We start from the raw sequence: 121896 nt of genomic DNA on the forward strand, positions 1-121896 counted from the left end.
TTGCTTCAGTTTGTAAATGTGTAACATTTTTTTGTTAAATAGGACAAAGCAGACCCTATGACTATTGTTTTCAAAAATTAAACACATATATATATATATAAAGAAATAAAAATGCAGTACGATTGTTCTGCAGAAAGTTTTCACTTTTGTCTCAGGTTCAAAGGATTTTTTAGCAAAATAAGCCACTCACTCTATACAAATAAATAATATTTCTTAGATAATTATCTAGCTTTCTTTCAACATACTAACATTAAAAGCAAAGAGAAATAGAAGAGGACACATCACTAAATTGGGTATTGACCAACATCCAGGCTTAAACAGCGCTGGGAAGTCCTGTGACACAGCACATCTGGAATCCTCACTGGGAAAAGGTCCTAGGCAGCCCATCTGTCCATTCCATGGGTGAGGCTTCGGATTGCTGTCTATGGGCTCACGCTTACAATCTCCAGGCTGCAAATGGTATCATCAGCCTGTGAGCAAAACTGCAGCTCTGCTATTATGTTAATTATTATTATTTTTTTACAATGCTGTTTGCTTTGGTTTGCAAATCTTGGAATGTAGTTAAGTCCCCAGTTGGCTAGATCCTCTCCAGGGGCTCAACAAACTCCGAGATCCGCCCTCTGTCTATGGTGCCTCTCAGCCAGCACTGACAGCAGGCATGGCTGACACAGGAGTAGTCAGGGCAGGATCAAGCAGGTTAGAAGCAAGGTCTGAGGCCTGCTGTGCTTTGCTTCTGAAGCCTAAACAAGACTATCTATTTAATTTCTCTCACTTATATGTGGGATCTAAAAAGATCTAAAAAGCCAAACTCATAGAAACAGAGACTGGATATTAGATGACAGGAACTGGGGTTGGGGGAAATGTGGAGATGTTGACAAATGGGTACCAACTTCCAGTTATAAGATGAATAAGTTCTGGGAATCTAATGGACTGCATGGTGACTATAGGTAACAATATGTTATTATATACTTGAAAGCTGCTGAGAGAGTAGATCTTAAAAGTTACCACTGTAAAATTAAAAAATGGTAAGTATTGTATTGTATGTATGTGAAAATCACTCGGTCGTGTCCAACTCTCTGTGACTCCATGGACTGTAGCCTGCCAGGCTCCTCTGCCCATGGGATTCTCTAGGCAAGAATAGTGCATGGGTTGCCATTGCCTCCTCCAGGGGATCTTCCTGACCCAGGCATCGAACCTGGGCTCCCACATTGCAGGCAGATTCTTTACTGTCTGAGCCACCAGGGGCATTTTGCAATATTTACATGTATCAAATTATAATGCTGTATATCTTAAACTTACAAATATGTCAATTATATATCTAAAGAACTGGGAAAAAAAGAGTTCCTATTTTGTTTTAGGATGGGGAAATGTTATATTGCAAGGAGCAGAAGCTTTTGGGTATTGAGAGCCTGGGTATGGAGGTTTTACTGGGCTAGTCTTAAGTGGGCTAAGAGGGCTTAAGAGGGCTGCGGACCCCATGGATTCGGATGGTGACTGTTAACATATAGTTAATGATATTAGCTCAGCAATATGTGAACCGTGAACTTCCAGATGTTCAAGCTGGTTTTAGAAAAGGCAGAGAAACCAGAGATCAAATTGCCAACATCTGTTGGATCATCAAAAAAGCAAGAGAGTTCCAGAAAAACATCTATTTCTGCTTTATTGACTATGCCAAAGCCTTTGACTGTGTGGATCACAATAAACTGTGGAAAATTCTGAGAGAGATGGGAATACCAGACCACCTGACCTGCCTCTTGAGAAATCTATATGCAGGTCAGGAAGCAACAGTTAGAACTGGACATGGAACAACAGACTGGTTCCAAATAGTAAAAGGAGTACTTCAAGGCTGTATATTGTCACCCTGCTTACTTAACTTATATGCAGAGTACATCATGAGAAACGTTGGGCTGGAAGAAGCACAAGCTGGAATCAAGATTGCTGGGAGAAATATAAATAACCTCAGATATGCAGATGATGCCACCCTTATAGCAGAAAGTGAAGAGGAACTAAAAAGCCTCTTGATGAAAGTGAAAGAGGAGAGTGAAAAAGTTGGCTTAAAGCTCAACATTCAGAAAACTAAGATCATAACATCTGGTCTCATCACTTCATGGGAAATAGATGGGGAAACAGTGGAAACAGTGTCAGACTTTATTTTTTTGGGCTCCAAAATCACTGCAGATGGTGACTGCAGCCATGAAATTAAAAGACGCTTGCTCCTTGGAAGGAAAGTTATGACCAACCTAGATAGCATATTCAAAAGCAGAGACATTACTTTGCCAACAAAGGTCTATCTAGTCAAGGCTATGGTTTTTCCAGTAGTCATGTATGGATGTGAGAGTTGAACTGTGAAGAAGGCTGAGCGCCGAAGAATTGATGCTTTGGGACTGTGGTGTTGGAGAAGACTCTTGAGAGTCCCTTGGACTGCAAGGAAACCCAACCAGTCCATTCTAAAGGAGATCAGTCCTGGGTGTTCATTGGAAGGACTGATGCTAAAGCTGAAACTCCAATACTTTGGCCACTTCGTGTGAAGAGTTGACTCATTGGAAAAGACTCTGATGCTGGGAGGGATTGGGGGCAGGAGGAGAAGGGGATGACAGAGGATGAGATGGTTGGATGGCATCACTGACTCGATGGACAAGTTTGAGTGAACTCTGGGAGTTGGTGATGGATGGGGAGGCCTGGCATGCTGCAATTCGTGGGGTCACAAAGAGTCAGACACGACTGAGCAACTGAACTGAACTGAATGATATTGTGTTGTGTATTGGAAGTTGCTAAGAGAGTAGATCTCAGAAGTTCTCATCACAAGAAAAAAACTGTAACTATAATGTGATGGATGTTAACCACACTGGTGCTAAACATGTTGTAACATATGCATTCAGTAATCCCCACTTACCTGCAGTTTCCCTTTCTGGTGGTTCAGTTACCATCAGAAAATAGCAAATGGAAAATCCCATAAATAAATAAATTAATAAGTTGCAAACTGTTCACTGTCTTGAGTAGGGTGATGAGATCTTGCACCTTCTTCCTACCTCCAACCTGGTGTATGAATCAACCCTTTGTTCAGTGTATGCAGTTGTAGGTGCTACTCACCATTCATCGATTAACAACCATCCTCAGTTACCAAATTGACTGTCTGGACATTGCCTTGCTTGTGTTTAAGTAACCCTTATGTTAGTTAAGGGCTTCCATGATAGCTCAGTTGGTAAAGAATCCACCTGCACTGCAGGAGATTCTGGTTTGATTCCTGGGTTGGAAAGATCCACTGGAGAAGGGATAAGTCACCCACTCCAGTGTTCTTGGGCTTCCCTTGTGGCTCAGCTGGAAAAGAATATGCCTCCAATGAGGGAGATCTGCATTTGATACCTGGGTTGGGAAGATCCCCTGGAAAAGGGAAAGGCTACCTGCCGGGAGCCAGCGTGAGGAACTCTGCCCATGGCAAAGGTCATGAGGAAGGAGGCTTGGCATATGCAAAGGCAGGATTGAGCCTCAGGAGTCTCCCTGGAAATTCTCGAGCATCTACCCCAAAACCAGAGTCTGCCTACTTTACTGCTTTGTGCTCTCACCTACACCTCTGACTTTACGAGGGGCTGTCCCCCACCACCTCTTTCGGAGAAGGAGTTAACTTAGAGCTCCAGTTAATAATAATTCTTGGGCATGACAAGAGTGTTTCAACCTACAAACTCCTCTGAAGGTTCTCTAGCCTGCCTGACAGGCTTGTCCGGCCACATGTGATTGTTCACAGCCTCCCAACTGTGAGAGGCACAAGATGCTCTAAACTTTCTAAAAACAGATTCTTTTGAGAAGTTAGAAAATTATTAGTATAGTATTAGTGGGCTAGTTAGGAATTATACCGGTGGAGGGTTTCATTGTTGAGCCAATATTTGCTGATACATCTCCATATCCCTTGCCCCTTATACACATTAATGAATATAACTAACATATAAGAGAAATAAGTATTAACCTTTGATATTAATCATGTTAGACCTTAGGCTAAGCAAATTCTTTCCTTAATTAAAACCCACTACACCCTCACCCTATAGGAATGTAACTTTATCTGGTGCCTTCGGAAGGTGGCGTCTGTTTTAAGAATAATCACCCCTGGAGAAATAAATGTTCTGGTTGACTGACCACTGTCACAAGGAGAGGGTCATAAATTGTTAGCAGGCCCCTTGGCCAGAAGATGATGTAACACCCTTAAGACCTTTGTATACATTTGTATGAAGCACCTGATTTTGATAAAAGTCAGGACAGGACTGCTGACCCCGCGTGACTTTTGTATTACATCTCTGTGTATAAAAGTGGACCCTGGAAAATAAAGAATGGGATCAGTTCCTGGAAAGACTGGTCTCCCCATGTCGATCTTTCTCTCACCTTCTGGCTGAATTCCCATCTGGAGCATGGAGGCTCATCAAGCCTACTAATTATGCCTGGGCTTCTAAGATCTGACCAGGGAGGCCTTACTGTCTCCTCTCCATCGGGAGAATGGGAGGACACCTGCGGCCTACGTAGGTGATGCAAATTCCTTGTCTGGAATTTTATTGGCTTTCCATGTAAACCAAGTTATTCAGCCTCTTTTCTCTGCTGAATTTTCCTACTGAGCTATCCTTATTCTATTATTCTTTATACCTCTAATTAATATTTAATTAAAGCTATTGTATCAAGTTCGCCAATGCCTTCCCCACTTCGAATTCCCTGGATCCACAAGGGCTGGACCCCGGCAGCTACCCACTCCAGTATTCTGGCCTGGAGAATCTCATGGGCTGTGTAAGTCGATGGGGTCACAAAGAGTCACATATGACTGAGCCACTTTCATTTTATGTAACTTGTAATGGCCCCGCAGCACAAGAATAATGATGCTTGCAATTCAGATATTCTCTTACTGTGCCTAATTTGTAAATTAAACTTCATCACACATAGGTATTGGAGAAGGCAATGGCACCCCACTCCAGTACTCTTGCCTGGAAAATGCCATGGATGGAGGAGCCTGGTAGGCTGCAGTCTATGGGGTCGTGAAGAGTTGGATATGACTGAATGACTTCACTTTCACTTTCATGCATTGAAGAAGCAAATGGCAACCCACTCCAGTGTTCTTGCCTGGAGAATCCCAGGGACGGGGGAGCCTGGTGGGCTGCCGTCTATGGGGTCACAGAGTCGGACACGACTGAAGTGACTTAGCAGCAGCAACAGCTGTTTATCAAATGATTATGTTGTACACATGAAATGAACATACTATTATATGTTAATTGTAGCTCAATTAAAATGAAAGAATTAGGGAATAGAGACAATGGCTGGAGGGGCATCTATGGTCAGAGACCCTCTCTTCATGGGTGAGACAGAAGTCATTGAAGTACTGGAAGGTGAAGTGTTGGCCTCCTCCTTAAAGTGTTACAATGGTAAATCTCCTTAGTATGGGGACCAGAGTGGATTGCATCTGGGGAATCTCACCAGAAAATAATTCAGAAATCCTCAGGGCATCAGGAAATGGATTTTGTCCTAAGCCATGCAGGTTCCAGAAAGCTACAGGTTGGAGTCATCACTCTAGCCTCCTCCAAACTTCCTCACTTTCTTCCAGTGAAGCACTCTTAGGACAGAGAGAAGTTCTTCACTATTAACCTGTTTTCCAGGGACTAAAGCACTCCATTTCTGTAACACACAGTTTATATTCTTCTTACTTCTCACTTGACACTTTTTCTACCATCCTCTAAATAATCTTGCACTTTCGGTATTGACGAGGTTTGGTACAGATGCTTCATTGGTTGTATTGTTTACCCAGCCTTCAGCCCATTGTCCTATGGTGGGAGGAGGCAGATTCAGTTTTAGCTGCAGTCTGTCCATATTCCTGTCCATACCATTCAGGCATCTGCCTTCCTTCTACGTGAGGAATACCACTTTGTTTAAAACATGTATTTTGTGTGATGCAAGGATTTCCATGGGTGTTCTCTTCCATTCTCTCTTATGGGAAAAATTCCTACAGGAATCATTCTGGTAAATTCATATAAAAGATGATTCTGGATTTCTAGTTGGATTCTATAATTCACTGTCTTCTGGGTTTCAATATCTTGATTCTTTCTTTGTCCTTGTAGCTCTTTGTCTCTGGAAAGTGATATTTAGCACTCATAATTCTTTGTGCTAAATCTCCCTGACTGTTTCCACCAAACCCCACAAGTACCTTTCTGCTAAGAGTGTGGATGGCATGGTGGCGTATTCTTGGTATTTTTACTGAATGATTTGGTAAGCTAAGTTGGTTTCTTGTTACTATATAAATATTACAGTTTATCAATTTTGGAAAAGTCCATATAGAAAAGCTTTACCAGCCACTCTATTTCCTAAAACTTGGAAAGTTATGCAAATTCATAGCCAAAAAGAACTCAAACTGGACTTTCCTGGTGGTACAGAGGATTAGAATTTGCCTGCCAGTGCAGGTGACACAGGTTTGATCCCTGGTCTGGGGAGATTCCACATGCCTGAATGCCATAACTGAGCCTGAGTGCCACAACTGCTGAAGCCTGGGTGACCTAGGGCCTCTGCTCTGCAAAGAGAAGCCACTGTAATGAGAAGCCTGTGTACCAGAATGAAGAGTTCTCACTGCAACTAGAGAAAGTGATCATGTAGCAACAACGACCCAGCACAACCCCAAATAAATAAATTATAAAAAAGGGGCTATGAGACTTCAAAACAAGTATCATTTTTTTTAAAAAAAGAACCCAAATTTCCTGTGTTTGATCATGAACATCTGTGAAATCCAGACGATAGAGCCAATCAGTCAATTAATTACTAATTAATTATTAACTTCCCTATAAGGTTGCCTGTCTCTGCAGTCTTACTTGGATGGATGCCTCAAAGCCCCTGTTTCCTGGCCCTCTCTCATACTTTGATTTCTTTCCTTCCCTTCTCACAGTTAAGGCTATATCCTGCTACATGACCTGAGTTAATGTAGTGACATATGTGTGTATGAGCATTTAATTTCATCTTTAATGACTAATTTCTTTCTGCTTTGGGAAAACAGCAATAAGTTACAGATCAGGGAGGTCCAGACTTCTTGGGCCACTGAGTCTCCTGGGAAAATCCTAGCAATTTGTCAGGACTAATACATCTTGTCTCTGTAGCCTGACCCTCCTGCTCCTCCTCTGACCAGTTGTGCAGAGCAGTTGAGCTGTCTGGGTTCTATGGCATCCTTCGAGATCAGATCCAGAGGGCTCTCCTCTCATAAAGTGAAAGACTAATGAAGCTTTTTTCGTTTTTAAGCAAAAGAACTCTTCCTGCTCATCTTCTTCCTGATGTCATATAGATGAGGCTGCAGTACTTTTTTAATTGCAGTTTTTCTTCCTGTGATGTTCCTGTGTGGTTTTTACTTGAAAAGCAACCAAATGATAAATCACATATAAATATCCTGTCTCCTCTATCAGATCTGATAAGACTTAATAGGAAGCCACATGGCCTCCACCTTCTGGTATATTGTGGTTTGTCTTGTATATCTTTCGAGCCTGAGATTTGCAGAATTGGTTGTTATGTTAGCAACGAGCTGCTTGTTTTTGAACATTAAATTTGCCTTATTAATTGCTGAAATCTTATGTTTTTTTAAAAATAATTATTTACTTATTTTTATTTTGGACTGTGCTGGGTCTTTGTTGTTGCACAGGCTTTTCTCTAGTTGCAGCGAGCAGGGCTAGTCTCTCACAGGCTTCTTATTGCAGTGGCTTCTCTTGTTGCAGAGCTCGGGCTGTGTGGCTTGTGGGCTTCAGTAGTTGCAGCTCATGGGCTCAGTGGTTACTGCTCACAGGCTCTAGAGCACAGGCTCAGTAGTTGTGGTGCACGGGCTTAGCTGCTCCAAGGCATGTGGGATCTTTCGATCAGAGATAGAGCCTGTGTCTCCTGCATTGGCAGGTGGATTCTTTACCACTGAGCCACCAGGGAAGCCCCTGAAATTTTATATTTTTAAAGTGAAAATAGCAATAACCTAAGTAATGTCCTAAAAATATTCCTTCTTATTTAACGTAATTCCTTTTAAATGTCTAGCACAGTGCTATTCAGTCATTCAATAGACATTAGTTGTGGTGGTGTTGGTTTAGTCGCTAAGTTGTGTCCAACTCTTGTGATCCTGTAGACTGTAGCCTGTCAGGCTCCTCTGTCCGTGGGATTCTCCAGGCAAGAATACTGGAGTGGGTTGCCATTTTCTTCTCCAGGGGATCTTCCTGACCCAGGAATTGAACCCAGGTCTCCTGCATTGCAGGCAGATGATTTACTAACTGAGCTATGAGGGAAGCCCCCCTGACATTAGTTGAGCATCTATTAAATGATAGAGAGTGGCAACACAGAGCCAGTCTCCTCGAAATCTGGTTTGGGAGATTAAGTGGCACATAACAGAATGAGCTAAAAATTTCTGGGGAAGGAAAGAGAGACACTAGAGAGTCATACTCAGACTTTTCATGCTTCCACTTACAAGTGACACAGGTGACACCACCCACGTTTCAGTGGCCAGAATGAATCACCAAGGACTAGAAAAATAACTATTTGATGAGTATTACTGTCTATGCCACATCCTTTGGTACAACTCTTGATAGCAGTGCTGTCAGTTTTTTCTTGCCTTGGAGAAGCTTCTGAGATACAGCTTTGTGCAGAAATTGAACGTGATCTGACCCTCCCCGAGTAGGATTTGAAAGCATTTTCTATGTGATTCCTTTGGCTGCTGTGTCTCTGACTCCTTTGGTAATAATTATCTCGCCGATTCTAGGTTCACACTCCCTGCTGAAATCAATTTTTCAGCAGACATCTTCACTGTTTATTCTTCCAAGACGGTGTCTGGGACAAGGGGGTTTCTTACTCTCCAGTGGCAGTGGGGAAGGGTCCTTGGTCTGCATGCTTTCTGCTTAGAATCTGCTTGTTTTTGATTGAGTAGCTTTGATCTGGTCTGGTCTCTGGGCATCTGATGCTGGACCTGTGGAGAAATGAATGAGGTCAATTCAGGGCCAAGCTCTTTGTTAGATGTTGCTGATCATAGACTGCAAAGGGCTGAACAAGGATGATGGGCTGGACCTCAGCCAGCTCATGACCTTGCTCTTTGCTTCATGCCTTTGTGATGAAGTGGTCTTTGGTAAAGGAGCCTTTACTAATCCTGGTACATCATGCAAGGAATGCAGATGGTGAGGTGGGTCTCCAATAGTTTGGTATAATATCAATTAATTATTTCCTTTTAAAGTTATATAAATCATTTTTAATCAAAACTATTTTGTAATTTAGTCACTGTCACTAATTGGTCCTAAGGGAATGTTGCTCATGCAAGGATGCTTAATTATTAACTTCCCCAGGAAAGAGATTAACTTAGCATCTTAAACTTCCATTTTCTAATGTGCAAACTGGGAATAATACTGCTACATTACAATGTTGTTGTAACATATTGTAGTGCCTTACAATCCATCAGGCCAGTTAAAGTTGTCCTAAGTCAAAGAACAGAATTCTCTCTGCTCTTTACTTCTGCACTTCTCAATACAGAAACTGTTGAGCGAAATGCTTTTTATAACAAAATTTTCTTCCTGTTACAGTCATGTGTGGTTTGGATTGAAAATGTGACAAATGGTAAATATATCATCATCCTGCCCTCTTGGCCATATCTGATTAAGACCAGAACATGAGACTTCACAGTCTTCACCTATCAGTGAGCTCTGGTTTGTCAACTGTATATTTGGATACACAGATATGTGCTGCATCTATACAGTTTTAGAACTGGCTGTCTCAGCACTGCTCTGAGAATGGAGTTGCCTTTGTTTCTGGCTATTGGAATTTACTGCATTCATTGCAGAATGTCAAAGTTGTAGTGAACTGTACATCGCTTGTACCATTTAATAGTATTGAAATGTCATTACAACAAATGATGTAAATTGCATTGTGCTATTAAGCCCTCACAACAAGTTGAATTATGTTTTCAAAACAATTCTTTTTGATAGGAATAATTTGTGTAAAACACTTCTCAGTACCATTCATTCATTTATTCAACAGACATCATTTCGCATTTTAAATTATCCAGGCATTGGGGATATGGGGTTGAATTAGACACAGAAGTTTTACCAAGTATATTCCAGCTTATAAAGCAAAATGAGCAAGTACACAACTTAATTCATGACAGTACACAGATGGCAAGATAGTTTCATGAGCAGTACAATGGTGGCACGGGCTTCCAGGGTGGCTCAGTGGTAAAGAATCCACCTGTAATACTGGGAATCGTGTGTTTGATCCCTGGATCTGGAAGATCCCCTGGAGGAGGAAATGGCAACCCACTCCAGTATTCTTGCCTGGAGAATTCCATGGACAGAGGAGCCTGGTGGGCTACAGTCCATGGGGTTGCAAAGTGACAGAGTGACTAATGCTTTCACTTTCACTTTTCTGTCTGGGGCAGTTCCTTTAACTTATATTTTGTATCTTCTTTAGGTATGCTTTATAGTACAGTTGTGTTCAGAATCCTACCAAATCAAACCCTCAATATACAAAGGGGGAAAATGTGAAGTTTAGAAATGCCTCGTCTTTCTAAATTATGTATTTTCTTCTTGGGACTCCAAAATCGTATATTGGAGGGCTAGAGTTGAATGATGACTCCTACTTTCTCTTTATTTCCTGTAACAATCTCTTTCTCTCCCTGAAACCTCATTTGGTGACTAGCTGAAATGTAATAAAAGGAAGGGGATTTAGCATGTCTAAAAAGCCCCTTATATATACATATTGTGTCTCTGTATCTATGTATCAATATATTCATCTATCACCATCAATCCATCCTTGAATCTACCTAATCAATTTATTTAGTATCTATATTTCTATTGTAATTTATTTCTTTATAGTTCAAACAGTGAAATTCCAATGTCTTCATCAACAGACCATTCTAAGATGTTTAAATATGAAAATAATATTGTGATCATTTAAAAAATACCATGGACTTAGATTTTACTTGACCCTACCTTCCAGGAATTTGTCATTCCCAGCTCTGCCGCCTTGTGGTATTCCTGTAAACTGCATGCTTACAAAGTGGAACCTGATAGCGATTGATATTAGCTGAGCAAGGTAATGCTCAAAATCCTTCAAGCTAGGATTCAACAGTACATGAACTGAGAATTTCTAAATGTACAAGCTGGATTTAGAAAAGGCAGAGGAACCAGAGATCAAGTTGCCAACATCCATTGGATCATAGAAAAAGCAAAGGAATTAAAAAAAAAAAATCTACTTCTGCTTCATTGACAATGCTAAAACCTTTGTGTGAATCACAACAAACTGTGGAAAATTTTTAAAAAGAGATAGGAATACCAGACCACCTTACTTGTCTCCTGAGAAACCTGTATGCAGGACAAGAAGCAACAGTTAGAATTGGACATGGAACAATGGACTGGTTCCAAATTGGGATAGGAGTACATCAAGGCTGTATATTGTCACCCTGCTTATTTAATGTATATACAGAGTACATTATGAGAAATGCCAGGCTGGATGAATCACAAGCTGGAATCAAGATTGCTGGGAGAAATATCAATAACCTCAGATATGCAGATGATACCACTCTAAAGGCAGAAAGTGAAGAGGAACTAAAGAGCTTCCTGATGAAAGTGAAAGAGGAGAGTGAAAAAGCTGGCTAAAAACTCAACATTCAAAAAGCTAAGATCATGGCATCTGGTCTCGTAACTTCATGGCAAATATATGGGGAAAAAGTGGAAACAGTAACAAATTTTATTTTCTTGGGCTCCAAAATCATTGTGGATGGTGACTGCAGCCACAAAATTTAAAGATGCTTGCTTATTTGAAGAAAAGCTATGACAAACCTAGACAGTGTGCTAAAAGCAGAGACATTATTTTGCTGACAAAGGTCTATATAGTCAAAGCTATAGTTTTTCAAATAGTCATGTATAGATGTGAGAGATGGGCCATAAAGAAGGCTGAGCTTTGAAGAATTGATGCTTTTGAATTGTGCTGGAGAAGACTCTTAAGAGTCCCTTGGACAGCAAGGTGATCAAATCAGTCAATCCAAAAGGAGATCAATCCTGAATATTCATTGGAAGGACTGATGCTGAAGCTGAAGCTCCAATACTTTGGCACCTGATGTGAAGAGCTGACGCATTGAAAAAGACCCTAATGCTGGGAAAGACTGAGGGCAGAAGGAGAAGAGGGTGGTAGAGGATGAGATAGTTGGATAGCATCACTGATTCAATGGACATGAATTTGAGCAAACTCTGGGAGATAGTGAAGGACAGGGAAACCTGGCATGCTGCAGTCCATGGGGTTGCAAAGAGTTGGACATGACTTAGCTACTGATCAATATCCATGTAAGAAGCTGAAACCTTCATGTGTTGGGCAAGTGCACTGATATAGTGAGTGGACTATGATATGACCTTGGACTTCTGTTGTAAAAGTTAATTTTTAAGTATTCAGAACTCAGAAGGCTAGCGCCCACCAAGGACTATGTAGAGAACTATGTAGAGACTATACAGAATGTCTACTTGAGTGGAGGGCCAGCAGTGAGCCCTGGAAAATGTCAGGGGTACAGATTGAAAGCAGCCATCAGCACAGATGTCTCCTCTGCCTGGAAAACTCCAACCCCGCCACTCCTGGGAGAGACAGTAACCTGGACCTGGAGTGGAGTGAAAGAGAGAGGTTTATTTTTTCCTTTTCCTTTTTCAAGAAGGTTGAGTGATTCATAGGAGAACAGATAGACTTCTGGGTGCTATATGGCAATATGGTAAAAAAAAAGTAATATTTCTGAAAAATAATGAATTCTTATTCTGCAAATATAGTAATTCCTGTTCTGAGTATCAGTTACAAGTAAATAGTCTGAAATGTGGACAAAAGTTATGTTAAACGATTTTTATGGTAATAGGGCATGCATGCTAAGTCACTTCAGTTGTGTCCGATTCTATGTGACCCTGTGGACCATAGCCCATCAGGCTTCTGTCCATGGGATTCTCCAGGCAAGAATACTGGAGTGGATTTCCATGTCCTCCTCCAGGGGATCTTCCTGACCCAGGGATTGAACCCTTGTCTCTTGAGTCTCCTGCATTGATTGGTGAGTTGTTTACCATTAGATTAATTACATAAAAATGAAGATATGGAATTTTCCTTTCCATCTTCCTTCATATCCTTATTCATTTCTTCCTTTTTTTCTCTGATAATGATTGATAAATTATTACTATTAATGAAGCTAACTATTAACACAGTAAATCCTTTACATATGAACCTTCAAATTGTGAACTTTAAAGATATGGACATGCATTCCCATGTCCGAACACGTAAGGTTGCTCACCTGTCTGTTGTACATTGTTAGGCGCCTGAATCCTTGACAAGGGGTTGTGCTTTTGTGTCCATTATTGTACCTGTGTAGAGTATAGGCTTCCCTGGTGATTAATTGTAAAGAGTCTGCCTGACAATCCAGGAGACACATGAGACGAAGTTACCATCCCTGCGTCAGGAAGATCACCTGAAGGAGGAAATGGGACCCACTTCAGTATTCTTGCCTGGAGAATCCCATGGACCGAGGAGCCTGGAGGGCTAAAGTCCATGGAGTCTTGAAAGAGTTGGACATGACTGAGCACACATGTACGTGATCCAGGACCCACTCTCCAGATCATTTTGAGAAGGAGGGAAAGACCAACAATTTCATCACCTCAACTTGATGGTTCCCATCTCACCCTCTCCACACTCACCTGTGAATTCCCACACTTTTTTTCTGCTGGCCTGATAATTATTCTTGAGTTTCAAGCCTTCTTGGAGTTCTCTGCTTCCACCCAGAGCTCAGTCCCGGGGAATATCAGTGCCTGATTCCACCAGAGATAGTCTATACAGGCCAACCAATCCCACACCCTGACCCTACCAGATCTCATAGTTTGTGGGGATCAGCCAGGATGATCAGGGGAGAGAGAATCACTCATGCTTTTTGATGAGACTTTTCTACGCCACTCCGGTCATGGCATCTGGTTCTCAGGGACCACGGAAGCAGGAGGTCAAAGGACCGTGTTGCTCATATAAGGAGATGTTGAAGATGCAGAAGCTCATTGGTGTCTGAGCTGCAGAAAGTGGCAGATGCAGCCTCCGATAGTGCCTGAAATGGTGAGAGGTGTCGCTATTGGCTCTCAGGAGGGAGGGTGTAAGGGGTAGTCTATTAGACCCCAGTCGGCACCCTGACACCTCCTCACAGGCTGATCCTGCAGCTGGGACTGTGACCTTGAGGACGTGGGGTCAGGATGGCTCTGGGCAGACACCTCTCCCTGCCGGGCCTCTGTGTCCTCCTCCTCGGCACCGTGGTGGGTGGTCAAGGTAAGAGCTGCCCCTCTGTCCTGGTTCACAGCAGGAAGTGGATGCCTTGGTGAAGGGAAAGGTATCTGGAGTTCTGGAGCCGAGCCTCAGTGTTTTTGACCAAAAAGGAGCCACGGTGACTGTGAATACTGGTCCCTCTCCTGTGTGGGGTCCACTGGTCATAGTGGCAGATTTTACAGAGCAGTGAGGTTTTGTCTGGACCGAGCTGGGTCAGCCTGAGTCCCTCCACTGTCTCCCTTGTTCTCAAGGAGCTTCTAGGGTCCCATTGGCTCCTAGTGTGTGGAAGTTCCAGCGACTGACCCAGCTGGGACTCTGGGCTGCTCTCACATGCTCCACATGCCTGGTGTGTGAACACTGCCTCTAGATCCCCATGTTTCCTGTGTCTGTGCTCCTGTAGGCTCTGTGCTTGTGTGCGTGCATGTGTGTGTGTGTGTGTGTGTGTGTGTTTGAGAGAGAGAGAGAGTATGTGAGTGAAGAGTGTGTGAGGGTGAGTGTGTGTGTGTGTGTGTGTGTAAGGGGGGTGGAGCCTGTTTGTATGAGAGGAACTGGACTGCTGAGCAGGGACTGTGTCCATTGGTCTGTGAAGCACACAGGGTCCCACAGGGCTGGGGGTCATGGCTGCTGCATATAACCAGATCAGAGATACTTTGCACCTGTCTGCCTCTCTCTGGCTCCTCTCCCCCATCCCCCGGGCTCCCCTCTGTTTGTTGACGTGTCTGCCCAGCACTGGGCTCTGTGAGAGACTCTGCCTGCTGGCCTCACCTGTCCCCACCAGGTGTCCATTACGGAGCAGAGAAGCCCACAGCCAGGAGAGGGAACCTCTTGGCTGTAGAGATCAGTTAACGTGCAGCCCCAAGTGTATAAATTCCCGAGTCCCTGCCCTAGTCCCCCTGATGTTTCCTGATGTGCTGGGGGCCTGGGATGGTCCTTTCCCCTCCCAGGATCTGCTGTGACTCTGTAGGGAGCTCTTTCTCTCTTGTGCCCTTCCTGTCCCTCCCTGGAGCTGGTTTCCCTGAGTGAGAGGATGGCGGGTGTCAGGAATGGGGCTGTAGAGAATCTGGTCTCCAGCCTGGAGGAGGTCGCTCTCTCAGATGTGGGTGCTGGTCCGCTGAGACTCAGTGTCACCCTGTCTTGTCTCAGAGCTCACTGTTGTCCCCTAGACCTCAGCCTCTAGTCCACAGCTCTCCTCGGGAAGCTCCCTCTCTTCTTGTATCTGCTCCTTGAGTGCTGAGCAGATGCTCAACAGTCTCCTTCTGAGGGTCTCTGGTGGGCAGAGGTGGGTTTGGTTCCATGAGGAGGAAGATAATGGATGTTCTGATACAAGCTCCCTGCTCTTACTAGGCAAACTGTAGACCATTTCCTCAGTAGCTTTTTAAGAAGCAAGAGTGTTTCACCAAAGCAAGCACTCTTTTCATTTTCTTTGCAACAATACCATTTAGAGTTATCCTACTAAAATTTTAGTCTTCTGTTTCATACAACATTGGACTTGCTCCTTTTAATATGATAGTCTTGGCTTTTCTGAGCATCTGATGATTTCTGAGCTGGGCACACATTATAGGTGTCTTCAGCCTTAAAATTCATGTTGGATATAGGCATAAAATTATCCTGCAGATGCAATTTATGCCATTAGACACGAAAGCTTAGACCCTCAGTATTAAATAATTTAGTATTAATATATATTATTTTGTAACCTGTTTCTACAATCAGTAATATATTTTGGACATTTTTCTATATCATTACCTATTCTTTTACACACTAAAATGTTTTATTGCAGAATTAAAAAATACAGGATATCATAGAAATACTATTGAAATTTTTAATTGCCTCCAGTTAATTCATTATATGACTGAAAGGCAATATACTTACCTAACCATCTCTATTGGAAATTTAGTTGTTTTCAATGTTTTTGCCATTATGAAAAAAGTTGCTCTGCACTTCTTTACATGGTCCTTAAGTAAGGACCATCTATAATTGTTTCTCTTAATCATATACTAAAAGTGGAGTTTTGATTTGCATTTCTCTAATAATGAGCAATGTTGAGCATCTTTTCAAGTGTTTATTAGCCATCTATATGTCTTCTTTGGAGAAATGTCTCTTTAAGTCTTCTGCCCACTCTTTGATTCTGTTCTTTTTCTGGTATTGTACTTCATGAGCTGCTTGTATATTTTGGAGATTAGTTCTTTGTTAGTTGTTTCATTTGCTATTATTTTCTCCCATTCTGAGGGTTGTCTTTTCATCTTGCTTATATTAATAGTTTCCTTTATTGTGCAAAAGCTTTTAAGTTTAATTGTGCCCCATTTGCTTATTTTTATTTCCATTACTCTAGGAGGTGTGTCATAGAGGATCTTTCTGTGGTTTATGTCAAAGGGTGCTCTGCCTAAGAGTTTTCCTCTAAGAGTTTTATAGTTTCTGGCCTTACATTTAGGTCTTTAATCCATTTTGTGTTTATTTTGTGTATGGTGTTAAGAAGTATTCTAATTTCAGATTTCCCAGCACCACTTATTGAAGGGACTGTCTTTCACCATTGTATATTTTTGCCTTCTTTTTTCAAAGATAAGGTACCCATAGATGCATGGATTTATCTCTGGGCTTTCTATCTTGTTCCATTGGTCTACAATGAGGTATCATCTCATATCGGTCAGGATGGTAGTCTTCAAAAAGTCCACAAATAATAAATGCTGGAGACGGTGTGGAGAAAAGGGAGCCCTCTTGCACTGTTGGTGGGGATGCAAATGGATACAGCCACTGTGGAGAACAGTGTGGAGATGCCATAAGATACCAGGAATAAAACTACTATGTGACCCAGCAATCCCACTACTGGGAAAATACTTTGAGAAAACCATAATTGAAAAAGACATATGTACCCCAATGTTCATTGCAACACTATTTAAAATAGCTAGGACATGGAAGCAACCTAGATGTCCATCAACAGATAAATGGATAAATAAGTTGTGATACATATACACAATGGAATATTCCACAGCTATAAAAAGTATGCACTTAAGTCAGTTCTAATGAGGTAGAAGAACATAGAGCTTTGTATACAAAGTGAAGTCAGTCAGAAAGAAAAAGAAAAATATTATATATTAACACACATATATATGGAATCTAGAAAGATGGTATTGATGAACTTATCTACAGGGCAGCAGTGGAGATGCAGACATAGAGAACAAATTTATGGTCACAATGGTGGAGAGAGAAGTTGGAATGATTTGAGAGAATAACATTGAACCATATACATTACCATATGTAAAGTATGGGTAGCCAGTGGGAATTTGCTGTATGACACAGGGAACCCAAAGCTGGTGCACTGTGACAACCTAGAGGGGTGGGATGGGGAGGGAGGTGGGAGGAAGGTTTAAGAGGGAAGGGATACATGTATACTTATGGCTGATTCATGTTGATGTATGGCAGAAGCCATTACAATATTGTGATTGTTCAGTTGCTCAGTCCTGTCTGATTCTTTTCAATCCCATGGACTGCAGCATGCCAGGCTTCCCTGTCCTTCACTAACTCCCAGAGATTGCTCAAACTCATGTCCATTGAGTTGGTGATGCCATCCAACCATCTCGTCCTCTGTCGTCCCCTTCTCTTTGTTCCTGTCTTCAATCTTTTCGAACATCAAGGTCTTTTCCAGTGAGTCGGCTCTTCACATCAGGTGGTCAAAGTATTGGAGTTTCAGCTTCAGCATCAGTCCTTCCAATGAATGCTCAGGACTGATTTCCTTTAGGATGGACTGGTTGGATCTCCTTGAAGTCCAAGGGACTCTCAAGTGTCTTCTCCAACACCACAGTTCAAAAGCATCAATTCTTTGGTGCTCAGCTTTCTTTATAGTCCAACTCTCATATCCATGAAAATGTTAGTTTTCACATAACCTCACCAACTTTGTCTTCTTATGAAACTTTAAAATCTTAGCCTGTCTTTATAGCAAAAACTCGTGTGTATTAACTAATTTAATCCTTTATTTGTGAATTATTTTCTCATGACATTTGTTCTTTTTAACTTGCGATGTTTATCATATTTTCATGACTTATATGGAAGCCCTTTATACTACTACTATCTACTACAACTACACTACCACCTATACTGCACTCACTTATATGAACTCATTTGAGTGTACAACAATCCTACAAGGCAGAATATACTTTTTATCCCCGGAAATAGATCACTGAGGCAAAGCAAAGTCACTTGCCCAAAATGAGTCAGTTATAAGAAGTAGAGGCAAGACTTGAACCCAGATAGTTTGGGTGCATGTCCTTGTCCTTATTGAATTATTCCATTTCTAGGCTGAAGATGTTTCTTTCAGTCTATTGTTTCATTTTATCTTTCCCTTGTTTTCAGTTTCATGGAATTTTCTTTTTCTTTTCCTTTTGGCTTGTACTATGTGGCACGTGGAATCTTAGTTCCTGCACTGGGGATTAAACCTGCACCCCCTGCAGTAGAAGTACAGAATCCTAAGCACTGGATACCAGGCAAGTCCCTCATGGAAGTTTCTAATAATATTAATTGTCTATTAAAATTTCCTGTTGGTTGGCATCACTGACCCAATAGACATGAGTTTGACCAAGCTCCAGGAGATGATGAAGGACAGGGAAGCCTGGTGTGCTGCAGTCCATGGGGTCTCAAGAGTCGGACATGACTGAGCAACTGAATAATAACAAAAATTTCCTATATTTGTTTCTACTTTCAGAGCCTTGTTATGAGTGTTCTTTTCCACATCAAGTTTAAGAAAATTATTTTATCCTTACTCTTATAATTTATAGGTCAAAATATAGGTCAATACTAAATAACTGTGTAAATTATTTTATATATGATGTCAAGTTCTATCTAATTTTATTTTTTCAATATCATACCTGAATTGTTTCTTATTATTTTCTCACTGATTTTAATGCCACAGAGAAATACACTAAATCACATCATTTCCACATGTTCTTTTTGGAATTTATTTAGACTTTCATCCACAAATGTTTATGGATTTAAAAATGGGCTTGTGTGCTCAGATGCTCAGTTGTGTCTGACTCTGTGACCCCATGGACTGTAGCCTTCCCGGCTCCTCTGTTCATGGGATTTCCCAGGGAAGAATACTGGAGTTGGGTGCCACTTCCTACTTCAGGGTATCTTTCTGGCCCAGGGATAGAACCTGCATCTCTTACATCTACTGCATTGGCAAGAGGATTCACTCGTGTGGCATGAAATCCATACCCTTTGCAGTTCCCCAGATGCTGAGGCCCCCGTGGTGATGAATGAAGTTCTCTGGCTCATAAAACTTACAGTCTAGTGCAGTTGGGCACCAAAACAAGAATTTATAATAAACTTTGATAACTGCCATCAGTTGGGACATCAGCAGGGTTACTTAATCTAGCTGGGAGAAGCAGAGAAGGTGTCCCTAAAGAGACAAAATTTCAACTGAGACTATGCATTCTGGAAATGAAGTTATTCATTTAGAATTCATAGTAATGGCAGTAAAGCCTTATATATAAACTCATATGCACTCATGTTTAGTATATGTCAATTGTATATACTATAATTTATGTAAATTGCTTATTTCAAGTATTAAAGGATGAGAAATATATTCCAAGCTCCCATTACCATTATTCCTCTGTCACTTTCCCCTTACATTCAAAAAAGTTTTAGTCTATATCCCAGCTTTATTGGGATATAATCACCATATAATAAGGTATAAGGTGTAAGGTGTATGGTGTGATGGTTTGAAATACATATATACATTCTTCAAGGAAGATATACAGGTGGCCAAAAAAAACAGGTGAAAATATGCTCAACATCCCTGATTATCGGAGAAATGCAGATCAAAACTACAATGAGGTATCACCTCACACTGCTCAGAACCGCCATCATCAAAAATCTACAAACAATAAATGCTGGAAAGAGTGTGGAGAAAAGGGAACTCTCCTACACTGTTGGTGGCAATGTAAATCGGTGCAACCACTATGAAGAACAGTATGGAGATATCTTTAAAAACTAAGACTAGGACCACCAACTGGTCTGGCAGTCCCACTCCTGGTCATGTGTCCAGAGAAAACCATAATCTGAAAGTACACATGCACCTTGGTGTTTACTGCGGCACTATTTACAAAGGCAAGACACGGAAGCAAGCTAAATGTCAATCAACAGAGAAATGGATAAAGAAGATGTGATGCTATACAATGGAATATTCCTCACTATAAAAAAGAATGAAGTAATGCCATTTGCTGCAACATGGGTGTAGGACATTATCTAAGTGAAGTAAATCAGACAGAGAAAGATGAATATCACATATGTACAGTGGTACATTACTCAGCCACAAACAGGAATGAAATTGGGTCATTTGTAGAGATGTAGATGGATCCAGAGACTGTCATACAGGTGAAGTAAGTCAAAAAGAAAAATGAATATCATATGTTAAAGCATATACGTGGAATCTAGAAAAATGGAACAGATGGTCTTATTTGCAAAACAGAAACAGAGACACAGACATAGCGTGGACACTGGGGTGGAGGGAGAAGGGGCTGGGATGAATTGGGGGGGATTGGGATTGACATATATACACTACTGATACTCTGTATAAAATCGGTAACTAATGAGAACCTACTCAGGAAACTCTACTCAGTCCTCTGTGGTGCTCTAAATAGGAAGGATATCCAAAAAAGAAGGGATACATGTGTATGTATGGCTGATTCCTTTGCTGTACAGCAGAAACACAACATTGTAAAGCAACTACACTCCGATTAAAGTTAATTTTAAAAACATACAAATGAACTTATTTACAAAATAGAAACAGACCTACAGATACCAAAAACAAACTTACGGTTACCAAAGGGGAAACACTGGGAGTAGGGGAGAGACATAAATCAGGAGTCTGGGATTAACACACACACACCCTACTATATGTAAGATAGATAACCAGCATGAACCTACTGTATAGCACAGGGAACTCTAATCAGTATTCCGTGATGATCTATACAAGAAAAGAATCTAAAAAAGAATGAATATATATATATATATATATATATATATATATATAAACAAATCACTTTGCTGTATACCTGAAACTAACACAACATTGTAAATCAATTATACTCTAGTAAAATTAAAATATTAAAAAAGAATATATATATTATGGAATGATTACCACAATTAAGTTTACTAACACATCTATCACATCATATAATTATTTTTTCTGTGTGTGTGTTATGAGTACTTTAAGGTTGACTTTATTAGTAATGATGAAGAATACAGTCCAATATTAACAACTAGTCACATGTACATTCCATCCCCAAAGCTTATTAATGTTATAAGAAATTTGTACCACTTGATGATCATCATTCATTCCTCCCACCCCCATTCCTGCCTAGGCAACTACCAGTTTACCCTCTGTTTCTATGAATTTAGTTTTTTTTAGATTCCACATATAAATGAGATCAAAGAATGTTTTCCTTTGTTTTACTTATTTCATTTAGCATCCTGCCCTCCTACATTAGTTATATGTTGCTTCAGATTACTGCAAAACTTGGCAGCTGAAAGCAGAAAACATCTAGCATCATGTGATTTTTGTGGGCAGGAATTGACATGACTTACCTGGGTCTCTGACACATGATGTCTCACAAGGTGCAATCATCTGAAGTTTCAACCACTCAAACCAACTCACCTGGATGTCAGCAACATTCAGACCTTGCTGGACTATTTAACTGAGAGCCTCAGTCTCTTGCTGGCTGTTGGTTAGAGGCCTGCCTCAGGTCCTTGTCATGCAGGTCTCTCCATAATTAGGTCATACCATGGCAACTGTCTTCAACAGAGCAAGACAGAGAGCAAGATAGGGGGAAACCAGAGTCGTCTTGAATCCTAATCTCTCAAGTGACAGTGTTTTTGCTGTTCAGTCACTAAGTCGTGTCCAACTCTTTGGGTTCCCATGGAGTGCAGCCCATCAGGCTCTTCTGTCCATGGAGTTCTCCAGGCAAGAATACTGGAGTGAGTTGCCAATTCCTTCTCCAGGGGATCGTCCCAGATCAGGGATCAAAACCCTATCTCCTACACTGATTGGTACACAGATTTTTTTTTTAGACATTAAGCCACCAGGCAAGCCCCTTAAGTAACATAGCTTTTGTCAAATTTCATTTGTTAGATGCATGTTACTAGGTACATTCGAGTGTGGCAATTACACAAGGATGTGAACACAGGTGGCAGGAATAACTGGGACACTTTAGAGCCTGTTATCCCAGCCCTCTGTTCCTAGGCTGGATGAGATGCTCCTTATGGACAGGGAAGGAGAGGGAGGATTCCTTCCTGGATCCTGGGCCATGAGCTGTAACTGAGACGGGGAAGCTGGGCCCTAGGAGCCTTGGGCACATCTACAGGGAGGGCAGCATCCAGAGTCTCTGAAGACCTGTCCTTGGTGGCGTCCCTGGAGCTGGTTCTACAGGCTTGTGAGAAATACCTGGTGCCTCCCTTCCTGCTCCACGTTCAGTGATGGCACTTTGGGAGCTTTGAGTTGGCCATTGTAGGAATATTTGTACCACAGATGTCAAGAAATGCTATTCACAGGGATTTTTTCCTCTTGGACAACTGATTTTTAAATACTTATCAGCACACGACTACATGGTCTCCTAAAATCTCTCCTGAGTCCTGTGTCTGTGTCTCTGTAGAAACTCTGGAGCCGAGGCTAAAGGATGGAGCCCACAGGTGTGAGGGGAGAGTGGAAGTGAAGCACCAAGGAAAATGGGGCACTGTGTATGTTCAGTACTGGTTTCTGGAGGATGCAAATACATTGTGCAGACACTTGGAATGTGGAGTTGCCACTGATGCTCCCAGAGGGTCTTATTTTGGACCAAGACTTGGCACTATTTGGTATTTCTATCTTTCCTGCAACAGGACAGAGCCTGAATCAACTTTGAGTATCAATAACTGTGTTCAACCTGATTTTAAGAACTATACTCATATCTTATCTCATGACCAGGATATTGGAGTAGTCTGCTCAGGTAAGTCCTGTCTGGTCTGGGAGGGGATATCCAGCAGGAAAGACCTCAGTCTCATTCCCAGAATGATCATGGGAAAACCAGATCACAGACTTTAGAGTGTCTTTGGGGGAAGACTGGTCACAGTGGTTGGAACCACAGTGGATCAGTGGTTCCTGGATGATTAGGTCCTCAAGAGAGTGTAAGGGCTTGCTTGGCCCTGGACAGTATAGGCTTCAGACCTGTGGACAGTTGGACTCTTCACATCTCTATGATGTGTCATAAGAGGCAGGGAGGTGAGGTCAAATGTTACAAAGAAGTACAACTACTGAATTGTACTTTTATTTAAAAGTATGCTGAATCAGTTTCATTTTGGTAGCTGCTTTTTATTCTTTTGGGATGGCCAGTCAGGTGTGGCCACAAGAGAGGATATAAGAGAGGGGCAGGCACACATAGTTTATTATGCTTCTCTGGTCTTAGAGAAACAGAGTCACCAAAGGCATGAGGGGACCGTATCAGGGAGGCTGCAAGGGAGCTGGCTCAAGAAAGCATGGGGAGCCAAAAGAAAAAGTCACACGGACAAGTGACAAGTGACAACACTGGGGTCAGGGTGCAGTTACGAAAGGAAAAGGCACGAGGGTATTTCACTGGTTCATTTGAATGTCACTAGATCACATTCAGGGCCAGAAGGAGGATTTGTGGCAGCAGCTAGAGTCATCTTACAGGTGCACGTGGTCACCTGGGTGGGGAGCTCACATCCCATTAATGGGGATGTTGACACAACAGGGAAACATGACTAGCAAAACACGTACTAAGGGCAGTGAGGCTAAGAGGACCTGAATGACTTATGAGATGTGTTCAGTGCTAAGTGTGTTTGACCTGTGTCAAGGTGGAGGGAGTGAAGACAGCAGTGAAACTAGGGTTTGAGGAGTCATCACAGTATCTTCCAGAGATGTTTCCAGTTGTTACCACAATGGTGGAAGAGACACCGTAGACATTATTCCCAATAGACCAGGTGGACTAGAGGAAAATCAGGTATCACAGTGAATTCCTAATGTAGGTGGTCGAGTCTTTGAAAATGGCCAGCCACCTGGTGGGTGGGACAGGGGGAGCCCTGAGAGCATCTGCAATAGGTTTCTAGCAGCTCGTAGCCAATCAGCTCTTTTGGGGATGGTCTCTACAAAAGTGATTTTTCCAGTCTCACCCTCAGCAAATCTTTGATGATACTTGTTGAGACCCCCTAAGCAAAGAATTACTTTCATTTTTAAGTTACTTTGAAGTATGGGTGACATACAAAAAGCTGTATGTATTTAATGTATACAACTTGAAACTTAGGGAGGTAAGTATACATCTGTGAAATCATTACCATGGTGTGTGCATAAACCTATTCAACATTGCAAATATTTTCTTCTGTTATTATTATTAAAAATAATTATTTTCAAGGGGCATTTGAATTTCAGAATAAATTTTTCTATTAAGAAAACCTTTTTTCTGGCATTTCAAGTAACATTCTTTATTGTCACTATGCCCTAATCATGATTCCAACTGCAGGTAAACTGGTGGAAACACTACAGCCATCTCTGCTTTATTTTGATTAATCAGCTTGTAAATGAAAATGGAGTGTGCAATGTTTGAACTTTGTGAGATATTGAAGCCTCTAATACTATTATTTTAAGAAAAATGATGTCTTGATGGGCTTCCCAGGTGGCGCTAGTGGTAAAGAATCTGCCTGCCAATGCAGGAGACGTAAGAGATGTGAGTTAGATCCCTGGGACAGGAAGATCCCCTGGAGCAGGAAATGGCAACACACTCCAGTATTCTTGCATGGAGAATCCCATGGACAGAGGAGCCTGGGGGGCTACAGTCTATGGGGTCTCAAAGAATTGGACATGACTGAAGTGACTTAGCATGCAGGCATGTAATATCTAGATATTAATTTCTGGTTACACTTGAAAATTAAAAGGATGCTCTGGCATTTAAACCTTGATAACAGTTTTTACTTCCTAACACTGCTTTACTTTAGGCTTTCACATATTTATGAACTGTTCTTTTTTTTTTTTTTCCTGCTAATCTCTTCATCAGTTTTATCTCTCTGGTCTATCCCTTTTATATTTTCAGGAACATGTTTTAGTGATGTTTGATTTGAGGTAGGCCAAAGTGGTGATGCAGAAGCGGTAAGAAGAGAATAGCATGTCTGTTCAATTCTCTAACTGAAATTGAAGTTTTGGAGTTTCTTTTTCTTCTCAATTTTAGGAAAGTGGATGTGAAAGAGAGTTTCATCTCCTTTACTGGATTGTTGGAAGTGAAGTACTATGTTTAGGAGAAATCCAGAGTAGAAACAAGGACCTGAGAAGAATGTAGAGGAGCTTGAATGAAATACAGAGAGGACTTCAAGAGGTTCAGGAGAAAGATCTGGGAGAGGCTTCGCAAACTGAGGACTGTGGTGCTGAAGTGCAAAATGGTGAGGAGATGAAGATGCAAGGATTGCAGGAAGGGAGGTTGGGAATCAATATCCAGGTCAACTCCCACATTCACCACAGCCTCTGCGTTACACTTCCCTCCTGCTCTCATTCCTTCCTGCCCTCTATGCCTTTATTTTGATGTGGGAGTTGTTTCTGAGCTCTGTGGAAGAGCTGGCATTTTAAGGCGGCAATTTTCCTTGTGGGAAGTTTTTGTAGTAAGGATTCTATTTCTTTAACAAATACAGGACTGCTCAGATTTTCCAATTTTTGTGCTATCAAATTTTGGTAGTTGTATTTTCAAGTAGTTTTTAGGACTCAGACCAGTTTTCAAATTGGGATAAAATTTTGTTTGTATCTCATATCTTTTAAATATTGGTAAGATCTGTAAGGGTTTCCCTGCTGGCTCAGTCAATAAAGAATCTGCCTGCAGTGCCGGAGACCTGGCTTCGATCCCTGGTTTGGGAAGATTCCCTGGAGAAGGGAATGGCAATCCACTCCAGTATTCTTGCTTGGGGAATCTTATGGACAGAGAAGTCTGGCAGGCTACAGTCCATGGGGTCACAAAGAGTCGGACATGACTGAGTGACTAACACTTCAAATTCAAAGGTCTATAATGTTAACCCCCCTTTCATTTATGGTGGTATTAAATTTGTGTATTCTCTCCTTTTTTTCTTGATTGATTTTTTTTTTTTTGCTAGAGGATTATCAGTTTTATTATCATTTCAAAAAGAATTACCAATTGACTTTATTGATTTTATTTTTTGTGTATGCGTCCTATTTCATTGAGTTTTGTTAGTTTTTATTCTTCTCTTTTGTTTTGATTTCCTGTATTTTTATAGATGCTTGAGATGGAATCTTAGATCATTTGCTCTCAGTTTTATTTTCTATTATAGTGTAGGTATCAGTTCAGTTCAGTTCAGTTGCTCAGTCGTGTCCGACTCTTTGTGACCCCATGAATCACAGCATGCCAGGCCTCCCTGTCCATCACCAACTCCCGGAGTTCACTCAGACTCATCGAGTCAGTGATGCCATCCAGCCATCTCATCCTGTCGTCCCCTTCTCCTCCTGCCCCCAATCCCTCCCAGCATCAGAGTCTTTTCCAATGAGTCAACTCTTCGCATCAGGTGGCCAAAGTACTGGGGTTTCAGCTTTAGCATCATTCCTTCAAAAGAAATCCCAGGGCTGATGTCCTTCAGAATGGGCTGGTATCAAGGAAGCATCAAAGCTATACATTTTCTTTTAAACACCATATCAGTTGCATCACACTGATTTTGAAGCTACATAATTTCTTTTGTATTTTATCATCGTGAAATGTTCCTTTTTTCTCTCTGAATATATTCTTTGTTCTATAGTCTTACTTTGTACAATATTAACATAGATAGTATAGTTTTCTCTGATCAGTGTTTGCATGGTTTATCTTTTTTGACCTCTATAACATGTTTCCGTGTTTATATTATGTTTGTTTTTGTATACAGTGTATGATTTTGTCTTTTGTCTAGTCTGATTATCTTGCTTTTATTTGGAATGTTTAAATTATTTAAATTTAATACAATCATTTATATAGTTGGGTTTAAGTTTACTAACTTGCTGTTTGTTTTATGTTTTCTTTGTTCCTATTTTAATCTTTAATTAGATGTTTTTAATATTTTATTTTATGTACTTTATTGGTGTATTAGCTATGCTTTTTTTTCAGAGTTTACCATAATGTTGAAATTATTACTCTTTAATCACATTTTTCTTTAAATTATATCAGAATAATTCAGAGGTTTGTGATTTCAGGGAGATCAGAGAAGAGACAGGCTGATTTAGAGAAAAGGCAGAACAAGGAGATTGAAGGCTCTGTGTTGTCATTTGGTAATTTGGAGAAATAACAAGACAGTGTCTCTTGGTTTTTGAATACTGGGACTTGTTCTATTTGATTGAAAATAAACTTAGAGAGAACCAAAACAGAATAATTAAAATTAAGTTAAGAAGATACAAAGAAGAAAAGAAGTCAGATTGAAGGAAAATACTTCAAAATATTATCAGTATTTATGTCTGGGAGTAGGAGGACAAATGATTTTTATTTTCCTCTTTGTATTTTGTATTTTTTTACTTTACAGTTTTGTATTTTGTATTTTTTTACTTTACAGTTTCTTTCTATTAAACACCGTCACCACAGTGCAGCTGTTCAGGTGAGATGCACATCAGGACTTTAACTTCCCTGCACACTCTGTTAAGGTGAGAAAACATGAGATTTAGTTGAAGTTTTGTCTTTTCCAACCATCATACACAGAAGTCCGGCTCATGACAAATGGCTCCTCTTAGTGTGAGGGGCAGGTGGAGATGAATATTTCTGGACAATGGAGAGTGCTCTGTGCCTCCCACTGGACTCTGGCCAATGCCAATGTTGTCTGCCATCAGCTCAGCTGTGGAGTTGCCATCTCCACCCCAAAAGGAGCAGAAGGAAATGATCAGCTCTGGAAAGCCCAATTTCACTGCTTGGGGAATGAGTCCTTCCTGTGGGAGTACCCTGTCACTGCCCTGGGTGGTCCTGACTGTTCCCATGGAAACATGGCCTCTGTGATCTGCTCAGGTAAGAGAGAGAAGGGCTACTGGTACCCAGGATGCTCATGGAGTGAAATGTTCTCAAGAGCAGAGAGTGAGGGAAAACTGGCTTCAGAAGTTAGAAGTTTCACAATGAAATTCAGGTTCCATTGTTATTCATTCATTTTTCAGATCAGGGGCAAGAAGCATTAAGGGAAATACATTTGTTAAGTAAACATGGCTATTTAAGTATAATCATGGAGAGCGATGTATAAGAAATAAGTATATACCTCAGTCAGGTTTTTTTTTTTTTTTTCCTGCTGAACCATGTGAGAATTACCATACCCATCAGATTCCTTTACCAGATATCTCAGCATGTATTTCTTAAGTACAAAGACATTATTCAAATTCAGGAAATTCTGATTTCACAAGTTATTATTAACTGTCTTTTTTCTGAAATACATCTGAACCTGAAGTTGTTTTCTTTTGGTTTCATAGTAGGAAAATTTAAATACAAATTCTGTATTTTTTAATACATCAGAATTTTTCAGATTTTCTGTTGGGTCTTGTGTCATTTAAACTGGTACTATTCAAATAATTTTCACTTTAGCTAAATGTTTAAGTCTTGGTAAAGAGGAAATGATGTCAGTATCATAGTGGTATAAGATATCCCTCCTATTTGCTTCTCTCTGTAACAAGTAATTACAAAAAATACACCCATGATTAAAAGAGCTTCTGTGAAAGTTGTGGGATCCAATATGAGGATGATCACTCACCTGGGGATCCAGTAATAGGCAGATACATGTTGGTACAGATTGGACTCAGCAGAAGCTAGTGAACCTGTCCCAACCCCCTGGGCCATGGTCATGCAAAATCTGGAAAAACCTGGTGAGTGCTGACTTGGTTAGACACCTAGAAAATTTGTTAGAAGCCCAGGATTCCTGAGGGGAGATTTCAGTACTCTGCTGAAGCCAAAATAAAAGTTTGAATGATTGGAGAGATTAACGAATTTTGTGCTGCCCCTCACTCCAAGGTGACACAGCATAAGTTTGAACTATACAGCGGGGCCTCTCCAAGGGGGAAAGGAGAAAGTGAGCTAGTGGCCGCTCAGTACTGCCGAATTTTGTGCTGCCCCTCACTCCAAGGTGACACAGCATAAGTTTGAACTATACAGCGGGGCCTCTCCAAGGGGGAAAGGAGAAAGTGAGCTAGTGGCCACTCAGTACTGCCAGGGAAACCAATTTCTCTCCAGCAACACCCAGAGTTCCAGGGTTGAAGCTCCTTGACTGTGGGAAGAGAGGAAACATGAAAGGTCATTAAAAATGTCAAACGGAGTAAAAGGGATGCAACTCGTACTGACTATGCTCAGGGCTTAAGCAGGAAGCCCATCCATAAGCCTCTAGGAGAATGTCAACAAAGTCTCCCTCCCTAGGCCTGTGGATACTACAATTCCCTGAGTACTAAACTCATACTTACTGTCACTGTTCTGACAGCTGCTTTTGTATGTTCTCAAGTGTGGAAATGAGAGCAAACTCCAGTAAATGGAGTGATCTCAAAAAAATAGACTAGGGTCTGTGGGAAAGGAAGTAATCACAGACTTGAGATGTAGCACAACATTCTGCAAAACAGAACAGAGGTTTCCTGGTGAGTTGTAAGCACCAGAGAGGCATAAAAGCTTGTTTCTGTTACAAGAAGGAACAGAAATGTAGAGCAAGTGAGTCTATATAAGGTCAGAGAAGAGTATACTCTCCCTTAAGGTAATTAGTAAAGATTTGATGTGGTGTCTTCTTGCCTGGAGAATCCCAGGGATGGGGGAACCTGGTGGGCTGCCGCCTATGGGGTCGCACAGAGTCGGACATGACTGAAGCGACTTAGCAGCAGCAGCAGCAGCTTCTACATCTAAAACAAAAGCAGCAGGGCAAAATTACAAGGAACTTGAAGAATCAAGGAAAGATTTCATCACCAAAGAGTAACTGTAACTTTGCAAAACTGACAAAAGATACACGTCAATGACATGGAACTTTGTGATCTAGCTCGTAAAGAATCCAACATAGCTGTTTTGAGGAAACTGAATGAACTACAAGAAAAGACAGAAAGACAATTTAATTAAGTCAAGGAAATAATAGATGAACAAAATGAGAAATTTAATAAAGAAGTTATAAAAAGAATGAAATAAAAATTCTGGTGCTGAAGAATTTAATAAATGAAATGGAAAAAAATGTAATAGAGAGCATCTACAACAGAGCAGATTAAATTCAAGATATAATCATTGGCTACAGGATATAACCTTTGAAATAATCAGTCAATGGAGAACCAATGGAATGAGTGAAAAAGAACAAAGATATCCTATGTGATTCATGGGTCTCCATCTGACATAGAAATATTATTAAAGTAATTGGGGGTCTAGAAGAAGAGAGAGAGAGGGTGGGAGAAAGTGTATTTAAATGAATAATAGCTGTGAACTTTTCTAACTTGGGGAGAGGCTTGAAAATTCAAGTTGATAAAGCTAATAGGTCATCCTACAATCCGAATGCAAAAGACCTTCTCTCAGAAACACTATAATTAAACTGTAAAAAAATCAAAGATGAAGAATCATATAAGTAGCAGAAAAATTATTGAATAAAGTGGAATAACTAAATGAATATAATGTGCTGTTTAAAATTTGAAGCTCCACTGGTCACATGCAGGACTAGCTTGTTCACATTTCTTAGGGCCACAGATTGATGACTTATATACAGTTTATCCACATACACAGACTGTCTTCATGAATGATCAATGAAGCATAAAGCAAACATAAGTGGTATTTTTTTTAATAGTAGCAAAATATAGGGAAAATTTGGAAAAATTCCACTTATCATAGTATAAAAAAGTGAAGTCACTCAGTCATATCTGATTCTTTGTGACCCCATCTACTGTAGCCTTCCAGGATCCTCTGTCCATGGGCTTTTCCAGGCAAGAGTACTGGAGTGGGTTGCCATTTCCTTCTCCAGGGTGTCTTCCTAACCCAGGGATTGAACCAGGTCTCCCGCATTGCAGGCAGACTCTTTACCATCTCAGTCATCCGACTCCCTTTATCATAGTATGAAGACTGTTAAATCTGTAGGAAGAAACTTAACAAAATATCTAAAGGACTTTACATTGAAAGTCACAGAGCATCTAAAAAAAGAAAGATGTATACCAGGTTCATGGATTTGAAAACATAAGAGGGTTGTCAATTCTCTTCAGCAGATCTATACGATCAATCTAATTCTAATCAAAATCCAAGCAATATTTTTGTAGAACTTTATAACTCAATTCTAAATTATATATTTAAATGTGAAGGAACTAGAATGGACAAAACAATTTTGAAAAAGAAGGGCGAAAATGGAAGCAAACTAACTTCAATGTATCCAGAGCAATGTGGTCATTTAATAAGGATAGATAAATAGATCAACAGAACATAAAAGTTCAGCAATAGAGATCCAAAACCATATATAAGTTGAAATTCTACAAAGACACAGAGATATTTCAAAGGGGAAAATATAATATCTTCAAAAAATAATCTGCTAACTGAATATCTGCATGGGAGAAAATAAACTGCTATCCTTATTTCACATTGTTAAGTCCCATTCCCTCCATCTTCACTCTGCAGAAAGCCCCCAATCCATCAAAGTAGCTCCAATAAATGGTTATTCCCATAAAAATTCAACTATAAAACTTGTAGTAGAAAATATAAGAACAACTATCATGATCCTGGAGAAGGCATTAACTGTTAAAAAATGAGAGGTGATTTTCATCAAAATTAAAATATTTTTCTTTTTGAAAGAAAACATTAAGAAAATGAAAAGGCATTCCACTGATAGGAAGAAATTAATTGCAATGAATATATCTAACAAAGGACTTGTATCCCGAGTAAGTGAAAAATTTATAACAGAAAAATAAGAAATACCCAGTTTAAATGTGGGCAAAAGATTAAGAAAGACAATTCTCCAAAGATGATACACAAATGGCCAATAAATAAATGAAAAGATACTCAATATCACTAGTTATTAAGGAAATTCAAATTAAAGCATGAGATATAAATTCACAAACTAGAATGGCTTGAGTTAAGGAGACTGACAATTCCAAGTTTGGAGAAGGATACTAATCTACTAGAACCTTCATATACTGATGATGATAATGTATAAGAAAACGGCTCTTAGACAACTTTATGTTACTCAAAATTTCTATTACCCAAGAGGAATGAAAAGATATGTCCATAAAAAATTTAAGCTAGAAAAGTCAGAATATTTTTATTTAAAAGAATGATATACCACTCTAATTTTCTTTAGAGAAAGAATGGAAAACAAATTATGGCATATTCAACTATGTAAGGGTTTAAACAATACAAAGAATAAACTACTCATAAATCCAACTACACAGAAAATCTCAGTGCGTGCTAACTGAAAGAAGCCATGTGAAAGGGATTACCTATTGTATGATTTTATTAAATCCTAGAAAACACAACTAATCTATTGTTGTAACCTGGAAGGGTTAGTTTTAAATTTACATTGAATCTTCTTCTGTGACTTTAACTCTTTTTTGTTATTGTAAACCTATATGATGGCCTGCCTCAGGGAGATAACCTGAGTTGCCCACCTGTGAAGAAACGCTGGGCTGGATGAAGCACAAACTGGAATCAAGATGGCTGGGAGAAATATCAATAACCTCAGATATGGAGATGAAACCACCCTTATGGCAGAAAGTGAAGAATTAAAGAGCCTCTTGATGAAAGTGAAAGAGGAGAGGGAAAAAGTTGGCTTAAAACTCAACAATCAGAAAACTAAGATCATGGCATGTGGTCCCATCACTTCATAGCAAATAGATGGGGAAACAATGGAAACAGTGACAGACTTTATTTTTGGGGGCTCTAAAATCACTGCAGATGGTGATTGCAGCCATGAAGTTAGAAGCTGCTTGCTCCTTGGAAGAAAAGTTATGAACAATCTAGACAGTATATAAAAAAACAGAGACATTACTTTGCCAACAAAGGTCTGTCTAGTCAAAGCTATGGTTTTTCCAGTAGTCATGTATGGTTGTGAGAGTTGGACTATAAAGAAAGCTGAGCGCTGAAGAATTGATGCTTTTGAACTGTAGTGTTGGAGAAGACTCTTGAGAGTCCCTTGGACTGCAAGAAGATCCAACTAGTTCATCCTAAAGGAAATCAGTCCTGAGCATTCATTGAAAGGACTGATGCTGAAGCTAAAACTCCAATACTTTGACCACCTGATGCAAAGAACTGACTCATTGGAAAAGACCCTGATGCTGAGAAAGATTGAAGGTGGGAGGAGAAGGGGACGACAGAAGATGAGATGGTTGGATGGCATCACCGACTCAATGGACATGAGTTTGAGTAAACTCCAGGAGTTGGTGATGAACAGGGAGGCCCAGCGTGCTGCCGTCCATGGGGTCACAAAGAGTTGGACAGGACTGATTGACTAAACTGAACTGAACTGAAGGACTGTAAGGAAATGAAACTAATACATCCCCCTGCCTGAGGACAGCCATTCTAGGGGACATTTGCAAAGGTTGAATAGTCTTTTTACTTTATTTCCTCACCTCTCACTCATCTCTGATCCATAAAGGAACCTGACAACCAGGCCCTGATAAGATGGTTATTTTGAGGTGCTAGCCTTACATCCACCCCCCAACCGTCTTCCCCATTAAAGTCTCTTCCTTGTCTCAACTGCTCGTCTCTTGGATTCATTGTTCTGTTGTGCGGTGAGCAGAGTGAGCTTGGATTCGGTAACACTGTGATAGAAGATGGATCAGTATTTGCCTGGGTCTGAGTTTGTTGGGCTTTTATTGGTTGCAAAAGGCATGTAGGAACTTTTGGGGTAATCCTGTATATGCTGAATTTTAATTGTGGTACACTGGCACATGTGACTGTCAAAACTTATGAAAATATGCTCAATATATTTTGTTGCGTGAATATTATACCTCAGGAAAGAAGGTTTTACTATCTGTCTTCTGTTTTTAGCTTAATTCTACTTTAGTAATAAAAAAATTAAAAAAAATGATTTTAGCCCTTAAAATTTTTTTTTTGATCTGACTTCTTGTATATGATAAGCCCTAGTAAGTGGCCTGTAAGTGCTTGGAATAAGGTGTATTCTGTAATTTTGAGATGTATGTTTGTTAAATGTGTTAACTTAAAAAAGAGTCACAACTTAAAAAAAAATAGTCATAACCTAGAAGTTAAGAGTTATGTTCTGTTTGGTGGGAATTCTCAAGACTTTGAGGCTGGGGGACAGCATGTCAAGCAGCCTTGAGAAACTGCTCCAAGGAGGTGGGGAGGAGTCAGGTTATATCGAAGTTGCAACAAAGGAGGCGGGTAGTCTGAACATCAAAGATTATTGTTCATTAAGGAAAACCAGATAACTTATCACTCTTCTGTACATGGGAAGATGCAAGCAGCCAGGCTCACTGAATTCATTCTTTTTATATGCATGTCAGTTATCTGGGGCCAGGATCCAGTTTCTTGATTTTATTACATCCTTAGTTCTCTGCTCACTGCTCACTGTAGGGAGTCGAGGCAGCTGATAGCTGCTGGATCACAGGCATTGTTCTTCCTTTGGGGCTTCCTTTGTGGTGCCCTCCAGGCTCAGAGATTCACATTTGGAGGCCCCCAATTGCTGATGGTTGTGACATTCTTGTTTACTGATGCGGCAGGACATACTCCATTTTGTAATCACACCATTCACATCTTCTAAATATTTAGTGATTGGTTTTGCTGCTTCACTACTGAGTTACTGAGGCTGAGAGTGTTTTCTAGCTACTGTTCCCATGAAACAAAATTACTTTAAAATATAGTCACTTAAAGCGCCCATTTTATTCTGCATAACACAGATCACCGTGCATTTTTCCTTCAGCCCCAGTGGTATTTCCTCACTTCCTTTCAGTCCTCATCGACAGCATTGCCCAAGCCCATCAGGTTTCTGCTAATAATCTCCTCCACCCAATCTAGCTTCTGCCTGTTACTTTGTCCCAAAAGCAATGTCACCAGTTTTAGGCGGCATCCCAAATTTGAGTCATTATGGATAAAGATGCTATGCATATGCATATACAAGTCCTTTTGAATACAATATTCACACTTTATTTGTCTTCATAAATTCTTAGTGATATAGTAAGTTTAAGTGTTTAGTTAATATTGCTGCATAACAAAATTTCCCTCAAGACTTACCAGCTTAAAACTCCTTTTAATCTTTTCTCATGATTTCCTGCATAAAGAATTAGGGTTGTGCTCTGATTTGTATTGTCTTGGAGTCTTATCAGCTTGTAGCCCAGTATCAGCTGGGGCTGACATCATCTGAGGACACAACTGGGATGGGGATCCAGGATGGTTCATGAACAAGCCTGGCAGCTGGGTTGAACTGGGTGACCAGAGACCCGCACATGACAGTCTCTGCAGGACAGAGTCTCAACAGGGTAGACTTGCCTTAAAGCAAAGTCCTAAGTGATTACACAGGAAGCTGCCTGAGTTTTCAGACCTACTGCTGAGAGTCAAGCAATGTTACTTTCACTCCCTTCTATTGCTTACTGCTGCTGCTGCTGCTGCTAAGTTCCTTCAGTCGTGTCTGACTCTGTGTGACCCCACAGACGGCAGCCCAACAGGCTCCCCCGTCCCTGGGATTCCCCAGGCAAGAACACTGGAGTGGGTTGCCATTTCCTCCTCCAATGCATGAAAGTGAAAAGTCAAAGTGAAGTTGCTTAGTAGGAATTCACAAAGGTCAACAGAGCTTCAAGAGAAGGAGTCATAGATCTGAATTCTCAATGGATATGACAGTAAACATTTTGTGGATATGTTTAAAAACTTCCAACCCTCCCAGCCCTCTGATCATTGCTGTTTCTGCAGGAAACCAGACCCAGGTGCTGCCCCAGTGCAACTACTTCCGGTCTGAACCAGCGGGCTCTGCGGCCTCAGAGGAGAGCGCCCCCTACTGCTCAGGTGAGGGTCCTACAGGATAGAAGACCCTATTCATTCCCCAGGTCACCACCCCATTGTCCCATTTCTCTCTCCTCAGACAGCAGACAGCTCCGCCTGTTGGGTGAAGCCGGTCTCTGCGCCGGAAGAGTGGATATCCTTGATCAGGGCTCCTGGGGCACCATTTGTGATGACGGCTGGGACCTGGACGATGCCCGCGTGGTGTGCAGACAGCTGGGCTGTGGACAAGCCCTCAATGCCACCGGGTCTGCTCACTTCGGAGCGGGATCAGGGCCCATCTGGCTGGACGACCTGAAGTGCACAGGAAAGGAGTCCCACGTGTGGAAGTGCCCTTCCCGGGGGTGGGGGCGACACGACTGCAGACACAAGGAAGACGCGGGAATCATTTGCTCAGGTCAGCACTCCACACTGTCCACAGGCAGGGGGAGGGGAGAGCCCAGGAGGACGGGGATCTGAGCCCTGAGGGAGAGATGTTGAAAGGACCAGAGTAGGAGGCTTCCTCCCATTGAGCCTGACTTTTCAGCAGATGAGAAGACGAGGTGCTTTCACTTCCTCTTGCAGCACCTGAGATTCTGGCCTTTTCTTCCCAGCAGTGTTTCCTGGCAGAGCCGTTTCTCACAGTTTCCACGTGAAAGCAGGGCTCTTTCCTCTGTTCCCTGTGGTAGTACAGTCTGGAGATCCTGTTGATGTTGTAATGAAAGCACAGACTTACTCTGTTCAGTTCTGTATGCTAGGAGTCTGACCAGGGTATCTGTGGGCCAATATCCCAGTGTCCATAGGGCTGAGTTCCTCCTGGAGGGTCTGGCGAGGACTCCTTTCCCAGCCTTTCCTGGCTTCAGTGTGGCCTCATTCCTTGTCTCAGAGCCCTCTTTCTTCTTCTTCAGACAACATTCTCTCCTCTGACCTTTCTTCCATGTCTCATCTCCCTCTAAACACAGTCAAAAAGAGAATTCCAGTTTTGCAGATGGTAGGTCTAAGGATGTGATTGTGTATATGCATGTTGAGTTTCTCAGTCATGTCTGACCCTTTGTGACCCCACGGACTGTAGCCCGCCAGGTTCTCTTGTCCATGGAATTCTTCAGGCAAGAATACTGGGGTGGGTTACCATTCCATTCCCCAGGGGATCTTTCTGACCCAGGGATCGAACCTGGGGCTCCTGCACTGTAGCAGATTCTTTACCATCTGAACCACCAGGGAAGCCCAAAAATATGATTACATTGGGTTTACTTGGTTAATGCATAATGTTGCAGGTTAATATCACCATCCCAAGGTCCTAAGTTTCTAGTCTTAAAAATATCTGCAAAGTCTCTTTTGAAATGAAAGGTAACATTGACAGCTTCCAGGGATTAGGACTTAGACAACTGTGGTTCAATATTCTGCCCCTCTCCCCAGTATCCACATCACTCCCCTTTCATATACTTTTTTAGAGGTTTTGTCAGGAAGCATGATTCAGCTCCTCTCCCTATAGAAGTCCAGGTTGGTCTTCTTCTCTGTTTGTATCCACTACATCATTGTAGTACAAGTAGAAAGACAGACATTAAAGGACAAAATCAGTTGAACTGGAGACAAATCTTGTCTTCAGTCTTGTCACCTAGTGGGTATCTCCTCCTCAGCAGGGTCAGGAATTTATGGTCACAGTTTCTTGAGGAGAGGAAAACCCAGAGCACTGAGCGGAGTGCTCATTGTGTCCTGCCTCCTCCTATTTCAGAGTTCTTGGCTCTCAGGATGGTGAATGAGGACCAGCAGTGTGCTGGGTGGCTGGAAGTTTTCTACAACGGGATCTGGAGCAGCGTCTGCCACAGCCCCATGGAAGACATCACCATGTCCATAATCTGCAGACAGCATGGCTGTGGGGACAGTGGAACCCTCAGCTCTTCTGTTGCTCTTAGGGAAGGTTCTAGACCCCGGTGGGTAGATGGAATCTGGTGTGGGAAAACTGACACCTCTCTCTGGCAGTGTCCTTCTGACCCTTGGAATTACACTTCATGCTCTCCAAAGAAGGAAGCCTACATCTCATGTGCAGGTGACTTATTGTCTGTTTCTGTGTCTCTCCCAACCCTGTAGGGTGTTGTTAGAGTGATTTTATATTTTCCAATCTAAGGGATGAGTTGAAATTGAGTCTACAAAATGTGCATGTGTGTGTTTGTGTGTTTCTGTGTCTGTTTTTTTGCTTTTGTTGTGGGATGTGGAGACTGGTAAACAAGTAAATAGAGAAATATTTTTCAACAGGTGCTAAGATGCAGTGAATGTCTCATCCCAGTAGATAATGAGCCTCTGTTTACACCTGTTGTTTGGACTGAGCCAAGGACCTTAGATAGTATTATTTGGGGACAGGACCACCCCTAGTTGTCCCTGATCCACTGTTTCCCCATTGTGTGCAGGAAGAAGACCCAAGAGCTGTCCAACTGCTGCCCCCTGCATAGGTACGTCAGCCCTGCCCCCTCCCCCGTGGCTCCCAGGGGCTCCTTCCTCCCACCAGGGGAGTCACAGGAGGGGCTGTTGCCTTTTCAGACAGAGAAAAGCTCCGACTCAGGGGAGGAGACAGCGAGTGCTCAGGGCGGGTGGAGGTCTGGCACAGCAGCTCCTGGGGCACCGTGTGTGATGACTCCTGGAGCCTGGCAGAGGCCGAGGTGGTGTGTCAGCAGCTGGGCTGTGGCCCGGCCCTGGAAGCCATGCGGGCTGCAGGGTTTGGCCCTGGAAATGGGAGCATCTGGCTGGATGAGGTGCAGTGTGGGGGCGGGGAGTCCTCCCTGTGGGACTGTGCTGCGGAGCCCTGGGGGCAGAGCAACTGCAAGCACAAGGAGGATGCTGGTGTGAGGTGCTCTGGTGAGTGAGGGGCTCGGGGTCCACTCTGGGTGAGCTGGGGCATTGTGGGGTAGCAGGCTAAGCCGGGTGTGGTGGGAAATTTGTATCCAGACAGTGTCCTGGTGCTGGGGCTCTGATCTAGGACGGGGGAGCCAGGACGACTGGACACTGATGTTGTGGAGACTGAGGGGTGATTTCAGGCTCAGGAGGGAAAAATGGGCTGCCTTGTGTTCTGGCCAATCACCCTGCTCCAAAATCCTGTTTTTCGCTTTAGGTGCAAGGACAACATTGCCCCCAAATACAGCAGGTACTCTGATCCATCCAAGGGCAGGGGAGAATACTCAAATACTGGGGACCTGTTCTGTGGGCTCTCTGACAGCTCGGGAGAGGAAAGAGCCTGAGGAGCCCTGGCTGGTGGGGAGGAGCTGGGGCATTACTTTAGGGGACTCCCCTGCCTTGATTCCCAGGGTCAGAAGGTTCTCATACCCAGACTCCAAGTGAGTCTGGTTCCCGTGGTGCAGATTCTAAGGTTCTTGCACTGCCCCTGAGTGTTGCTGCTCATCAGTGAGGTGCAGGTCCCAGGACTGTTTGACGCTCTGTCTCCTGAAGCCCAAGGGGAAGGGATGAGCTGGGTCCTCAGAAGCTGTCTCGGCAGGGCATCTCCCTGACAATCCCTGGCTCTGCCTCAGCTGGAGTGGAGTTGACTTGTCTCAGGACGAGACCTGGAGGACCCCAGTCACTGTCAGTGCACTTGGGTCTGAGGCTGGGACATCATTGTCCAGAGCTCCCTGGAAATGCTGGCACAGGGGGTTTCTCTGTGCCCAGGATCTTCTCCAGCCCTCTTGCCTGTTCTCCTTAGGAACCAGAACAACCTCAAATCCTCTCCCTGGCATCTTCTCCCTGCCTGGGGTCCTCTGCCTCATCCTGGGGGCCCTGCTCTTCCTGGTCCTCGTCATCCTGGTGACTCAGCTGCTCAGATGGAGAGCAGAGCGCAGAGGTGGACTGCAGGGGGAACTGGGGACCAGGGAGAGTGTTTGGAGGCAGGAGATGGGGCAGGTGTGAGGAGGGGAACCTGGGCCAAGTCTCTGTTCTGAGTCTGCAGAACTCATTGTGCTCCATGCTGAGCTCTAAGGGTTGAATAGACAGAGGTTCTTAGGACTGGGATGTGAGCTCTCATAAGTCATGGCCTCTCTTATGAGACCAAAAAGAGTTGGGGCTGAACTGTGGATTCAGGTCAGACAGGGGAGAAGGTGCCAAAACAGTACATGGAGTGGGAGACAATGCCGAGGTTCAGGCAGCCCTGTGTGAGCACAGGAGAGATGAAGGGTGGGCCTGCTGGATTGGGGTGTCTGGGGCAGCATCTCTGACCTGCTGGGCATCTCTCAGCCTTATCCAGCTATGAGGATGCTCTTGTTGAAGCCATGTATGAGGAGCTGGATGACCTTGTGACACGGCAGGAGGGTCTTCTTGCAAGGCCAGGTGGGTGTCTCTGCCTGCCCTCCTCGGACTTCTGGTTGTCACCACCCACTGGCTGTACACGTCTTCTCAGCATCAGAAGACTCCACTCATGCCCCAGGCTCACAGAGGTGGCTCCTTCAAAGTGGCAGGATGGCCTCTCACAGCCCTCTGAGCCCCCAGCCTCCATCTACACTGCAGGATCTAGGCCTGTCCCTTCTCAGCTATAACTCAGGTCCTGTGGGTGTGGGGAGGGTCATTCTGTGTGTTGTTTTTCTCCACTTTAGGCTTCCTGTCAGATGGTGAGGACAGCCATGACTCCAGATCCACTCCAGGTAATAGAGGTGGGCCTGCTTCAGCTGAATGTTGTGGAGGAGAGTTTCCCTCCTCATAGAGAGGAGATGTAAGGGGAACAGTCTTCCGTTGATGGACCAGAGGGATCCCTTGTGTCCAGATTGGGTCTGTCCTTCTCCTTCTCTGGCTGTTCTGTGAGGTCTCACATTTGGGGCTGGGCTGTCTGTGTTCAGAATCACAAATGACACACACTGGTTTTAAAAATAACATCTGTAAAGCAAGTTTGTCAAAATATTTTAGTAATGTTCAATGGTGGGAGAGTTGCTTTGAGATATATATTTTCAATCAGGAAATATTAAGATATATAAAATCATGTTTTGATTTATGGACACATCAAAATGAAACATGGTCTCAGAGAAAAAAATCTTTTGAAACAAGGAGTGACTGGTGCCTCTATTTAGCAGCTCAGAAACTCTGGGTCAGAAGGGATCTTAGGTATTTCCCAGACCAACCCACTTACTGTGGTTTCATCTGACCCCTGCTCTGCCCTCAGAAGCCCCAGATCAAAGGACTGATGCCCCTGGTGAGGATTACAATGATGCTGAAGAGGTAGCAGTGCCTGGGGCTCTTCATGACTCTTAGGGGAGCAAGGAGGAAATGTTCCCAAAGAAGGAAGATGGGCTGAGGTCTCAGACAGGTGAGTGGGATTAGCTGATCCCCTATAATCTTTGGTCTCTGTCCAGGAAAGGGTGAATTTGAGCTCCTCAAGGCCAAGCCTCTCTACAGTTTTAAAACATGGGTAATCTCATGCATTTGATGGGCTTCCTTGGTGGCTCAGGTGGTAAAGAATCTGCCTGCAATGCATGAGACTGGGGTTTGATCCCTGGATCAGGAAGATCCACTGGAGAAGGGAATGGCTACCCTCTCCAGTATTCTTGCCTGGAGAATCCCAGGGACAGAGGAGCCTGGTGGGCTGCCATCTATGGGGTCGCACAGAGTCGGACACAACTGAAGTGACTTAGCAGAAGCAGCAGCAATGTATGGAGAAGGGAATGGTGACCCACTCCTGTACTTTTGCCTGGAAAATCCCATGGATGGAGGAGCCTGGTAGGCTACAGTCCATGGGGTCATGAAGAGTCGCACCCGACTGAGCAACTTCACTTTCACTTTTCACTTTCATGCATTGGAGAAGGAAATGGCAACCCACTCCAGTGTTCTTGCCTGGAGAATCCCAGGGACAGAGCAGCCTGGTGGGTTGCCATCTACGGGGTCATACAGAATCGGACACAACTGATGTGATTTAGCAGCAGCCGCAGCTCTATAATGCAACATAAATTTTCACTTTATATGTGATATGCTTGCATTAAAATTTATAGATTAGGGACTTTTCTGGTAATCCAGTGGTTAGGACTCTGCACTTTCACTGCTACAGCCTGGGTTCAATCCCTGGTCAAGGAACTAAAATCCCACAAGCATTGTGTAGTGGTGAAAAGAAATAGATTGCTTATAGATTAATTGAGCATATTTACGAAATCCAAAAATAGACAAGTGTTTTTATAACATCTCAGTGCTGTCCTGTATATGAAAGATAGAGATTTAAAAACTATTGCAGTATTGAAATTTGTACGGCATTCTGGTAATTGAAGATTAGCTCTGTTAATAAGGTTGCAATGACATGTACAGAGTCTATGGTATATGGCGGCCTTACCATTAAGCCATGTTGGTGGATCATTGTGTTGGGGGATTGTGTGATTTCCTTGGTTCTGTCTCACTACAGCAAAAATTTGAAGTGACGGATGGACCAGAGTTACAGCTCAGTTATAGCTCAGTTTTGTTTGGCAAGCAAAGGAAAATACATCCTTGAGGTGTGAGGGCAGGTCGACCCAAAAGAAGCAAAGAGGTGATGAGAGAGGCTCAGTTTTGGCTCTTCTTTTTATATGTTTTGTCTCCTCCCCTGAGCCTGCCCTATGTAAACTGGGCTAGCCAGGAGGGCTGTTTGTTTCACCCGAGGTTCTCATTCCAGTCCTTGGACATTCTTTTGTTCTATTTTCGTGGGTTTTTCTCTTCTTTGTCTTTCAGCCACAGCTATTCTGGGCTCCTTTTTCCCATTCTAACTACCTAACAATTGATTCAGAGTTTGTGATCAGCTAAGGTGTAATTTCCTCCAGATATTTTAGTGGTCAAGAGAAAACATTCTTTCTCTGGAAAGGAGTATTTCTCCATCTAAGGGCCTGTGTGGTCCCTGGGGAGGGGCCATCTGTGGATGCACCCGTGATACTCTTTGTGGATATTTAGGAACATGCATCAGGGCCACTAAGAGCGGAGTTGGTTTGTTAGTTAGGAACTCAGAATTTTCCTGTCTCCACTCTCCATCTAATTGTGATTTCACGTTTGTCAGTTGTGAAAGGAGAACATTTAAATTCATTGTTATGCTCTTACAATTCCTGGGCATTTCATTGCTGATTGTGTAGCCTGAAGGCAGATCTTCACAGAGCTCCTGTGTGAGCACAGGTCTCCTGTGATGCAAGGTTTCCACAGGAGCTGAAGTCCCAGAGAGCACATGGACTGGATCTGAGAGGACAGCTGGGATCCATCCTCACTGTAACTGATGTGAAATAGTCTGAGCTTCCCTGCCCACACCTGGGTCCCAGGGATGGTTTGTTATCACAACTTGCTTAACTAGCTTCCATCGCACTGTTTGGTCCCCTTGTCTCAGTTCTAATCATAGTTTTCTTTGCTATTTCAGGCTCTTATATGAATGTCTTTAGAGAGGAAGCTGATTCTGGGGAAGGAGAAGAGAGCCCCTGGCTGCTCCAGGGGGAGAAAAGGGACCCTAGATACGATGATGTTAAACTCAGTGCCCCTGGAACTTCCAGAGTGACTTTCCTGTGATTTGTATTAAATACAATATCTGATGCCTCAGATATTCTAATTGTCTGTATTCAATAGAGTAGTGGTGACTTGTGATTGTGTTATATGGAAATTGCTCAAAATGAAATATTCTGAATAAAGTGGCTTTTTTTGCTTTGTTAATAATTACCACATTCCATGTCAAATGCTTTTAGAGGATTGGTCCGCAAACACCATTTTCCTCAAAGGAAATACACGATGAGTGCACTGCCCTGTTTTCTCACCTTCTTCAAAGGCTAATGAGGCCATGACTTAGCTCAGGAACACAGATGCTCCGGGTCACTCTTACTTAGAAAAAGTATCTAAACTTGGTCCACATTCACACCCTCCTTCCTAGCAAGATGACTTTGTTGACCAAAAAGTATAGTCAGAGCCTGTAGAGTTATTTTATTTGGTGGCAATGCTTAAGACTTCAAGCCCTGGAGATATAGAATCTCAGTAGCTCTGAGAAAACTGCTCCAAAGAGGCAGCAGGGGAAGTCAGGCTGTATGCAAGTTTGCAACAAAGGGAGCAGGCAGTCTGAAGATCAAAGATCATGTACCAAGTTAAGGAATGTAGCGTTCTATGTATGTATGGGAAGATGCAAGCCTCTGGTCTCACTGGATTCAATTTTTCCATATGCAGCTCAGCTATCTGGGGCCAACCCTGTTTCCCGGCTCACCTTAAGGGGTGGCAGGTGGTTGCTTCTTGCTTTCCCCCAGCTCCTCAGCCATCACCATGGGGGGTGGCAGCATCCCCTGGATCAGTTTTGGGAGCCCTCATTCACATTTGGAGACCAGAAATCATTGATGGCTGTGACATTTCTCATTTATTGATATGGCAGGAGATATTTTCATTTCACAAACTCATGGAAAAAACCCAATCCTGAACATTCCTGTATGTTCTTCCCTGAGATGTCACATCACCTGTTTTTAACCTGTTCTTGGTCACCAGACTTCTGTGTGGGTTTCAAAGTGGGAATTTGCTGGTGGGAGAGAATGGATACAGCTTTCCTTATTCTGCTTAAGTGTTCATGGGTCAATTAAAACTCTAACTCTAGGTAACTACCTCTGCCTTTTCATCTCTCATTCCCTAGGTTACTTGATCTGTTTATTCCTCAAGCAGATATAGATTCCTCCTTGCTCTTCTCCCATGTCTAGTCCAAATCCTTATGAATCCATTCTTTCCATCCCTGCCTACTGTTTCTTCAGAACATTGCCATTTCTTGTCTGTCGAATTATCTATCCCTCTGAGCAAATTATATCAGCTCATATCTCTAAGTTGATGGATGGCAAATTGGTGCTCACCCACACCCTGCATCCATGTGGGGCAAGAGGGCAAGAAAGTGAGAGAGGGGATCCAGAAGAAGAGATAGATGTGAAAATCAGGTACGTTTGTCTATTTACATTTCAAAGATGTGGATGGAGGGGTCTGATATGACTGAATTCTTAAAGGAAGAATTTCAGACTAATGGGCTCCTCTGAAAACAAACTGTTTCAAGATTGCTTTAGTCTGGTTACTACTGAAAATGTAAACGTGATCCTGCTGTGATTCTTCAGGGTAGAGAGAGCTGTCACGTAGGAGTGGCCAAGTAAAGATTACATTTCACAACACCCCTCTCCCCCCCAATTCCATTGTGGACATGTGGAGAGGCTGCTGAACTAATCTAAGACCTGAGAGTGATGGCCTGGTTGTGAGTTGAACCCACCCAGTCCCTGGCTGATGGCTCTGCATGGTGTCCAGGGCTCCGACCTACAGTCACGCTTGCAGTCTTCATAGTTCTAGGCTGTGCTTGGGGGTGGGAAGATGCCCAGGACTTCTCCCAGGGCAGCTCACATGGCTATCCGCCACTGGGAAGTGATGAAATAAATGATATATGATGAAAGAAATAAAGTATACCCACCAAGAAGCTCAGGGAGCTCCAAAAAATGCAGATAAACAATCAAATCCAGGGAAAGAATATGTGAACAAAATAAGATTAAAAAATTATTTATTATTATTATTGTTTTCAATTTTTGGTTTCACTGGGTCTTTGTTGACACACATGGGCTTTCTCTAGTTGCGGCAAGCAGGCACTACTCTTCTTTGTGGACAGCAGGCCTCACAGTGTGGGGGCTTCTCCTGTTGTGGAGCATAGGCTCTAGGTGCACAGGCTTCAGTACTTGTAGCATGCCGGCTCCTATTAGCAGTTTGCGGGTCCTAGAGCACAGAGTAGTTGTGCATAGGCTCTGAGTTGCTCTGCAGAATAAATTCCGTTTTTTTTTTTTTTTTTTCTGTACAGAGACTGAAATCATAAAAACGGAAGCAACCAGGGAGTTTGCTGATGGTTTAGTGGTTAGGATTCGATGCTTTCACTGCTTTGCCTGTATTCTATCCTGGTTAGGCAACTGTGCAATGAGGCAAAAAAGGAGATCCCTTAAGCTGTGCAATGAGGCACAAAAAGAGAAGGAACCAAACAGAAATTCTGTTGCTTACGATTACAATGAATGAAATGCAACAAAATAAAAAATGCTACAGAAAACATCAGCAACAGCAGAAAAATCTTTGAGGCACAAGACAAGAAAATTGAAATTAGCCAGCCAGAGGACAAAGAAGCAAAAAGAATGAAAAGATGTGAAAGAACCTGTGCGAACTTTGGGATAACATTCACAGTAACAACCTGCACATTATTGGAGTCCCAGAAGGAGGAGAGGAGGGGAAAGGGACAGAGATTGTACTTTAAGAAATAATACCAGAGAAGTTACACATCTGATGAGACTTAGGCCTCCAAGTTCATGTAGCTAATAGGTCACCCCTCAGAGTTCACTCAAAATGATCGTCTCCAAGACACATTGTTTATAATCAAGACAAAGAGAGAATTTTAGAAGCATCGAGAGAAAAGCCGATGCTCACAAAAAAGGAATTCCCTTAAGAATATCAGTGGACTTCTGAGAAGAAACCTGTCAAGCCAGGAGAGAAAGGGATGATATATTCAAACTGAAGAAAGTAAACCTGCCAGCCAAGAATACTTTTCTCAGGAAGGTTGTCTTTCAGAAATGAAGATGAGATAAAAGCGTTCCCAAACAAACAACAGTTGAGGGAGTTCACCAACACAGGTTTGTCTTACAAGATGGCTGAGGGGAGTTCTTCAAGCTAAATGAAGGATGTTAATTATTACATGAAAGAAGTGAAATTTTACAACAGACTTGTAAATATAAATGTTTAATCCAATACAGAATACTCTAACACTGAATATAGTAGTGTGTTAACCAGTTAGCTCTAGTCTAGGGGGAAGTATTAAAATAACTATAGAGAAAAATATTTTGTTAGTGATATACAATATAAAGAGAGGTAAATTCTGACATCAAAAACAGAAAGTGTAGGGAGAGGATCAAAAGGTAGAACATTTGTATGTGATTGAAATTAATTTGTTATCAGTGTAATAGAGGCTACTGTGTCTATAAGATATTTTATGTGAACCATGTGGCAATAAAAATGTAAAAACCTACAGTAGATTCACAAAAAGTAAAGAGAAAAAAAATCAAAGCACATTATTATCCAAAATCATCAGTTCACAGTTCTAACTGTTGTACAGGACAGTCGAGTTGTCCTGGTCTCTACAGCATCCTTCAAGATCAGCCCCAGAGGTCTCTCCTTTCACAAAGTGAAAAACTAATTAGTCTGTCTGTTATTATAAGCCAAAGAACTCTTTCTGCACCTCATCTCCTTCCTTATATCATATAGATGGTGCAGCTGTACTTTTTTAATTGCAAATTTTCATCCTGTGACATTCCTGTGTGGTTTTAATTGAAAAACTGCCAAATGATAAATCATCCCAATACCCTGTCTCCTCTGTTGGTTCTGATTAAGACTTAAGAAGAAGACATGTGAGTGTGTTGTGGTTTGTCTTGTGTATCCTTAGAGATAGAGATTTTCAGAGTTTGTTGTGATGTATCTGGTGGTGATATGTACCTTCTTTTTGAAAATCAAATTTTGAGAAGTCTGCAGTCAAGGAGGAAAATACTTCTTGCAGCAAATGAAACTTAAACCTATGGGGTCTTCAGTTGCTTTCACATATAACCAGAGGACTAAAAAGTTTCCTTAGCCAGTGACTGTACCTTTTTGACTTCAAAGAACCTGCAGCTACTTCTGTGGCGTTGGGCTTCAACTAGATGTTTTATCAATGGTGCTGTATAGAAGAAGTTTTGAGACTACTGTAAAAATAAGACCAATAACTGGAAGCAGGAGGCTTAAGTCCAAACCCTGATTCCAGGGAACTCCTGACTCCAGGGAACATTAATTGACATGAGCTCATCAAACGCCTCCATACCTACACTGAAACCAAGCACCACACAAGGGCCAACGAGTTCCAGGGCAAGACATACCAAGCAAATTCTCCAGCAACACAGGAGCACAGCCCTGAGCTCCAATATACAGGCTGCCCAAAGTCACTCCAAAACCATAGACATCTCATAACTCATTACTGGACACTTCATTGCACTCCAGAGAGAAGAAATCCAGCTCCACCCACCAGAACACCGACACAAGCTTCCCTAACCAAGAAACCTTGACAAGCCACCTGTACAAACCCACACACAGTGAGGAAATGCCACAATAAAGAGAACTCCACAAACTGCCAGAATACAGAAAGGACACCCCAAACTCAGCAATTTAAACAAGATGAAGAGACAGAGGAATACCCAGCAGGTAAAGGAACAGGATAAATGCCCACCAAACCAAACAAAAAAGGAAGAGATAGGGAATCTACCTGATAAAGAATTCCAAATAATGATAGTGAAATTGATCCAAAATCTTGAAAGCAAAATGGAATCACAGATAAATAGCCTGGCGACAAGGATTGAGAAGATGCAAGAAAGGTTTAACAAGGACCTAGAAGAAATAAAAAAGAGTCAATATATAATGAATAATGCAATAAATGAGATCAAAACCACTCTGGAGGCAACAAATAGTAGAATAACAGAGGCAGAAGATAGGATTAGTGAATTAGAAGATAGAATGGTAGAAATAAATGAATCAGAGAGGATAAAAGAAAAATGAATTAAAAGAAAAGAGGACAATCTCAGAGACCTCCAGGACAATATTAAACGCTACAACATTCGAATCATAGGGGTCCCAGAAGAAGAAGACAAAAAGAGAGACCATGAGAAAATACTTGAGGAAATAATAGTTGAAAACTTCCCTAAAATGGGGAAGGAAATAATCACTCAAGTCCAAGAAACCCAGAGTGTCCCAAACAGGATAAACCCAAGGCAAAACACCCCAAGACACATATTAATCAAATCAACAAAGATCAAACACAAAGACCAAATATTAAAAGCAGCAAGGGAAAAACAACAAATAACACACAAGGGAATTCCCATAAGGATAACAGCTGATCTTTCAATAGAAACTCTTCAAGCCAGGAGGGAATGGCAAGACATACTTAAAATGATGAAAGAAAATAACCTACAGCCCAGATTACTGTACCCAGCAAGGATCTCATTTAAATATGAAGGGGAAATCAAAAGCTTTTCAGACAAGCAAAAGCTGAGAGAATTCAGCACCACCAAACCAGCTCTCCAACAAATACTAAAGGATATTCTCTAGGCAGGAAACACAAAAAGGGTGTATAAATTCGAACCCAAAACAATAAAGTAAATGGCAACGGGATCATACTTATCAATAATTACCTTAAACGTAAATGGGTTGAATGCCCCAACCAAAAGACAAAGACTGGCTGAATGGATAAAAATACAAGACCCCTGCATATGTTGTCTACAAGAGACCCACCTCAAAACATGGGACACATACAGACTGAAAGTGAAGGGCTGGAAAAAGATTTTCCATGCAAATAGGGACCAAAAGAAAGCAGGAGCAGCAATACTCATATCAGATAAAATAGACTTTAAAACAAAGGCTGTGAAAAGAGACAAAGAAGGTCACGACATAATGATCAAAGGATCAATCCAAGAAGAAGATATAACAATTATAAATATATATGCACCCAACATAGGAGCACCGCAATATGTCAGACAAATGCTAAAAAGTATGAAAGGAGAAATTAACAATAACACAATAATAGTGGGAGACTTTAATACCCCACTCACACCTATGGATAGATCAACTAAACAGAAAATTAACAAGGACACACAAACTTTAAATGATACAATAGACCAGTTAGACCTAATTGATATCTATAGGACATTTCATTCCAAAACAATGAATTTCACCTTTTTCTCAAGCGCACACGGAACCTTCTCCAGGATAGATCACATCCTAGGCCATAAACCTAGCCTTGGTAAATTCAAAAAAATTGAAATCATTCCAAGCATCTTTTCTGACCACAATGCAGTAAGATTAGATCTCAATTACAGGAGAAAAACTATTAAAAATTCCAACATATGGAGGCTGAACAACACGCTGCTGAATAACCAACAAATCACAGAAGAAATAAAAAAAGAAATAAAAATTTGCATAGAAATGAATGAAAATGAAAACACAACAACCCAAAACCTGTGGGACACTGTAAAAGCAGTCCTAAGGGGAAAGTTCATAGCAATATAGGCATACCTCAAGAAACAAGAAAAAAGTCAAATAAATAACCTAACTCTACACCTAAAGCAACTAGAAAAGGAAGAAATGAAGAACCCCAGGGTTAGTAGAAGGAAAGAAATCTTAAAACTTAGGGCAGAAACAAATGCAAAAGAAACAAAAGGGAACATAGCAAAAATCAACAAAGCCAAAAGCTGGTTCTTTGAAAGGATAAATAAAATTGACAAACCATTAGCCAGACTCATCAAGAAACAAAGGGAGAAAAATCAAATCAATAAAATTAGAAATGAAAATGGAGAGATCACAACAGACAACACAGAAATACAAAGGATCATAAGAGACTACTATCAGCAATTATATGCCAATAAAATGGACAACGTGGAAGAAATGGACAAATTCTTAGAAAAGTACAACTTTCCAAAGCTGAACCAGGAAGAAATAGAAAATCTTAACAGACCCATCACAAGCACGGAAATTGAAACTGTAATCAGAAATCTTCCAGCAAACAAAAGCCCAGGTCCAGACAGCTTCACAGCTGAATTCTACCAAAAATTTAGAGAAGAGCTAACACCTATCCTAGTCAAACTCTTCCAGAAAATTGCAGAGGAAGGTAAACTTTCAAACTCATTCTATGAGGCCACCATCACCCTAATACCAAAACCTGACAAAGATGCCACAAAAAAAGAAAACTACAGGCTAATATCACTGATGAACATAGATGCAAAAATCCTTAACAAAATTCTAGCAATCAGAATCCAAAAACACATTAAAAAGATCATACACCATGACCAAGTGGGCTTTATCCCAGGGATGCAAGGATTCTTCAATATCCGCAAATCAATCAATGTAATACACCACATTAACAAATTGACAAATAAAAACCATATGATTATCTCAATAGATGCAGAGAAAGCCTTTGACAAAATTCAACATCCATTTATGATAAAAACTCTCCAGAAAGCAGGAATAGAAGGAACATACCTCAACATAATAAAAGCTATATATGACAAACCCACAGCAAACATTATCCTCAATGGTGAAAAATTTAAAGCATTTTCTTTAAAGTCAGGAACAAGACAAGGGTGCCCACTTTCACCATTACTATTCAACATAGTTTTGGAAGTTTTGGCCACAGCAATCAGAGCAGAAAAAGAAATAAAAGGAATCCAAATTGGAAAAGAAGAAGTAAAACTCTCACTGTTTGCAGATGACATGATCCTCTACATAGAAAACCCTAAAGACTCCACCAGAAAATTACTAGAGCTAATCAATGAATATAGTAAAGTTGCAGGATATAAAATCAACACACAGAAATCCCTTGCATTCCTATACACTAATAATGAGAAAATATAAAGAGAAATTAAGGAAACAATTCCATTCACCATTGCAATGAAAAGAATAAAATACTTAGGAATATGTCTACCTAAAGAAACTAAAGACCTATATATAGAAAACTATAAAACACTGGTGAAAGAAATCAAAGAGGACACTAATAGATGGAGAAATATACCATGTTCATGGATTGGAAGAATCAATATAGTGAAAATGAGTATACTACCCAAAGCAATTTATAGATTCAATGCAACCCCTATCAAGCTACTAAGGGTATTCTTCACAGAATTAGAACAAATAATTTCACAATTTGTATGGAAATACAAAAAACCTGGAATAGCCAAAGCTATCTTGAGAAAGAAGAATGGAACTGGAGGAATCAACCTGCCTGACTTCAAGCTCTACTACAAAGTCACAGTTATCAAGACAGTATGGTACTGGCACAAAAGACAGAAATATAGATCAATGGAACAAAATAGAAAGCCCAGAGATAAATCCACGCACATATGGACACCTTATCTTTGACAAAGGAGGCAAGAATATACAGTGGATTAAAGACAATCTCTTTAACAAGTGGTGCTGGGAAAATTGGTCAACCACCTGTAAAAGAATGAAACTAGAACACTTTCTAACACCATACACAAAAATAAACTCAAAATGGATTAAAGATCTAAACGTCAGACCAGAAATTATAAAAGTCCTAGAGGAGAACATAGGTAAAATACTCTCCGACACACATAACGGCAGGATCCTCTATGACCCACCTCCCAGAATATTGGAAATAAAAGCAAAAATAAACAAATGGGACCTAATTAAACATAAAAGCTTCTGCACAACAAAGGATATTATAAGCAAGGTGAAAAGACAACCTTCAGAATGGGAGAAAATAATAGGAAATAAAGCAACTGACAAACAACTAATCTCAAAAATATAAAAGCAACTCCTACAGCTCAATTCCAGAAAAATAAATGACCCAATCAAAAAATGGGCCAAAGAACTAAATAGACATTTCTCCAAAGAAGACATACAGATGGCTAACAAACACATGAAAAGATGCTCAACATCACTCATTATCAGAGAAATGCAAATCAAAATCACTATGAGGTACCATTTCATGCCAGCCAGAATGGCTGCAATCCAAAAGTCTACAAGTAATAAATGCTGGAGAGGGTGTGGAGAAAAGGGAACCCTCTTACACTGTTGGTGTGAATGCAAACTAGTACAGCCACTATGTAGAACAGTGTGGAGATTCCTTAAAAAACTGGAAATAGAACTGCCTTATGATCCAGCAATCCCACTGCTGGGCATACACACTGAGGAAACCAGAATTGAAAGAGACGCATGTACCCCAATGTTCATCGCAGCACTGTTTATAATAGCCAGGACATGGAAGCAACCTAGATGTCCATCAGCAGATGAATGGATAAGAAAGCAGTGGTACGTATACACAATGGAGTATTACTCAGCCATTAAAAAGAATACATTTGAATCAGTTCTACTGAGGTGGATGAAACTGGAGCCTATTATACAGAGTGAAGTAAGCCAGAAAGAAAAACACCAATACAGTATACTAAGGCATATATATGGAATTTAGAAAGATGGTAACAATAACCCTGTGTACGAGACAGCAAAAGAGACACTGATGTATAAAACAGTCTTTGGACTCTGTGGGAGAGGGAGAGGGTGGGATGATTTGGGAGAATGGCATTGAAACATGTATAATATCATATATGAAATGAGTCGCCAGTCCAGGTTTGATGCACGATACTGGATGCTTGGGGCTGGTGCACTGGGACGACCCAGAGGGATGGTATGGGGAGGGAGGAGGGAGGAGGGTTCAGGATGGGGAACACATGTATATCTGTGGTGGATTAATTTTGATATATGGCAAAACCAATACAATATTGTAAAGTTAAAAATTAAATAAAATAAAAAAAATTAAAAAAAAAGAAAATCAAATTTTGCCCTGTTAATTGCTGAAAGCATTTGACTTAAAAAAAAAAAAAAGGTATCAATTAGCTAAATGATGTCCTCAGAACTAGTTCTTTATATTTAAGATACTTTCTTTTAAAAGTCTAGAATAGTACCATTCAGTCATTCAATAAACATTAGCTGAGCATCTATTAGTCAAGGCTATGATTTTTCCAGTGGTCATGTATGGATGTGAGAGTTGGACTGTGAAGAAAGCTGAGCGCCGAAGAATTGATGCTTTTGAACTGTGGTGTTGGAGAAGACTCTTGAGAGTCCTTTGGACTGCAAGGAGATCCAACCAGTCCATTCTAAAGGAGATCAGTCCTGGATGTTCATTGGAAGGACTGATGTTGAAGCTGAAACTCCAATACTTTGGCCGCCTGATGCAAAGAGCTGACTCATTGGAAAAGACCCTAATGCTGGGAGGGATTGAGGGCAGGAGGAGAAGGGGACGACAGGATGAGATGGCTGGATGGCATCACCGACTCGATGGACATGAGTTTGAGTGAACTCCGGGAGTTAGTGATGGACAGGGAGGCCTGGCGTGCTGCGATTCATGGGGTCGCAAAGAGTTGGACACGACTGAGAGACTGAACTGAACTGAACTGAGCATCTATTAACTTATAGAGAGTAGAAATACAGAGCTTATACACAGGAACAGGCCTCACTCCAATCCTGGGCCTTGGCAGGGCCTCAGCAGATGCCTTCAGCCTGTAGGAGCCTTGGAGAACATGCCCAGGTGTGGAAGGATTTGATGATAAGGAAAAGAGAATCTGTTCACAGACTTGTAGATGTTAAAGGAGGAGCACATTTTGCTGTGTTTCCGGTGTTCTTATCCTGGTCTGCAGCCTGGACTCAGCTGCACCAAAGCTCCATGTGCAATAGAGCATCAGTTCATAGAGTTCAAGCCTGAGCAACCACACAGGCTTTGAACTATGAGGGCCATCCCAGTGGCACTAATCTTGGGTTTAAGAGGCTTAAGAATGACCACCCACAGGAGCTCAATAGCTCTGGGGTTGGTCATTACATCAACTCTGAGCACAGGTGGATTAATCATGAAGCTAATAAAGCTTCACTTTCACAGCCTCTCCTTACACCAGCCCCTTCCAAGTCCCATGAGGGAAGCCCTAGGGCTGTGCTCACAGGGATATAGGTTTTGAAACAGCCATTTTCTTGAGATGAGAAAAAAATATTCAGCAAAATCATTTCTTAACCAAAGGTGAAGTAGTTTATTAAGGGCTGCTGCTGCTGCTGCTAAGTCGCTTCAGTTGTGTCTAACTCTGTGCGACCCCATAGACGGCAGCTCACCAGGTTCCCCCGTCCCTGGGATTCTCCAGGCAAGAACACTGAGGTGGGTTTGCAGTTCCTTCTCCAACGCATGAAACTGAGAAGTGAAAGTGAAGTCACTCAGTCGTGTCCCACTCTTAGCGACCCCATGGACTGCAGCCTACCAGGCTCCTTCGTCCATGGGATTTTCCAGGCAAGAGTATGGGAGTGGGGTGCCATTGCCTTCTCCGTTGTTAAGTGCATGGAGCACTAAATCCAGGAATCAAATTTGTTCAGAAAATCAAGAAAAGACTTAGGGGGCTTAGAAAGTACATGTTGCCTTTTCATTAGTACAGGATTGATGGAAGGTAAAAACAGGATCAAAGATGATGAACTGACTAACTCAGAGGAAAGAAGAGCTGTTTAAGGATGAAGGTCAAGACGCTAAGAGACAAATTCGGGAAACTGAGCCTGACTGTCAGCACAGAGTGATGTAAAGGGAACAGGAGATGTACCAGAGGTGGGTGCTCTTAGACTGGACTTACATCTAGTTGTTGGTCAATCAGAAATGGTGACTGAGAAACAACCAAGCCCAACAGAGGAAACAAGGTGAGATCTGAGGGAGCAGCTTGGGATGAAGGCACAAAAGGAAGGGGAGATCCAGGAAAGTACCTGCTTCATGTGACAGATTCTGTCTTGTTTTCAGGTCTTCTTTCTCCTTTGTATCCTTCAGAAGAGACTCTGCTCTGCTGCTGGATAAAGTGACCCCCAAATGTCACACATACATACCTACACACACACACACACACAGACACAAATGCACACATACACACACACTCATCACAACCTACAGACGTCTGTGGTCAGTGAGGCTCTTGCACATGCACCATCTAGAACATGCAGCCTCTGGGGCAGGAAAAAGAGAGAGACTAGAGAGTCACATTTGGGCTTTTCCTGCCTCCACTCAGAAGTGACACAGGTGACACTGCCCATGTTTCATTGGCCACAATGAGGCACCGGGGAGTAGAAATACAGCTATTTGACGACTATTACTGTCTATCCACGTCCTTCAGTGGAACTCCTGAGAGCAGTGCTGTCAGTTTTTTCTCTCCTTGGAGAAGCTTCTGAGGTACAGCTTTGTGCAGAGATTGAACGTGATCTGACCCTCCGGAGTGGGCTTGAAGGCATTTTCTATTTGGATCCTTTGGCTGGTGTGTCTCTGACTCCTTACTCCACCTCAGTCTGTGCCAAGTGGGATTAGTCAGATTTTGCCCCCACCTCCCTTCCCCACTCAGTATCACTAACTGCATAGTGATTTTCAGCATTTGTTCATGCATTCATTTCTTATCCAATATTTGTTATACTCTTCTATGTGTCTTTACTTGACCTTATAGAGACATTGAAGAACAAGACACAATACTTGCTCTCAAGAAGCCCCCACTTTAGAGACAATAAGAAAGTTTTTACAGATTGAAGAGACATAGCAGTAATTTTGAGCTGGAGGAATTAGAAAGAGTTCACGGAGGTGACAACTCTGTGCATCTAAAAACAGGGAAAGATACACATATTTTCTTTCTGTAGTGGGCTTGAAAATGTGCCCTCTAGAATTCAATATGCATAAGTGTAATATTCACTATTTTAATAACTGATTTCATCTTCTGCAGTAGCAAGTGGTGTTTGCATGGATTGAAAGTTCCACAAAGTTAACACAGACTCTCCCATTTAAAATTTGTCCCCAAGTTAGCTCGGGTTTATGGTAATAATTATCTTGTCAACTCTAGTTGAAGCTCCCTGCTGAGACTGGTTTTCCTGTATTTAAGGAGACATCTTCTTGTCTCTCCTCCCCCAGATGGTGTCTGGGGTGGGAGGGTTTCTTACTTCCCAACAGCAGTGGGGAAGTGTCTTTGGTCTGCATGCTCTCCACTTAGAATCTGCTTGTCTTTGATTTAGTAGCTTTGATTGCTCTGGTCTCTGGATATCTGAAGCTGCACTATGGAGGAATGAATGAGGCCAATTCAGTGCCACGCTCTCTGTTAGATGTTGCTGGTTATAGACTGTAAAGGGCTGAAGAGAGATGATGGGCAGGACCTCAGCCAGCTCATGACCAAGCTCATCACATGCCCTTGTGATGAAGTGGTCTTTAGTAAAGAAGCCTTTGCCAACCTTGGTCTCATCCATATAAGGAACACAGATGGTGAGGTGGGTCTCCAAAACTTTGGTGTAACAAATCAATTAATTCTTTCCTTTTAAAGTTGTACAATTATTTTTTAATCCAAAAATATTTTGTATATTAGTCACTCTGATTGCTCCTGAAAATGTCCCTCTACCAAGGATATTTAATTATAAATTTTCCCAGCAAAAAGATTGCTTAACCTCTGAAACCTCCATATTTTCATGGTGATTTGGGCATAATAACTGTACATATTGTATTGCTTTACAATCCATAAGATGAAATAAACAGTCTAAGTTAAATAATAGGATTCTTCCTGCTCTTTACTTCTGTACTTCTAATTCAATGCAGAAGCTGTTAAACTAAATTTTTTTATAACAGAATTTCTTCCTGTTACAGTTATGTGTGGTTTGAACTGAAAATATGCCAAAAGATAAGTATATAAACATCTGGACCACATGGCCATATCTGATTAAGACCAGACCAGGAGGCTTCATGGTGTTCACCTGTCAGTGTGCTGAGGTCTGTCTTCTTATCTTCGGATATACAAAGATGCAGCATTTTTGTTTAGAACTGGCTCTCTCAGCACTGCTCTTGGAATGGGGCTAGCCTTGTTTCTGGTATTGCAATTGACTGCATTCATTGCAGAAAAGTGTAGAAGTGAACCATACATAGCTTATATCATTTAATCATATTGAAATATTACAACAATTGACACAACTTGCATTGTGCTGTTAAGTCTTCATATCAAGTTAAATTATATCTCAAAAGATTTCTTTTGATTGAAATGATTTGTGTGAAATACCTGGCTGACATCCATTCATTCAGGTATACAAGAGACATCTTTTAGGATTTTTAATTAGCAGACATTGGGGATAAGGAGGTGAATTAGACACAGAACTTTACCAGGTCCATTTATAAAGTAAAATTAGTAAGTAAACAACTTAATTCATGAGGTTCACAGTTGGTAAGGTCGAGGTTCATGAGCAGTAGAACCTCTCTCTGGGGCACAGAGAGAAGGGGCGATGTGTGGAAGACTCACAACTCTGGCCCCAATCACCGTCAGAGCATGTGGTTCCTGGGAGAGTTCTGACAGCTCCAGTCAAGGCTCCAGGTAACAGAATTGAATTCCTGTTCTGGAGTCCTGGGGTTCCTGGGATGGGATGGACAGAGGGGCCCTAATATTGCTTCTCTGCAAAGATGATGTACTACTGTTGACTAGTTATATCTCTTACTAATGCCAACTCATTTAATTCTAACCAAAACTCTGTCATCTATACACAAGTATAACTCTTCTTTTACAGACAAAGCCACTATACAGAGAGTGTAAGGATCCTGTTCAAGGTCACACACATGGTATGTGGCTGAGCTCTGAGTCAAGCCAGGGCAGACTGGTTCCTGAGCCTGTTCTCCTGACCCCTGAAGTTCACGTGGACACAGCTGGGTTAGTGTCCTCCCTAAAGCTTCCCTCCTTCAAATCTTGGATGAGATGGGACACTGAGATTTCCTTATGTGTCAGAGAAGATGAACCTTCATCAGAGGGTGAGTTGGTTCATGCTGACCCTGTATCCCCAGCTCTGGGGTAGAGGGTGCTGCCTGGGCACAGCCTGCCAGCCCTGGCTTAGCCCCTCCTTCCAGCCCACTCCATCCTTATAACAGGGTATGGAGTCCCTAACAGTATGTTACCTACGAGGTCTCAATCCTGAGGTAAGATCATGTGTACCTGGTTCACTAAATGCATCCCTGTGTCATGCTGTGGGAGGGATGACTGGACTCCAGGAAGCACGTCCTGTGTTCTAGGTGTTTGTCTGGTGGTTTCTGGTGATGCTGTGGAGTGGAGTCCATAACTGGGTAAGGAATGGTGACTCTGGGTCCCAGGGGGAGTAGAGCATCTACTCTAGTGACTGAGCAGATCCTGTTCCTACTCCAGCACCTGAGTTTATATTCTGGTTCTGACATTTATAATCGGTTATTATCACTACTGCGTTAAGCATCCAGAAGGAGATGGGGTTCATGTACAGATGGGGGCTTGGAAGTCAGAGGAACACAGGAAAAGTAAGTGTTATAAAATAACAGGTTAATATTAACATATTTAGAGGGAGAAAAGCATGTGTTCAATTGACTTTTCTCCCTTTTCATTTACCTGAGTCTCAAGTAGGAAGGATGGGTATGGCAGGACAGAGAAGCTGTGTCTGCTGACCGGGATGAGGGGTCCTTCCAGTGGGGGATGTGACAGGCCTGTGGACTGGTCCACAGCTTCCCTCCGTGTTGGCTTCATTAAGACCTTCGTGTGTGGGTGGGGAAGGGTGTGACACCATCTTTGAGCTCTGGTGGGGACTCTGGGGCGTTTGTGTCCCAGATGAGTCCTTCCCAAGTTTGTGCTGAAATGATGAGAGTCAGGGTGAGGGGGCCTCACGGTGGGTTTGTGTGGACCAGAAGGTGTATCATGGGAATCTTGAGCCTGAGGGAGTATGAGGAATGAGGGCAGTATGTTAGTGACCTTGACTTTCGATGGGGGAGCTCTGTCTTGCATCCTTACTGCCCTTCTCAGTCTCTATACGCATCCCTGGGCTACTTTCTGGAGAGCATCTGGGGGCTTCTCTGATCAGTGGGAGACAACAAGGCAGCAATGGCCACACTGGACATCAGTCCCTCCTGCTTGGCTCTGTGCCCTCAATCCACCTGGAATTCCATTCTTGCCGCCAGCTTTCCTCTTGAACTCAGAATGAATGAACCCTCTTCTCTTTTTTGCTTCATTTGCCTCTTCTTTGCCCCTTGCCTGCAGCCACTGTGCAGCAGAATACTTTCTATTTATCCTTCTGTCTGGGGGCAGTTCCCTTAAATAATATTTTGCATCTTCTTTAGTTATGGCTAATAATACAGGTGGGTTCTGAATCCTATCAAAGCAAACTCTCCCTTTCCAAAGGGGGAAATCGTGAAGTTTAGAAAATGTTAATCTTTCTAAGCTACATATTTTCTTCTAGAGATCCCTACTCCTATTTTGGAGGGCTAGGGTTGAATGATGACTACTACTTTCTCTTTGTTTCCTGTAACAGCAATCTCTTTCTCTCCTGAAGCATCATTTGTTGACTAGGTGAAAGGGGTATTTCACATAAAATGAAATGCAATAAAGGGAAAGTGATTTAGCATGTGTGAAAATCCCTTATAGGGCTTCCCAGGTGGTTCAGCAATAAAGAACCTCCCTGTCAATGCAGGAGACACAGGAGATGTGGATTTGATCCTTGGGTCTAGAGGAACCCCTCGAGAAGGAAATGGCAACCCACTCTAGTATTCTTGCTTGGGAAAGCCTATGGACAGAGGAGCCTGGTGGGTTACATCCCAGGGGTCACAAAGAGTAGGACACAACTGAGCATAAATACACCTTCTCCAGGACCCAGTCTCCAGATCATTCTGAGAAGAGAAAAAAGACCTGGAGACTCATCCCCTCAACTTAATGGTTTCCACCTCACCCTCTCCATGGTCACCTGTGAATTCCTGCAATCCTTGTCCTCATTTTCTTCTGGCCTGACAAATATTCTTGTATTTCAAACCTTCTTCTAGTACTTGGCTTCCACCTTGAGCTCAGTACTTGGAAGATCAGTGCTTGATTCCACTAGAGTTATTCCCTGTGGGCTAATCGATTCCACAACCTGACTCTGTAAAATCTCACAGTCCTTGGGGATCAGCCAGGGTGATCAGAGGAAAGAAAGGTACTCATAGTTTTCTACGCCAGTCCTGATTATGGGGCCCGGCTCTCAGGACCACGGAAGCAGGAGGTCAAAGGACCGTCTTGCTCATATAAGGAGATGTTGAAGATGCAGAAGCTCATTGGTGTCTGAGCTTCAGAAAGTGGCAGATGCAGCCTCCGATAGTGCCTAAAATGGTAAAAGGTGTCGCTATTGGCTCCCAGGAGGGAGGGTGTAAGGGGTATTCTATATAGACCCCGGTCGGCACCCTGACACCTCCTCACAGACTGATCCTGCAGCTGGGACTGTGACCTTGAGGACGTGGGGTCAGGATGGCTCTGGGCAGACACCTCTCCCTGCGGGGACTCTGTGTCCTCCTCCTCGGCACCGTGGTGGGTGGTCAAGGTAAGAGCTGCCCCTCTGTCCTGGGTCCACAGCAGGGAGTGCAGTCCTTGATGAAGGGAAAGGTGTCTGGAGTTGTGGAGCTGCAGTCTTAGTGTTTTTCACCAAAAAGGAAGTGCTCCGGCTGTGAATACTGGTCCATCTCCTGTGGGGGGTCCACTGATCATCGTGGCAGATTTTACAGAGCAGTGAGTTTTGGTCTGGACCGAGCTGGGTCAGCCTGATTCCCCTCTGCTGTCTCCCTTGTCCTCAGGGAGCTTCTAGGGTCCCAGCGGCTCCCAGTGTGTGCAAGTTCCAGCAACTGATCCAGCTGGGACTCTGGGCTGTTCCCACATGCTCCACGTGCCTGGTGTGTGAGCACTGCCCCTGGGTCCCCGTGTTTCCTGTGTCTGTTCTCCGTAGGCTCTGTGGTTGTGTTTGTGTGTGTATGTGTGCAGGTGAGGAGTGTGTGAGGGTGTGTGTGTGTGAGGGTATGAGGAGTGTGTGTGTGTGAATGTGTGAGGAGTGTGTGAGGGTGTATGTGTGTGTGAGTTTATGTATTTGTGTGTGTGAGGGTGTGAAGAGTGTGTATGTGTGTGTGTGGAGTATGTGAGGAGTGTGTGAGTGGTGTATGAGGGTGTGTGAGGAGTATGTGAGGGTGAGTGAGGGTGTGTGAGGAGTGTTTGAGTAGCGTGGGAGATTGTGTGTCTTTGTGTGAGAATATGTGTGTGTATGTGGGAGTGTGTGAGGCTGTGTGTGTAAGGGGGATGGAGCCTGTCTGCGTGAGAGGAACGGGGCTGCTGAGCATGGATTGAGTCCATTGGCCTGTGAAGCACACAGGGTGTCCACAGGGCTGGGTGTCACGGCCACTCCTTGTAACTGGATCAGAGATAAGAGTGCACCTGCCTGCCTCTCTCTGGCTCCTCTCCCCCATACCCCGGGCTCCCCTCTGCTTGTTGACGTGTCTGCCCAGCACTGGGCTCTGTGAGAGGTTCTGTCTGCTGGCCTCGCCTGTTCCCACCAGGTGTCATTAGGGACCAGAGAAGCCTGCATCCAGGAGAGGGGACCGCTTGTCTGTAGAGATCAGTTGATGCATAGCCTCAGGTGTATAAGTTCCCAAGTCCCTGCCCTGGTCCCTGTGACTCATTTCCTGATGTGCTGGGGACCTGGGATGGTCCTTTCCCCTCCCAGGATCTGCTGTGACTCTTTAGGGAGCACTTTCTCTCGTGCCCTCTCCTGTCCCTCCCTGGGAGCTGCTTTCCCCTGAGTGAGAGTGGAATATGTTTTCAATCCTTCTTCATGGTCTGCAAGGTTTCTTTGGACAAATATGCCGATCTCCTTATGGGAGTCCTCTTGGGTGACAGAATTTTTTTCTTCTCTTTAGACTTAGAATTTTCTCTTTGTCTTTGTTTTTGGATGGTTTACTCTGTGCGTCTTGGAGAAGGTTGTTTTGTATTGAAATTTTGGGGTTACTTATCAGCTTCTTGAACTTACATGTCCAGATTTCCCCCAGGTTTGGGAAATTCTCAGTCTTTCTTTCTTTCTTTGCTAGGTCTCCTTGCTGCATGCGGGCTTTCTCTAGCTGCGGTAAGCAGGGGTTGCTCCTCGCTGCAGTGCATAGACTTCTCATTGTGGTGGCTTCTCTTGGTGCAGAACACAAGCTCTAGGTGCACAGGTTTCAGCAGCTGAGGCACACCAGCTTAGCCTGTGGCATGTGGAGTCTTCCTGGACCAGGGATTGAACTCATGTCCCCTGCATTGGCAGGGGTATTCTTACCACTTCACCACCAGGGAAGTCCTCAGCCATTATTTCTTTTCTCCTTCACTTCTCCTGTGACTCCATTCGATACATTGTTTCTTTTTATGGTGTGCATAGTTCCCACTGCTTTCTATATTCTTTTCATTCTCTTTTTGTTCCTCTAATTGGATACTTTCAACTGATCTTTCTTCTTACTTATTGGTTCTTTTTTTCTCTTTTCCTTGGTCACCTTTGCTGTTGAATCTCTGTACTGAATTCTTCGGTTTACTCATTGTATTGTGTTCATGCTAAATCACATCCGTCATGTGTGACTCTTTGTGACCCCATGGACTGTAGCCCACCAGGGTCCTCTGTCCATGGGATTCACCAGGCAAGAATACTGGAATGGGTTGCTATGTACTCCTCCAGGGGATCTTCCAGACCCAGGGATCGAACCTGAGTCTCTTACATCTCCTGCACTGGCAGACGGGTTCTTTACCACTAGCACCTGGAAAACCCATTCATTTATTATTCAGCTTCAAAATATCTGGTTGGTTCTTTTTTTTAAAAAAGTATATGTCTTTATTGCTCTTATTTTATTTGTATTATTTTCCTGTTATCAATAAATATTTGAATTCTCTTGTAACTCTCTGAGCATCTTTTGAAGTATTATTTTGAATTCTTTGTCAGGCAATTCTTGGATCTCCATTAATTTGAGCTGGTTACAAGAGGTTTACTGTATTCCTTTGGTGTCTTATTCTCTTGTAGATGTCTGGACATTTAAAAAAGCCGTCCCCTCTGCCAGACTCTATGCCCTGATTTCAGTAGAGAAAGCCTTTCACTTCTGGGTAGCGGCACACTGGAATGTACTGCAGGGTGCCAAGTGCAGAGGCATAAGGTGGCACTGGGTCCGGGAGGGCATGAGGCTGTTTGGCTCAGGCTGCTGATGTCCACAGCACTGACAACTGTGTGGTGTTTGGCAAGTGTTGCAGGGGGTCTGCTGTCACTGGAGTGATAGTTAGTGTTCTCAGCAGTGCCTCTGGTTCCAGAGCCTAGGGTCATGACCAGCAGTGGTGGTGGCCAGAGCCAATGGTGTGCACGCATTTGGCTTTGGGGGCCTGTTGCAGGTGCCTCTGTGGGGGAGTTGATGGTTGCAGGTGCTCAGGTTGTGGGAAGGCCTAGGAAGGCAGCAAAGGCCAAGACCAACAATGGCTCATTGCTCAAACTCATGTCCATTGAGTTGGTGATGCTATCTAACCATCTGATCCTGTGCTGCTCTTCTCCTTGTCCTTCAGTCTTTCCCAGCATCACGGTCTTTTCCAACGAGTCAGTTCTTTGCACCAGGTGGCCAAAGATTGGAGCTTCAGCTCCAGCATCAGTCTTTTCAATAAATATTCAGGGTTGATTTCCTTTAGGATTGACTGGTTCTATTTCCTTGCTGTCCAAAGAACTCTCAAGAGTCTTCTCAAGCACCACAGTTCGAAAGCATCGATTCTTCAGGGCTCAGCCTTATTTACTGTCCAACTTTCACATCCATTCATGACTACTGGAAACCATCATCTGTGCTGTTATTAATTCTTTCAGGGGTAAAATCTGCTGCATCTATCTGCAGAGCAGGTCACTGTGAACTGTGATTTCTCCTGCCATGTGGTTTCTATTGGTCCTTTGCTCTTCTTTCTTATGCCTAGCCATCTCTATAAGACTGGCTCAGCTTTGCAGGTCTGCGTGAAGTGAACCTGAACCAGGACTTTCATATGGTGCCCCCAAAGGCTAGGGACACTGGTTACTCAGCATGCTCTTACCCTCCTGGTGAGAGGAACTCTCCTGGCACCCTTGACACTGAGTAATTCTGGTTTGGAGGATGTACTGATGCCTCCAAAATGATAGAATCTTGGCATGGTCAAACTTCTTAGGCTACTCAGATCTTCTGGAGCTGTTTTTGTTACTGATCGCTGTCTAAGTTTGGTCTTTTTTCATAGGATGGAGGCTGCTGTCTCCTACATCAGCATTTTGGTAATGGCACATTCGAGGTTGTTATTCTTTGAGAGAATGGTTTTGAGTGTAGAATTTTAGATTGGCGATTTTATTTTTTTCTTTCAGTAAATCTAAGGCTTCAGTCTACTCTACCCTGACATCTCTTTTTGTTCTTGGGGTTTTAGATGTTAGTATAGATGTTTCTCAATTTTATATACTTAGTCTTTATCTTAGTATTGTTCTTTCTGTCAATTTTCTGCTGTTATTTTCCATTTTAGTAAAAGTAAGCTAGGTATGGTGCAGTAAAAAAACAAAATTTATCCTTATATAACATGTTCTGTTCATTTTGGCAGGACTTCTGCTATCATAATTCTTCAAGCACTCAGGTTGTTGGATTCTCCACCACTGTATTATATCCCACTGTGATACAAGGCTGCAGTATTCGCTGTGGTAGAAAAATATACTGGCTCTTAAATGTTTCTATGTGGAAGTGACATCATTTGTTCTGCCACTTTGTTGAATGAGCCAGATCACATGGTTATGCTTAACTTCAAATAGGCAAGGAAGTATTACTATATCTACACGCTCATAAAAAGAGAATTTTAAATGTTGCTGAACACTAGTAATGTCTCCATCTATAATGTTCCTACAAATGAACTCCTTTTTAATGCAGAAACCAGAGTCATCTTAAAACTTAATCGCTAAAGTGACATTTGATCACTTTTGTCAAATTCCATTTGTTAGATGTGTGTTACTAGGTACATTCGAGTGTGGATTACACAAGGACATGAACACCAGGCGGCAGGAATAGTCAGGACATTTCAGAACCTGTTACCCCAGCCCTCTGTTCCTGAGCTGGATGAGATGCTCCCTATGAGCAGGGAAGGAGAGGGACAATTCCTCCCTGGATCCGGGGCCACGAGCTATAACTGATGGGGAAGCTGGGTCCTAGTAGCCTTGGGCACATCTACAGGGAGGGCAGCATCCAGAGTCTCTGAAAGCCTGTCCTCAGTGGTGTCTCTGGAGCTGGTTCTACAGGCTCGTGAGAAATACCTGGTGCCTCCCTTCCTGCTCCAGGTTCAGTGATGGCACATTGGGAGCTTAGAGTTGGCCACGGTGGGAATGTTTATACCACAGAGGTCAAGAAATACTATATCCCATGCATTCTTTTACTTCTCAGAGAGCTTATATTTTAAATATACACCACTACATGGTCTCCTAAAATCTCTCCTGTGTCCTGTGTCCGTGTCTCTCTTGCAGCTCTGGAGCTGAGGTTGAAGGATGGAGCCCATCGCTGTGAGGGCAGAGTGGAAGTGAAGCACCAAGGAGAATGGGGCACAGTGTATGGTCACATGTGGAGCTTGAAGGATGCATCTGTAGTGTGCAGACAGCTGGGGTGTGGAGCTGCCATTGGTTTTCCTGGAAAGGCTTATTTTGGGCCAGGACTTGGTCCCATTTGGCTTTTGTATACTTCATGTGAAGGGACAGAGTCAACTGTCAGTGACTGTGAGCATTCTAATATTAAAGACTATCGTAATGATAGATATACTCATGATCGGGATGCTGGAGTAGTCTGCTCAGGTAAGTCCTGTCTGGTCTGTGTGGGGATCTCTAGCAGGAAAAGCCTCTGTCTTATTACCAGAATGACTTGAGATTATGGATACAGCCTTTAGAGCATACTTGGATAAAGGATCTTTGTGATGTGTCACAGGAGACAGAAAGGTGAGGTCCAAAGTTTCATACAGATACAGCTTCTGGGTTCGACTTCTGTGACATAGTCTCATCATGGTAATTGTTCTGTTTTCTTTGATGTAATGGTCACTAGGGTGTGGCAACATGGTGGGGGGAGGGGTCATAGAAGAGTTGTGGGCAACAAAGTTTATCATACTCATAGGGTCTAAAAGAGTCACACTCCTCCTTGTTGGTATGTGGAGGATGTGACAATAGAAAAGGCTCAATCAAGCAATCGTGACCCCAAATGGCATGTGAAGACCCGTGGACAAGTGACCATACCAGGTCAGGGTGCAGTTACACAAGGAAAAGGTGTGAAGGGATTTCACTGGTGCATTTAAATGTCTCTAGGTCACAGTCAGAGGAAGCCAGAAGTGGAACTTGTGGCAGAAAACAATCTCATCACACTGGTGCACCTGATCAACCGAGTGGGGAGCTCACATCACATTTGCAGGGATGTTAAGGGAGCAGGAAAATGCAGGCTTGAAGTTTACAACACAGCAGCTGAAGTGCATCACGTATAAGAGGCAGTGAAGCTAAGAGGACCTGAAGTGGCTCCTAAGAAGTGCTCAGTGCTGTCTATGTGTTTGACCTGTGCCAAGGTGGAGGCAGTAAAGACAGCAGTGAAACTAGGGTGTGGGTGGGTGGTCACAGTATTTGACAGAGATGCTTCTAGTTGTTATTATAATTGTGGATTGGATGTCCAGGATATTAATCCCATCAGAGCACCTGGACTGGAGGAAGATATTGTCGGTTATCACAGTGAGTTTCCTCAAGTAGGGAGCTGGTTTTAGGCAAGAATCACCCCATCTGATGTGATCATGGGTCAAGGGAGCCCTGAGGACATCTGCAGTAGGTCCTTAGCAGCCACAGCCAATCAGCTCTTGGGTGTTTATGTTGAGGAAGATCATTGGAAAAGTGATCTTTTCTAATCTCACCTTCAGCAGATCTTTGATGATTCTAGTTGAAGCCCTTAAGAAAACAATTCTTTTCCTTTTTAAAAGGTACTTTATTGAGGTATGACTGACATACAAAACTGCTTGATAAGTATGCATTTGTGAAACCATTACAGCACTATGTCATAAATCTATTCATCTGTTCAAAAAGTTTTCTTCCATTCTCTTTATTATTCTTATTAAAAATAATTATTTTCAAGGTGCTTTTAAATTTTAGTTAGAAACTTTTGCTTTAAGCAAACATGTCTTGTGGCATCTCAAGTAACCTTTGTCATCGTCACAATGTCCTAATCATGGTTCTAACTGCAGATAAATTTGTTGAAACACTACAGGTGTCTCTACCATATTTTGATAAATCAGCATCTGAATGAAAATGGAGTGTGTGATGTTTGAACTTTCTGTGAAATTAGAACTCCAAATGTTATCATCCTAAGAAGATTGATGTCTTGATATTAATTCCAGTTAAGATACACTTAAAAGTAAAGAATTGGAGGATGTTCTGATATTTAAACACTGCGTGTGGTTTGTACTCCCTGACTACCATTACTCTAACTTAGGCTCTCACATTTTTATGAATGGTTCCAGGTTCCTTCTATTTCTCTTTTTGTCACTAGTTCCCTCCCCTTGGTCTGTCTTTTCTGTATTTTCAGACATGTTTTAATGATGCGAAGTTAAGTGGTGGTGATTTAGTAGAGATAAGATTAGAATAGCTTGTCTTTTCATTATCTTAATCAAAATTAAACTCTTGGAGTCTCTTCTGCTTAACCTTAGGAGTCAGGTATGGAAGAGAAATTTCAGCCTCAGTAGTAGATTGTTGGAAGTGGAGTACCGTGTTTAGGAGAAATCTAGAGTAGAAACAATGACTAGAGAAGACTGTAGAGAAGCTTGTTTGAAATAAGGAGGAGATTTCAATGAGGGGCTAAACAAATTGAGAAGGACTCTGGTGCAAGTGTTCCAAGTTGCTTCAGTCCTGTCCTACTCTTTGTGACACCATGGACCCTAGTCTACCAAGCTCCTCTGTCCATGGGATTCTCCAGGCAAGAATACTGGAGTGGGTTGCCATTTCCTTCTCCAGGGGATCGTTCTCACCCACGGATCAAACCTGGGTCTCCTGCATTGCAGGCAGAGTCTTGATTATCTTCTGAGCCACCAGGGACTACAGTACTGAAGTGCAAAATGGTGAGGGGATGAAGATGCAAGGATTGCAGGAGCGGAGGGTTGGAAAGATGCAGGTCAACTCGTACATTCACCACAGCCTCTGTGTTACATTTCCTTCCTGCCCTCATTCCTTCCCTCCCTCTCTTCCTTTATCCTGTTGTGGGAGTCATTTCTGAGCTCTGTGGAAGTGCTAGCATTTGTAGCTGGCAGTTTTCTTAGAGGAAAGTTTTATAATACGGATTCTGTTTATTTAACAAATATAAGTTTACTCATATTTTTCTCTTTTTTTTGTATCAGATTTCGGTGAATTGTGTTTCACAAGTAATGCGTTTTCAAGGACTAGGCCCACTTTACAAAAATTTTCAAATTAGAATAACACTGGTTCATATCTCTTATCTTTATATGTTGGAAAGATCTATAATGATATTCCTCCTTTTGTTACTGGTGTTGTTAATTTGTGTTCCCTCTTTTTTCTTAATTGTTTTTGCTAGAAGATTATCTGTGTTAATGTTCTTTTTAAGAGAATCACTAATGGACCCTATTGATTTTTTTGATTTGTATTTGCTTTCTAATTAATTGATTTCTGTATTCACTTTTCACTCCTCTTTTTCAGTTATGATTTTCTCTGATAGCTCAGCTGGTAAACAGTCTGCCTGCAATGCAGGAGACCCCTGTTTGATTCCTGGGTCAGGAAGGTCCCCTGGAGAAGGGATAGGCTACCCACTCCAGTTTTCTTGGGCTTTCCTTGTGGCTCAGCTGATAAAGAATCTGCAAGCAACACGGGGCACCTGGGTTTGATCCCTGGGTTGGGAAGATCCCCTAGAGAAGGGAAAGGCTACCCACTCCAGTATTCTGGCCTGCAGAATTCCATGGATTGTATAGACCATGGGGTCACAGAGTCAGACACGACTGAGCGACTTTCACTTTCCAGTTATGATTGTTGTTGCTTTTGTAGATTCTTGAGTCTTGGATCATTTTCTTCTGTTTCTGTTTTTATTCTAATGTAGGCATCAAGGAAGCATCAAGGTTTTAAATTTTCTTCTAAGCCTCACTTTATTTTTAAGCCACCAGTTTTGCTAGTATATAATTTCTTTTGTATTTTATTACCATAAAATGTTTCTTTTTCTCTGAATGTATTCTTTGTCTTATAGTCTGACTTTGTATGATATTAGTATAGATACTGTATACAGCCTTCTCTGATTTGTGTTTGCATAGTATATAACTTTTTACCTTTTTAATATGTTTCTGTGTTTATATTCAAACACATATATATTTATAGACAGTATATTGTTTTGTCTTATTTTATCTGGTCTGATCAGCTTGTTTTTTATTTGGAGTACTTAAATTATTTTCATTTAATGTAATTATTGATATAATTGTGTTTAAGTGTACTTGCCTGCTATTTGTTATATCTTTGTTCCTATTTTAATCTTTGAGTATATTATTTTATCTTAAAACTCTATTGGCTTATTAATCATATCAGATTTTTAGGTGATAATAATGTTGAATTATTTTTTAAATTTTAAAATAATTTTTATTTATTTTTGGCCGTGCTGGGTCTTCGTTGCTGCATAGATTTTTCCCTAGTTGCGGAGATCAGAGGCTACTCTCTAGTTGCAGTGCACGAGGTCCTCACTGCGGTGGCCTCTCTTGCTGTGGAGCAAGGCTCTATGGTGCTCAAGCTTCAGTAGTCGTGGCTCCCGGGCTCTAGAGCACAGGCTCACTGTGGTGCATGGGCTTAGTTGCTCCGTGGTATGTGGGATTTTCCTAGACCTGGGATCAAAACCGCATCTCCTGCATTGGCAGATGGATTGTTCGCCACTGAACCATTGGGGAAGCCCATGTTGAATTACTAATCTTTAATTACATTCTACCTTGAAATGATGTTATGTCACAACATGCAATGTCAGTCACCATAGTTTTCTTCCACTTTGGTCATTGGTGCTATCATTGTCATACATTCTACTTATAAATTTATTATGAATCTTATAGTTTCTTGCTAATATTTTTGCCTTAAATCTTCTAACAGAGAATCAACATCTAGCACAAACTCTATACCTTTGAGTGGATCCCTGTTTTCATCTGCTGTCATCTCCCTTTAGCTTGAAGAACTTTCTGAGGCAGTTTTGTGTAGTGTGTGTCTGGTGGCCTCCAATTCTATCATTTTTCATTTACCTGAAGTCATCTTAATTTTCATTCAGTTTTGAAAAGTATTTTTATAGGTGATTCAATTCTAGAGTAACAAATACCCAACCCCAATACTTTAAATATGTTTTTACATTGTCATCTGACTTTCACTGCCTCCAACAAAAAGTCAGTAAATAATACTTATCCTTTTGTTCTGCTGTATATAATGTGTCAAATTTCCCTGGCTGCTCTTAAGATATTTTTGTTTGTTTGTTTACCACTGAATTTCAGTATTTACATTGTCATGTTTTCTGAGAATGATTTCATTACCTTGTTCGGGGTTTGTTTAGCTTTTTGAATCAGTGGATTTATAGTTTTCAATAAATTTGGAAAAAATTTCATTTATCTTTTCTTAATATTTTTCTACACATCCCTTATTCTGAATCTCCAAATACACATATTTTATATATTTTTATATTATCCCACATGCCATTGAGTTTCCATTCATATTTTTCTGCCTTTTTACTCTCTTTGGTTCAGTTTAGATAGTCTCTACTGCTGTGTTTTACTTCCCAATTCTTTAATTCTGCAATGTCTAGTCTCTTGTGTAATTAATCCAAATAATTGTTCATTCCAATACTATATTTTTTCAGTTTTAGAAGTCTCATTTGTTTATTTTTGCTAGTTTTCCTCCATGTTTATTTTTATTGTTCATTAAGCATATTGATATTAGTAGTTTAAAGATCTCTTCAGCCAGTTCAATAATTTCTGCAATTTCTGAAGCTGATTTAAATGATTATTTTTTTAAAATGTGTTATGGGTTACATTTTTCCCCTTTGGAAATTCTAAGAATTTTCTGGTTGGATGTTGGGCATCACTAAGCAGTCCTTTACCAGTAAGAACTTTAGAAATAAATAATCAGAACACATCTAAAAATCAGGGAATTATACTTGATGAATCAAATAAAGTTTTTTCATTGGGTTATTTTCATTCTGTTCAAAATGTGTTCCTCTGATGACCAAATAATGAACTTTTATTTTTAATAAAAATAAAAATAAAGTTTTTTCATTGGGTTATTTTCATTCTGTTCAAAATGTGTTCCTCTGATGACCAAATGATGAACTTTATTTTTAATAAAAATAAAAAAAACTTTTATTTTTCTCTCCTTTAGTTTTAAAACTTCCTTGATCCCACCTTGCCTGCCATATACCCCACCTACACCCTACTTCGACAGCAGTAGCTATCCTTTCTGATTTTCTTTTCCATTCATCTGTGTCTTTTAAAATTGTGTTTGCTTGTCTGAAGTGGGAGAAATGAAAAAGGATAGCAGCTTAAGTGGTAGATGGGAGGAGCAGAGGGTGATGCAATATGCTAACAACCTATCCAACAAGTGTTTCCCACAAATATTTACATATTTTGTCCATATTGAGGCTTTTTCAACTTGGAACTCTCCAAATTATGGCTTGTTTGCTCACTTCCTCCTCCTTCTCCTTCTTCTTCCTCCTTTTAGAATTGTGAAACATTCAACATGCCATCTTTTAGAATTGTAAAACATCCATGAAAGAAATTAAAGACCATATAATCAATGGAAAGTCATTCTGTGCTTCTGGCCTGGAAGAAGTAATATTGTTAAAATGCCTGTACTTGTCAAAGTGATCTACAGATTTAATGCAATTCCTATCTAAATCCCAATGGCATTCTTAATAGAAGTAGAGAAAACAATCTTAAAATAGGAGTGTGTGGTTTAATTTTTATATATTCATGAATTTCCTGTTTCCTTATCACTATTGAGTTTTATTTCCATTCCATTATGGTCATGAAAGATACTTGGAATTACTTTAATATTTTTGAATTTGTTAAGACTTATTTGTAACCTAGCCTGGAGAATATTCCATTTGTGCTTGAGAAGAATGCATATTTTTCTGTGGTTAGAATTAGTACAATGATAGTATTAAAATCAGTTAGCATTTTCTATAAGTCCTGTTTCAGAAGAAAAACCTTTAATAGGAGATGATCTGGAAACTCAGCTGTCTGGTAAGCTCCCACTGAGAACACACACTCTACCAGGTTCTTTGACAAATCCTAGGATTTCAAGAGAGATGGCTGGGACTCTCTCTCTATGACTCTCTGAGTTTTCTTAACTCATCTTCTTTCCCACTGAGGTCACTGAAGAAATTCATGGAATTTTTGCTATTGAAGAGACAAGATGTGATGACATAAACACAAATTAGTGACAGCGTCTATATTTCTTTTCTGGAGCCGTCACCCGTCTACAGGTTGGCATCCCCTCATGGATCCAGCTTCAAGACTTTCCCTCACCTAAGTCACTTGAGGACTAGCTCCTGGGAGAGAAAACTGATTGGAATATTAGCCCAACAAGTTCCAGGAAAGCTTTCTAAGCTTGTCTGGATGCTAGGTCTCTCATATCATAGCCCATGTTCCTCTGGGTGGGTTCTGTTCTGTATATCTCTACTTTTAAGTGCTGGCATATTACACATTATTCTTGGATCCGTAGGTCCTAGGCTGCTAAATGAGAAATTCACTTCTCCAACCAATGCTAAAAGATGTGTTTCCAGTATTCAGCCATTCCAATGATCTGAATTGCGCTCTGTAGTTTCTAGGCTCCTAGACCTAGGAATTCAGATTTCTAATCAGTCTCAAAGTGTATGTTCTTGGGATTCAGCCATCCCAAACTGACCTTGTAATCCTCCTGGATTTCTTTTCAGAAACCTGCTGATGAAAATTCGATTAGGACACTAACTGTCAAAGGCTCTCTACATGCTCCATTTTTAAAAAGAAAAACTTTCACACCACGGCCTGTAATGTGTGGTTGAAGTCAGTACCGTGAACACTCACTGGTTTTGTTGTTTCCTCTTAGGATTTGTGCGTCTGGCTGGAGGGGATGGACCCTGCTCAGGGCGAGTAGAAGTGCATTCTGGAGAAGTCTGGACCCCAGTGTCTGATGGGAACTTCACACTCCCCACTGCCCAGGTCATCTGTGCAGAGCTGGGGTGTGGCAAGGCTGTGTCTGTCCTGGGACATGAGCTCTTCAGAGAGTCTGATGGCCGGGTCTGGGCTGAAGAGTTCAGGTGTGAGGGGGAGGAGCCTGAGCTCAGGGTCTGCCCCAGAGTGCCCTGTCCAGGGGGCACTTGTCACCCCAGTGGAGCTGCTCAGGTTGTCTGTTCAGGTGAGATGCAGGTCAGGCCTTTCACCTCTGTGAACACCTTGTTCAGGTGAGAAAGTCATGTGATTTTGCTGAAACTCTGTCTTCTTCTACCAGCATACTCAGAAGTCCGGCTCATGACAAACGGCTCCTGTCAATGTGAGGGGCAGGTGGAGATGAACATTTCTGGACGATGGAGAGTGCTCTGTGCCTCCCACTGGAGTCTGGCCAATGCCAATGTTGTCTGTCGTCAGCTTGGCTGTGGAGTCGCCATCTCCACCCCCAGAGGACCACACTTGGTGGAAGGAGGTGATCAGATCCTAACAGCCCGATTTCACTGCTCAGGGGCTGAGTCCTTCCTGTGGAGTTGTCCTGTGACTGCCCTGGGTGGTTCTGACTGTTCCCGTGGCAACACAGCCTTTGTGATCTGCTCAGGTAAGAGACAGGGAAGGGCTACTGGTACTCAGGATGCTCCTGGAATGAAATGTCCCCAAGAGCAGAGAGTGAGGGAAAATGGACTTCAAAGTCAGATATTTCATGGTGAAATATGGATCTTCTCATTGTTCCTTCATTTTTCAGGCCAGGGCAAGAAGTGTGAAGGGGAATAATATATATATTTTTTAATTTTATTTTATTTTTTAAACTTTACATAATTGTATTAGTTTTGGCAAACATCAAAATGAATCCGCCACAGGTATACATGTGTTCCCCATCCTGAACCCTCCTCCCTCCTCCCTCCCCACACCATCCCTCTGGGAATAATATATTTTTAGGCAACATTGTTGCTTACTTATAATCATAGAAAACAATGTAGGAGCAGTAAGTATAGGCCTCAGTATGAACCCCAACCCAGAGCAACACAGAGAATGCCCCCAGCACCACAGTCACTGCCGTCCCCTCTCCTCGACGGGGAAAAGCGCTTACCCAACTTCTACTAACATAGAGAGTTTTATCAATTTTTGAACTTTATATAAAATGATGCAGTATGTTGCATCTTTTGTATCTAATTTCTTAGACTCAAAATTATGTTTGGGATTCACTCATGATGTTGTTGGAGAAGGAGATGGCACCCCACTCCAGTACTCTTGGCTGGAAAATCTCATGGATGGAGTAGCCTGGTAGGCTGCAGTCCATGGGATCACGAAGACTCGGACACGACTGAGTGGCTTCACTTTCACTTTTCACTTTCTTGCATTGGAGAAGGAAATGGCAACCCACTCCAGTGTTCTTGCCTGGAGAATCCCGGGGACAGGGGAGCCTGGTGGGCTGCTGTCTATGGGGTTGCACAGAGTTGGACATGACTGAAGTGACTTAGCTGCAGCAGCAGCAGCATGATATTGTATATTGTAGCACTTTATTTTTTTTATTACTGTAAAGTATGACTTTGATCATATGGCCATGTACTAATCAATTCTACTGACAGTATGAATCTGAGTTGTTTCCAGTTCTTGACTATTACAGATATGATACTACTACTTACCATGACAATGTCTTTGGATGCAAATATGTGTTACTTACTTTCCATGTTTAACCCTTGGTCTTTTATTTTCTTTTTCTTAATCCAGTGGTGTCCTTTGATGAACTCATTTCTTAATCTTATGGAAACATAACTTGCCAACTTTTCCCTGTACATTTAATGCTTCTTATAGCCTTTAAAAAAGAATTTTTGCCTACTCCAAGATCATAAAAACATTCTCCAAGAGTGTCTTATGGAAATTTTAGTATTTTCTCTTACATATAATTGTGCATTCCTTCTGGGATTGATATTGGTGTAAGATAAGTTTCATATGGACATCCAATTGAGTCAATCTTGTTCTGAAAAGACTCTTTTCCCCACTTCAGTGCCGCCTTCGTCATAAGCAGAAGGGCAAGTATGTCTGTGCTTTTTAAGACTCTCTATTCTGTTCCATGTTATCATTTGTCTATGCTTGCACCAATACTGCATTTTCTTAATTGTCATAACTTTGTCATTGTTGTTGTTCAATTGCTAAGGCATGTCTGACTCTGACCCCATGAACTACAGCTCACCAGGCTTCCGTGTCCTTCACTATCTCCCAGAGTTTCAAACTTTGTAGTTAGTCTTAATAATTTTAATTTACAAGAGTTACTTTATATTAACTCCTCTGACTTTGTTGCTTTTCTTACCAACTGTGATGGTCATTCTCGGTTGCTTGTATTTTGTATGAATTTAGAAATCAGCTTGTCATTTTCACCAAAAGAAAAGCTTAAGGGTATTTTCACTGAGATTAGATTTAAAAATTTGAGAGGAGACAAAGAAATTTGAGGATGATTGACATTGACAATGTTGAGTTTTCCAAATCATTGACATAACATATCCCTCCATTCAGTTATATCTTGAATTTCTCTCAGAGATTTTGCCCATCTTCTACTAGGATTTCTCCTAGCTATTTTATTTTTGATGTTATGAGTATTTTTGTGAAAGTGTCCTGGCAATGAATTCTCTTTGAGTTGTTTTCACCTTTTAATTTTTAAAATTTTGATATCATTTGAGACATTAAAATGTTGGGAAAGTTATATAAAAATTTCTTTATGACCTTTACCTGGGTTTCTAAACGTTAGTATCAATATTTCACTTTAATCTCTGTGTGTGTGAGTGTCTTTCCTTCTCGATTCCCCTTCTGCCCCATTTCTTCCTGAATATGTAAAATCTTTCGGAATAAGTTGAAGCCATGATGTTCCTTTACCCTTAGGACACTTCTGGGAATTTCCTTACAGAACCAGAGTTCAGTCAAGTCTTTAAATGACTTCAGCCCCAGGTGACATCTAATTGCAGCACTGAAAGACCCCACTGGAAGACTGCCAAACTGAGTCTTTTTCTGATTAATGACCCAAAGTCATAAGCAAAATGAAGTATATATTCTTTTTCTTCAGCTAAAAGTTTTGCCTTTTCATATTGATCAAATTGCTAACATCCATTGAATCACAGAAAAAGAAAGAGAGTTCCAGAAAAACATCTATTCTGCTTTATTGACTATGCCAAACCTTTGACTGTGTGGATCATGACAAACTGGAAGATTCTTAAAGAGATGGGAATACCAGACCACCTGACCTGCCTCCTGTACGCAGATCAAGAAGCAATAGTTAGAACTGGACATGGAAAAACTGACTGGTTCCAAACTGGGAAAGGTGTATGTCAAGGCTGTATGTTGTCACCCTGCTTATTTAACTTATATGCAGAGTACATCATGTGAACTACTGGGCTGGGTGAAGCACGAGCTGGAATCAAGATTGCCAGGAGAAATATCAATAACCTCAGATATGCTGATGACACCCCCTTTATGGCAGAAAGCAAAGAGGAGCTGAAGAGCCTCTTGATGAAAGTGAAAGAGTAGAGTGAAAAAGCTGGCTTAAAACTCAACATTCAAAAACATAAGATCAAGGCATCCAGTCCCATCACTTCATGGGAAATAGATGGGGAAATAATGGATACAGTGACAGACTTTATTTTCTTGGGCTCCAAAGTCACTGTAGATGGTGACTGCAGCCATGAAATTAAAAGACATCTGCTCCTTGGAAGAAAAGCTACAACAAACCTAGACAGAATATTAAAAAGCAGAGACATTACTTGGCTGACAATTGTCCATGTAGTCAAATCTATGGCTTTTCCAGTAGTCATGTATGGATGTAACAGTTGGACCATAAAGAAGGTTGAGTGCCGAAGAATTGATGCTTTTGAACTGTGGTGTTGGAGAAGACTGTTCAGAGTCCCCTGGACTGGTGGATCCTAATGGAAATCAGTCCTGAATCAAACTAGTGGATCCTAATGGAAATCAGTCCTGAATATTCATTGGAAGGACTGATTCTGAAGCTGAATCTTTGGCCACCTGATGAGAAGAATTGACTCATTGGAAAAGACCCTGATGCTGTAAGATTGAGGCTGGGAGAAGAAAGGGATGACAGAAGATGAGATGGTTGGATGGCATCACCGACTTGATGGACATGAGTTTGAGCAAGCTCCAGGAGCTAGTGATGGACAGGGAAGTCTGGCGAGCTGCAGCCAATGGGGTCACAAAGAGTTTGACATGACTGAGTGACTGAACTGAACTGGGCTAAATTTTGGGGGAAAATCTTCTATACAACAATATAACCAGAACTCTTGTTATGTGACCTGAATTTCTAGATTGAAGACTATCCTCTGATCTTGCACTGTGATGTTTCTACCTTATGCTGAGCTAGTGCATGACTACTATTATTCTTTAGTTCTTAATTTCAGCTAACACATTTTTCAGCTCTAGAAGTACTTCACTTTTGTTATCATTTCTCTGCAAAGATACACATTTTGTCTATTATTTCCATAAACACTTTAATCGTGGTTATTTAAATTCTCTGTCAGGTAAATCTAGCAGCTGAAAAATCTGGGAAATTCTTTCCAATGTCTCCTTTTTCCTTTCTGTTTTTCACGAGATCTATTTTATTTAAAGTTAGACATTGAAGAAATTGTAGAAATCCTTCAGAAAGAATTTTGTTTTGCTTTTACTTAGGGATAGATTTGGCCTTCCTGGGTGGCTCAGATGGTAAAGAATCTTCCTGCAATGCGGGAGACCTGGGTTTGATTCCTGGATTGGGAAGATCCCCTGGAGGAGGGCATGGCAACCCACTCCAGTATTCTTGCTTGAAAAATCCTATGGGCAGAGGAGCCTGGCGGACTATAGTCCATGGGGGTCACAAACAGTCTGACATGACTGAGTCACTAAGCACAGCACAGGAATAGATTTAGGGATACAACAACTTACTTAACTCTTTCTTATAGCAACACTTGGGTTAAAACAAAAATTGTGATACTGTCAGAAGCAAAACTCTGCACGGAGAAGGTGAACAATAAGAGTATGATTACTTTACTGCTGGGTCACAGTTTCACAGCAAACATCCTCTTCCAACAACACAAGAGAAGACTCTACACATGGACATCACCAGATGGTCAACACCGAAATCAGGTTGGTTATATTCTTTGCAGCCAAAGATGGAGAAGCTCTACACAGGCAGCAAAAACAAGAAGAGGAGCTGGCTGTGGCTCAGATCATGAACTCCTTATTGCCAAATTCAGTCTTAAATTGAAGAAAGTGGGGAAAACCACTAGACCATTCAGGTATGACCTAAATCAAATCCCTTATGACTATACAGTGGAAGTGAGAAATAGATTTAAGGGACTAGATCTGATAGACAGAGTGCCTGATGAACTATGGACGGAGGTTCATGACATAGTACAGGAGACAGGAATCAAGACCATCCCCAAGAAAAAGAAATACAAAAAAGGAAAATGGCTGTCTGAGGAGGCCTTACAAATAGGTGTGAAAAGAAGGGAAGCAAAAAGCAAAGGAGAAAAGGAAAGATATACCCATTTGAATGCAGGGTTCCAAAGAATACCAAGGAGAGATAAGAAAGCCTTCCTCGGCGATCAATGGAAAGAAATAGAGGAAAACAACAGAATGGGAAAGACTAGAGATCTCTTCAAGAAAATTAGAGATACCAAGGGAACATTTCATGCAAAGATGGGGTCAATAAAGGGTAGAAATGGTAGAAAGTGAAGAAGAACTAAAGAGCCTCTTGATGAAGGTGAAAGAGGAGAGTGAAAAAGTTGGCTTAAAGCTCAACATTCAGAAAACTAAGATCATGGCATCTGTTCCCATCACTTCATGGCAAATAGATGGGGAAACAGTGGAAGCAGTGTCTGACTTTATTTTTTCGGGCCCCCAAATCACTGCAGATGTTGACTGCAGCCAAGAACTTAAAAGACGCTTTCTCCTTAGAAGGAAAGTTATGACCAACCTAGACAGTGTATTAAAAAGCAGAGACAATACTTTGTCACAAAGTTCCGTCTAGTCAAGGCTATGGTTTTTCCAGTAGTCATGTATGGATATATGAGAGTTGGACTATAAAGAAAGCTGAGCAATGGAGAATTGATTCTTTTGAACTGTGGTGTTGGAGAACACTCTTGAGAGTCCCTTGGACTGCAAGGAGATCCAACCAGTCCATCTTAGAGGAGATCAGTCCTGGGCGTTCATTGGAAGGACTGATGAAGCTGAAACTCCAGTACTTTGCCACCCTATGTGAAGAACTCTATCATGTGAAAAGACCCTGATGCTGGGAAAGATTGAGGGCAGGAGAAGGGGACAACAGAGGATGGGATGATTGGATGGTGTCACTGACTGGATGGACATGGGTTTGGGCGGACTCCGGGAGTTGGTGATGGACAAAGAGGCCTTGTGTGCTGCGGTTCATGGGGTTGCAAAGAGTCGGACACGACTGAGTGAATGAACTGAAGTGAACTGAATACAGCTTTCATATAAGCTCCATTAGGAGGGATTGAAAGGCAGGAGGAGAAGGGGACGGCAGAGGATGAGTTGGCTGGATGGCATCATCGACTCAATGGACGTGAGTTTGAGTGAACTCCGGGAGTTGGTGATGGACAGGGAGGCCTGGCGTGCTGCAATTCATGGGGTCGCAAAGAATCGGACATGATTGAATGACTGAACTAACTAACCAGGTCATCATTTCCCCTAATTCAGTTTCCTGTTCTTCAACCCTTCCAGACTTCTGATCATTTTTGTTTCTTCAGGAAACCAGATCCAGGTGCTTCCCCAGTGCAACGACTCCGTGTCTCAACCTGCAGGCTCTGCGGCCTCCGAGAAGAGCGCCCCCTACTGCTCAGGTGAGGGTCTCACAGGACAGAAGACCCTTTTCATTCCCCAGGTCGACGCCCCATTGTCCCATTTCTCTCTCCTCAGACAGCAGGCAGCTCCGCCTGGTGGACGGGGGCGGTCCCTGCGCCGGGAGAGTGGAGATCCTTGACCAGGGCACCTGGGGCACCATCTGTGATGACGGCTGGGACCTGGACGATGCCCATGTGGTGTGCAGGCAGCTGGGCTGTGGAGAAGCCCTCAATGCCACGGGGTCTGCTCACTTCGGGGCAGGATCAGGGCCCATCTGGTTGGACAACTTGAACTGCACAGGAAAGGAGTCCCACGTGTGGAGGTGCCCTTCCCGAGGCTGGGGGCGGCACGACTGCAGACACAAGCAGGACGCGGGGGTCATCTGCTCAGGTCTGCGCTGCACACTGTCCACAGGTGGGGGAGGGGTGGGGCCCTGGAGGACGGGGTCTGAGCCCTGAGGGAGAGATGCCTAAAGGACCAGAGTAGGAGGCTTCCTCCCATGGAGCCTGTCTTTCCAGCAGAGGTGAAGACGGGGTGCTTTCACTTCTTCCCGCAGCAGCTGAGGATCTGGTCCTTTCTTCTCAGCAGTGTTTCCTGGCAGAGCCGTTTTTTACAGTTTTTCTTGAAAGCAGGGCTCTCTCTCCAGTTACATACAAAATTTTTAAACCCATGGTAATAGTTTCCGTTTGCTTCAGTAACAATTTACCAATTAGTGGGTTACAACAACATGTATTTATTTCCTTACACTTCTGTAGCTTACATGTCCAGCAGGGATCTCCCTGGGCCTGGATCAAGGCTTCAGCAGGGCTGCATCACTTCTGCGGCTCTGGGGGAGAATCTGTTTCTTGTCTTTTCAATCTTCTAGATAAAAAAAAAAGAAAGTTAGTCCCACAGTCGTGTCTGACTCTTTGCAATCCCATGGACTGTATCCTGCCCTGCCCCTCTGTCCATGGAATTCTCAAGCTTCTAGAAACTGCCTACATCCCTTGGTTCACAGCCTCCTTCATCCATTATCAGACCAGCAATGCTACAGGCCTCCAGATATTATCCAGAGTCACATTTCTCTCTCTAGGCAGAGCTAAGAAATGTATTCCATGTTTAAGGATAGTGGGTCTAAGGATGTGCTCAGACTGGGCTCACATTGTTCATACAATATTCTAGCTTACTCTCACCATCCCAAGGTCCTTATCTTAATCACATCTGTAAATCCTTTTTGTCAGCTATGGTAACATATTCACAGGTTGCAGAGATTGGGATGTGGACATTCTGGGGTTAATTATTCTGCCTATCTCCCTAATATCCACATCACATCCCTTAACATACTCTTCAAAGATTTTCTTAGGAAGCAGAATTCAGCTTCCCCTCCCTGACTAGCACCCACACAGTTTGGTCTTCCTCTCAGTTCATATCCACTACACCATTGTGGTAGAAATAGAAAGACAGATACAAATGGACAAAGTCAGTTAAAAGGGAGGCAATGTCAGTCTTGTCATCTAGTGGGTATCTCTTGAACAAGGTCAGAGATGAATGTTTACCATTTTAGAAGAAAGGAAAACCTAGAACATGCAGCAAAGTTTTCATTGTGTCCTGTTTCCTCTCTTTCAACCTTAGAGTTCCTGGCCCTCAGGATGGTGAGCGAGGACCAGCAGTGTGCTGGGTGGCTGGAAGTTTTCTACAACGGGACCTGGGGCGGTGTCTGCCGCAGCCCCATGGAAGACATCACTGTGTCCGTGATCTGCAGACAGCTTGGCTGTGGGGACAGTGGAACCCTCAACTCTTCTGTTGCTCTTAGAGAAGGTTCTAGACCCCAGTGGGTGGATGGAATCCAGTGTCGGAAAACTGACACCTCTCTCTGGCAGTGTCCTTCTGACCCTTGGAATTACAACTCATGCTCTCCAAAAGAGGAAGCCTATATTTGGTGTGCAGGTGACTTACTATTTCTGTGTGTCTGTCCCAACCCTGTAGGATGCAGTGAGATTTGATATTTTAAAATCTAAGTGATGAGTTTAATTTGGGTTCACAAAATGACATTAAGTGAAAATGTTAGTGTCTGACTCTTTGTGTCTGCATGGACTGTAGCCTGCCAGGCTCCTCTGTCCACGGAATTCTCCAGGCAAGAATACTGGAATGGGTTTCCATTCCCTTCTCCAGGGGATCATCCCAACCTAGGTATCGCAATTGAGTCTCCCACACTGCAGTCAAATTCTTTACCCTCTGAGTCATCAGAGAAGCCTAAATGAGGTAAGAATGAAATTAATTTTATCCACATATTCCAATCTTGTTTGTTAAAAATTTTAATTGAGATGTAATTCTTGTAAGATTATATTAGTTCTAAGGGCAAAACATAGTGTTTATGTTTTTGTACATTTGGTAAATCATCACCACATGTACAGTAATATCCATCGCCACATGTAGTTACAATTTTTTTTCTTATGATCCCACAAGAACTTGCATGCTGCAACTAAGACCCAGACAACCAAATAAATAATTAATTTTAAAAGAGTATTATTCTCTTCATAGTCTTGACATAAGAACATGCATCATGCTTTTTTTTTTTTAAATCCACATTAGGGCTTCCCTGATAGCTAAGCTGGTAAAGAATCTGCCTACAATGCAGGAGACCACGGTTTGATTCCTGGGTCGGGAAGATCCACTGGAGAAGGGATAGGTTACTCACTCCAGTATTCTTGGGCTTCCCTGACGACTCAGCAGGTAAAGAATCTGCCTGCAATGTGGGAAACCTAGGTGTGATCCCTGGCTTGGGAAGACCCCTGGAGAAGGGAAAGGCTACCCACTCCAGTATTCTGGCCTGGAGAATTCCTTGGACTGTATACTCCATGGGGTCGTAAAGAGTTGGACACGACTGAGTGACTTTCACAAACACTATATACAAAAATATTATCTTCTTTCCTATATTAAATTTTAAGGTATCTTTCATGACAATATTTTTTTTCTCTAGAATGTTTTAAAAATTTTTATTTATTTATAGGAACCCTCTATAAACAAACATCACTTCAGTTCAGTCGCTCAGTTGTGTCAGCTTCAACATCAGTCCTTCCAATGAGCACTCAGGACTGATCTCCTTTAAGATGGACTGGTTGGATCTCCTTGCAGTCCAAGGGACTCTCAAGAGTCTTCTCCAACACCACAGTTCAAAAGCATCAATTCTTTGGTGTTCAGCTTTCTTTATAGTCTTATAAAGAAACATCACTTACTCTTTCTTAAGTATTTTTGTAAATATTTCCCCCATTTTTTGCATATATGTTTAAGGTTAATATGTGAATGGGGGGGTTATGTTATCAAATCTATAATGATTTACTTTTTTGACTTCTGCCTTTAATGAAATGTTTCATATGCCATTCTTAATCTCAAAATAATATTGAATCAAGTTTTATTTTCTGCAAATAATTTTACAGTTCCACTAAAGAATATTCAAAACCTAATTTTGAATTCATTTGTTTATCTGAATTTATTTTACTGTGTGTGATTGTATAATATCATCACCAGATAAGAATTATATTTTAGATATGTGATAGCTTCATCATAAAATAAAAACACATTGCTTCATGATTTCATGGATATGATGTCAAAAGTATAGGCAACAAAGCAAAAATAGACAAGTGGGAATAAATCAAACTAAAAATCTTCAAGCCAAAGGAAACATCAACAGAGTGAAAAAGCAAGCTAGCACAAATTATATAAGGTATTAATTTCCAAACAAATAGGGAACTCCTGGAACTCAAGAAAAAAATAATCTAAAACCTAATAACTCAATTAAAAAATTGACCAAGGGCTTGAATAGACATTTCTCTAAAGAAGACACACAAATGGCCAATGGGTATATGAAAAATGCTTGACATTGTCAATCATCAGGGAAATGTAAATTAAACCCACAAAGAGATATCATCTCACACATGTCAGAATGACTTTGTTTTTTTTTTTTTTTTCAAAGACACTTAAGTGTTGGCAAGGCTGTGGAGAAATGGACACTTTCTGTGTACTTATCCACATTAAATGTATAAATTTTATTAATCAAGCTATGCAATCCTGGGGTTAAGTCTCTGGACTTTCACTGTCATGGTTCTAGGTTCAATCCCTGACCTGGGAACTAAGATCCCACGAGCCACAGCACAGCCCCAAACAAACAAACAACAACACAAAAACTATGACCAAAAAATCTGTATGATTTGTAGTGATGTCCCTTTTCATTCTTGGTATTGTTAACTTCATTTATTCTCTGCTCTTCATTGGTATTGATCAGTGTTCATCAGTTTTCAATGAGCCATGTTTAAAGGGTTTTTTCCTATGTTTTTTATCTTATGCTTACCTTCTTTTCCATTCATTATTCTTCCTTTCTTAATTAACCCCAACATTCTATATTATTTAGGCTTTCTCATCTCCTAGTTTCTTAATTGAAGCTTACATTTTTTTCACTTTTGGTCTTTCCTCTTCTCTAAATCTAGGGTATAAATTTCCCTTAGGCACTACTTGAGTTTCATTAGAAGAATTTGTGATAATATCATTATTTTGTGTATATTATCATTATTATTGCATTTTTATTATCATTATTTCACAATATTTGGTAAATTTTAAATTTATTCCCAGACTCAGGTGTTTTTTGGAAGGGTGTTGGTGAATTTCCCAAAATAGGGATGGCTAACAATATTTTCTTTTTAATTCTTAATTTTATTCCACTGTGGTCAGAGTAAATACTCTGTATGTATTCAAAGAGTGAAATATTTTGTCCTATTATGTGGTTATTTTTGATAAATGTTCCTAGTGCATTTACAATAATGTGAACTCTTGCATTGTTGGGTGCATTGCTCTATGTGTTATTTAGTTAAATGTGCTGATTACTTTGTTGTACATCTACTGTATTCTTTGTTTTTTGTATGTCTGGTCTGTATGCTATTGAAAAAGATACAGGAATCCCCCATTTTGATTGTGATTTTGCCTATTTATTCTTTTCATTCTGTCAATTATATTTCAAAATATGTTCTGTTACCTTTCTTGAATTTTGATGTCTATATCTTTATTGAGGGTGCATCTCATTATAATCATGAAAATTCCCTCTTTAATTCAGTTAGTGTTCAGTTCAGTTCAGTTCAGTTGCTCAGTTGTGTCCGACTCTTTGCAACCTCATGGACTGCAGCACGCCAGGCCACCCTGTCCATCACCAACTCCCAGAGTTTACCCAAACTCATGTCCATTGAGTCAGTGATGCCATCCAGCAATCTCATCGTCTGTCATCCCCTTCTCCTTCTGCCCCCAATCTTTCTCAGCATCGGGGTCTTTTCAAATGAGTCAGCTCTTCACATCAGGTGGCCAAAATATTGGAGTTTCAGCTTCAACATCAGTCCTTCCAGTGAACACTCAGGACTGATCTCCTTTAGGATGGACTGTTGGATCTCCTTGCAGTCCAAGGGACTCTCAAGAGTCTTCTCCAACACCACACTTCAAAAGCATCAATTCTCTGTTGCTCAGCTTTCTTTACAGTCCAACTCTCACATCCACACATGACTACTAGAAAAACCATAGCTTTGACTAGATGGACCTTTGTTGGCAAAGTAATGTCTCTGCTTTTTAATATGCTGTCTAGGTTGGTTATAACTTTCCTTCCAAGGAGCAAGTGTCTTTTAATTTCATGGCTGTAGTCACCATCTGCAGTGATTTTGGAGCCCCCCCAAATAAAGTCAGCCACTGTTTCCATATCTATTTGCCATGAAGTGATGGGACCAGATGCCATGATCTTAGTTTCCTGAATGTTGAGCTTTAAGCCAACTTTTTCACTCTCCTCTTTCACTTTCATCAAGAGGCTCTTTAGTTCTTTTTCACTTTCTGCCATAAGGGTGGTGTCATCTGCATATCTGAGGTTATTGATATGTCTCCCAGCAATCTTGATTCCAGCTTGTGCTTCATCCAGCCCAGCATTTCTCATGAGGTACTCTGTATATAAGTTAAATAAGCAGGATAACAATATACAGCCTTGAGGTACTACTTTTCCTATTTGGAACCAGTCTGTTGTTCCATGTCCAGTTCTAACAGTTGCTTCCTGACCTGCATACAGGTTTCTCAAGAGGCAGGTCGGGTGGTCTGGTATTCCCATCTCTTTCAGAATTTTCCACAGTTTATTGTGATCCACAGAGTCAAAGGCTTTGGCATAGTCAATGAAGCAGAAATAGATGTTTTTCTGGAACCCTCTTGCTTTTTCAATGATCCAACAGATGTTGGCAATTTGATCTCTGGTTCCTCTGCCTTTTCTAAAACCAGCTTGAACATCAGGAAGTTCACGGTTCACATATTGCTGAAGCCTGGCCTGGAGAATTTTGAGCATTACTTTACTAGTGTGTGAGATGAGTGCAATTGTGTGGTAGTTTGAGCATTCTTTGGCATTGCCTTTCTTTGGGATTGGAATGAAAAGTGACCTTTTCCAGTCCTGTGGCCACTGCTGAGTTTTCCAAATGTGCTGGCATATTGAGTGCAGCAGCTTTACAGCATCATCTTTTAGGATTTGAAATAGCTTAACTGGAATTCCATCACCTCCACTAGCTTTGTTAGTAGTGATGCTCCCTAAGGCCCACTTGACTTCACATTCCAGGATGTCTGGCTCTAGGTCAGTGATCACACCATCGTGATTATCTGGGTCATGAAGTTCTTTTTTGTACAGTTCTTCTGTGTATTCTTGCCACGTCTTCTTAATATCTTCTGCTTCTGTTAGGTCTATACCATTTCTGTCTTTTATTGACCTCATCTTTGCATTAAATATTCCCTTGATATCGCTAATTTTCTTGAAGAGATCTCTAGTCTTTCCCATTCTGTTGTTTTCCTCTATTTCTTTGCATTGATCTCTGAGGAAGGCTTTCTTATCTCTCCTTGGTATTCTTTGGAACCCTGCATTCAAATGGGTATATCTTTCCTTTTCTCCTTTGCTTTTTGCTTCCCTTCTTTTCACACCTATTTGTAAGGCCTCCTCAGACAGCCATTTTCCTTTTTTGTATTTCTTTTTCTTGGGGATGGTCTTGATTCCTGTCTCCTGTACTATGTCATGAACCTCCGTCCATAGTTCATCAGGCACTCTGTCTATCAGATCTAGTCCCTTAAATCTATTTCTCACTTCCACTGTATAGTCATAAGGGATTTGATTTAGGTCATACCTGAATGGTCTAGTGGTTTTCCCCACTTTCTTCAATTTAAGACTGAATTTGGCAATAAGGAGTTCATGATCTGAGCCACAGCCAGCTCCTCTTCTTGTTTTTGCTGCCTGTGTAGAGCTTCTCCATCTTTGGCTGCAAAGAATATAATCAACCTGATTTCGGTGTTGACCATCTGGTGATGTCCATGTGTAGAGTCTTCTCTTGTGTTGTTGGAAGAGGGTGTTTGCTATGATCAGTGTGTTCTCTTGGCAAAACTCTTTTAGCCTTTGCCCTGCTTCATTCTGTACTCCAGGGTCAAATTTGCCTGTTACTCCAGGTGTTTCTTGACTTCATACTTTTGCATTCCAGTCCCCTATAATGAAAAGGACATCTTTTTTGGGTGTTAGTTCTAAAAAGTCATGTAGGTCTTCATAGAACCATTCAACTTCAGCTTCTTTAGCATTACTGATTGGGGCATTGACTTGGATTACTGTGATATTGAATGGTTTGCCTTGGAAATGAAGAGAGAGATCATTCTGTTGTTTTTGAAATTGCATCCAACTACTGCATTTCAGACTCTTTTGTTGACTATGATGGTTACTCCGTTTCTTCTAAGTGATTCCTGCCCACAGTAATAGATATAATGGCCATATTAGTTACATTCACCTATTCCAGTCCATTTTAGTTCACCGATTCCTAGAATGTCGACGTTCACTGTTGCCATCTCCTGTTTGACCATTTCCAATTTTCTTTCATTCATGGACCTATCATTCCAGTTTCCTATGAAATATTGCTCTTTACACCATTGGATGTTGTTTCTATCATCAGTCACATCCACAACTGGGTGTTGTTTTTGCCTTGGCTCCCTACCTTCATTCTTTCTGGAGTTATTTCTCCACTGATCTCCCGTAGCATATTGGGCACCTATTGACCTGGGGAGTTCCTCTTTCAGTGTCCTATCTTTTTGCCTTTCCATACTGTTCATGGGATTTTCAAGGCAAGAATACTGCAGTGGTTTGCCATTCCCTTCTCCAGTGGACCACATTTTGTCAGAACTCTCCACCATGACCTGTCCATCTTGGTTGGCCCTACATGGCATGGCTTAGTTTCACTGAGTTAGACAAGGCTGTGGTCCATGTGATCAGGTTGGCTAGTTTCTGTGATTGTGGTTTCAGTCTGTCTGCCCTCTGATGCCCTCTCAGCACTACTGTCAATTAGTGTATCTTTTCTTAAAGTCTCCTTTCTGGGACATCGATAAAGCTACTCCGGTTTTCTTATAGTTAGTACATTTTTTCCAGCATTTTACTTTCAACTTTTCTTTGTTTTCATAATATAAGGTGATCATTTTGCAAGTAACATTTGCATCAGTTTTGTTTTATCTTAATCCATTCACTGTAAATGCAATTACTGATATTGATGTATTGGTATCTGCCATTTGCTTTTAATTGATCCACATGCTTTATATTCCTTCTCTCTCTCTTTTTTTTTCTTCCTTTCGTATTAAATAAATCTGTTATTATTTCAGATTTTCCTTTTTCCTTTTGATTTTCAACAGCTTTACTAGGAGTGGGGGTTTTCATACTCTTGTTTATATTAAAAGAAATTCTCTATTATTATATGTTCAACTATGACTTCTGCAGTTCTGTCTCTCAGTCTGTGTGTCTCTTCTCCCTCTCCTATTCTTTATTTTCCTTCTCATCTCTCATTTTTAGGACTCCTCTAAATCACTATATTCTAAGTTCTATCTAAAATTTGTTTGACTTATTCATTCACTTTTTAATCCTGGATATTTTATTTTAGGTTGGCAATGGTTCCATTGCTGTTTTTATTTGTTTATGATTTTTGTTAATTTTTTCATCTTTTTACCTGTATATTCTCCCCTTCTCTCTTTTCCCCTAAATACACTGATCATAGTTAAAATCCTTATTCATTTCTATCATGTGTGTCTCTGCATTCTCTTATCTCTTTTTTTCACTTTGGTCATTTGTCATGTTATCCTAACTTGTCAAATGTCATGTCATGTTTTATTGAATGCTATTAATTATATATGAAAAAGTAAGATACTCCTGATACATTTTCTAATACCTGAAAGGATTTACCCTTTGTTTTCCTAGGCAGATAGGGGGAAGGGGTGTATATCACTCAAACATCTAAATATAACCTAAAACTGAGCTGTAATAAGTGTGGGTTGCAGTTTTGGTAGCACCCAGTCCACCTCTGATTTTTCTGTCCCTATGACAGGGGCTTTCAGAGAGTTCAGTTCAGAGCCTGGATTCTTTGGTCACTCAGCACCCAAGAGAATGAGAAAGACTCTGCTTTCCAAGTCTTTTTATATAGTTCTTTAGCCTCCTGTCCTTCACAGCTTATATACTGGGCAGATATTTGAGAAGAAAACGTGCTGTGTGAGAGAGGCTCTCAAGACTCTAGTTTTGTCTCCAGCACCAGGTAGCCCCCAGATTATGCTGCTTCCTGTCACAACAGTAGTCCTCTGCTTGCCCGAGCCCGGATTCTGAATCATTAAATTATGCAATGAATCAGCAAATTTCCAGAGAAAAAGAAGCTGTAGATCCTTGGCTAACATTGAAATAACCTCCACTCTTTAGAATTTTAGCATATTTAGTCCATGTTGTGTCAACAAATGTTGAATACATTTCAGTTCAGTTCGTCGCTCAGTCATGTCCAACTCTGCAACCCCATGAATTGCAGCATGCCAGGCCTCCCTGTCCATCACCATCTCCCGGAGTTCACTCAAACTCACGTCCATCGAGTCAGTGATGCCATGCAGCCATCTCATCCTCTGCCATCCCCTTTTCCTCCTGCCCAAATGTCTCCCAGCATCAGAGTCTTTTCCAATGAGTCTACTCTTCACATGAGGTGGCCAAAGTACTGGAGTTTCAGCTTTAGCATCATTCCTTCCAAAGAACACCCAGGGCTGATCTCCTTTAGAATGGACTGGTTGGATCTCCTTGCAGTCCAAGGGATTCTCAAGAGTCTTCTCCAACACCACAGTTCAAAAGCATCAATTCTTCAGCGCTCAGCTTTCTTCACAGTCCAACTCTCACATCCATACATGACCACTGGAAAAACCATAGCCTTGACTAGACAGACCTTTGTTGGGAAAGTAGCATTTACTGTTTCTTAAAAAACATTTTTCAGCTTTTTAAGCTGTGTCCAGCAAGACCCAGCAAAACACATTGGCCTGCTGTGAATTCCTCCATTCTCCATGGAAGTGGAAAATTTTAGGTTTAATTGTCTACTTCCTCATTTACTTAAAGTGCAACATTGATAGACATTCTTTAACCTTTCTTTACATCACTTTTATGTATAAAAGGAGAGGAGAATACAGTGAGCTTGTTAATGTTATTTGTTCAAGGGCTTGCAGGAATGTGACCTATTTCTGCTCAGTTATAGAACTAGAAGATTTTGCTGGTGGCTCAGCTGTAAAGAATCCATCTGCAATGCAGGAGACACTGATTAGATCGCTGGGTCAGGCAGATCCCCTGAAGGAGGGCATGACAACCACTCCAGTATTCTTGCCTGGAGAATCCCATGGGCAGAGGAGCCTGGTGGGCTACAGTTTATAGGGTCTTAAAGAGTTGAACATGACTGAAGTGACTAAGCAAACATACACACTATTTCCCCCTAAAGATCGCATAACTCCAAAATTTGAATAACAGAGATTCTTGACACAAAGTCCAAGGACGGATTATATTTTTTTGGGAAAAGAAGCAACATTCTTCTTATGGACTCTGTGGGAGAGGGAGAGGGTGGGAAGATTTGGGAGAATGGCATTGAAACATGTATACTATCATGTATGAAACGAGTCGCCAGTCCAGGTTCAATGCACGATACTGGATGCTTGGGGCTGGTGCACTGGGACGACCCAGAGGGACGGTATGGGGAGGGAGGAGGGAGGAGGGTTCAGGATGGGGAACACATGTATACCTGTGGTGGATTCATTTCAATATTTGGCAAAACCAATACAATATTGTAAAGTTTAAAAAAAAAAAAAAAGAAGCAACATTCTATGATTTCCAGTGGAATCTGGGCAGTGTCAATGTTCCTTGACATCATCTCTCAGGCAAAGTTGTTCAGTCTACTCAAAGAGATCACATTCTTTGAAAGTAAGTATCCAGATCTGAAGTCTGAAGCTTAGAACCACAAATGAAATACTCTGGGGTAAACCAAGATATCACAGAATCCATTTGTTTTTCAGTTCTGAATGACTGTACCAAGGAGAAGGATTCTAATGGTAGAGGATTCATGATTGCTATCTGAGGCATCTTATAAGGCCAGTTCCTGACTCTACGCCCTTTAATCAACCCCTTTAACTCTTAGGTCAACGGCATCAAAATATGTGTGCTTTGAAAGGAATCCATCCAGCTGCCAGCTCATTCCTGTGACTCTGAACTCATTTAACTGCTCTGGGTAGAGAGACTAACATTTCCTGTAAATCTTTCTCTGTTGCTGTGCAGACCTCTACAGATCAGAATGTTAACTCTGATAGGACCTTGTACCACCTTCTGTCTCAGACTACTCACTAGAGTGTTTTCAACTTAATACTTCCTGTTTTATTTTCTTCCTATTTTTCAACCTTATTATTGTCTTGCCACTGGTATAACCAGACCCAGCTGCTGCCCCATTGCAACGACTCTGTGTCTGAACCAGCAGGGTCTGCAGCCTCAGAGGAGAGCGCCCCCTACTGCTCAGGTGGGGGTCCCACAGGACAGAAAACCCTTCCCAACCCCTGGTGTCCCATTTCTCTCTGCTCAGACAGCAGACAGATCCGCCTGGTGGACGGAGGTGGTCGCTGCTCCGGAAGAGTGGAGATTCTTGACCAGGGCTCCTGGGGCACCATCTGTGATGACGGCTGGGACCTGGACGATGCCCGCGTGGTGTGCAGGCAGCTGGGCTGTGGAGAAGCCCTGGACGCCACTGTCTCTTCCTCCTTCGGGAGGGGATCAGGGCCCATCTGGCTGGATGAAGTGAACTGCAGAGGAGAGGAGTCCCAAGTGTGGAGGTGCCCTACCTGGGGATGGCAGCAACACAACTGCGATCATCAAGAAGATGCAGGAGTCATCTGCTCAGGTATGGTCAGTTCTTTGTCCACAGGCTGAGAAAATGGAAAGTTCCAAGAAAGCTGGTGTCTGATCAGCAGGGCAATGGGAGATAGGTGGGCTAGAGAGGACTGAGATGCTTACCCATCCTCCCTGAGTGCACTGTGGCTATGATTGATGAGCTTCATATACTTTCCTCTTATAAGTCTCTGCTATTCTTTTCATCTCCAGTGGACTTACCTGACGGTAAAATAGCTTTCTTCGTTCTCCCAATTAAAATAAATCCTCATAATTTTTTTTCATAATTCACTTTTTGTAAGAGTGAAACATTTGCTAACTGCCACACACACATTCTCTTTGCACATGGAGGCTATGAGAGGCAGGGACACAAATGAGGATGTACTTTCCTGGGTGGAGTTGTTTCTGTACAAACAATATGAGACATTATTTTGCACTAAGCTAGTAGGAGTGGAGGTTACTCTTATTATAGAAGGATATAATTTACATATATAGAGATGATCCCTAAAGGGATATTATTTAACAAATCAGAGATTCTTATGGATTAGTGGCAGATTTCAAGTTTCCTTTGCAAATTTAGATGTAAATGTTCATAGTTCTTTGATGGTAGAACTAGAGAACTGTGAATGAAATGTTCTGAGTCTTATATTCTTTCATTGTTACTAGAAAAGTCTCTTTCCCCAATTTTTCCTTTAAGATATCTGTATAAATGCAAACTTTGGAGGAACACTTAGCCATGCACTGGCAAGTCAAAGGTGGAGGTAATAAAACATGAATTTCTGTGTTTTATGATAAGAGATTATGTAGTTTATATTTGATGATTTCAATGATATAAGAGACTTGTGTTTGGGGGCTTATTTGGAGCAAGAGGACAAATGTAATTTTTGAAGAAGGTGGAACAGGTTTTATAGTAGCTGGGAGGAAGGGGAATGGCAATGGGAGCTGATGAAGGCAACTGTGAGGTTCTCTGAACAGCACTGAAAGTCCAGGTGTGGTGTGGAAGATGCTATGTGTGCCTAAGGACACAAGATGTCTACGCAGCAAGAGACCAGACAAGGATATATCTTAATTATATTTAATATCTTTACTCATTCACATCAGTTCAGTTCAGTTCAGTCGCTCAGTCATGTCCGACTCTTTGCGACCCCATGAATTGCAGCACGCCAGGCCTCCCTGTGCATCACCAACTCCCGGAATTCACTCAGACTCAGGTCCATCGAGTTGGTGATGCCATCCAGCCATCTCATCCTCTGTCGTCCCCTTCTTCGCCTGCCAATCCCTCCCAGCACCAGAGTCTTTTCCAATGAGTCAACTCTTCACATGAGGTGGCCAAAGTACTGGAGTTTCAGCTTTAGCATCATTCTTTCCAAAGAACACCCAGAGCTGATCTCCTTTAGAATGGACTGGTTGGTTCTCCTTGCAGTCCAAGGGACTCTCAAGTGTCTTCTCCAACACCACAGTTCAAAAGCATCAATTCTTCGGTGCTCAGCTTTCTTAATACACATCCATACACGACTACTGGAAAAACCATAGCCTTGACTAGATGGACCTTTGTTGGCAAAGTTATGTCTCTGCTTTTGAATATGCTATCTTGTATGAGTGGTCAAGCTAATCCTTCAGTTCTTTAATTTCTGCAGTGCCTTTTCTGTTCTCTCCGGCTCTCTATGCTTCTGCTGCTGCTGCTAAGTCGCTTCAGTCATCTCTGACTCTGTGTGACCCCACCAGGCTCCGCCGTCCCTGGGATTCTCCAGGCAAGAACACTGGAGTGGGTTGCCATTGCTTTCTCCACCTGCTCTCTACAGTAGATTTTTATTCTGTTACATCATTCTTTTTGAGACTTCAAAGTTCACAAACTTATGCAATCAGAGTCTTTCACCAGAACAAATTCCACCATGTGCATAAATAATTATGAGCACACTCAGAAACCAGGAAAATTATTTAAAAAGTTGTTCTTTATGATGTGCAGGTTTTCCCCTATTGGATTACCTTTTCTCTGTCCAAAATATGGGCTCTGAAGGATGAAATCATTATCATCAGTCTTTTCCTTGGTCTGTCTCTCATATGTCATCCACTCCCTGTTTAACCTGCCACTCACTCCACCTCACTCCTTACAGGAGTTATTTCCTTTTGGAATCTCCTTTCCATTTATTTGTAGCTCTTAAGCTTTTTTTTTTTTTTCTTTTCTGCTTTGGGAGAAATGGGAAAGGGTAGCAGGGTTAGGTGGCAAATGGGAGGAGCACAGGGGATAAAAAGTGTTAAAATCTCGTTGAACGAGTCTTCCCCCCCCCCAAAATCTTTCTATTTTTCATTCCTATTGAGGCTTTTGCAGTTTAGAAATCTCTAAAGTATATATTAAAAGACACTTACTCCTTGGAGGGAAAGTAACCTTCCTAGACAGCAACCTAGTAACCAACCTAGATAGCATATTAAAAAGCAGAGATATTACTTTGTCAACAAAGTTCCACCTAGTCAAGGCTGTGGTTTTTCCAGTGGTCATGTATGGATGTAAGAGTTGGACTGTGAAGAAAGCTGAGCACTGAAAAATTGATGCTTTTGAACTGTGGTGCTGGAGAAGACTCTTGTGAGTCCCTTGGACACACCAGTCCTGGGTGTTCATTGGAAAGACTGATGCTGAGGCTGAAACTCCAATACGTTGGCCACCTCATTCGAGGAGTTGACTCTTTGGAAAAGACCCTGATGCTGGGAGGGATTGGGGGCAGGAGGAGAAGGGGACGACAGAGGATGAGATGGCTGGATGGCATCACTGACTCGATGCACACGAGTTTGGGTGAACTCAGGGAGTTGGTGATGGACAGGGAGGCCTGGCGTGCTGTGATTCATGGGGTCACAAACAGTTGGACATGACTGAGGGACTGAACTGAACTGAACTGAAAGCATACATGGGTTGTTTGCTGTCTGCTCTCTTCCTCTCATTCTCCTTTTTTATAGCTTGCTGGCTTCTTATCTCAGAAATCCAAATAGGAAAGGCATATGCACTTAGCATATAGATAAGGTTAGAATACATTAAATTATCATTACTCTTTCACGTTTGCTGAGAATCTCATGTCTAGTATGAAGTAATCAACTAACTCAATTGTCTTGCATAATCCCACTGAGACCTCACTTTCTCCCAGGTGTCTTGATAAATCCTAGGTTTTTAAGAAAGATGGCTAGGACCATTCCCTCCCTCTCCTATGACTCTCTGAGCTTTTGTCATTTCTAAACTTGCCTGTGCACAACTTCTTTCACAATTAGATTATAATACCTGCACTCAGATCCAGCCTGTGTGATATTCCCTGTCTTCAGTGACTTGAATATTGGCTCTGAGAGAATACTGGCCAGAAGTTTAGACCCAGAAATCTCAGGATGGTCCTCTAAACTTCTAAACTTCTCTGGCTCTTAGGCCTGTAAGCTCTTGAACCCCATGGACCTTTTTCACTCTCACTTCAGCTGTGCACCCACGTTTGAATGACTACCACTGTGCGGTTTCTTTGGGCACTGTAGTTTCCATGCCCCAGATAGGAATTAACATTCCTAACCAATATATATTCTCGGGATTCAGCCATTCCAAACTGATTCTTCAATCCTTCTGGATATCTCTTCAGAAACTTGCTCATGAAAATGCAGTTTGACAATGACAGTCAAATTCTCTCTTCTTATCCCCTCTTATTCCACTGTTGGAAAGAAAAACTTTCACACCATCTCATGCCTGTGAATGTTGTTTCCAATTGCCAAGCCAGGTTCATGAACACTCACTGCATTTGTTGTTCTTTGTTTCTCTTAGGATTTGTGCGTCTGGCTGGAGGGGTTGGACCCTGCTCAGGGCGAGCAGAAGTGCATTCTGGAGAAGCCTGGACCCCAGTGTCTGATGGAAACTTCACACTGCCCACTGCCCAGGTCATCTGTGCAGAGCTGGGATGTGGCAAGGCTGTGTCTGTCCTGGGACATGTGCCATTCAGAGAGTCAGATCGCTGGGTCTGGGCTGAAGAGTTCAGGTGTGAGGGGGAGGAGCCTGAGCTCTGGTCCTGCCCCAGAGTGCCCTGTCCAGGGGGCACGTGTCACCCCAGTGGAGCTGCTCAGGTTGTCTGTTCAGGTGAGATGCACATCAGGACTTAACCTCTGTGTACACTCAGTTCAAGGTAAAAAAGAAATCAGATTGTGCTGAAATCCTGTCTTTTTCTATCAGTGTACACAGAAGTCCGGCTCATGAAAAATGGCACCTCTCAGTGTGAGGGGCAGGTGGAGATGAATATTTCTGGACATTGGAGAGCTCTCTGTGCCTCCCACTGGAGTCTGGCCAATGCCAATGTTGTCTGTCGTCAGCTCGGCTGTGGAGTCGCCATCTCCACCCCAAATGGAGCAGAAGGAAGTGATCAACTCTGGAAAGCCCGATTTCACTGCTCAGGGGCTGAGTCTTTCCTATGGAAATGCCCTGTGACTGCCCTGGGTGTTCCTGACTGTTCTCGTGGCAACACGGCCTCTGTGATCTGCTCAGGTAAGACAGGGAAGGGCTACTATACTTAGGATGCTCCTGGGGCGAAATGTCCCCAGAGCAGAGAATAAGGGAAAACAGACTTAGAAAGGAAGATATTCTGTAGTGAAATTATTGAACTCAGGTTTCAACTGCTCATTACTTAAGAACCCAATCCTGAGAGATTAGCATGGGGTAAAATTAAAGATAGCTTTATTGAGAAAACCAGCAGTTCTGGGGAGACAGAGGACTAATGTACCAAAGAACCAGCTCCCCCTTGCTGATCAGGGACAAGAGTTTTTAAATGGGAATTTCAGGAGTGCACAGGTGGAGGTAGGGGACAGGTTACCTGCAGAATAGCACAGCTAGCCCCAACAGTCATCTTGAAATAGGTCTGATCAGTGTCACCTGTATTGTTTGAATTGCAGTTAATCATCAGTTCTAGTGTTGGTTTGTTCCCATTTCCTTGAGGCCAATTATTGGAATTGTGTAAGATGAAGAAGGGCTTCCCTGTTGACTCAGATGGTAAGGAATCTGCTTACAATGCAAGAGACTCAGGTTTGATCCCTGGGGTGGGAAGATCCCCTGGAGAAGGAAATGGCACCCCACTAGTCTGGTCATCATGTAATTTACTTCTACCTCCTGGTTGGGATTTCAGCATCTGCAAAACAGCTCAAAGGATATGGCTCAGAATGTTAGCTATAGCCCATGAGGAGGAACTAAAAATCCTTGACTTTGTTTAGAGCTAAACTATTATTATTTTATCCGATTTGACTATTTTCCTTTGTTTCTGAAAAATTTTCATTTCTGTGATTAAATTTATTCTTTGGCTAAGGCTTTTCTACAGACAGAAGCAGGTGCAGGACATGAGGGTGGTCTGTCCTGAGAAGGCTCCGTAAGGTCCTGCTCCATAACCTTCTCATTGTTCACTCATTTTTTCAGGGGAAAGAAGTGCTAAGAAATGCTCACTTAAGAAGTGCTATGTCAGGGAAAGAAATGCTTAGATGAATAATATTTTTATGAAACATTATTATTTAAGGACAATAATAGAGAACAAAGTACAAACAATAAGTGTATACCTAGATCATGTTCCCCAACCCAGATCTACAAAGAGAACATTCACAGCACCACAGAGTCGCTATCGCCTCCCAATAGCTGTGTCCTCCTCCTCTCCAGGGAAGACTGACTACCTAAGACTTGTACTGCCATAGAATATTTTGTCAGTTTTTAAACTTTATGTATAACCATACAGAATGTTTTCTTTCGTGTCTAATTTCTCACTCATGATGTTGTTTATGGCAACATTGTATTCAATTTTATTACTATAGAGTATTCCTTTGAATGATCACATGACCATGCATTGATCCATTCAACTAGTGGCAGAAATTTGAGTTTGTTGCCAGGTTTTGACTCTTACAAATACAGTGGTGCAAGTTACCATGATGATGACTTTTGGAATAAATATTTATTATGTTTTTTGTGTGTTTAATTCTGTCTTATATTTTAATTTTCTTAATGGTATGGTGTACTTCAATGAGTCAAGTTACTAATCTTAAGTGAATTCATTCACCTTTTTTACTGTACATGTAGTGCTCCTTCAGTCAGTCAGTTCAGTTCAGTCACTCAGTCATGTCCGACTCTTTGCAATCCCATGGACTGCAGCACATCAAACTTCCCTGTCCTTCATCATCTCCCGCAGCTTGCTCAAGCTCATATCAATTGAGTTGGTGATACCACCCAATCATGTCATCCTCTGTCATCTCCTTCTCCTGCCTTCAGTATTTTTCAGCATCAGGATCTTTTCCAATGAGTCAGTTCTTCCCATCATGTGGCCAAAGTATTAGAGCTTCAACCTCAGCATCAGTCCTTCCAATGAATATTCAGCACTGATTTCCTTTAGGATTGACTGGTTTAATATCCTTGAAGTCCAAGGGACTCTCAAAAGTCTTCTCCAACACCACAGTTCACAAGCATCAATTCTTCAGTGCTCAGCTTTCTTTATGGTCCAACTCTCACATCCATACATGACTACTGGAAAAACTATAGCTTTGTTGGACCTTTGTTGGCAAAGTAACATCTCTGCTTTTTAATATGCTATCTAGGTTTGTCATAGCTTTTCTTCCAAGGAGCAAGCATCTTTTAATTTCATGGCTGCAGTCACCATTTGCAGTGATTTTAGAGTCCAAGAAAATAAAGTCTGTCACTGTTTTCATTGTTTCCCCATCTATTTGCCATGAAGTGATGGGACCAGATGCCATGATCTTCCTTTTCTGAACGTTAAGTTTTAAGCCAACATTTTCACTCACCTCTTTCACCTTCATCAAGAGGCTCTTTAGTTCCTCTTCACTTTCTGCCATAAGGGTGGTGTCATCTGCATATCTGAGGTTATTGATATGTTTCCCAGCAATCTTGACTCCAGCTTGTGCTTCATCCATCCTGGCATTTCGCATGACGTGTTCTGCATAGAAGTTAAATAATCAGGGTGACAATATACAGGCTTCACGTACTCCTGTCTCAGTTTTGAACCAGTCCTTTGTTCCAGTCCATAGAGATCCTTATATCCTTCTAGAAAGAACTTTGTCCACTCCAAAATCACAAAAATATTCTCTGAGAGTATCTCACAGAAGTGTAATTACTTTTCTTTTGCATGTAATCATACAGTGCCTCTAGGATTGATAACTGTGTAGGATAAGGGTCAAGTGTCATGTTTTCATATGGGCATCCAGTTGACTGAAAATCTTTTTCTGGAAAGACTATTCCCTACTGCAGTGCCACCTTTGTGATAAACGAAAGGGCCCATATGTCTGAGTACTTCTTTTAGACTTTCTATTCTATTCCACTGTGTCATTTGTCTATCCTTCAGCTGTACCACATTTTCTTAATTATTGTAATTTTATAGTAAATCTTGAACCTTCCCTGGTCGCTCAAATGGTAAAGAATCTGTCTGCAAGGTGAGAGACCTGGGTTTGATCCCTGGGTTGGGAAGATCCCCTGGAGAAGTGCATGGCAACCCACTCCAGTATTCTGGCCTGGAGAGTCCCCATGGAGAGAGGAGCTTGTTGGGCTATAGTCCACTGGGTCACAAAGAATCGGAAATGACTGAGTGACTAAAAACACAGAGTACGTCTGGGTAACTTTAATTTAAAGAAGTTATATTGTTGCTGTTCTTCCTAACTGCCTTGGTCATTCTTGGTTTTTGTATTTTGTATACATTTTTGAGCTGAAGCTCCAATACTCTGCCACCTGATGTGAAGAGCTGACTCATTAGAAAAGACCCTGATGCTTGGAAAGATTGAAGGCAGGAGGAGAAGGGGACAATAGAAGATGAGATAGTTGGATGGCATCACTGACTCAATGGACATGAGTTTGGGTAAACTCTGGGAGTTGGTGATGGATAGGGAAGCCTGGCCTGCTGCAGTCCATGGGGTTGCAAACAGTCAGGCATGACTGAGTGACTGAAAAACAACATAAATTTTGAATCATCTTGTCATGTTTCATACACACAAAAGAATCAGGGAATTTTATTGAGGTTAGCTTTAATCTGTATATAAATTTGAGAATGATTTATTTTGACAACACTGAGTTTCCCAAATCATTGGCAAAATAAATCCCTTCATTCAGTTCGGTCTTGAATTTCTCTCATATGTTTTGCATGTCTTTACTTAGGTTTTCTCCTAGGCATTTTATGGGTTTGATGTTACTAGTATTTCCTTTAGTGAAGGTTTTCTAGGAGTGAATTCTCTCTGAACTTTATCTGGATTCCCCAAATGTTAGGTTAGTATTTTGCTTTAATCCTTCTTTCTTTTCTCTCCCTCTCTCTCTCACTCTAGTTTTCTCTGTCTTGCTCTAGCTTTCCGTCTCTCTCCTCCTTTGTCCCTCTCCTGCCCCATTTCCCCCCTGAGTATGTAAAATCTTTCTGGATTAAGTTGCAGATAGGATGCTCCTTTATCCCTCCATCTCCCCAACAAAAAAAATACTTCAGGGAATTTCCTTACATAACCACAGTTCAATCAAACCTTTAGAGATATCAGCCCCAGATAACATCTAAGGGCAACCACATGAGAGACCCCAAAGATAGAACTGCCAAGTTGAGTCTTTCCCAAATTACTGACCAGGAAATTATGATCAAAATTAAAAAAAAAATTCCTTCAACTGCTAAGTTTGGGGGAAACTTTGTTATACAGTATTGTTAACCAGGCATTTACCATGTAACTAGCTTTTGTATATAGAGGAATATTTATCCTCTCATCTTCCATTTTACTATTTCTACTTTATATTGATCTAATGTGCTGATAGACTCATTCTCTAGTTCTTAATTTCAGCTGTTAACTTTTTCAGCTGTAGAATTTTCATTTGTTTTTGTTATCATTTCTCTGCCAAGACACACATCTTGTTAATTAATTCTTTGAGGACTTTAATCATGGCATTTAAATTCTCTGTCAGACTATAAATCTCTTAGAGGAAAACATAGGCAGAAGATTCTTTGACATAAATTGCAACAAGATCTTTTTTGACCAACCTTCTAGAGTAAAGAAAATAAAAACAAAAATAAACAAACAAGACCCGATTAAACTTAAAAGGCTTTGCATAGCAAAGGAAACCATAAACAGAACAAAAAGACAACTGTCAGAATGGGAGAAAATATTTGCAACTAAAATGAAACAACTAAGAGGCAACTAATCTTCAAAATGCACAAACAACTCAATATCAACAAACCAAACAACCCAATTGAAAAATGGGAAAAAGACCTAAACAGACATTTCTCCAGACATACAGATGGCTAACAAGTACATGAAAAGATGTTCAACATCACTAATTACTAGAGAGATGCAAAACTGCAGTCAGGTATTACTTCACACCAGTCAGAATGTCTATCATTAAAAAAATCTACAAACAATAAATGCTGAAGAGAATGTGCAGAAAAGGGAATCCTCCTACATATGGGTATGTAAATTGGCACAACTACTATGGAGAACAGTATGGAGGTTCCTCAGAAAACTAAAAATAGAACTATCGTATGACTCAACAATCCCACTCCTGGGCACATACCTGGAGAGAATCATCATTCAAAAAGACACATTCATCCTAATGTTCACTGCAGCACTATTTACAACAGCCAGGACACAGAAGCAACCTAAATGTCCCTCACAGGAGGAATGGATAGAGAAGATGTTGTACATATATAAAATGGAATATTACTCAGCCATAAAAGAATAAAGTTGTGAAATTTGCAGAGACATGGATAGACCTAGAGATTGTTATGTTCGGTTTAGTTCAGTTCAGTCGCTCGTCATGTCCGACTCTTTGCGACCCCATTGACTGTAGCACAAGAGGGCTCCCTGTCCATCACCAACTCCCATAGATTACTCAAACTCATGTTCACTGAGTTGGTGATGCCATCCAACCAACTCATCCTCTGTCGTCCCCTTCACCTCTCGCCTTCAATCTTTCCCAGCATCAGGGTCTTTTCAAATGAGTCAGTTCTTCACATCATCAGGTGGCCAAAGTACTAGAGCTTCAGCTTCAGCATCAGTCCTTCCAATGAACATTCTGGACTGATTTCCTTTAGGATGGACTGGTTGGATCTCCTTGAAGTCCAAGGGACTCTCAAGAGTCTTCTCCAACACCACAGTTCAAAAGCATCAATTCTTTGGTGCTCAGCTTTCTTTATAGTCCAACTCATATCCATACATGACTATTGGAAAAACCATAGCCTTGACTAGATAGATCTTTGTTGGAAAAGTAATGTCTCTGCTTTTTAATATGCTGTCTAGGTTGGTCATAACTTTTCTTCCAAGGAGTAGGCATCTTTTAGTTTCATGACTGCAGTCACCATCTACAGTGATTTTGGAGCTCAAAAAAATAAAGTCAGCCACTGTTTCCACTGTTTCCCCATCTATTTGCCATGAAGTGATGGGACTGGATGCCATGATCTTTGTTTTCTGAATGTTGAGCTTTAAGCCAACTTTTTCACTCTCCTCTTTCACTTTCACCAAGAGGCTCTTTAGTTCCTCTTCACTTTCTGCCATAAGGGTGATGTCATCTCCATATCTGAGGTTACTGATATTTCTCCCAACAATCTTGATCCCAGCTTGTGCTTCATCCAGCCCAGCGTTTCTCATAATGCACTCTGCATATAAGTTAAATAAGCAGGGTGACAACATACAGCCTTGACGTACTCCTTTTCCTGTTTGGAGACAGTGTGTTGTTCCATGTCCAGTTCTAAATGTTGCTTCCTGACCCGCATACAGATTTCTCAAGAGGCAGGCCACGTGGTCTGGTATTCCCAGCTCTTTTAGAATTTTCCACAGTTTATTGTAATGCACACAGTCAAAGGCTTTGGCATAGCCAATAAAGCAGAAATAGATGTTTTTCTGGAACTCTCTTGCTTTTTCGATGATCCAGCAGATGTTGGCAATTTGATCTCTAGTTCCTCTGCCTTTTATAAAACCAGCTTGATCATCTGGAAGTTCATGGTTCACATGTTGTTGAAGCCTGGCTTGGAGAATTTTGAGCATTACTTTGCTAGTGAGATGACTGCAATTGTGTGGTAGTTTGAGCATTCTTTGGCATTGTCTTTCTTTGGGATTGAAATGAAAAGTGACTTTTTCCAGTCCTGTGGCCACTGCTGAGTTTTCCAAATTTGCTGGCATATTGAATGCAGCACTTTCACAGCATCATCTTTTAGGATTTGAAATAGGATTTGCCGGGAGCCGGCATATTGCATATTGAGTGCATATTGAATATTGAGTGCAGCACTTTCCACAGCATCATCTTTCAGGATCTGGAATAGCTCAACTGGAGTTCTATCACTGCCCGGAGCCAGCGTGAGGAACTCCGCCCATGACAAAGGTCATGAGGAAGGAGGCTCGGCATACGCAAAGGCGGGATCGAGCCTCAGGAGTCCCCCTGGAAATTCTTGAGCATCTACCCCCCAAACCAGAGTCTGCCTACTTTCTGCTTTGTGCTTTCACCTACACCTCTGACTTTACAGGGGGCGGTCCCCCACTACCTCTCTCTGAAAAAAAGAGTTAGCTTACAGCTCCAGTTAATAATTCCTGGGTGTGACAGTGTTTCAACCTACAAACTCCTTTGGAAATCCTCTAGCCTGCCTGAATGGGTTTTTCCGGCCACATGTGATTGTTCAGAGCCTCCCAACTGTGAGAGGCAGGAAATGTTCTAAACTGCCTAAACACAGATTCCTTTGAGTAGTTAAAAGATTGATTAGAAATTGTATTGGTGAAGGGTTTTTCACTTGTTGGGCCAATGTTTGCTGCTAAGTCTCCATACTCCTTACCTACTGTGTCCTTGGTAGTGTATTGATTGATATAATGGGTGTATAGAAATGTAAAATGCAGCTTTGTCCAATGCTTTTTGGAAGGCTGGTGCCTGACTTTGGAATAATCACCTTTAGAGAAAAATAAGTTTCTTAAAATGTTAACAGGCCTCCGGGCCAGAAGATGATGTCAATCACCTGAACTTTTGCATATGATAAGTTTGAAAGCCTGGCTTCGATTAGAACCAGGAACTGCTGTCCTTGCATGACTCCACCCCTTCCCCCATTATCCTCTATGCATAACTTAAGGTATAAAAACTACTTTGGAAAATAAAGTGCGGGCCTTGTTCACTGAAACTTGGTCTCCCCATGTCACTCTCTCTCCCAAATTCTAGCTGAGTCTCCATCTGGAGCGCGGAACCCACCATGCTTGCTAATTATGCCTGGGCTTCTAAGATCCGACCGGGGAGGCCTCAGTGTCTCCTCTCCTTCGGGAGAACGGAAGGACGCCTGTGGCCTACGTAAGTGGTGCAAACTTCTTGTCTTGAAGTTTTATTGGTCTCCCGCGTAAACCAAGCTACTCAGCCTCTTTTCTCCACTGAATTTTCCTACTGAGCTATCCTCATTCTATTACTCTTTGTATCCTTAATTAACGTGTAATTAAGCAGTTGTTTCCTGACCCTCGCCTATGCCCTCTCTCCTTCGAATACCCTGGATCAGCTGGGGCTGGACCCCGGCAAGGATTGTTATGTAGAATGAAGTAAATCAGAAAGAGAAAAACAAATACGGTATAACATCACTTATATGTGGAATCTAGAAAAATGGTAGAGATGAACTTACTGCAAAGCAGAAGTAGAGACACCAACCTAGAGAACATCACATGGATACTAAGAGGGGAAATGAAGAGTGGGATGAATTGGGACATTGAGATTGACATATATGACATATAGACAGTATTGATGTGCTGTGCTGTGCGCTTAGTTGTATCTGACTCTTTGCAACCCCGTGGACTGTAGCCCGCCAGGCTCCTCTGTCCATGGGGATTCTCCGGGAAAGAATTGTGGAGTGGGTTGCCATACCCTCCTCCAGGGGATCTTCCCAACCCAAGGATCTCTTGCATTGCAGGCGGATTCTTTACTGCCTCAGCCACCAGACTCAGAAGGCCTACACTATTGATACTAAGTATAAAATAGATATTGCCTGGAGAATCCCGTAGACATGGAGCCTGATGGGCTACAATCCATAGTGTCACAGAGTCAGACATGACTGAAGTGACTTAGCATACACACACACATAAATTTTGCCAACAAAGGTCTATCTAGTCAAGGCTATGGTTTTTCCAGTGGTCATGTATGGATGTGAGAATTGGACTATAAAGAAAGCTGAGCACCAAAGAATTGATGCTTTTGAACTGTGGTGTTGGAGAAGACGCTTGAGAGTCCCTTGGAGTGCAAAGAGATCCAACCAGTCCATCCTAAAGGAAATCAGTCCTGGGTGTTCACTGGAAGGACTGATGTTGAAGCTGAAGCTCCAATACTTTGGCCGCCTGATGCAAAGAGCTGACTCATTGGTAAAGACACCGATGCTGGGAAAGATTGAGGGCAGGAGGAGCAGGGGATGACAGAAGATGAGATGGTTGGATGGCATCATTGACTCGATGGACATGGGTTTGGGTGGACTCCGGGAGTTGGTGATGGACAGGGAGGCCTGGCATGCTGTGATGCATGGGGTCACAAAGAGTCGGACACTACTGAGCTACTGAACTGAACACATAAAATAGATTAATAATCTATTGTATAGCACAGCGAACTTGACTCAGTGCTCTGTGGTGATGTAAATAGGAAGTAAATCCAAGAAAGAGGGGATATATATATATGTGTCATTGTTGTTTGGTCGCTGAGTTGCGTCTGACTCTTTTGTGACCTCATGGACTGTAGCCTGAGACACTCCTTTGTCCATAGGATTTCCCAGGCAAGAATACTGGAGTGGGTTGCCATTTCTTTCCCCAGAGGATCTTCCCAACTAGGGATGGAACCCCAGTCTCCTATTTGGCAGGCAGATTTTTTTTTTAACCACTGAGTCACCTAGGAAACCCTTAAATGTATATATAATGTATTGAATTCGCTGTACAGCAGAAGCATCCACAACGTTGTAAGGCAATTATGCTCAAATAAAAATTAATAAAAATAAATAAAATAAACTCTCTGTCAGGTAACTTTAAGAGCCAAATACCCTGGGAAAATTTTTTAATGTTTCTTTTTCCTCTTGTTTTCCATGAGATCTCTTTTATATAAGTGTTTTTAAAAATCACAAACATTGTAGATAAAAAATTGTACAAAGCCTTCAGAAAGGATTTTGTTTTGCTTCTTCTATTTAGGGGTAGATTAAGGATAGAGCAACTTATTTAACTCATTCTTAGGGCAAAGCTTGGCTTAAAACAGGAATCGTGGCATTGTCAGGACCAGGGCTGTTCATAGAGAAAGGGAACACTAAGATTATGGTAACTTTACTGGTATGTTACAGCTTTCATGTCAGCTCCATCACTAGATCATTATTATTATTATTATTTTATTTTGAATTTTTACTTTGTATTGGGTTTAGCCGATTAACAATGTTGTTACCGTTTCAGGTGAACAGGCAGGGACTCAGCCATACATATACATGTATCCATTTCCCCACAAACTCCCCTCCCCTCCTAAAAATTATTTTGCTTAACTGAGTTTCCTGTTCTTCAACCCTCCCAACCCTCTAATCATCGCTCTTTTTTCAGGAAATCACACCCAGGTGCTGCCCCAGTGCAATGACTCTGTGTCTGAACAAGCAGGGTCTGCAGCCTCAGAGGAGAGCGCCCCCTACTGCTCAGGTGAGGGTCCTACAGGACAGAAGATCCTATTCACCCTCCAGGTCAACGCCTCATTGTCCCATTTCTCTCTCCTCAGACAGTAGACAGCTCCGCCTGGTGGATGGGGGCGGTCCCTGCGCCGGGAGAGTGGAGATCCTTGACCAGGGCTCCTGGGGCACCATCTGTGATGACGGCTGGGACCTGGAGGATGCCCGCGTGGTGTGCAGGCAGCTGGGCTGTGGAGAAGCCCTCAATGCCATGGGGTCTGCTCACTTCGGGGCAGGATCAGGGCCCATCTGGCTGGACGACCTGAACTGCACAGGAAAGGAGTCCCACGTGTGGAGGTGCCCTTCCCGAGGCTGGGGGCGGCACGACTGCAGACACAAGGAGGACGCCGGAGTCATCTGCTCAGGTCAGCACTCCACACTGTCCACAGGCTAGGGGAGGGGAGGGCCCAGGAGGACGGGGGTCTGAACTCTGAGGGAGAGATGCTGAAGGGACCAGAGAAGGAGGCTTCCTCCCATGAAGCCTGTCTTTCCAGCAGACGTGAAGACGAGGTGCTTTCACTGCCTCCTGCAGCAGCTGAGATTCTGGTCCTTTCTCCTCAGTAGTGTTTGCTGGCAGAGCCTTTTCTCAGTTTTCCTTGAAATCAGGGCTCACTCTTCTGGTACATATGGTAGAGAAGTCTTAAAGCCAAGGTGCTAGTTTTTTTGTTTTGTAACAAATTACCACATAGTTAATGGTTTAAAACAACACATTTACTTCCTTACACTTCTGTAGCTTAGATGTCCAGCAGGAATCTCACAGGATGGGGATCAAGGTTTCAGTAGGGTCACATCACCTCTGAGCCTCTGGGAAAGAATCTGTTTCTTGTCTTTTCAAGCTTCTAAAAACTGCCTGCCTGCCTTCGGTCATAACCCCCTTCTGTTCATCATCAGACCAGCAATGCTCCACCTCTCTAACTGTTATACACATTCACATCTCCCTCTAACCAGAACGAGGAAAAGTATTCCACTCTAAAGGACAGTGAGTCTAAGATTGTGATTAGACTGTGCTCAGGTGGAAGAAGGCAATGGCAACCCACTCCAGTACTCTTGCCTGGAAAATCCCATGGATGGAGGAGCCTGGTAGGCTGCAGTCCATGGAGTCCCTAGGAGTCAGACACGACTGAGCGACTTCACTTTCATGCACTGGAGAAGGAAATGGCAACCCACTCCAGTATTCTTGCCTGGAGAATCCCAGGGACGGAGGAGCCTGGTGGGCTGCTGTCTATGGGGTTGCACAGAGTCGGACACGACTGAAGCGACTTAGCAGCAGCAGGTGGTTAATCCATCATATTTCAGGGTAATCTCAAGGTCCTTACTTTAATCACATCTGTAAAGTCCCCTTTGCCAGATAAGGAAACAGTCACAGGTCCATTATTTTATCTGCCTCCACACTGTCCACATCACATCCCTTTCATACACTCTTTTAGATGTTTTGTCAGGAAGCAGGAGTCAGCTCCCTCTCTCTGCAGGTGTCCAGGTTGGTCTTCCTCTCAGTTCATACCACTACATCATAGTGGTAGAAATATTTAGAAAGACAGACACAAATGGACAAAGTCAGATAAAAAGGAGACAGTTTTCACTCTGGTCATCTAATGGATTTGCTTCCTCAGCTGGGTCAGAGATGAGTGTTCACATTTTTGGGGAGAGAGGAAAACCCAGAGCACTGAGTGGGGTGTCACTGTGTCCTGTCTCCTCTCTTTCGATCTTAGAGTTCCTGGCCCTCAGGATGGTGACCAAGGACCAGCAGTGTGCTGGGTGGCTGGAAGTTTTCTACAATGGGACCTGGGGCAGTGTCTGCCGCAGCCCCATGGAAGACATCACTGTGTCCATGATCTGCAGTCAGCTTGGCTGTGGGGACAGTGGAAGTCTCAACACCTCTGTTGGTCTCAGGGAAGGTTCTAGACCCCGGTGGGTAGATTTAATTCAGTGTCGGAAAACTGATACCTCTCTCTGGCAGTGTCCTTCTGGCCCATGGAAATACAGTTCATGCTCTCCAAAGGAGGAAGCCTACATCTCGTGTGAAGGTGACTTATGTCTGTTTCTGTGTCTTTCCCAACTCTGTAGGATGTTGTTAGTGAGATTTGATATTTTAAAATCTAAGTGATGGGTTTAAGTTGAGTTTATAAAATGAAGTTTAGATGGAGCTTATTTAATCTACATGTTCCAAACTTGCTTTATGAAAATTTTTTAATTGATATAATTGATACAACATTATATTTTTTGCTGTGTTCAACATAATGCTTATATGTTTGTGTGTATTGATAAATGATCACTACAGTAAGTCTAGTTATATCTATATATATGGATCCATATATATAGATCCATATATATAGTTAAAAAGTTTCCTTCATGATGAGAATGTTTAAGATGTATTTTCTTGCCATCTTTCAAATAGACAATGCAGTATTCACTATAGTCACCATGCTGTATGTTATATCTCTTCACCTATTAATTTTATAATTCAAATTTATACCTTTTGATTACCTTTGCCCACACCAAATCCCCCACCTCTGGCAGCCACCAACTACTCAGCATCTCTGAACTTGCTTTTTGTTTTAATATTACACATATAAATAAGATTATATGGTATTTTTCTTTCTCTGTCTGATTTGTTTCACTTAGCATAATGCCCTCGAGTTCCATCCATGTTGTTGAAACTGGCAAGATGTTCTTCTTTTTTTATGGGTGGATATAAGTCTATATTACATTTTCTTTATCCATTCATCAGTGAAGACTTACATTGTTTGACTCATATATATTGCTATAAAATACTAAAAGGTAATACTGTTAAAGTGCTGCAGTCAATATGTCAGCAAATTTGGAAGATTCATCAGTGGCCACAGGACTGGAGAAGGTCAGTTTTCATTTCAATCTCAAAGAAGGCCAATGCCAATGAATGGTCAAACTACCTCACAACTGTGCTCATTTCACATGCTAGCAAGGTTATGCTCAAAGTCTTTCAAGCTAGGCTTCAGCAGTAAGTGAACTGAGAACTTCCGAGATGTACAAGCTGGGTTTAGAAAAGGCAGAGAAACCAGAGATCAAATTGCCAACATTTGTTGGATCATAGAGTAAGCCAGAGAATTCCAGAAAAACATCTGCTTGATTGACTACATAAAGCCTTTGACCATGTGGATCACAATGAACTGTGGAAAATTCTTAAAGAGATGAGAATACCAGGGCACCTTACCTGCCTCCTGAGAAACCTGTATGCAGATCAAAAAGCAGCAGTTGGAACTGGACATGAAACAACCGACTGGTTCCAAATTGGGAAAAGAGTTCGTCAAGGCTGTATATTGTCACCCTGTTTATTTAACTTATATGCAGAGAACATCATAGGAAATGCCAGGCTGGATGAATCACAAGCTGGAATCAAGACTGCTGTGAGAAATATCAACAACCTCAGATACACAGATGATACCACTCTAATGGCAGAAAGCCAAGAGGAACTAAAGAGCCTCTCATTGAGGGTGAAAGAGGAGAGTGAAAAGCTGGCTTACAGCTCAACATTCTAAAACCTAAGATCATCAGCTCTTCATGGCAAATAAAAGGGGAGAAAGTGGAAACAGTGACAGATTTTCTTTTCTTGGACTCCCAAATCACTGCTGATGGTGACTGCAGCCATGAGATTAAAAGAGGCTTGCTCGTCTGTGACAAAGCTAGACAGAGTATTAAAAAGCAGAGACATCACTTTGCTGACAAAGGTCCATATGGTCAAAGCTATATTTTTCCCAGTAGTCAAATCTGGACGTGAGAGCCGGGTTATAGAAGAAGCTAAAAAGAGTTGATTCTTTTGAATTGTGGTGCTTGAATGCCACAATTGAATTGAGAGTCCTTTGGGCAGCAAGGAGATCAAACCAATCAATCCTAAAGGAAATCAACTCTGAATATTCATTGGAAGGACTGATGCTAAAGCTGAAGCTCCAATACTTTGGCCACGTGATGAGAAGAGCTGACTCATTGGAAAAGACCCCGATGGTGGGAAAGATTGAAGGCAAAAGAAGAAGGGGGCCACAGAGGATGAGATAGTTAGATAGCATCACCAGTTCAGTGGAAATGAATTTGAGCAAACTTTGGGAGTTAGTGAAGGACAGAGGAGCCTGGCATGCTGCAGTCCATGGGGTTGCAAAGAGTCAGACACAACCTAGCAACTGAACAAATGTTGCTGCAGTGAACATTGGGTTTTCAAGTTAATGTTTTTGTTTTCTTCAGATGAATACTCCAAAGTGAAATTCCTAAATCATACAGCGGTTCTATTTTAATTTTTGATGCACCTCAATACTGTTTCCATAGGGGCTGCATCAACTTACATTCCCTCTAACTGTGCAAAAGCTTTTCTGTCTCTTCACATTCTCCTCAACTCCTGTTATTTCTTCTTTTGGATAAAAGCCTTTCTAGAGGATATGAGGTCATATCTCATTGTGGTTTTGATTTGTATTTTCTGATGATTAATAGTGTTGAGCACGTTTTTATGTACCTATTGGCAAGTTGTATGTATTCTTTAAAAAAATGTCTATTCAGGTTCTCTGCCCATTTTTAAAAAATCAGCCTGTTTTTTGCTACTGAGTTGTATGAGTTCCTTGTGTATTTTGGATAATAATCCTTACCGGAAATATAATATGCAAATATTTTCTCCAATTCCACAGGTTGCTTTTTCACTTTGTTGATGGCTTCCTTAATTGGGCAGAAGCTTTTTAGCCTTATGTCATCACAACTGCTTGTTTTTACTCTTGTTCCCTTTGCTTTTGGTGTCAAATCCAAAAAATCATCACAAAGACTGGTGTCAAGGATTTTATTTTCTGTTTTTTCTTCTAGAAATTTTATGGCTTCAGGACTTGTGATCAAGTCTTTAACCTATTTTGAGTTAATTTTTGTGAATGGTGTAAGATAGTGGTCCAGTTTCATTTTTTGCATGTGGCTGTGCAGTGTTCCCCATGCCATTTACTGAAAAAACTGTCCTTTTCCCAGTGTATATTCTTGGCTTCTTTGTCAAAAATTAATTGACCATAGAAATGTGGGTTTATTTACGGACTTTCTATTCTATTCCATTGATCTCTGTGTTCATTTTTATACCATCGACATACTGTTTTGATTAATATAGCTTTGTAATATAGTTTGAAATCAAGAAGCACGACACCTCCAGCTTTGTTATTCTTTCTCAAGATTGCTTTGGTATTGAGCGTCTTTTGTGGTTCCATGCAAATTTTAGGATTGTTTCTTCTGTATCTGTGAAAACTTCCATTGACTTTTGATAAGGATTGCAGTGAATCTGTAGATTGCTTTGGGTAGTATGGGCATATTAATAATATTAGATCTTCCAATTCATGAGCACAGAATATCTTTCCATTTATTTGAGTCATCTTCAGTATCTTTCATCAATGTGTTTTTAGTTTTCAGTGTACATGTCTTTCACCTCCTTGGTTAAATTTATTCCTAGACATTTTATTCATTTTCATGCAAATGTAAATAGAATTGTTTTCTCAGTTTCTTTTATAGCAGTTTGTTGTTAGTGTAAAGAAATGCATATGATTTTTGTATACAGATTTTTCTTCTGCAACTTTACTGAGTGTATTAGTTCTCATATTTTTGCTGAAGTCTTTAGTGTTTTCTACATATAATATCATGTAAGGGGATTTCTTTCCTCATGACTCTGATGGTAAAAAATCTGTCTGCAATGCAAGAGACCCGGGTTCAGTCCCTGGGTCAGGAAAATCCCCTGGAGGAAGGAATGGCAACCCACTCCAGTATTCTTGCCTGGAGAATCCCAATGGACAGAGGAGCCTGGCAGGCTACAGTCCTTGGGGTTGTGAAGAGTCAGACACGACTGAGTGACTAACACTTTCACTTTTCAATCAGCAAATAGTGTCAGTTTTGCCTCTTCCTTTCAGATTTGGATGTCTTGAGTTTCTTTTTATTGCCTGATGGATCTGGATAGGACTACCAAAACTAAGTTGAATAAAAGTGGTGAGAGGAGACATTTTTGTCTTGTGTCTAATTTCAGAGGAAAAGCTTTTGGTTTTTTACAGTCAAGTATGATGTTAGCTGTGTACTTTTCATATGGCCTTAATTATGTTGAGATCCAATCCTTCTATACCTACTTTGTAAAAGAGTTTTTCCTGTAAGTGGATGTTGAGTTTGTCAAACACTTTTTCTGCATCCTTTGAGGATATGATTTTTACCTTCATTTTGTTTATTTGGTGTATCACATTGATTAATTTGTGAATGTCAAACTATCCTTGTATCCTTGGAACAAATATCACTTGATCATGGTGTATGATTCTTTTAGTATATCGTCAAATTCAGTTTTCTAATATTTTGTTGACGATTTTCGCACCTGTACTTATCAGAGTATTAGCCCGTAATTTTCTTTTCTCATGGTGTCCTTATCTGGCTTTGGTATCAGACTGATGTTGGCTTCATAAAATGAATTTGGAAGTGTTCTTTTCTTCTGTTTTTGGAAGAGTTTGAGAAAGCTCCACCACTAAATACTGTTACACTGGGAACTGAGATTTCAGCAATAAATTTTGAACGAAATAAATGTTGGTGAGGGCGACAAATAGTCACACCATAGCACCTTATTCCTTCAACATTTCTCTCTGTTTCTCTTTCTCCTTCCCTCCCCCTCCACATACACAAACACACACAGCCCATTCAGGTGCACCTTGAATGGTATGCTGGATGTTGCCTGAAACCCATAGCTAAGAGAATGTGGGATCAGATACTTCAAAAGCAGAGGCTCACTCCCTTCCTTGCCTCTCTTTGATCATCTCTTTTTCTTTTTCATTTGAAGGCCAAAGAGGCATTAAACTGTGAGACCTTTTATTGATGATATTTTCCCTACAATTAAACCCTGTGAATTGAGAGGTGGTAAAGTCTTTGACCATGAAAATGAGCAACCTGCTCACAGAGGTCCTGCCATCGTTTTCTCAGAGATTCTCTGCATAGAGTGGGTAGGAGTTTTGATAGGATGATCTGGAAAGAATATAAAAATATTGATACTTTATGACAGGTACTATTTATCCTTCTGTTTTTTTGAATTTATATTTTTTCTCTCAGCTTCAATTCTTTTGTATATATTTTCAGTCTTTTGTTTATTATTTCTGCATCTTCTCAATACAAATTTTTCTTAGTAGGCTTCTTTTGTTTTTTCCGTCCCCCATCACTTTTCCCCTGTAGTTTTTTTTTTCAAGTTGATAATAGATTTTTATTTTTATTTTTTCTTTTTTAAATATAAATTTATTTATTTTAATTGGAAGTTAGTTACTTTACAATATTGCATTGGTTTTGCCATACATCAACATGAATCCGCCACAGGTATATCAGTAGGCTTTTTTTAACCATTGCAAAAATTTCTGGCTTACTCAGTGTGTACATATATGTGTCCATATATCTTCTCAGAATTCTACCATGTCTTTCCTGTATACGTCCTTTTTAAGAGATTTCTAACCCACACTATGGGCTTTTCTGGTGGCACAGACAGCAAAGAAACTGCCTGCAGTGCAGGAGACCTGGGTTTGATCCCTGGGTAGGGAGGATCCAGTGGAGAAGTGAATAGCAATCCACTCCAGTATGTTTGTCTGGAAAATCCTATGGACAGAGGAGCCTGGTGGGTCCATAGGGTCACAAAGAGTTGGACATGACTGAGCGACTAACACACAGACACACATAACCAACACTACATTGCGTAGCGATTATCTTCCAATTAAAAATAAATTTAGAAAAGAGAGTTTCCTTTTACAATAGTAGACTTCACTTGCCCACTTGTCACACTGAATAATAGGTAAGAGTAGTTTATAATCTATCTAGTAATTTTCCATTAAAATTGTGTACATGAGATTTTGAATATAAATTGACTCTGTGCTTCTGGACTGATTATTTTTAATATGAACTATTATCATAGACTGTTACCATTAATTTATATTTGGTTTACTATTTCACTGATTAGTATGAATTAAAAAAAAAGAAATTTTATTTCACTGAATTTTATTTGTCTATTCATTCATTTAATAAATATTTATCAAGCCCCTATCTAGGTATTTCAAAATGGTTTTCCATAGATATTTGTTGAATGAGTGCATACAATGTGCAGGCACTGTCCTAATAGCAGAAACACGGCACATATAAGATATACAAGGTCCTTCTTCTAATGGAACTTTCATTCAGAGGAGTGTGTGTACATTCATTGATGTCTGTGTTTATATTTGCTGTGGGGTGTGAAGACTGATAAATAAGTAAATATTTAAAGTAATTTCAGCTGGTGATCAGATGCAGTGAATGTTTCAGCCCAGGATATAATGAGCCTGTGTTTTCACATGTCATTTGCACTGAGCCATGGATCTTAGATAATCTTATGTGGGGACAGGAACACCCTCAGCTATTCCTGATCCACTGTTTCCCTGTTGTGTGCAGGAAGAAGACCCAAGAGCTGTCCAACTGCTGCCCCCTGCACAGGTACGTCAGCCTGCCCCTCCCCTGTGGCTCCCAGGGGCTCCTTCCTCCCACCAGGGCAGTCACAGGAGGGGCTGCTGCCTTTTCAGACAGAGAGAAGCTGAGACTCAGGGGAGGAGACACCGAGTGCTCAGGGCGGGTGGAGGTCTGGCACAGCGGCTCCTGGGGCACCGTGTGTGATGACTCCTGGAGCCTGGCAGAGGCCAAGGTGGTGTGTCAGCAGCTGGGCTGTGGCCAGGCCCTGGAAGCCGTGTGGTCTGCAGCATTTGGCCCTGGAAATGGGAGCATCTGGCTGGACGAGGTGCAGTGCGGGGGCCGGGAGTCCTCCCTGTGGGACTGTGCTGCGGAGCCCTGGGGGCAGAGTGACTGCAAGCACGAGGAGGATGCTGGTGTGAGGTGCTCTGGTGAGTGAGGGGCTCGGGGTCCACCCTGGGTGAGCTGGGGCAGCGCAGGGGCAGTTGGCTGGACCAGGCGTGGTGGGGAGTTTATGTTCAGACATCCCGGGTGCTGGGGCTCTGATCTAGGATGAGGGTGCTGGGAGGCCTAGAAATTGATGCTGTGGAGACTGAGAGGGGTGATTTCAGGCTCAGGAGGGAAAAGGTTTGCCCTGCGTTCTGGCCAATTCTTCTTCCCCACACTACTGTTTTTCTCTTTAGGTGTAAGGACAACAGTGCCCACGACTGCAGCAGGTACTGTGATCCATCCATGGGCAGGAGAGGATACTCAGATACTGGGGACCTATTCTGTGGGCTCTCTGACAACTCAGAAGAGGAAAGAGTCTGAGGAGCCGTGGCTGTTGTGGAGGAGCCAGGGCATTACACTGGGAAATCCCCTGCCTTGATGTCCAGGGTCAAATGTTCTCATGCCCGGGGTCCAAGGAAGTTTGGTTTCCTTGTTGCAGAATCTAAGGATCTCCCACCTGCCCTTGAGTGTTGCTCCTCATCAGAGAGGTGCAAGTCCCTGGACTGTTTGATACTCTGTCTCCTGAAGCCCAAGGAGAAGGGATGAGCTGGGTCCTCAGAGGCTGTCTCGGCAGGGCAGCTCCCTGACAATCCCCACCTCTGCCTCGGGTCCACACTGGCCAGTGTGGAGTTGACTTGTCTCAGGACGAGACCCAGGGGAGCCCTGACACTGTCTGAGACTGAGACACCATTGTCTGGAGCTCCTGAAAATGCTGACACAGGAGATTTCTCTGTGCCCAAGACTATCTCCAGGCCTTTTTCCTGTTCTCCTTAGGGACCAGAACAACCTCAAATTCTCTTCCTGGCATCTTCTCCCTGCCTGGGGTCCTCTGCCTCATCCTGGGGGCCCTTCTCTTCCTGGTCCTCGTCATCCTGGTGACTCAGCTACTCAGATGGAGAGCAGAGCGCAGAGGTGGGCTGCAGGGGGAACTGGGGACCAGGGAGAGTGTGTGGAGGCAGGAGATGGGGCAGGTGTGAGGAGGGGAACCTGGGCCAGGTACTGTTCTGAGTTGCAGACTCCATGTGCTCTATGCTGAGCTCTAAGGGCTGAGTAGACAGAGGTTCTTAGGACTGGGGTGTGAACTCTCATAAGTCATGGCCTCTCCTGTGAGACCAGACAGAGTTGGCACTAAGCTGTAATCAGGGTCAGACGAGGGGAGAAGGTGCTGACATGGTGCATGGGGTAGGAGACGATGCTGAGGTCCTGGCAGCCCCCATGTGAGCACCAGGGAGATGAAGGTGGGCTGGCTGGATCGGGGTATCTGGGAAGCTTCTCTGACCTGCTGGGGATCTCTCAGCCTTATCCAGCTATGAAGATGCTCTTGCTGAAGCTGTGTATGAGGAGCTCGATTACCTTCTGACACAGAAGGAAGGTCTGGGCAGCTCAGGTGAGTGTCTCTGTCTGCCCTCCTGGGATCTCTGGTTGTCACCACCCACTGGCTGTGCACATCTTCTCAGCATCTGCAGACCCCATGTGTGCCCCAGGCTCACAGAGACGGCTCCTCCAAAGAGGCAGGATGGCCTCTCAGAGTCCTGTGACCTCCCAGCCTCTGTCTATACTGCAGAAGCCAGGCCTGTCCCTTCTCAGCCTTAACACAGGTCCCGTGGGTGTGGGGAGGAAAAATTCTGTGTGTTGTGTGATGTTTGTCTCCACAAGAGGCTTCCTGTCAGAGTTCTCACTGACTAAACTGCCGTATTACACCAGGGATGGTGAGGACAACAGTGACTACAGATCCGCTCCAGGAAATAGAGGTGGACCTGGCTCGGCTGAGCTCTGGGGAGGAGAGTTTCCCTCATAGAGAGGAGATTTAAGGGGAATGGTTTTCCTTTGATGGGCCAGAGGCATCCCTTGTGTCCAGATGGGGTTCGTCCTTCTCCTTTTCTGGCTGTTCTGTGATGTCTCATGTTGGGGCTGGTCTCTCTGTGTCCAGAATCACCACAGGCACACAATGTTTTAAAAAAATAACATCTGTAAAGCACAATTTGTCAAAGTACTTTAGCAATGCTCAATGGTGGAAGAGTTGCTTGAGATATGTAAAATCATGTTTTGGCTTATGGACACATCAAAATGAAACATGGTCTTAGAGAAAAAAGTCTGTTGAAACAAGGAGTGACTGGTGCCTCTATTCAGAAACTCAGAAACTCTGGGTCAGAAGGTATCTTAGGTATTCCCCAGTCCAACCCATTTACTGTGGTTTCATCCACTCCCTTGTCTGCTCTTGGAACCCCCAGATCAGAGGACTGATGTCCCTGATGAAAATTACGATGATGCTGAAGAAGTACCAGTGCCTGGAACTCCTTCTGCCTCTCAGGGGAATGAGGAGGAGGTGCCCCCAGAGAAGGAGAATGGGGTGAGGTCCTCTCAGACAGGTGAGTGGGGTCAGTTGATCTTCTGCAATCTTTCTATCTGAAAAGAGTGAATTTGTGCTCCTCAATGCCCAGCCTCCCTAGAGAGTCAAAATATAGGTAATCTCATATATTTGGTAGCATCATCTTGAACATATGCCATATTTAATGCTGTCAGACTCCTTGCAAGGAGTGAGGAATCACTCTGCATTTGGCATTTATGCCTCCATAATGTGACATAAACTTATCACCTTATATGTGATATACTTGCATAATGGTTTATAGATTATGGAATTTCCTGGTGGTCCAGAGGTTAGGATTCTGCACTTTCACTGCTAGGGCTTAGGTTCAACCCTGGTCAAGGAACTAAGATCCCGCAAGCATTGTGTCATGGCCGAAAGAGAAATTTATCGATTAATTGAGCATATTTAAAACAAAGCTAAGTGCTGAAGAATTGATGCTTTTGAACTGTAGTGTTGGAGAAGACTCTTCAGAGACGTTTGGATGGCAAGGAGATCAACCCAGTCAATTTAAAGGAAATCAACCTGGAATATTCATTGGTAGGACTGAGCTGAAGTAGAGCTCCAATACCTTGGCCACCTGATACGGAGAACTGACTCCTTAGAAAAGACCCTGATGCTGGGAAAGATTGAAGGCAGGAGGAGAAGGAGATGACAGAGGATGAGGTGGTTGGATGGCATCACCAACTTGATGGATATGAGTTTGAGCAAGCTCTGGGAGTTGGTGATAGACAGGGAAGCCTGGTGTGCTGCATTCCATGGGGCCACAGAGAGTCAGGCATGACTGACTGAACTGAACTAAACCAAATTAAAAAATGAAACAAGTGTTTTAATAATATCTTTGCACGGTCACATACATGAAGGCAAACCATTCAATATCACAGTAATCCAGGTCTATGCCGAATCAGTAATGCTGAAGAAGCTGAAGTTGCCATTCTATGAAGACCTACATGACCTTTTAGAACTATCACCTACAGAAGATGTCCTTTTCGTTATAAGGGACTGGAATGCAAAGTAGGAAGTCAAGAGATACCTGGAGTAACAGCCAAATATGGCCATGGAGTACAAAATGAGGCAAGGCAAAGGCTAATAGAGTTTTGCCAAGAGAACACACAAACACCCTCTTCCAACAACACAAGAGAGGACTCTCCACGTGGACATCACCAGATGGTCAGTACCGAAATCCGATTAATTATATTCTTTGCAGCCAAAGATGGAGACGCTCTATACTGTCAGCAAAAACAAGACCAGGAGCTGACTGTGGCTCAGATCATGAACTCCTTATTGCCAAATTCAGACTTAAATTGAAGAAAGTAGAGAAACCCACTAGACCATTCAGGTATGACCTAAATCAAATTCCTTATGATTATACAGTAGAAGTGACAAATAGATTCAGGGGATTATGTCTGATAGGCAGAGTGCCTGATGAATTATGGACGGAGGTTTGTGACATTGTACAGGAGGCAGGGATCAAAAACATCCCCAAGAAAAAGAAATGCAAAAAGACAAAATGGTTGTCTGAGGAGGCCTTACAAATAGCTGAGAAAAGATGAGAAGTGAAACCAAAGGAGAAAAGGAAAGTTATATCCATTTGAATACAGAGTTCCAAAGAATAGCAAGGAGAGATAAGAAAGCCTTCCTCACTGATCAATGCAAAGAAACAGAGGAAAACAATGGAATGGGAAAGACTAGAGATCTGGTCAAGAAAATACAGATACAAAGGAAATATTTCATGCAAAGATGGGTACAATAAAGGACAGAAATGTTATGGACCTAACAGAAGCAGAAGATATTAAGAAGAGGTGGCAAGAACACACAGGAGAGCTATACAAAAAAATCTTCATGACCCAGATAATCACGATGGTGTGATCACTCACCTAGAGCCAGATATCCTGGAATGTGAAGTCAAGTGGGCCTTAGGAAACATCTCTATGAACAAAGCTAGTGGAGGTGATGGAATACCAGTTGAGTTCTTTTGAATCCTAAAAGATGATGCTGTGAAAGTGCTGCACTCAATATGCCAGCAAATTTGGAAAACTCAGCAGTGGCCACAGGACTGGAAAAGTCAGTTTTCATTCCAATCCCAAAGAAAGGCAATGCCAAAGAATGTTCAAACTACTGCACAATTGCACTGTTCTCACACTCTAGCAAAGTAATGCTCAAAATTCTCCAAGCCAGGCTTCAACAGGGCATGAACCATGATATTCTAGATGTTCAAGCTGCACTTAGAAAAGGCAAAGGAACAAGAGATCAAATTGCCAAAATTCGCTGGATCATCGAAAAAGCAAGAGAGTTCCAGAGAAACATCTATTTCTGCTTTATTAATTATGCCAAATTCTTGACTGTGTGTATCACAATAAACTGATATTTCAGTAGCTGCGAGAAGACACTCATTCTCCAGAAAAGAGTATTTCTCCATCTGAGGGCCTGTGTAGTTTCTGGGGAGGAGATATCTGTGGGTGCACCTGTGATACTATTTGTGGACATTTGGGAACAGGAGTCAAGTCAACTAAGAGCAAACTTGGGTTGTGAGTGAGGAATTCTGAAGTTTCCTGTTTCCAGTCTCCCTCTTACTGTGAATTTGCATCTATCACCTGTGAAAGGAGAACATTTAAATTCCTTTTTATGATTCTTACCGTTGCTGGGCATCTCCTTGGTATTGTGTTGCCTGGAAGCAGGTCTCCCAGAGCTCCTGAGCACAGGTCTCCTGTGATGCAGGATTTCCCCAACACTGAGGCCCAGGAGACCACATGAACTGGACCTGAGAGGACAGCTGGGATCCATCCTCACTGGAACTCATGTGAAATAGCCTGAGCCTCCCTCCCCACACCCGGGTCCCAGGGATGCTTTGTCATAAGCACTTGCTTGACTCCCTTCCACCAGAGGGTTCTATCCTATCCTCGTGTCTCAGTTCTAATCAAACTTCTCTTTTCTACTTCAGGCTCTTGTCTGAACTTCTCCAGAGTGGCAGCTGATCCTGGGGAAGGAGAAGAGAGCCTCTGGCTACTCCAGGGGAAGAGAGAGGATGCTGGGTACGATGATGTTGAACTCAGTGCCCTGGGAACATCCCCAGTGACTTTCTCGTGATGCTGTATTAACTAGGAGATGAATCCTCAGATATTCTAATTGCCTGTATTTCAATAGAGTAGTGCTGACCTGTAATTGTGGCATATGAAAATTGCCCAAAATGAAATATTCTGAATAAATTAACTTTTTGCTGTGCTGTTAATTTAGGAAGCTCCATGCCAAACGCTTTTAGAGGATTGGTCCTCAAATGCCATCTTTCTCAAAGGAAATGCAAGATTAG

General features: G+C 42.0%; 2 protein-coding genes across 2 annotated transcripts; both read left to right on the forward strand.

The window, feature by feature from the left end:
* The first annotated feature begins 14204 nt into the window (after positions 1-14204).
* LOC129656516 (antigen WC1.1-like) lies at positions 14205-42878 on the forward strand. The gene is made up of 12 exons (XM_055587390.1): positions 14205-14277; positions 36084-36176; positions 36253-36567; positions 37882-38196; positions 38555-38596; positions 38685-38999; positions 39253-39285; positions 39838-39975; positions 40365-40457; positions 40721-40768; positions 41471-41526; positions 42807-42878. Exons 1-12 carry the CDS (start codon positions 14205-14207, stop codon positions 42876-42878), a joined length of 1593 nt encoding a protein of 530 aa, XP_055443365.1.
* Positions 42879-60904: 18026 nt separating this feature from the next.
* Positions 60905-121676, forward strand: LOC129644180 (antigen WC1.1-like). The gene is made up of 20 exons (XM_055569670.1): positions 60905-60977; positions 65925-66245; positions 73515-73823; positions 73917-74234; positions 80377-80469; positions 80546-80860; positions 82082-82396; positions 92377-92691; positions 96463-96771; positions 96865-97173; positions 107196-107288; positions 107365-107679; positions 109024-109338; positions 115724-115765; positions 115852-116166; positions 116419-116451; positions 116999-117136; positions 117522-117611; positions 118456-118593; positions 121531-121676. Exons 1-20 carry the CDS (start codon positions 60905-60907, stop codon positions 121674-121676), a joined length of 4302 nt encoding a protein of 1433 aa, XP_055425645.1.
* Positions 121677-121896: the final 220 nt, after the last annotated feature.

This window comes from Bubalus kerabau, chromosome 1, assembly GCF_029407905.1.
Source record: "Bubalus kerabau isolate K-KA32 ecotype Philippines breed swamp buffalo chromosome 1, PCC_UOA_SB_1v2, whole genome shotgun sequence".
Classification (NCBI taxonomy): Eukaryota; Metazoa; Chordata; class Mammalia; order Artiodactyla; family Bovidae; genus Bubalus; species Bubalus kerabau.

Excerpts from the sequence above, each read along its gene's own strand:
- LOC129644180 (XM_055569670.1), top strand. The coding sequence starts at position 60,905 with ATGGCTCTGGGCAGACACCTCTCCCTGCGGGGACTCTGTGTCCTCCTC. Across the intron at positions 97,174-107,195 it reads GGCCTCTGTGATCTGCTCAG|GAAATCACACCCAGGTGCTG; the intron begins GTAAGACAGGGA and ends CTCTTTTTTCAG. Across the intron at positions 107,680-109,023 it reads CGCCGGAGTCATCTGCTCAG|AGTTCCTGGCCCTCAGGATG; the intron begins GTCAGCACTCCA and ends TTTCGATCTTAG.
- LOC129656516 (XM_055587390.1), top strand. The coding sequence starts at position 14,205 with ATGGCTCTGGGCAGACACCTCTCCCTGCCGGGCCTCTGTGTCCTCCTC. Across the intron at positions 36,177-36,252 it reads GAGCGCCCCCTACTGCTCAG|ACAGCAGACAGCTCCGCCTG; the intron begins GTGAGGGTCCTA and ends CTCTCTCCTCAG. Across the intron at positions 38,597-38,684 it reads AACTGCTGCCCCCTGCATAG|ACAGAGAAAAGCTCCGACTC; the intron begins GTACGTCAGCCC and ends TTGCCTTTTCAG.